This window comes from Hevea brasiliensis, chromosome 11 (assembly GCF_030052815.1).
Source record: "Hevea brasiliensis isolate MT/VB/25A 57/8 chromosome 11, ASM3005281v1, whole genome shotgun sequence".
NCBI lineage: Eukaryota > Viridiplantae > Streptophyta > Magnoliopsida > Malpighiales > Euphorbiaceae > Hevea > Hevea brasiliensis.
The window spans coordinates 8673772-8817950 of NC_079503.1; the positions used below are offsets into that span (position 1 = coordinate 8673772).

The 144179-nt window shown below is 33.5% G+C and overlaps 6 protein-coding genes and 2 non-coding genes across 12 annotated transcripts; 5 read left to right on the forward strand and 3 right to left on the reverse strand.

Moving 5' to 3' along the window:
* The first annotated feature begins 8950 nt into the window (after positions 1–8950).
* On the forward strand, positions 8951–9057 carry LOC131170828 (small nucleolar RNA R71). Its single transcript, XR_009141595.1, has one exon. It is a non-coding gene; the product is annotated as a small nucleolar RNA R71 (small nucleolar RNA).
* A 12409-nt stretch (positions 9058–21466) lies between these two features.
* On the reverse strand, positions 21467–29892 carry LOC110662242 (LRR receptor-like serine/threonine-protein kinase ERECTA). Its single transcript, XM_021821160.2, has 27 exons — positions 29242–29892; positions 28745–28889; positions 28552–28623; positions 28146–28217; positions 27969–28040; positions 27795–27866; positions 27632–27703; positions 27454–27525; positions 27273–27344; positions 27111–27179; positions 26960–27031; positions 26708–26779; positions 26421–26492; positions 25748–25819; positions 25605–25676; positions 25447–25518; positions 25213–25284; positions 25060–25131; positions 24914–24985; positions 24758–24829; positions 24447–24515; positions 24268–24339; positions 24071–24144; positions 23586–23714; positions 22924–23271; positions 22288–22658; positions 21467–22088 (listed from the first exon to the last, which is right to left on the reverse strand). The coding sequence occupies exons 1-27, from the start codon at positions 29315–29317 to the stop codon at positions 21696–21698; spliced, it is 2970 nt and encodes a 989-aa protein (XP_021676852.2). The 5' UTR covers positions 29318–29892; the 3' UTR covers positions 21467–21695.
* An 18398-nt stretch (positions 29893–48290) lies between these two features.
* LOC110662240 (uncharacterized) lies at positions 48291–49653 on the forward strand. Its single transcript, XM_058129269.1, has 3 exons — positions 48291–48685; positions 48985–49066; positions 49229–49653. The coding sequence occupies exons 1-3, from the start codon at positions 48334–48336 to the stop codon at positions 49416–49418; spliced, it is 624 nt and encodes a 207-aa protein (XP_057985252.1). The 5' UTR covers positions 48291–48333; the 3' UTR covers positions 49419–49653.
* On the forward strand, positions 49300–51463 carry LOC110662241 (uncharacterized). Of its 2 annotated transcripts, none has more exons than XM_021821159.2 (3): positions 49300–49442; positions 50697–50915; positions 50989–51463. In XM_021821159.2, the coding sequence occupies exons 2-3, from the start codon at positions 50737–50739 to the stop codon at positions 51314–51316; spliced, it is 507 nt and encodes a 168-aa protein (XP_021676851.2). In that variant the 5' UTR covers positions 49300–49442; positions 50697–50736; the 3' UTR covers positions 51317–51463. The 2 variants fall into 2 exon arrangements, with proteins under 2 accessions (XP_021676851.2, XP_057985801.1); XM_058129818.1 differs by having other exon boundaries at positions 49302–49442; positions 49972–50915.
* Positions 51464–52252: 789 nt separating this feature from the next.
* On the forward strand, positions 52253–55750 carry LOC110662239 (uncharacterized). Its single transcript, XM_021821155.2, has 7 exons — positions 52253–52580; positions 52701–52740; positions 53360–53430; positions 53735–53829; positions 54679–54746; positions 55122–55232; positions 55400–55750. The coding sequence occupies exons 1-7, from the start codon at positions 52376–52378 to the stop codon at positions 55533–55535; spliced, it is 726 nt and encodes a 241-aa protein (XP_021676847.2). The 5' UTR covers positions 52253–52375; the 3' UTR covers positions 55536–55750.
* Positions 55751–65592: 9842 nt separating this feature from the next.
* LOC110662238 (F-box/LRR-repeat protein 15) lies at positions 65593–74397 on the reverse strand. 4 transcript variants are annotated; one of them, XM_021821154.2, is made up of 17 exons: positions 73520–74397; positions 72556–72673; positions 72337–72469; positions 70804–70903; positions 70532–70729; positions 70176–70446; positions 69988–70086; positions 69811–69899; positions 69576–69675; positions 69311–69481; positions 68122–68274; positions 67858–68018; positions 67572–67770; positions 66817–67283; positions 66661–66724; positions 66105–66191; positions 65593–65939 (listed from the first exon to the last, which is right to left on the reverse strand). In XM_021821154.2, the coding sequence occupies exons 1-17, from the start codon at positions 73999–74001 to the stop codon at positions 65844–65846; spliced, it is 2988 nt and encodes a 995-aa protein (XP_021676846.2). In that variant the 5' UTR covers positions 74002–74397; the 3' UTR covers positions 65593–65843. The 4 variants fall into 4 exon arrangements, with proteins under 4 accessions (XP_021676846.2, XP_021676844.2, XP_057985802.1 ...); XM_021821152.2 differs by having other exon boundaries at positions 72556–72808; XM_058129819.1 differs by having other exon boundaries at positions 65593–65924; positions 73520–74396.
* A 17243-nt stretch (positions 74398–91640) lies between these two features.
* LOC110662237 (cytokinin dehydrogenase 7) lies at positions 91641–95492 on the reverse strand. The gene is made up of 4 exons (XM_021821150.2): positions 94664–95492; positions 94228–94503; positions 93190–93452; positions 91641–92154 (listed from the first exon to the last, which is right to left on the reverse strand). Exons 1-4 carry the CDS (start codon positions 95354–95356, stop codon positions 91839–91841), a joined length of 1548 nt encoding a protein of 515 aa, XP_021676842.2. The 5' UTR covers positions 95357–95492; the 3' UTR covers positions 91641–91838.
* Positions 95493–127794: 32302 nt separating this feature from the next.
* On the forward strand, positions 127795–127901 carry LOC131170797 (small nucleolar RNA R71). The gene has a single exon (XR_009141564.1). It is a non-coding gene; the product is annotated as a small nucleolar RNA R71 (small nucleolar RNA).
* The last annotated feature ends 16278 nt before the right edge of the window (positions 127902–144179 follow it).

Consider the following 144179-nt stretch of genomic DNA (forward strand, 5'->3'; position numbering starts at 1 on the left):
ACTTTTGTTCCCATAAGGTTCTTCAAGCTTGCGCCTGGCAGAGACTTACACGGGTCCTTGCAGATTACACGGGTCTACTTACACGACCCGTGTACTTGTGTTTCTCATCGATTCTCTTGGCTTTCTTCTGGCAGGGAATTACACAGGTCTAGTGCTTGGTTTATACGACCTGTGTACTTTGTATCGGCAGCAATTCTTTGTCTTTTTGTCTCTCAAGGCTTTCCTATGCACATCCATCCTTTGGGGCTTCACCAAAACACCTGAAATAATGCAGAAAACATGGAATTAATGGCTTTGGCAATAGAATTTATGAAAACTAATGAAATCAACTATTATACATGAAAATACTTGTCTAAATGCTATGATTTTAGAATACAAATGTGCTTAAAAACATCTGAACAATTCAAGTGTATCAAATACCCCCAAACTCAAACTTTTGCTTGTCCTCAAGCAAAACAAAACTCTAGTTTAAAGTATATTTCAGGGGATACTTAGGAATATAACCATCAATTTGATAAGCATAGAATTGAACTCCTCCAACCTTCATACCAATTTCCCTCTTTCAAGACACAAGGGTTCTAACAGCTGCTTGTTTGGAACTTCACCTTGTTTTATGGTATTTCGACTAATTATTCCTCTATACAAGACCATTAATAAGCCACAAACAACCTGTTTTATTGGGACAAAATTAAGAAACACTAACTCCCCCAATTCTGCCTCTTTCATAAGTAATTAAGATGAAGTGTTTCAATTCTAACTCCATAGGCATATCTCAATTTTCTATCTCTACTAATGTAGAATGCGCTTTTCAAAAGATCAAAAGGTCTTTAAAAGGGTTGTGATGGGGCTAAGGGGGTAATGACTTGGCTGCCAATGAAAGGATTTTAGGGAATGGAAATATGAGGATAGCATGTGTGCATAAAATCTAAGTATACTGAGTTTATTTCTACATATTTTGTGTGGAAAGGAAGGGCTTTTGGCTTTTTATACTGTCAAGCATGCTTTCATGACACTTTTCTTGGGACTTCTTTTCTTTTTTTCCTTTTTGTTTTGTCCTCTCCCCCAAACTCATTGCTTTTACTGGGTTGGAAAGGCAAAAAAATTTTTTTTTTTTTGGCTTCAATTGCACACTCGCATTCTTTCTTGAGTTCCACATCCTTTCTTCATTTTCTTTATGCATTTTGCTTCCTTAAAAGGGTATGGTAGGTGTTTAGGTTAGGGGCTAGGTAAATAATATGGGTAAGCAATAAATTTTAAGGGATAAATATAGGCTTCAAGTTGGCTACAAGGGATATATTTTAATTAGGGGTGGCTAAGGCTTAGTGAGGTTATATCAAAGAATGCCTTAATCATCTCTTCATCAAACGTATGCTAGGATTTTGCCTTGATAGGTCCGAGAGATATGTTCAAGAGTTAGTGAAGCAATTCTTGAGTTTGCTTAGCAATTCTTGAGTTTGCTTGTGTTTCAAAATTTGTTCTCCTAACTTTACAAGTTTAATGTGATAAATTAATAGTTATGAAGATATTTAGCCAGTCTAGTTCCATAAAAGAGATTAGCTTCTTCACAAACAACATGTTAGAATCCCTTTTTGCCTATGTAGATACGTTCATTCCTCTTTCCCGTGGAGTCCAATAATTAGCTTACAAAAATTTTGGTTATAGTGCTAAGTTTCACAATTTACAATCCAAAAATTTTCATGTAGCTGAATTTTATACATAAGAATAATGTAGCTGAATTTAAACAATGCAATGATTTGCATGTAATGATATGCAAGTGCAAATGTATCCCCCCCCAAACTCAAATCAGACATTGTCCTCGATGTCAATATAATGTGCAAGATTGGATGATGCGTACAAAAATTTTAAGGAAGCATAATATTTATTAAACTTGGAAAATTTTTGAAAATAAAGCAAATAAAAGAGACTTATGGTTTTAAGTTAGGACTAGGGCATGTAAGATATTACAATGAAGATCATATCCTATAGTCCTATCTCTAAAAGGCCTCTGATGATGATGATGGTGATCCTTGCTCCTCTTCCTCCTCATCCTCCTCATTTAGTTTGTCCATTAGAATGTCAAGCTTGTTATGTGCTTCCTGGAGGCTGTCCTCGATAGCTCGCATCCTGCCGTATATTGTGTTCTCCATGCGTTGCAGGTATGCAAGAACCGAGTCTGTTGGTGGTGATGTGTATAGAGGCACTCGGACAGGGGACTTTTCGAACATCCGCTCTTGCCTTTCTTCTTGGGGTTGTGAAGTCTCACCAGGTCCCTCCCTTGCCTTGTCTCTTCGAGGAATGGTGTTTCCTTCGGCGTCTACCAAGTAGCATTTGTTGCCCACCTTCTTACATATCCCCATGGATATGCAAATAGTTTAATCAATTCTCGATGTTTCAGTAACAAAGCGCAGTCTATGATGTCCTGGAACAAAACCGAAGTGGACGGCAATGGTGGTGATAAGGCCTCCAAGCATTATTTGCCTAGTAAGCTGATGGCAAAGGCGTCGGAGATGGTTGCACAGGAAAAAGCCAGTGCTGCACTGCTACCCGGTGACCATGCACCATAGGAAAAATAACTCACTAGCGTTGACAACGCCGAGGCTGTCGCCACGGCCCATTATGGTGTGGGCAGCAAACCGATGCATGTATCGCAATGCCAGACTAGTGATGCCCGTTGATTTGGATTTGCTGGAGTTGTAGGGCTCTGTGTTTAGTGCAATGGAATCCCAAAAGTTGATGTTGTTGTACAGCATGTGGTTCCTTGGGATTTCTTGGTGACCGGTACTGTCAAAGCTGAAGATGGCATTGAACTCGTCCATATTCATTACCTGGTCTATACCAAGTAGGCAAAACTCGATTCTGCCCCTGTCTTCCTTGTCGGTGGGCCATAAGTTGGCTTTGAAGCTGCCTAAAAATTCCAGCGTTGTGTCTTTGTAGGCCAGAATTTGGAGTTGGGCAAACCTTGTCCACCCAATGCTGTCAAGTAGCCCATTGATTTCTTCTAGCAACCCAATTTGCTCTAAAAGAGGAAAGTCTATGTATTTGGTGGAGGATATTTTTCATAAATGAAGTCGGGTACACATTGCTTTGTGGGCGTCATCTCAAAATCCCCAAGGAATAGAGATTTCGGGTTATGGAGCAGGTTGTGGCTGTGGTTGTGGTGGGGGTGGGGCTTGTTGAGGTGGTTGTTGAGTGGCTTCCCTCGTTCTTGGGCGTTGGGTTGGAGGATGGGGTAGAGAAGGTGAGGATTCTCCTCTTTGTCATGAAGAAGAGCCGATTCTTCTTGTAAATCTCATTGCAGGAGCCATGGGTGTGTTTTTTGGAAGGAGAAAAGTATGATTTTGGTGAAAAGATATGAGATTGGAGAGGTTTTTATAGGCTAGGAAAGGAGTAGATGAAGGGCTTTGTGTTTATGAAGGGTTTTTAATGCTAGGGGTGTATTTAAAGAGTCGTTAGGACTCTTCGTTTCGCGCATTTCGCACCCCAGGAGTCGCGTCTGCAACGAGATACACTGGGCGTGTATCACTACACAGGTCCCGACATGTAGGGCCGTGTAAATTTCTACCTGGAATTTTTGAAATCTATCATAGTACACGGCCCATGTAAATTAGCTATGGGACCCGTGTAACTTTCTATCTCTCAAATTTCTTTACTGGATATGTTACACGGTCCGTGTAAAATTCAAGGAGCCCCGTGTAACCTCCTGTTTCTCAGTTATTCTGCTAGAGACATTACACGGTCTGTGTAATTTAGTATATGGACCCATGTAATTTTCTGCCTCTCGAAGGGTTGAGATTGCATGGAATTTATAGACTTCCAGAAAGTTACACGGTGTGTGTACTATCAGTACACGACCCGTGTAATTTTCTAGTTTCTCAAATCTTTGGCAAATGAAAAGTTTATAATTCTAACATATGAAATGGATGCAAAGATTAGCAGTAGACTTACTTCCCCGGTTTTTGTTCAATTTTCCCTTTTGTGGTTTTGACTTGGTGATTCCCTTCCTCTTTTGATATCTATTCCCCTTTTCAATAATCCTACAAAATGAAATGCTAATGAGTACGTAACAAAAATTTAATATTGAATAAAAAGAAAATAAGAAAAGTTCATAAAAGTTTTGGGTTGCCTCCCAAAGAGCTCTTGTTTATAGTCTTTAGCTGGACTTTGCTTGTTTATGGTCTGTCAGTAGGAGGACTGAGAGTGTAATTTACTCCCATTTCTATGGATTCTCCCTGAAAGTAAAGCTTCAGCCTCTACCCATTGACCTTGAATGCACCTGAGGTTTCGCTCCATACCTCTACTGCTCCATGCGAGAAGACTTGGGTGACCTTGAAAGGTCCGGACCATCTTGATTTCAGCTTCCCTGGAAAGAGTTTCAATCTAGAGTTGAATAAGAGGACAAGATCTCCTTCTTTTATCTCTTTCCTTACTATGCGTCTGTCATGCCATATTTTGCTTTTATCCTTGAAGATTTTGGCAATTTCGTATGCATCTTGTCAGATTTCTTCCAGCTCATTTAGTTGTAAGAACCTTTTTTCACCAGCAGCCTTGAGGTCAAAGTTTAGTACCTAAATTGCCAAGTAGGCTTTATGCTCAATTTCAACAGGGAGATGGCATGATTTTCCATAAACCAGTCGGAAGGGTGCTGTGCCAATTGGGGTTTTATATACAGTGCATATGCCCATAGTGCATCATCTAGCTTCATGCACAGTCCTTCCTGGATCTGTTTACAGTTTTCTCCAGAATCTGCTTTAGTTCCTTATTTGATATTTCTACTTGACCAATGGTTTGAGGATGATAAGCTGTGGCCACCTTGTGAGTCACTCCATACCTTTTCAGTAGTGTTTCGAATTGTTGGTTGCAAAAGTGGCTTCCTCCATCACTGATTATCGCTCGTGGTGTGCCAAATCTTGTGAAGATGTTCTTCTTAAGGAACTTGGTGACCACTCTTGCATCGTTGGTTGGCGTTGCAATAGCTTCTACCCATTTTGACACATAATCAACTCCAACTAGGATATACTTGTTTCCATGGGAAGAGGGAAATTGTCCCATGAAGTCTATTCCCCATACATCAAACAATTCTATCTCAAGTATACCATGCAATGGCATTTCATTCCTTCTTGAACTGTTACCTGTTCTTTAGCATTGATCACAAGCTAGCACAAAGGATCTTACATCCTTAAATAAATGTGGCCAGTAAAACCCTGCTTGTAAAATCTTGACTGCGGTCTTTGAAGTGCCTAAATGTCCTCCATATAGTGATGAATGGCAGTGATAAATGATACTTTCCATATCTTCCTCTGGTATGCACCGTCTTATCAGTCCATCATTACATCTCTTGTACAGTAGTGGTTCTTCCCATAAGTAATATCTCACATCATGTAGGAATTTTTTTCTTTGCTGATAAGTCATGTTTGGAGGTAGTACCCTGCGTACAAGAAAATTAACAAAGTCAGCGTACCATGGAGCTTTAGAGAATGCAAGTAATTGCTCATCAGGAAATGAATCGTCAATTGGCAAATCTTCGAAATCTTCCATGTACTCCAATTTTAGTCTAGAAAGATGGTCAGCTACTACATTTTCAGATCCCTTTTTGTCCTTTATTTCAAGGTCAAATTCTTGCAGGAGTAGAATCCATCGAATCAGTCTTGGTTTTGCTTCCTTTTTGTTCATAAGGTACCGGATTGCAGCATGATCTGTGAATACAATGACTTTTGACCCGATGAGGTAAGATCTGAATTTATCCATTGCAAATACCACTGCTAAGAATTCCTTTTCTGTGGTAGCATAATCGATTTATGCATCATCGAGTGTCTTGCTAGCATAATAAATAGCATGGAGCTTTTTATCTTTTCTTTGCCCGAGCACTGCTCCAACTGCAAAATCGCTCCCATCGCACATAACCTCGAATGGTAGCTCCCAATTCGGTGGCTGCATTATTGGTGCTGATATCAGGGCCTCTTTGATTCTGTTAAAGGGGACAATGCAATTTTCATCAAAATCAAAGGGAACATCTTATTTTAACAAGTTATTAAGTGGCTTAGCTATTTTGGAAAAGTCTTTGATAAATCTTCTGTAAATTCCTGCATGTCCCAAAAAGCTTCGCACTCCCTTGACTGACGTTGGTGGTGTCATATTTTCAATTATCTCAATTTTCGCCTTATCTACTTTAATTCCTCTTTTTGATATCAAATGTCCTAGAACTATACCTTCCCTTACCATAAAGTGGCATTTTTTCCAATTTAGGACTAGGTTTGATTCTTCACATCTTTGCAATACCTTAGATAAATTAGCTAGGCAATCATCAAAAGTAGTTTCATAGACAAAAAATCATCCATAAAAACTTCCATAATATCTTCAATATAATCAGAAAAGATAGCCATCATGCTTCTTTGAAAGGTAGCAGGAGCATTATAAAGACCAAAAGGCATTCTCCTATATGCAAATATTCTATAGGGACAAGTGAATGTTGTCTTTTCTTGGTCTTTTAGGTGAATAGGAATTTGAAAGAATTCTGAATACCCATCCAAGTAACAGAAATAAGAGTGTTTCGCTAATCTTTCTAGCATTTGGTCAATGAAGGGGAGGAGGAAATGGTTTTTTCTAGTGGCACCATTCAATTTTCTATAATATATGCACATTCGCCAACTAGTGACTACTCTATTAGGGATTAGTTCATTGCTTGCATTACGGATAACAGTTGTCCCACTTTTCTTAGGAACTATTTGTACTAGACTAACCCATTTACTATCAGAAATTAGGTATATCATACCTGCATCTAGAAGTTTTAAAATTTATTTCTTGACTACCTCTTTCATGTTTGGATTAAGTCTTCTTTAGTGTTCGATTATGGGTTTACTGTTTTCTTCCATGGGTATCCTATGCATGAAAATCGAAGGGTTGATTCCCTTCAGGTCTTCTATTTTATACCCTAATGCTTTGCTATGGATCCTAAGTTCTCTTAACAATTTTTCCTCTTATAACTTAGACAGGCTAACATTGATTATAACTGGATATTTAGAATTTGAGTCCAGAAATGCATACCTTAACGAAAACGGGAGAGGTTTAAGCTCTACCTGTTCGGCTTTTTCCTGGAGCTTACCTTCGATTTGTTCCTCCTTCAAATCCTCCATCTCGGAAGCTTTAGCTAAAGGTAAGGGGTGAAGGAGCTGCCAACTGTTGTGCACATGCTGTTATTTCAGTATTTTCATCATCCACTGTGTGGCTGCACACAATACATGCTTCAAGAGGATCTTTAGGATGTGTCTTATGAAATTCATCTTTAACTTGTTCGTCAATTATGTCAACCTTAAAGCATTCATCAGGTTCAAATTTGTGTTTCACTGTGTCGAACAAGTTGAACTCCAATTCTTCTTCTCCTACCTTGAGGGTTAATCGTCCATTTTTTACGTCTATGATGGCTCTGGCGGTTGCCAAGAATGGTCTTCCTAAGATGATGGGAATTTGGACATCTTCTTCCATCTCAAGGACAACAAAGTCCACTGGAATAAATAATTTGCCCACTTTGATAGGGATGTTTTCAATTATCCCTACAGGATATTTAATGGATCGATTAGCCAATTACAATGAGATTGTTGTGAGCTTCAATTCCTCGATTTCTAGGTTTTTGCATATTGATAGAGGCATTAGGCTGACGCTTGCTCCAAGATTGCAGAGGGCCTTTTCTATTTTCTTGTTACCAATGATACAGGGCATGGAGAAGCTTTCTGGATTCTTCAACTTTGGAGGCAGTTTGTTTTGCAGAATGTCACTGCATTCCTCTGTTAGAGCTATTGTTCCATAGTCCTCTAGCTTCCTTTTCTTTGACAGAATTTCCTTAAGAAATTTGGCATAAGATGGCATCTGAGAAAGTGCTTCAGTGAAGGGATGTTAATGTAACGTTTCTGTAAAACTTCCAAAAACTTCCCAAACTACTTGTCTAATTTGGCTTTGTGAAATCTCTGAGGAAAAGGTAGGGGAGGCTGGTATGGTTCTGGTAATTTCTTTGTTTTCCTTGCTTCCTCTTCTTGATCTTTCTTAACTTATTCCTCCTTTTTCTCTGCTTGGTCTTTAGATTTTTTTTATGGTTTCCTCTGTCAATTCTACCTCTAGTTGTACTAGAGTTCTCCCACTCCTCAGTGCAACTACCTTACAATGCTCCCTTGGGTTCATTTCTAGTTGACTGGGAAGTTTGCCAGCAGCCTTACTTGAAGAACTTGCCTGCTGAGCAATTTGATTCTCTAGCATCTTGTTATGGGTAGCAAGTTAGTCCATTCTGGAAGTCAGCTGTTTAATCAATTCAGTTTGTTATTGTTGAGCTGCTAGGAATCCTTCCATCATGATTTCCATGGTCATTTTCGGTTCAGGTTGTTGAGGTTGGAGAGGTAGCGATGGCTGTGCAAGGTTCTGACCTCTGTTCTGAAATCCAGGGGGTGCTGGAGGTTTGTACCCTTATTGCTTGTTTATTGGCTGGTTTTGCTGATTGGACCATGAGAAATTTGGGTGGTTTCTCCATCCAGGGTTATTAATATTTGAATACGGATTGTTTGGCTGTATCTGGTTGAAGTTTCCTCCATTATTCACATAGTTCATCTATTTTGTAGGTTCATTGAAATTGTTGTATTTTGAATTCATGTACCCTCCTTCGTAGCTGCTTTCATGTTGATTATTTGTACCAACTATGTTGGCTTGCATTTTTTTGAGTTTCTTTGTGAGCTGATCAAACTGGTCATTTATTATGCTCAAGGCATCTACTTCTAGGACTCCTGCAGTTCTTCTTGCATTTCCTCTTTTGTTTGACCACTTATAGTTATGGTATGCAACCCTTTCTAGGAGTTCAAGTGCTTGTGGCACTGTTTTCTCCATTAGATCACCCTCTGCAGCTGAATCAACTGTGCTCCTAGTAGAGGGTAATAATCCATTATAGAAATTTTGCACCAATAGCCAATCTTCTATGCCATGGTGTAGACATTCCCTCTGTAAGTCTTTATATCTTTCCCATGCGTCATAGAGTGATTCTCCCTCCTTTTGTCTGAAGGTGTTGAGCTCAAGTCTCAGCTTTACAGTCTTTGCAGGTGAGAAATACCTTACTATAAAAGCTTGAGAGAGGTTTTCCCAGGTAGTGAATGTTCCAGCCGGTTGAGAAAGTAACCACTTCCTTGCCCTGTTTCGAAGGGAGAATGGGAATGCTCTGAGTCTTATTGCTTTATCAGACACTCCATTCATCTTGAATATATCACATAAGGCAAGAAAACACTGGAGGTGGTAGTGTGGGTCCTCTATTGGTGAACCTGCGAACTGGGTTTGTTGAATCATTTGGAGCCATGCTGATTTTAATTCAAAGTTGTTGGCTTTCACTATGGGTCTAGTGACACTGGGCTGAAATGCTTGGATAGATGGAGCTCCATAATATCTTAAGAGTCTTGGTCTATCATCATTATCGGCCATGGTTGGCATTTCGGGATCTTCTTAACCGTGCTCTTGATGTTTCATTTCCTCTCTGATGGCTTTTAAAGTTCTGTCTATTTCTGGATCACAGTCCAAAATTTCTTCTGGCATTGTTCTGGTCATATACCAGATCGGGTACCTGAGAGAAAAGAAAAGAAATACAACTAGTAAAATAAAATTAATAATAAATATAATTGCCTAAATCAGCTAAATCGCCTATCGCTTGATATTACTAAAAATAAAATTCCCCAACAACGGCGCAAAAAACTTGTTTTGCTATTTTACAATTACCGCAAGTGCACGTATCGCTAACAAGTAATAAAGTGATAAGTAGAGTATCATTCCCACGAGAAATTTTGTTTAGCAAGTACCAATCTATACAGAAATCTTGACTGTCTAGGCTATCGAATACTTAGGGAACGAAGTTTGTTAACTTTAAACACTAAAATGGTAAACTTAAAACGAAATGATTTATTTGAAGCAATTCTGAAATTAAGATTTCACACTTGAATCATACTAGGGATGTTATCTCGTTTATTTACTGAATTAAGGATCATTTTTCTTGATGGAAATTAGTCCTAAGCTATCCTAGATCCTCTCTCAAGGCATCTAGGGTGTATTCTAATTAACTCGAACTCTACTTTCGTGGTGATCAAATCAATTAAAATCCTTTAAGACCTTTGACTAATTTTTAGGTTCCACAAAGGTATCAGCCTATGTCTAGGTCAGAATTCCTAGGTTTAAGATCTTGATTTTCTAATATTAATCTTCACCTTTCAGTCCTTCAATTAACATTTATAATCATAACTAAGTGGATACCAACACATAGCATGTATTAAGATCACAAGAAATTAAATCAAGAAACAAATCTCAAATCCAATAAATAAAACTCAGTGTTCATCCATAATAATAATTATAAGAGCTACTCTCCCAAATCCATAACAAGAAAACTACTCACTCATGGTGAGTTCAGCAAATGTCATGATAAAAAGTAAAAACAATAAAAATGGAGAGTTATGCAAAAGAAATAAAGTAATAAAATTCTATCTAAGGAGATGAAATGAAGGAACCAAAGAGAGTTTCAGCTTTGATCTTGTGAAGCTTCAGCTGAAATACTTCTTTTGGTACTGATGTAGAGCACGACAACAGCAACCTTTAGCAGCATTCCCGACGACAGTGGCCGACCGCTTTCCTGGTGTTTTCTTTTCTATTTATATTGGTTGCCCTAGGGTTAGGTCATTTTGAGTCCGAAAGGCTTTAGGAGTGTCGTTCGAACTAGAAAACAGGAGGGGAATTCGAGTCAGAAAACAGGCTGTAGCATAGTACATGGCCCGTGTGTCACTACACGAGTCCCGCAAAATAGGGCCGTGTAACTTGCTGGAGGAGAATCGCGTGGTCTTGTTTTGGCACAGAAAGTTACACGGGTCTGTGCCAACTACACGGGCCTGATTATATGGGTCGTGTACTTTTGTTCCCATACGGTTCTTCAAGCTTGCGCCCGGCAGAGACTTACATGGGTCCCTGCAGATTACACGGGTCTACTTACATGACCCGTGTACTTGTGTTTCTCATTGATTCTCTTGGCTCTCTTCTAGCAGGGTGTAACACCCCTATGTTCGGTAGTGCGTTCTACTGTTCCGGTGACCTGTGTTATCCGGACAGCTAGGATGCCTAGAACTACACTTCGTTATGAGTGAGGAGACATAAAATAATGAAATACAAGAAAATAAAATATAAGAAAAACAAAGGAAAAATAATAGCAAAGAAATGTAACCAAGTTAAGCGAGCCGAGAACCCTAGCGATGGGTGATCATGCAGGAAGTCACGGCGTGGACCGTTGACTAGCCCTGGACTGCGGGGAACCCTGGAAAATATTTTTAGGACTTAAAGAGACATCAATTGAAGTATAAATATCATTAGAAATATCAAAGAAAAATTAAATAATTAGTACAAAGAAAAGTGAGAAATCGAAAAACGAACAAAACCCGGTGTTACCGAAAAATCGGGAATGCAACCTGAACAGGGGCATTATGGTCATTTGACATCCCGAATTGTCTTTTGACCTAAATGTCCATTAAAAATAAATAATATTACACTTAGAAAATAAAATGAAAAATTAATTTGGGGGTACCTAATGTAAATAGCCAAAAGTGGAGTGAAAATTGTGTAAATAACACATTTAACATATAAAATGGTTTAATTGAAGTAAGTGGACCACTATAGAATAAATTAAAAGCTAAATGGGGCAGGTGTAAGTCCATTACACAATCTGCACTTCATCTTCTCCAAATCCTCTCATCCATGCCGAATTGAGAAGATTGGAAAACTCCATTGCCGTTTTGCCTTCAAGCTCCATTAACCTCTTCATTTCACCTCTAAACACTTAGGTTTCTTCATCAAAGTTTACCTCCACATTACAAGGAAGAGTTTGATAGCAAAATCAAGAAGTTTAGTCAAGGTTTAGCAAGTCCCAACTATAGGTAAATTTGTGTTTTTGAATATTTCTTTGATAAAGTTTGTATACATGTTATGGGTGTTTGCTTTGTGAAGGAATTTTTAAGTTTTGAGGAGTTATTGATATACCCAATTTTGGACAGCTATGGAGTTGTATGTTAATGAAATATTCATACATATATTTGATGAGAATTTATGATGAATAGGGTGAATTAATGTCCTAGTAAGTTATTTCCATGTATATGTGAAGATTGTGCATTTGAAATTGAAGTGGAGGAAGTTATGTGAAACTTTGGCAAGGTGGAGCAATTCGGCAGCCTTGGGACTCTTTAATGAGTGTTTGAATTCATGAAGATGTTAGATGAATTGTGATAGTGAGGGTTGATGAACATGTATGTAAATTAGTTGTGTAAAGTGTATGTAAGAATTAGAAATGTTTATGTGTAAATGTGGTTGTATTTAGACTTTATAAATTAGAGTTTCATTTGGTGTGTTGAGGATGTTTGTATTCTGCCCAAAATGACTTTAAGGTAAGGTGGTAAATGGTTTTGGTAATGTACCAAAACAGAATGGGGTTGAGAGGTGAATTTGTAGCAAGGTAAATGTGTAATGAAATGATGTTTAAGCAATGTAATTAAGGGCAGTGTGCATTTTAGCCCATAACTCTAAATGTGTAACTCCAATTGGTATGAGACCAATTGGAGGTGAAACTAGGCACAAAATGTGCCAACTTTCATTGAGAAAGCATACTAAAATTCTGCTTGCAAGGTAGCATGAAAAATGACCAATTCGGATTAAGTGCAAATGAGGCCTGAAAATTTACCAATTGGGCAGTAGTTAGTGTTTAGGCCATAACTCACTCAAAACAGGTCCAATTGACCTGAAATTTTAACCATGAATAGTTAAGACCCATATCTACAAGTCTTATGAAGACACAAAAGTCCAGAAATGACCATAAGCAAGTCAAACAGCTTGCACAAGTTCGGGTCCAAAAACTGGCCGAACCAAAGTTGACCAAATTGACCTAAATTGACCAAATTTGATGTCATTTGACCAGCAATAGTAAAATGACCATAACTTGGTCTACATAACTCGGAATGACCTAAAATTTTGCCCCGCGTTCCATAAGACATAGATCTACAAGTTTGTAGTTTTGACCGAAAACTGAGGGAACTAGGTCTTCCGGCTAGGTCAAACTAGTATCCCGGAATCCAACAATTTGCAATAAAATGCACTAAACAAGGAAATGAGTTTGGTAAAACGTACCAACCCTAAAATACTATCGAAAATGACATATTAATAACGTTAAAACTTAATTTACCTAGAACGCATCGAGGGTCGACATATTAGGTTGACTAAGTAAATATTTGAATTCAATGAATTAATTATCGAACATTATCGTTAGAGACAATTTAATTTAGTACTGAAACACTTCAAATTGTGTTTCTCAGTTACCAAAGACTCAGGAAAAGGGAAGGAAACACTGAGTCCAGACCAAGAGACAGTTATCAAAGGTTTGTGCACAACAACTATTTCTTTTGAATTTTTCAATTGAAATGAATTATGACTATTTGTACATTATTGTTTTAAATTGTGGAAATGTTTTTAAATGGATATTTATTGCTTGAAAAGCATTGTAAACGATTTGAAACTGTGAGAAATTGTTTAAATGATATTGATGGATACTTATTGATTGAAAAGCATTGGAAATGGTTTGAAACCACAGCTATCATGTATATTGATTGTATTCCTCGCTAGCTTGTCTAGTGGGACGAATTGAATTCCCTCTCTGGCTGAAGTGTTGAGGTGTGTGCTTGTTGAGGACGAATTGGATGAGTACTTATATTTTTGCTAGCTAGCTATGTTATTCCTCATTAGTCATTGACTTTTGGGACGAATTGAATACCTCATTAGCCATCGGCTTTTGGGACGAATTGAACTTTGAAACATGATTAAGCTGTGTGTAATTTATTGATATGTATTGTGAGATTGTGAAATGAATTTAAACTCTTATTGACATATACTGTCTTTTGAATTCAACCATGATCTGACTTATTGAAATTTATTGTGATATTGAGAAATGGAGTTTAAATTCTTGTTGACAATTACTGTCTTGAAATTAACTATGGTTTTAAGTATCCATTATTTAAATGATTTATGAATTGTGATTTAAGTTGTATTTGGTTAATGTTGTGCACCACTGAGACATTGTCTCAAATGATAGCTTTATTATTGTCATGCAGATAGGCAGACATGTGATAGCTGACTAGGCTGCTAGTACCTCCAGCGAGAGACTACTGGGTATAATGAGTATACTAACATTTTGCATTTTGTACTGTAATGTATGACCACTGTATGTACATATTATTTTTGGTTTTGAGCAGTTGTAAATTCAAATTGTACCTTGAAGTTGTAAAATAATTATGAGTTATATTCGGCTTGTAAAAATTGTATTATATTTCTTTTATCTCAGTCTTTGAAAAATTACTATGAATTTGAGTTAAGAAACCTGTTGTGTTGAGAAAATGTTGGAGTTGAGATTTGGAAATATATTGAAGTGATTTTTACAGGTTTTCTGAAGAACTGTTTTATCCAAAATACAGATGGCACTTTGCCAAAATTTTTACAGAAATTCCAAATAATTCAAATATGTTAGTTCTATCACTTCAGTTCAAAAATGTTTTTAACACCTGTAAATAGTGCTCACCACTGTAAAAGAAGTAAGAAAAGTTTTAAAATCCCTTGTAGTGTATTTAATGGGTTATCAGTAGACGAAGTTGGTAATTCATTAGGTATACTACGGGATCATGTTATGCCTTACAGAGGGGTAGGGTGTGACACAGGGAATTACACGGGTCTGGTGCTTAGTTTACACGACCCGTGTACTTTGTATCAGCAGCAATTCTTTGTCTTTTTATCTCTCCAGGCTTTCCTATGCACATCCATCCTTTGGGGCTTCACCAAAACACTTGAAATAATGCAGAAAACATAGAATTAAGGGCTTGGCAATAGAATTTATGAAAACTAATGAAATCAACTATTATGCATGAAAATACTTGTCTAAATGCTATGATTTAGAATACAAATGTGCTTAAAAATATCTATACAATTCAAGTGTATCATATTGCGAATATTATTTCCCAAGGAATAAAACCAACAGCTTCTCTACTCTTTGTTACATAGACCATTCGAGCTCTACTATCTCGAAGGCAAATTAAAAGACTACATTTGATTCAAGACTAAAGACAAAACCTAACCTAGGGTGGTTGTATTATGGATTGGGTTCAGGAGTTGGGCCGAGCAAAGGAAATCCAACCCCTTTTATAACTTGCTTACATGATACAATCCTGTCAATATTCGGTGTGCACATAATTTTCTTATATGAGTACATAGGCTTTTAGTACGTAGTTATTTATATCATATATAATTTCGACTTTTATGCATAGTACACTTGTCATTCATTCAAAGACTCATAATATTTTATAGCGTATCACATGTCAATTTGGGACATTAATCAAACGTAAATGTTTAATTAGCAACTATGCAAATTTTAGAATTTAATTGCAAAAATTGGCAAACTTCATGATTTTTCTAATAATTAAACCTGATTTGGGATTTCTGATATGACTTATTCAATGTTGATATGGCAGCTGATGTAAAATTTACATCAAGTATACTAACAATTAATTGATGGTCGGATGAATTTAAAACATCAATTTAGGGTTACTTGCAAAAATTAACAAACTTATGAATTTTTTTAACAGTTAATCCTTTACATTTTTCACTATAATATTTTATGCGTTTCATGCATTTTGTTATTTTTGTGGCTTGAAATTTGAATATGTTTTTCATGGACCCAAATTATGACCCTACCCGAAAGTTTTCACATGCGAGGGCAACGCCCCAACGGTATGGAGCAGTATAAATATTGTAATATTCTACCATTTGCAGTAGAGTTATGAGATATTCAGAAAATACACTGGAGCTAGAGTTTGAGAGTTCTGATTAATTGTATCTTACTCTTTTCATAATAGTGGAACTTTTTTCTCTTGTCTTGCCAGTTGATGTAAACTTTATTGTTGAACCACGTTAAATCCTGTGTTATTCTTCTTTTCTTTTTTTATACTGTGTAATTGTGCGATTTGTGTGTGTGTCTTAGATTTACGTGCTAGTTATAACAAACTGGTATCAGAGCTTTGTGCGCAAAACCTAGGCTTTACAGATGGCATCGTCTTCAACGAAGTATGAGACGGAGAAGTTTGATGGTGGATCGAGTTTCAGTTTGTGGAAGATTAAAATTAAATCTTCCTTGATCCTACAAGGCCTATGAAAGGCAATCGAGGATAATTTTCTAGAAGGTATGAAAGAGGCGGAGAAGGCTAATCTAAAGGAGAGAGCCTTAAGTGCAATTTTCATAAGCGTAACTGATAATGTCCGACGCGAGATTGGTAGCAAAACCTCAGCGTATGCGGCATGGAAGAAATTAGAGGAGTTGTATTCTACCAAATCGCTGACCAATTACCTGTATCTGAAGAAAAGGCTTTACAATCTGAGAATGAGCGAAGGTACGCCTATTAAAGAACATCTGAATGAATTCAATTCAATCATTATGGACCTAAAGAATATTGATATTGAGATTGATAGTGAGGATCAGGCCCTTATTGTGTTATGTTCTTTGCCACCCTCCTATGAAACTTTGTTGATACTCTATTGTATGGGAAAGAAAGTATTTCACTAGACGATGTTAGTAATTCTCTAAAATTGAAGAATTTGAAAAAGAAATTTCTAGATAATAGAGAAAGATTTGAGAGGGAAGGTTTGGTTAGCAGGGAAAGAACACATTCAAGGGAGGGTTTTTCCAGCAAGAAGAAATCTAAAACCAGATCTAAGTCAAGAATGAAAAAGGCCAACTGTTTTGAGTGCGAAGAGCAAGGTCACTATAGGAAAGGCTGTCCCAAGTTTAAAAACAAAAAGGGAAAAATCCAGAAAGTTCTGCGAATGTAGTTGATAGTTTTATTGATTGTGATGGTGATGACAGCGCTGGAGAAATTTTATCCATGAGTTCAGATCATGGACAAAATTCCTGGATTCTTGATACTGGTGCTACTTATAACATTTGTCCATACAGAAACTAGTATATCACTTACAAACAGATGAGTGGCAAGGTATTTCTGGGCAATGATCGTGCATTATTTATTGAAGGAATTGATAACATCAGATTGAGGATGTTTGATGGCGTTGTCAGAACTATAGAGTATTGGCATGTTTCAGGACTAAAGAGGAACCTGATTTCTCTTGGGACACTTGACTCTCATGGATTCAGATACCGTGCAGAGAATGGAGTTCTCAAAGTGTGCAAGGGCTCTATGGTACTCATGAAGAGCAGTTTGGTTTCAGGATTGTATTTTCTTCAGGCCAGTACAGTTTCAGGGGAAGCTGTAGTAGCATCCCGAAGCAATAATCAGAATCAGACTCAATTGTGGCATATGCGTCTTGGTCATATGAGTGAAAGAGGATTATCTGTGTTAAGCAAATAGGATTTGTTGGACAGGTAGAAAATAAAATCTATGAACTTTTGTGAACATTGTGTGTTTGACAAATAGACTAGGGTGAAATTCAATAAAAAGGCAGTGCACAAGACCAGAGAAACAGTGGATTATATCCACTCAGATCTATGGGGTCCTAACAGAATCCCTTCCAAGAGTGGTACCAGGTACTTCATGACTTTGATTAATGATTACTCTCGTATGATGTGGTGTATTTTCTAAAAATAAAAGATGAGGCATTTTCAACCTTTGTAAAGGGGAAGATGATGATTGAGAAGCAGATAGAAAAGAAGGTTAAGAGTCTTAGAACTGATAACGATTTGAAATTTTGCAATCGTGAGTTCTATGCATTCTGCAGCAATGAAGGTATAGTGAGACATCGCACATGTACAAGGACACCACAATAGAATGGTATTGCAGAACGCATGAACAGAATGCTTTGTGACAAAGCACGAAGCATGCTCTCACATTCAGGATTGGGAAAGGATTTCTAGGCTGAAGCAATTAATACAACATGTTTCTTAGTTAATAGATCTCCATCTACAACTATTGAGTGCAAAGCTCCTTTTGAGATCTGGTCCGATTCACCTGCTGATTACTCTCAACTAAGAGTATTTAGTTACCCTGCTTATGCTCGTGTGAGAGATGGTAAGCTTGAGCCGAGGGCAAGAAAATGCATATTTCTAGGGTATGCATATGGAGTGAAAGGCTACAGGTTGTGGTGCAATTATCCAAAGTCTCCAGGATTAATTATCAGCAGGGATGTGACATTTAATGAGTCTGCTTCATTGGATAGTCAGAGGGAGAAGTCAATAGCAGAATCAGATCACAGTGTCAGAGAACAGGTGGAGCTTGATATTGATACTACAACAATTCAGCCTGGTGATTCAGAGGATGACGTGCAAGATCCTGATCAACAAGAGGATGCATCTGAGCAATAGCAACAGGAATCATATAGCATTACAACTGGTAGAGAGAGAAAACATATTAGACCACCGCAGAGATATGCATATGCAGATCTATTTGCATTTGCCTTGTCAGTTGCTGAAATAGTTGATGTGTATGAACCCAGCAATTATAGAGAAGCTATTTCTTGTTCAGATGCAAATCAGTGAGTCGGTGCTATGAGTGAAGAAATTAAATCTCTTCACAAGAATCAGACTTGGGAGCTTGTAACATTGCCTAAGGGACAAAAAGTGGTAGGTTGCAAATGGGTGTTCAAGAAAAAGGAAGGCACTCCAGGGGTTGAAGCACCTCGATAAAAGGCACAGTTGGTAGCAAAAGGCTTTACTCAGAGGGAGGGGATTGACTTTAATCAAGTTTTTTCTCTAGTTGTGAAGCACAACTCTATCAGAGTCTTACTTGCTATGATTGCTCTTCATGATCTAGAGTTTGAGCAACTAGATGTGAAGACAACATTTTTTTATGGTGAGTTGGAGGAGCAAATTTATATGAGTCAGCCTAAGAGATTTGTCTTTCCAGGTATGGAGAATCGTATTTGCTTGCTTAAGAAATCTTTATATAGTCTGAAATAGTCTTCTAGGCAGTGGTACAAAAGATTTGATACAATCATGGTTCGTAATAGCTTTAATCATAGTTCATAAGATAGTTATGTGTATCATAAGAAGCTTTCAGATGATTCCTTTATTTATCTACTATTGCATGTGGATGACATGCTTATTGCTGCTAAAAACATGTCACAAATTAACATTCTGAAAAAGCAGTTAGTGATGAGTTTGAGATGAAGGATTTGGGTGTTGCAAAAAAGATATTGGGAATGGAAATTACTAGGGATAGAAGTGTTGGGAAGCTTTTCTTGTCTCAACAAGCCTATGTTGAGGAAGTGCTTAAGCATTTCAACATGAATAAAGCTAAGCCTATGATTGTTCCGTTTGCTGCCCATTTCAAGTTATCTGCAGACATGTCACCAAAAACAGATGAGGAGATGGAGCACATGTCTAGCGTTCTCTATTTGAGTGCTGTTAGTAGCATCACGTATGCTATGGTATACACCCAACCTGACATTTCACATGCAGTAAGTGTTGAGAGTAGATACATGGCGTGTCCTGGGAAAGAGCATTGGCAGGCAGTGAAATAGATTTTGAGATATTTGAAGAGTACTACAGATGTTAGTATGACATTTGACAGGGCTAAGATGATTGATTTAATTGTTGGCTATGTAGATTTAGATTTTGTAGGAGACTTAGACAAGAGGAGATCTTTGACAGGTTATTTATTTACTCTTTCTGGAAGTGCTATCAGTTGGAAGGCAACATTACAAGCTACAGTTACTTTGTCTACCACAGAGACTGAATATATGACCTTAGCAGAAGCAGTAAACGAAGCTTTATGGTTACAAGATTTGGTGGGTGATCTTGGGCTAATACAAAACAAGGTAACAGTATTTTGTGACAGCCAGAGTGCAATACACCTTATAAAGAATCAGATGTACTATGAGTGAACTAAGCACATTAATATCGGATATCACTTCATTCGAGACATTGTATCTAAGGGGACTGTAGTTATACAGAAAGTCTCTACACATGATAATCCAGCAAATATGATGACCAAGGGAGTCCCAGTCAGCAAGTTTAGGCATTGCCTAGACTTGGTTGGTTTTTGAAGTGCTCAGTAATGCTCTTATGAGGGCATATTGTAAGACAGAGTGTTTGTGGTTATTTTGTTGATGATTAAGGGAATTCAAGCCAAAGGAAGAATTGTTATTTTTGTAGGTTGAAATTTAGATATGTTTTTCATGGATCTGAATTATGATCGGACTGACAGTTTTCGCGCTGCGACTTGATTGGGATTAAAAGTGAGATCTGTGATGGTAGCGGTAGAGTTGTGAGATATTCGGAAAACACACTGAGGTTAGGGTTTGAGAGTTCTGATTAATTGTATCTTGCTCTTTTCATTATAGTGGAACTTTTTTCTCTTGTCTTCTCTGTGGACGTAAACCTTACGGTTGAATCACGTTAAATCTTATGTTATTATCCTTCTCTTTTTTTTTTAAACTATGTGATTGTACGATTTGTGTGTATACCTTAAATTTGCATGCTAGTTATAACACATTTTTTTTCCACTTTTTTTTAAGTGACATAAAAAGGTTCATTAATGGAAAATTAGATCTCAAAGCGGATGCTTATGCTACTTAATGGTTTATACTAAATTATTTATTTTAATTTACAACAAATATATTAAATTTTAAAACAAATTTATAAATAAATGCTTCAATAATAAATTTATGCAAGACAAAATTCTCCAAATAAAAGAAAGGAAGTGATTAAGCTTTATGTTTATCTAATTTAAGTACTTTTTTTCCTTTAAGATACTTTTCCGATTGCATTGCGGATTGATGTTGCCAGGTAAGTCCAATGCCTAACTAGAAAATGACTAGAGTTTGAGGTTTGCATTTTATTAGGGTGAGTAATAAAAAAATAATAATAATAAATAAACCTTCAATTATTTTCATAAAAATAAAATTGAAAAAATCTAACCGATCAAATTACCAATTTATGACTTTTATCAATTTTATGGATTTTTATGTAATATAAAATGCAATATTTGGAATTTATAGTAAGTTTAATAGATTGAACTTGAAATGATCTTGTTCTTGAACCATGCCATATCTGTTTTCAAGCCAGGGTGAAACTAAATGGTTACTGAAGCTTTTTGGTTAAGATAATGACACATCTTTGATTTGTAACCAAACTTGAATTTTGGGCAAAACTTAAAAATCTCAGCTGCTAGAGAATTAAATTAATTCCAGCCAATGTTAGCAATGGACAATTTAATACGGTGTCATTGGTCTGCAATGGCAGTAAACTCTACTCGGTACTGGTCAAAACGTCCGAACTAGACATACCTATACAGCCCAGCAAGTTAAAGGCTCACCAGTGAATTATTGCTGCTCGAGCATATAATGCACTGCTACACCCAACTGGCCTTTTTACTTAACAGAGGCCAGAGCCTGCCTCTGACCCTGTAAAGCCACCAGTGGTCCCTCTGGGACAATGACAAAATTGCAGAAATGATTTCATATGGTACAACCGCAAAAGCATACATACGCGTTCTGGTACTAGCACCTTTCAGATTTTTCAGTAAAGTAAGCCCTTTTCCCTAGCTACAATAATTGATACCAAATCTTTGTACACATTTTCCACACTCATCAGCCTAATACCCCTCACCAAAACGTTTAAAAAAAGGTATCCACTAGCCCAATACTTAATGTTGGGATATCTAATTATCCTATTATGATGATACTTGAATATTCCTTGCACTGGTCTGGGAAATTACCTCTCCAAATTTCAGGAAAAGTTGTGCATCTGAAGTGCTCATGGAGGGGCAATTCACCATGTGTGGAGTCTTGAGATTTGCATACTCATCCATGTAGCAAGAAACTTTGGCAGATGGGACTGCTGCAGGTGGGGCTGGGCTGCATTGCTTTGGTGGAACAGGGGATGGCACAAGGCTCCCAATGACCCGTGTCACTTCGTGCATAGTCGGCCGGTCAGATGGCTGCCTCTTCGTACATAGAAGAGCAAGCTGAAAAACTTTCTTTACAGCTCCTAGATCTGTACAAGTAGCTGTGATCTCAGGATCGACAGTTTCCATAACAGCATTGTTGGCTGTCTTGGATAATATCTGATATAGACAAAAAGAAAGATGGTGGAGAAATCAATAAATCTTTATTTGCAATTCCAAATCCTTGTATTGCCATAAATTACATTTTAAGTTTAACATTTTAAAAGATATTTCCAGTACCAAGAAGAGGAAAACAAAGAAAACAAAGATAACAAGAAAACAAAGATAAAAAGAAAACAAAGATAAAAAGAATACAAACCAGTTGATGAAGATTGCATTCATTGTCAACTGCTTTCTTTCCAGTCAGCAACTCAAGTAGAACAATCCCAAAACTGTACACATCAGACTTTTCTGTAAGTCGGGAGGTGCGGGCATACTCAGGATCTATATAACCAATGGTACCCATTATGTATGTAGAAGTATGGGATTTTGACACACATAAGCTCTTTGCAATGCCAAAATCAGTGAGATGAGCCTCGAAATCCTTGTCCAACAGAATGTTTGATGACTTCACATCCCTGTGAATGATGCGGGGATTACAATCATGGTGTAGATATGCTAGCCCTTGAGCTGCTCCTAGAGCTATCTGAAGACGAGCATCCCAGTCAAGCTTCTTCTTCTTTGTAGGGCCTGAGACAAAAGCTACATGTCATCACAAGAATTTGGCATCCACTAGGTAGTAACTCATTTCCATAGTCCCACAAGCCTACTCACATAAGATTTAACTAGAATTTGACATTTTCAAAAGTTTTCCATGTGGACTCAACCAAATGCCTTGAAGAAAATCAGGGATGGATTAAGAGTACGTAAAAGCAAAATACAGGAACAACACAAAATAAGGATCCAAAATAAAGATACCATGGCATTAGATCTGCCTAGGGAAACTCAAACTCACCATGCAGGAGATCCCAGAGACTGCCATTTTCCATATAATCATAAAAAAGGAGGTTGCCAGAAGGGGACAGGGAATATCCTTGTAGGCTAACCAGATTCCGATGCTTGATGCTTCCAACCGTCTCAAGTTCTGTCTCAAATTCCTTCAAGCACTGAGGATAGTGAGTGTAGAGCCTCTTGATAGCCACTGGCTTGCAATTTTTAAGGACACATTTGTACACAGTGCTGGATGCACCATAACCAATTATATACTTCTCACTCAAATTCTCGGTCATCCTCATGATATCCTCGTACACATGGAGTGCCATATTCATGTGAAGGATCACTAACTTTGGTGTCGAATAAGTAACTGCTTGTTCAACAGGCATAGAATAATCAATATTGGCTATTTGACAGGTGATCAAAATTTGTCTGGTTATAATTTGATTCAGGAAAAAAAGGCAACATAATAAGCATTTCTTATACTCTTTACTTTCTGATGATTACTGCAAAGAGAAAGATCCATAAGATAGTTAAGAACATTTGGTCAGTTTAACAGAGAAATAAATCTCTAATATTGGGAGGTGCAGCACATCTCAATCTAATGACTCAACAAAAACCTCATCCACAGCCCAAAGTTATTCAACTTGATCAGCACAATATCATATAAATTTTTGAAAGTACCTGGTTTGTCAAGTGATCCATCAGGAAAAGGCATTTGATTATGTGGTCGGCATGCTGCTACTAAGATCATTAGAAGAATTACAAGGGCTCCAAGTGCGATGCCAAGGATAGCAGCTTTAGAAATTGTAACTGCATAGACAGTGGCAAGAAAATAATAATAATAATCCTGTTTCTTCAGCATTGCAACTAGAAGGCCTTAATATTTGGAGGGCTGAATTTATTCCCTTCATAATAAAACAATTAGTGCTAGCAGATGCATATTGGTAAGTGCAATTTCCTATGTTGTCAGCATAAAAGATCCTAGCATTTTAATCTCATGCAAAGTATTCTGATGTTGAATGTGCTACTCATGATACGACAAAATAATTTAAGGTTTATAACAGTGTTTTTTTTATTCTCCACAGAAATGAACCAAAAAATATAATCTTAAAAGCAGCGGGCTACTCTCCTAGCATTGATAAAATAAAATTTACGGCCATGAATACCTCGTTCTGTTGGATGAGACTCATTGCAAGGAGAATTGAGCCAATAGCCACAAAGACCAGGATTTCCGAAAAAACTGCACAAAAAGTTCTATCAGTTTAATGGGAGTCTTGAAAGGCTAACTGGGAGAAACATTCAGACAGTTAAATCAAATAACTTTGAGCTGTGCGAATTTAGACAATTTAGCAAACCTTCTAACCTGTTAGGTGGAAACCTTGAGAAGTTATTACTTGTAGGAATTACACCAACTAGGTTGTTGTAGGAAACATTCCTGCATCATGCATTTAGATTAATTTTGTTTGTGTAATCTCAGCCCCTTTAATTAAACATTCATGCGTCAGTCAGAAAAAAAGGATATATTCCAGTATGTACACTTACAAGACAGTGAGACTGAGGCAGTTGATCAGAGACGTAACATCTCCTGAAAGATTATTATTTTCAAGTCTCCTGCAATATTTTGCATTAAAAATTTAAACCATAATTGAAACTATGAGCAAAATAATGACAAATAACACATCAACAGAGGCAGTCAAAATCCTAATTAATTGCAGTTAAGGGATCTGTTCCAATAGCTCTAAAACTTGTTAATAAAATAATTATGATAACAAGGCTATTAAACAAAAACAAAAGCCAAATGTTCAGAATTAGCATGAGGTTACAGTTTATGTAGGCCAGAAATTCCAGCTTACAATGAGAATATGTTTTGAAGTTGACTAAGTTCGTCAGGAATCACTCCCAAAAGATGATTATTTGAAAGATCTCTACAAGGCCACATGGAACACAAAATTAGAAAGGGCCAAAGTAAGCTCCATATGTATCATTCAAAACATTAAATGATTTCTCACATCTCCATAACACTTCTCAGGTTACCAAACTCTGCTGGAATAACTCCTGATAGTTGGTTTCTACTTAAATTCCTATCACAAAAAAAATGGGCATCAGCAAAGAGAAACTTTTTAAGATGCTGGAATTACTTGGCATATGAACTCACAACTTTAGGAGATGTTCCAAGTCACCAAGTGAAGAAGGAATGGACCCACCAATTTTGTTATTAGAAATATCCCTGAGCAAGTGGGCAAGGTAAGGAAGGAGCAATCAATACTAAAATGACAAATAGTAGAAAACTTGAGCAGTCAATACTTACAAAGTATCCAAATTACCAATCCTAGATAGCTCAATAGGAACAATACCCCTAATGTTATTGGAGGAGAGATTCCTGAGAGGTCAAAACAAAGAATCAATGTGAAATTGTGTGAACTTAGAGTTACATTTACATAATTAAAAACATTGCTGAGCAACTCATATGCAAGGATACAAACTGAAAATTTAAAATTTCATAATAATGCAAAAGTTTTGGCGGACCATGGACCAGACTTACAAATATGTCATACTCTCTAGCCTTTGAAAAGCACGCGGGATACTTCCATTCAACTTGTTACCATGCACATTGCTAAAATCAAATGGAATTTTTAACAGCCATCTAAAAGTGGTTAAAGACTTCAACAGAAAGTCACAGGAAAAAGGTTAAATCCTTACAGGCTGTTGAGATTTGTGCACGAGCTGAGATTATCAGGTATAGGCCCTTCAAGGTGGTTGTTGGCAACATTTCTGTAAGAATATTGCATTAGTAACTCGTACAGGAAGCACTAAAATCAAACCTTCAGAATAACACAACATACAGATCAAACAAGTCAGTGAGTTTTCCAAGCTCTGCTGGGATGCGCCCCGTGAGTTGATTATCATTTAATTCCCTGAAAGGGCAGAGCACCACTTCAAATAGTGATATCCATCAAATACTGATATACTTTCCACATATCCATCATGAAGAAAACATGGCATTCTCAAAAACACACATCACAGCCAATATTTTATAAGCCATAATGATGCAGATCCCCAAGTTCTCAAATCAAATGTAATTAAACTAAACCAAAAACCAAATATGCTCATAAACACTGCATACAAATAAAAAGAACAAAAAACTATGTATGGAGTCGCCCATTATGAGAATGCCTAAAAGAAAAAATTTTGTTTAACAGCTACTTCTCCATTACAACCTTGGTTCACAATTAGGACTATAGAGGAATACATATGCATATATTGCATCATGTAATCCAACCATCACACGATGGTAAATAAACAGAAAAGGGCAGAGAATCATTTAGTGAAATATCTGGGACTGTTATGATATTCTTAAAAAATGATGTCAAAATGGCTACAGAAGTAATTATAAAGAAAGCCAAGAAGTTCTCAGAATGCATTTGACCATGCAAATGACTACTGCACTTCTTAGACATGCAATTCAAAAAGAAAATCAATTAAGCTCCAAAAAAAGTGTAGGAAAAATGCTCATACAAGTAGTGTAGCCGTGTCATATTCCCAAGCTCAGGGGGAATCGATCCAGTCAGCTTATTTCCATGCAAATACCTACAAAATATGATCATTCCAATCAACAATAGATTTAGCATGTAAAGAACATCAATAATCAATTAGAATACAAGACTAAAATAATTAAAAAAAAAATGATAATAGTTCTTTGGCATGCAGCAATTCTAAGCTGACATCAAGACAGATTTGTTTGTGATGTTTGACAACTTACAGCCAAGAATCATAATGCGCAAAACTAGCAACCACGTACTTACAGTTTCTCTGTGTAAGTCAAATTTCCCAAAATAGGAGGGATAGGCCCAGTCAACATGTTGCAGCTTAGATCTCTGCTTTAGACACAAGGAAAAGCATTGGCATAAGAGGCACAAACTCTTCAAAAATAAAGGAGCAAATGTAAAGAACGAATAAATAATAATGTTCAAATAAATCCACAAAGCTTGTCTTTTGATAATGTCATACTCAGAAAACTTCTAAAGTTAAGATAAAAAGTTATTAACAGCACTTACAATACAGCAAGTGCCTGCATTAGCCCAATCACTGATGGGATCTTCCCCCCAAGCTGATTACCTTGCAACGATCTAACCAGTAAAATGAGGTGTAAGAACCCTTCGTAAATAATTAGCATTCACAAAAGCAAAGAGAATTTAAGGAACATACAATGTGGCCACTTGTAAGAACCCAATGTTGAATGGAATCTCTCCTGTTAGCTGGTTGTAAGATAAGTCCCTACCAATGGAAAGTAAATAATAAATAAACTTTCAATTAACTACATAAGGCATTCTAAGTATTAAAGTCCCTTGAGTTGGATGAAGTACATACAAGACCTGGAAGGAAGTACAGTTGCCTATAAGTTCAGGAATACTCCCAGTTAAACTGTTGTTTCTTACATCACTACAATGATTAGCAGAAACTACGTTATTTAGGCAGAGCACATGATAAACCACGAAGCAATAACAGTCTTGAGTTCCTAGAGCAAAAGCATTTGGTAATGAAAACTTACAAATACCATAGCCCAGTCAGTTGGCACATATCTGGAGAAAGTGTACCCACCAAATTGTTTCCCCGTAAACCACTAGGGAGTTTAGGGAAGGAAAAAGATGCTCGGATCAAATTCAAGAGAGAATAGGATACCATGCAATAGAAAATGTGCGAATTAAATTAAAATGGACATTTCTTACAGATACTGCAATACTTCATTCCAGTATATTAATCTAGGTATCTCACCACTGAGTTTATTCTGTGCCAGATCTCTGCAATAGTGATCAGAAAATATGAATTCCGGATGTAGTAAATTTGATTAGAAATAAAGAAAAAATTGAGGAAGTTAACTTAGAATCTTACAAAACTTTCAAGTTTGGAACCTGAGACAGAGTGGATGGAATTGGCCCAACCAATTGATTATTCTTCAAAATCCTGAGAATCATGCAGTGGCAAATGAAGTTCACAATAGCGATGGAGAGAAGCAATGATCCACAGTTCTCAAACACAGAGAAAAATATTTGCAAAGTTACTTACAGAAATTCTAGTTCCTTCAACTTTGAAATTGAAAACGGTATGTCTCCATATATCTCATTAAAAGACAGGTCCCTAACAATACCCAAAATCAATTAACTGAACTAACAAAGACCAGAACAATTGTCACACATCGGAGTAACTATATGGTTTTTAGTCTGTTTCAAATGCAGAACTTACAGGCTTTTCAAAGATGAGCAGTCACCAATCTCATCAGGGATCTGCCCAGAGAGACGATTTCCCCTGAGATCGCTGGTGGAAGAATATAGAATGACAATTAATTTTGACTTTAACCCAAGTAAACTTCATGCCCATAAGCAAAAAAAATTGCCTAGACTCAAAAGTCTTTGAAAGCAAATTATGAAGAATATCTGAAAGAGAGTTCTAACACTACGTGTTCAACAAGTTGCTCTCTTGGGGAAGAAATTTCCAACAAAAACTAACGATTGTGCTAAATTAAAACAAAAAAGAGTTAAAAAGGAAACACAGAACTTCCTGCTTCCCACAACCCCCCCCCCCAAACAAAAAAAAAAAAAACCCAAACACCTACGTTGCAAAATGAAGGTATAGAAGTAGGAATCTTTACATAGAAAGCAGGTCTTTGAGATTTCCAATTGCAGGCGAAATCTCCCCGTCAAGATTCAAACCTGACAGATTACTAGAACACCACAAAAACAACCAATGAGGAAGAGAAATAAAAGATCAACTTTTGACAGCCAAAAACAAATGTTTATGGTAACATTCAGAGCCAAAATATGAAAAATAAAAAATAGACTCACAGAGCAATGACATTGAAGGTGGCATTATCACAAGTGACTCCTCTCCAAACACAGTAGTCTGAAGATGAAGATGGGGAGTCTGTCCAGTCATATAGAACATTGTCTACATCTCTAAATGACTTCTTTATCTCCAATAGCGTTGCTCCTTCAAAACATAACACCACCAGTGTCAGTATCAATACAAGCAACACACAGAAAAAGATACATTATAGATTGCACAACCAATAATGAAGCTCTAAAAATACCAAAAGCCTGGTGTCTACTCACCATAAAAAATTCAAAGCATAAGGCTTATTTAAAATCCATGAAACCTTTAAAGAAAAGAAAGTGTCATACGCTTGGACCTTTGTCAACCTTACCCACGTTGACAACAACTTGAGGTTTAAAAAATAGCTCATGTACAGTTGCTGATATCAAGACGGAACAAAATAAAAATGGCAACCAACTTCTACTTTCCTGCACCCGTTTCGCTATAGCCAACAAGAAAAAGAACTCACCGTCGTCGGAATCCACAGCACCAAAACCCAAGCCAAGGAGAAGAGCCAGGAGGACAAATTTCACCCAAAATGCCATAATTACCCTCCTAAAAAGACCCTATTTTCAAACCACACTACACATCCCTTCCAACTCTTGCACAACAACGTCTAAGCACCACTGACCCAAAAGCTTAGCCTTTTCCCTTCAGTTAGAACTCGAAATAAGAAAAAAAGGAAGGAGAAGAAATAGTTAAAGTTCTCGTTGAAGTCGCCGGCATTGAATGTAGCTACTGCAGTGAAGTTATGAAGGGAGAGAAGGGGTTCTATTTTTTCTTTTGTTTTTTGTTTCTTTTTTAAATTTTGGGTATCTATAATAGAGAAGAAGAAGAGAGCAGTGGCTTATAGTTTTGCTTGTTCAATCACATCGGTCTGGCAAGATAGGCCTGTAAGATACAGTGCTCTCATTGAGTTGTTCAGTACCAAAGCTACAACTGCGAGAGAAAGAAACAGAGAAAGAGAGAGAGAGGAAATAGCAACAGCTAGAAAGAGAGAGAATTATTTCACAGATAAAGTTAAAATAGTCACTCTGCAAGAGCTCTGCAATAAAACCTGCAACTTTCTCTCTCCCTCTTCTCTCTCTTCTTGATAACTTTCTCTCTCTACATTTTTATTGGGTTGGTTTTTTTTCTCTCTCTTGGCAGCAATAACAGGATAGGCAATGCCAATGCAAATCATAGGTCACTTTCTCTTTTGGTTTTTTGCAGCTAGCTTTGCTCAAACGGGTAAGGTAATGTAATTCTACTGTTTTCTGACAAATGTGGGTGGAAGTAGAAAGATAAATGCTTGGCAGGGACTATTATGTAATTATAAAATGTTGTTTGACTGAGTTTTTCTTTTCTGTTTTTTCCATTGTAGACTCTAATGGTTTTCCGATTTACAAATTTGACTCCCTCACAGTCCCAGTCAGGTGGTTATACAAGCCCTTCAAGTCCTTTGATGTGAAAAAGAAAACCGTAACTGAAGGATGAAGGTAGACAAGAGACCCACAGGGTCTCCAAGGACCCCAAACCCAACATGGTATGTTTCAACTTTCCTGAGATCATTCGTTATCATCTCACAGGAAAAGGCCCAACAAACACAAGGAAAGCAAGAAAGAAGAGACGCACTGTTCCCTTTTTTAATTTTCAAAAGTAGTTAATAACCCCTATCATTAGCGTTGATGTTAATGGTTTAATATGTAAAACATATACCGTTAGAAAATTTTTGTCTAAATTAAATATATTATAATTTAAAATATAAATATATAAAATTTATATATTTAATAAATAAATTTTATTATATATTCTACCGCCTATGACCTTTAAATTTGCATATATATAAAGAGAATGTAAAGCTCTCACGATCATGACACATGTCCAAATCACAATTTTAGATATGACTCACAAACGTGATATGAACACGATATAAAAATATAGAGTTTAGGTTAGATTTATTAGTGTTCGTATTGACTTATTTATAATATGGGTATAATCATGTCGTGTTACGGATTAATTTATTAACTCGAATTGATACGTTTATAACACGATTTAATATATGTGTCACGTGTTGACTCGTGACTCACTAATCTATTTGATCCATCATAACTCATGAATCCACTTATATAACATGTTAAATAGATTAAATCGTGTCAAATTATGCTAAATGAATCATTTTGTGTTAAATAAATCGTGTCGTATTGAATATATCTAATATAATTTAATATTAATTATGTCATATAATGTAACCCATATAATAAAAGTTTTGTGTTTAAATTTTTAATACAATTTATTAATCATGTCATATTTATATCAATATTAATTATATTCGTATTGCATATTAACATAAAATGAACACGATTCATTGACTCGAATCGTCACCTTTATCACTAAGTTAAAACTAATTGATTTATTACTTTCATCTATAATTATAAGATTATAAGAATTTAAAATCCTCTAAATTATTAATCAATAGCATTAATTATAAGATTTTTATCACAGAACATTTATTAAAAGAATTGTGACTAAACGTGATAAAGTGTTGGGTGTGTAGATTCGAAATAATTAAGACTTTACCAAGGTAAAACGTAACTAGAAAAAGAAAAATTATGAATACATTTGACGTCATTATTACACCCACATTTGATTTGCTCATCCTTACCCAAACGTCATCCGTTCATCATTATCACAGTTAACAACACTCAATTGCCCTCTCATGATTGAGATAGCCTCGAGTAGAAGAAGGTTATAAAGTTTACTTTTTTGAAAAATAATAATTCATTTGAGTAATTTGCAAATAAAATATTAAGTTTTTGACAAATTACAATTTATTTTTTTAGGATTACACTTTTTTTTTAAATTTTAACTCTGTAATTTTTTCCATGACAATAAAAACTACATGCTTCACATCATTTGCAAAGATATATTTTTTTAGGTGATATATTTATTATTGATTTGATATATAAGTTTTTAATATTTTTCTTTTAATTTTTGTTTATTTTTTTTATTCAATTAAATATAAATTAAAAGAAAAATAAGATTAATTTTTTCACAAATTTCATTCACGTCTTATTTTCTTTCTACCCAAACATAACATAAATAATCAAAATTTTTAGGATCAAAAAATCGACTCCTCTTTCTCTTTGGTATTAATTTATAAGTTGAGAACCGTAAGTGTAACATTGGACTCAGAGTTTTACAATTCATTATCTGACTTTTATGATTTTCAAGTTATTGTGAGGGTCTAAAGAGTGATTAGTCTGATCGGCTAATAACTGAGATATATCTTGATAAAAAAAAAAAAGAAAAAAAGCACTAATCGAACTTGAGAAAAAACTCATATGTTACTATCTGACTCCCTTAATTTTTAGATTATTACGGAGCTCAGGAAATAATTAATTTGATTAGTTAATAACGGAGATATATCTCTTGATGAAAAAAAAAAAAAAAAAAACACCAATTGGACTCAGAAAAAACTCCAATATTAGCTTAAACGAATTATAGTTTTTCATAATAAAATTCGACATAATTAAATTTTCAATATATTTAAATTTTGATCAATTATCATTATAAATTTAAATAAGAAATTTATTAATTTTAAAAATGTATTTAATACGGATGAATGTGAGACTTAACGTTGTAAGAACAATGGTTAATGACATAATAATTACAGATGCAATAATTAATACTAATTATTGATAAAATGTATTGATAAAAATATTTTTTGTAATAATAATTATTTATAATAATATTAAAAATTTTAATATTAATAAAAATATTTTTTATTATGTTTCATTTTGAAAAATTATTTTTTTATTATAATAATATATTTATTAAAATAATAATATTTATTTATAATATTCGCAATATTCGCACTCGCTGTGATACCAAGCTCTTGTGAATTATATATTTAAGTTATATATATTTAAGTTAAATTTAATATTTTAATTATATATATTTAAGTTAAATTTTATTCTTTGATTATAATATATACTACAAAATATATTTAAAGTTGTATAAATATTAAATCAAATTTGTGAATTATTTAAATAAAGTATTATAATATTTAAACCCTAATTAATTTATTATTTGAATTATTAAAACATAGGTTGCGAAACACACATCCCTTTCCCCTCTCTCTGCAAGCTCCACCTTCCTTATTTTCAAGGGCTGTTGTCGGTCTAACGACAGTGGCCATTTGTTCCCTTTTTTTTTTTAATTATTTTATTTTTTTAATTATTTTCTTAATTAATAAGAGTAGTTACTTGAGATACATGATTTTTTCACGAATTTGTTAATTTCTTTCTCCTTTTGATGGAGATTATAGCCTTATAGGGCTATTATTTTTAATTTATTGATGGAATTTCATAATTTAGAAGAAAAGTTTTCTTCACAATTTCTTAAAAAACTCTTCCTCGGTTTACTTGATAGATAATATAATTTTCAAGAACGGTTCTTGAAGATATTTGCCTATAGACAAGTTAATTTTTAAGTAATCATAAATATTAGATGAGTTTATAGGATGCCATTAAATTACAAATAATAGAGAATCTTTAATCTAATTTATCGAACATCAATGCAATTTTTATCCATTCATAACATTTATATATGCAAAGATAAATAAAAAAAAGAAAATTACAAAAAAATACCTATAGTTTCATCAATTTTTTATTTTAGCATTTGTAAATCACCTTTATGATAAAATAGTTCATAAAGTTTCGCACCATTAACAAAAAACAACTTTTAGTATAATGCCTTTAAAAATTTTAAAATTTATTTATTATTAAAAATTTAATATTTTGATTTTTATTTATTTCAAACATATTTTATAAAAATATTTTAAAGTTTAATACTATTTCAATATTACTATTTCAACTATTAAAGTATTTTTTTTTTTGTATTTTTATTTATAAAAATAGATTTAAACTAATTAAAGTACTATTGAACCCTATTGAAAAGAATTTTGGACCTATTTGAATATGCTTAAAAAGTTCAAGGATTGAAAAGGTAATTAAAAGTTAAAAAAAAACTATAAAAAAAAATCGAAACAGACCTAGCTTCCCCCCCTTCTTCTCTCTCCCCTTGTCCCTCACTTAGCCACTCTCCCCTTCCCAGCTTCTCTTATTTTCTGGTGGACAAGCAGCGCTGGCGAGGCCCCCAAGCAACCTTAGCATGATTGGCCATCCTCCAGCAGCCATGGACGCCGGCAAGAACTCCCACAACCACTACAATGAAGAGACAGAGAGGGGGATGCATGTGTTGAGGCAGCAACTTTCAAGCCTCATTTTGACGTCATCTGGCATTTGTTTATGGCAAGGTAGAGCTCGTTCAATTCATGGCACAGCAAGCTTCAAAACCCGACCAGCCTCACCTCTTGTGGTGGTTAGAGAGAGAAGATCCAACGAGAGAAATATGAGAGAAAATGGGCATGGCAGCGTCTTCTCGACAATTTTTCTGGCGATTTGATGCCACCGTTGAACTCAATGTGATGAAACCTTCGGAATGGGACCAATCTCGCTCCGATTGGACATTGTTCGAAAAAGGCGATCACTAGATAGTCCAAATCACTTAGTGATATTTTTGAGCCTTTTTTATTCTCATAAATTAAAAATAATTATATGGTAATTATTAATAATTTATGAGTTTCGTTTAGGCGCGATCAGATCAGCAGTCGCATACCGATGCTCAGAATTAAGTTTTCAACCTAGTCTAGACACTCGACAGGCCGTCCCAAAAGATGGTCATATTTATAATCCCTTTTAGCATTTTTAGACATTTCAAATGCGTCCCAGATAGCAGAATTTGCAAATGTAGTCTTTAACTCAAGTTGTGTAATTTGTGCCTTGATTAAGCTAGCTGGTTAAATTTGTAAAATATTATTGGCTTAGTAAAATTAAGTAAAATAAATTTAATTAATACAATGATAATGTAAATGACCTCCAGAAATATTTTTATAATTTTTAAAGTGCTAAAAATAATTATTTTGGATGATAAAATAGTTAGAGACTTGAGCTAGAGTTTTGATGATTAAGCTTAGATTATGTTTCTTGTAAGTCCTGGATGGGCATTATAATTATTGTTACAGGCCTATGACCCTATGTGTTGTTGTTGTTGGATTTTCTTACAGGGGAGTTAGGCTCAGTTATAGGATAGACTCTGTCAAAATTTCAGTAAGATCTTAGCAATTATTTTTACTTATTTAATTAAATTAATTAGTTAATTTTGTCAGTAAATTGATAGAGGTCAGTGTGTCTATACAGGTGATCAATGTCAGCTAGCTTCTCTTCTCTCCAGCTGGACCAGCTGCAATCGGATCGACCAGTCTGTGAGTTGGATATTAATTATTTTTGTAATCTCAATATCATTTATAGTTTTGGTATGCTCATGCATTTTATAAATATAATTACATACCTAGTTGAATAAACTATGAGCATTTTTATTATTGCATATTTATTTATTGATAATTATTTATAATTGCCGGCCTAAGGATAATTTGAAACTCTGTATGTGTTATATATGGTATATGATAAATATGGATTGGACGAGTGGTTACGACTTCAGCTAGTCTCGCTAGAACCCGGTCCTTACGAATATGGAAAGTTAGGGTAAGGCACGGCTTTGAGTTGATTTCACTTGCCTCCGCATGTAGATTTAAGTGAAAGTCCGACTTGAGTTAAGCTCGCTGGTGGGATTTATATTGAGAGAGATGTATAAGAGATTAGCTCCCATAATTATACATTAATGTAATACACTAGGTATATGAGTAGCTCCAAATTATCTTCTTGTGCAAATATTGAGTGAATTGTTTGTTACATGTGTTAGATATGTACTTCATAGTAAAATTGCATTAGTTTTATGTAGTTGTAAAAATTATATCTATCATCAATATCTAAACTCTCTGAGTCGAATGCTCATTCCTGTTCAAATTTTTTTTTTTTCAGGTTGCAGGAGAAGCAAATTTATTTTTGGGTTTAACTTTCATTTTTTTCCGTAAGTTGTGGTGCTTATTAGTTATTAGTTTTTATTGTGATTATCTATTTATTCATTTATTTATTTATCTATTTGTTTAATTATTAAAACTCCATTGTGACACTAGTGTATAAATATATTATATTAATCAATGGTATTAAATGATTTATGCATACTGGTTATTAGGGTTAAGCTTGTGGATTTTTAATAGTTGTTAGGTTGAGTTAGCCCAAATTAATTTATAATACTTTATCTCATTTTGTTTTGTATGTTGGGCTTTGAAATTGAATATGTTCAGGGGCACGAAAGTAGTAAGGTTTACTACGAGCTTTAGAGGTTTTATACAAGCTCAAGTCCTAGTAGCGGTCCGGCTCATATAGTTAGGTTGTGACATTCTCTTGTCTTTGTCAAATGCTGCTGACGTGGATAAAAAGGGGATAATGTGGATTAAGAATACATTGACCTAAAACACCGTACACCACAAACTAAGGCAGCAAATCCAACAACTTAATGGTGATAGTAGGCAATGAATCAAGTTAAATAGTTTGTAAATCACTTTATACTTGATTGAATAATCAATGCCATGCATGATTTCGGCTTTGGTTATCTACTTTATAATTGTCAGTCTCGTGTTTGTTTTAAATTATAACTTATTTGTGTAATTATGAAGTGGTTGTTATGCGTTTGTTTTGAATCTATTCACATCTTATTTTTACTACTTTTGTTTTGCTTCTGCAATGACGATGTTATTTAAAGGATTAAAAAAGGATGTAGATGATATTAGGAATTTATAACTTACTCATGGGAGGTGCGATTGTGTGGGTATTTTCATTCCACTCATGGGAGAAGTTTCCAATGATGAAATAATTTAATGGCATTTCAACTTATCAGTTTAATCTATTGTCTTAGGTTTACTTTTTGGACAATCTTTCTAGTATTTATGGTTTTTCTCAATGATGATTTTTTTCCCTCATGTAGAACACAAACTATATAAAGCATCTATTTATCTAAGCTATGCATAACAGTTCACTACTGAAGCCAATACAAGTAAAGAATCTATGAATCTGGCCATTTTTTTGTACTCTATTCTACCTTATATTTCTCTTAAAAAAAAAAAAATTAAAGGAGTTACTTAGACACATAGATATAAGGAAGAAGAAAAGAGGGCAATTGCATTGGCTAATGGATACTGGACTATATGATATTAACATGGAATTACTTTTGCCTTATGGTTCCCATTTATGATTTTTTGACTTTATTTTTTTCTTTGATAAGTTATGCACAATTATAGTTTTGCTATTGAGAAAATTATTGCTTTGGGAAAAGTTGAAATGTGGTTGACGAAATGTAGATATATTCATTCTACAGGCCTTCCTTTTCTTTTTCTATGCAGTTGGAAAACACATTGATGCTTTTTTTGGTTTCATGTTTTGTTTATTTTTCAAGGTATTTGCAAAGCTAAGGATTCAAGTTACTATGAAATTCATAGCGTTCCTCAAAATGCTAGCAAAGTTAAGATTAAGAAGACTTTTAGTTCAATAAATTCATTTGGACATCATTTATTTTAATATAATATCATATTATTTTATAAAAAAATATTTATTCCACATCGATATATTTTTATTTCACAACAATAATTTTTTATAAAGAAGGAAGAAAAAATATCTTTTATTAATGGTGTAAATTTTCATAATACTATTTTATTATAAAGTGAATTACAAATGCTAAAATAAAATTAATAAAGCCACAAGATACTTTTTTTCATAATTTTCACAATGACAAATATGTTTACATGCCTCAAATATTTGTAAAGGGTTTCTCTAGAGTTATAGCTCCATATATATTTCCTCCTTCAAGCTTTATCTCAATTCTTTCTCTCATTATATTAATGAAAATTTTTCTCTTTTAAAAAAAATATTTAAACTTAAATTTTATGGAGTCGTAAATTTTATATTAAAAAAAATATTCACGGAGGTGGAAAAAACAGGAAGGAGGAAAGGGTCCCACAAGGCAGAGCCGATTTGTAGCGTAGTCTGAAGTCAGTATCCATGAAAGGGAAAAAGGGAAGTTAAAACTCCGTCGGCCTTTTTTTTCACCTCGGGAAGGTCATTTGTCTCGTCCCTTCACTCGCAATCAGATATCGCATTCCCACCCTCATTATTCACGCGGGTCCCATGTCCTTTTCTCCTCCACCGCATCTTCTGTTCACGCCGTTAACTTCTCCGTCAAAACAATAATAATAACAATATTATTTCAATTTGATTTTTTTTTATTACTATATAATAAAAAAAAGGGGGTAATGTTTGTTTCCTAGATGAGAGGATGCTCCTTTTTAAGAAACAATATCTCTATGGCCCACTTTTATTTTAATTTATTTTTATTTTAATCATTATTCACTGTCACTGAAACCAAGACGATTGCCAATCTTCTTTTTCTTTATAACTTTCTCCTCTTAAACTTCAATCATGTCCGTGTAAATAAATTAATGGATCGAAAATTTTGCCAAAGGTTGCCTTTGCCAATTGCCAACAACAGCTTCTATTTGCTAAATTATAGCCAAGTAGCAGCACCCAAGTCCTCTTTTAGGTATAAGAATATTTGCCACTCAGGGTAATCTGCCAGAAAAAATCATGTGCTGCAACCCCACCATCTTGCATTTTCACTGCTAAGTGCTTGCCAAAATTTTGATTAACCTATAATATTACTAGCATAAAAATCTCTGTATTTTGTTTGGATTCCTTTTAGAGCCCAGGAGTTCATAAGCTGAGACTTGTGAGTGAGGTAAGGTACACCATGTGTAATCAGCTGGAGCATTGCAGTGCCACGGTGGAGGCGAGAGAGAGAGAGAGAGAGAGAGAGAGAGAGAGGAGTAAATATGAAAGGGGTCAGCGCGGTCCGGTATTCACATGTTAAGCGTTTTTGCCTAGAGGCCAGAGTTAACTCAGCAACAATTGTTCCCGATCACGTGCCCATTTAATGTGTGTATTTAAGGTTCTGTGGGCCTATTGATGACCCAATTTAATCCTAGAATTTGAGGATCCAACCCTTCTTGAAAGGAGAACATTGGATTTAATATATTATTAAATAAGTAGTATTAAGAAGAAAGTGAATTTTCCCATGGAAAGTGGGTATCCAATCCCCCATTACCCAATCTCATCCATAACCTGTTTGTGAATTTGCTAGAATTAAAACTGAATGTTAAAGCAGGAAGGGAAACTAGCTGAAATGGACTCGTCCAGTTGCCCTGTGTGTGTCTTAAAAAAAATCTGGTTGCCAAAATCAGTATTATTTATATTTATTTGTGCCGGGGAGGAGCCCTGACCTCTGGCGTGTAATCGGATTAGATCCTTCTTAACTATTGAATAATGCAATGGACAAACAACCTCCTTGGAGCGTGAGCCGTTTCATAGACATGTCTCCTATTGATTTCAATGGTTTGTTGGGAAGGATGCCCTTAACATACAATTTTGTTACTTCCACTCTCTGTATGCAGGAAGACTGCAACTCATGTGCTGCTTTCTCAAGCGGGAAAACTCAGTAACACACTAGGTTACGTTTTTTTTTTTTTTTTTTTTTTCTTTCTAATATGCATGCACTGGAATTTTAAGTGTCTAACTTGTAGAGGCTTCTGCAGAGTAATTATGTAAAGTGGTAATTTGCCTGATTGAATCTTATGTGTTGAAAGAAACCATGGAAGCAACGCATGTTACAGAGTCATACTTGCAATTTGTCACCCTCTTAATTTTTGTTTATTTCTTGGTTGTTCAAATAACCCCTCCATTTCAGAAGCAAACTCCAGAATTTTCAACTTGACTTGACAGATATATCATACGGTACATGAAAATTGTAGCTCTATCTGCTGGTCCTCTCAGGTTCATGGAAAGCAATGAGTTGATGACAAAAAAGTATTAAGCTCAAAGCCATCAGCCCACCTGTCAAAACCAAATACCAGTAGTGAGAGAGACCTCCTCCTCCAAAACCAAGGAAAGTATATCTTGTAGGTGTAGGTCCCATAGCTGTATTCAACTATGCAATGAATGATAAATTTACTCACCTGAAAGTGACGGAGTCATGGCAAAATCATATTGGGGAAGTAGTACTCCAGCGGCTATGGGGATAGCAACAACAATAGCCCATGATAAATTTTGGTACACTTTGGCCGTTGTTGCCCGTGCAAGATCCCAGGCATCTACAGCCTGCCACGAAAAAATCTCAGAATTTAGTTTTATTAATCAATCATGATTGAACAATGCTAACATCAAATGGTGATTATTCAATCTCTACAATGAGTTCATATTCTGTTACTTTACAAAAATGATTTTATCATAAGGTTTAGATTAATGTTTTCAAAATATATTCCCTTTGCTACAAAAATATGAAGTGAGAATCAAACAAGTAATTGAATCACCAAGAATTATAGACCATCTTGCATGGACATTCATAATTTAGGTGATTTCATGTTAATATTTGACATGGAATGATAAACGGAAGAACAATTAAATATAAAAAAATAGTTATCATTTAAAAAAAAATTAATAAATATATAAAATTTAATTTTATGATACTCATTATAACTTAATTGTTACTTTATTATTAGTTTGGCATACCATGTATGATTGCTTGCATAAAATAATCATTCATTGTATAATTTCTCATTATGCAAAATCGATTTTAGTTTTCAATTAAGAAAAGAGAGGATCATGTGGCATTGAGCCAATAGAATTTTATCAGTTCTTTCCTTTTGCTCCTAGGGAGCCTTGGTTTCCTTGCATTTACCAAAGGCGTGGCCACCTTTGCTCTCCCTCCTACCATTAGGTGGATGTAAATAATTTTCTGGGTTGTTTGATTTGTGCAGATTTAAGGTTTAAAAAAGAGGGTTTGTTTGCTTGATATGCTTGTGTTACTATGTTCCCCTTGTGTAAATGAGTTTGGCTTTTGGGTTTTGTTCTCCAGCCGCTTGTTTGTGGATTGTGATTACACCTTCCGGGTACATGAAAGTGAGAGGTCACAGGACTCTTTCTCTTCCTCTAGTTTCTTTCTCTGTGTTCTGATTACCTTCATTAGATTTCTATTAAGCTTGTGGTTTAAACCATTAAATATTTAGGAATGACGAAGGGATAGCTCCCCGTTCTCACCCTATAAAAGTTTGAGGCGAAGCGGGAACTCCCATGAAAAAGAAATGAGAGTTTTAAACATAATTTTAATAATATATTTATATTTTTTACTAAAATTATAATATTTAAATATATATAAATAAATCATTTTTTATAAAAATAATAATATATTATTGTGCAGAAGAACTATAAGAATTCGAAGTAGGGAGAATGTTTCCTTGTCCCCATTTCACACAATAATGAGATTAGAAAAAATTAATAGAGTTCAGAGTGGGTAAAATTGAATTGAATTCGAAAATAATTGCCATCTCTATAGGTGTTGTTGTGTTAATGTCTCCTTCTTTAAATGCTTTCACAATGTGTGTCTCTAATAAGCTTTAGTTTGCAGTATCTTCCACCCGATGATGGCCTCCAACAAAAATGAGTCTCCTTCTGCGGCAATGTTTTCGTTGAAGATGTGGGTTGCGGTTCGGGTAGCAGCGCCCATTCGTACTTCGTAGTTAGGGTTCCTACTGGATCGGTTCTTTGAGTTAGGGCAGGTTATGGATTCTAGGTTTGTATTAAACTTGGGCTTCATGCCTTTTATTTTATGATTATGTGAATTGGGCCTTGGACCTTTTCATAAATTGGGCTTCAAGCCCCATTCTTGAAATCAACAATCCTATCTTTCTATTGAAAAAAAAAATTTAATTGTTTATTTCTACAGAGTTTCACTATCTTTATTGCATTCAGGAAATCTTTATATTTCTCAACCTTTCCAATATCAATTTTCAGGTAAATCCATTCAGCTTCTTCCAGCAAACAAATTCTATATATGGCAATACCTTGACAAACCTATGCATCAATAGAAGCACCACAGAAATATAAAACGAGGCAAGTTCCATCCTTTCTGCATCTTTATTTATTTATTTTTTTATTATCACTCATAATGCTGAATATACAAGTCAACTGGACAATTTTGATAAAATATGATCACAATATTTTGCTTAAGTGATTGCTTCTTATCATTATGGGGTGCAAGATTAGGCAGAAAAGGTTCAATCCTACCTTGTGGTCGAGGGGGAAAATTTTGGACTTTAAGCTCATTTCTAGCTTTAGAATGGCTGGGTTCAGAAAAATAAACACAAAATTTCATTGACATCACATTCACATTGCACTCTTCATTGCTACAATTTATACCCAGACACCAAGTTGCATCGAGCATGTATATAAAGCTTTAAGATTTTTCCTACAAAAAGAAGGAAAGGGGTGAGAGAGTACGAGAGAAACAAATCATACTTGTGAAAGTCTGTTGCCAAGAAGTATAATTGATTCTACGTCAGTTGCAGCATTTTCTTGAGTCCATTCTGCAGGGCAATCCCAACAATGGCAAGAGCCAACGAAGGTACATCATTTATCCCATCACCTACCTTCAAAAAATTAGCATGTCAGATGAAACTCATTCTCACCTAAGACAGCAGATGGACATGTTCGCCCTGATTACCATGTAGAGACCAAACAATTTGAACTCCCATAATATTTGATAAAAAGAAGATATGATTTTCTAACTGGTTGAGATTGATGTGATCATGCAATTTCGTAAGTAAAATATAAAATTTAGGAGGAATATATTAAAATGAAGTTTTCAAATTAATTTTCAACTATTACGAGTTCAATGGATAAAATTGAGTCAATTAAAAAAGGAAAAAAGAAATTACTACTACTTTCAAGTAAGTTTAAAAAAAAAAGCAATTTATTTTAATATTTCCTCAAAAAATAAAGGGTTCAATAATTAAATTTTTAAGGAGCCAATATATATATGTGTAAAACATTTTTGTTAGAAGAAATAATACAAGTAATGAAGGAAATGATTGTGTATTTTGTCTGTGTATTATTTACAGAAATATTACATCTATTTATACATGAGAATATGAGCTAATTTAGACAAGAATAATAATTGCTATAATTATGCTATAAATCTCATATAATCATGCTAATTGCTGTAATTATGCTACACAAATCTCCTATAATCATGCTAATTACTGTAATTATGCTAACACCCCCCCCCCCCCTCAAACTCAAGGTGGTAGCACATGTGCCAACTTGAGTTTGCTTAAGAGATTCTGAAAGCGAGCGGGAGGATGCGTTTTGGTGAATATATCAGCGGTTTGGCTGACAGAGGAGACATGAATCAAACATATGGTGCCATGAGCAACATGATGACGTACAAAATGACAATCAATTTCGATGTTTTTGATACGCTCATGAAATACATCATTATGAGAAATCTGTATGGCACTTCTATTATCGCAATGAAGCATTGTGGCAGAAGAATGAGTGGCAGAAGAATGAGTGACACCCAAATCAGTTAAAAACCACCGTAACCAAAGTAATTCAGATGTAGCATCAGTAAGAGTACGATATTCAAATTTTGTGCTAGAACGTGCAACAACAATTTGCTTTTTGCTACGCAAAGAGATAAGAGAATTACCCAAGAAGAAACAATAACCAGTTGTAGAGCGACGATCTGTTAGATCACCAGCCCAATCAGCATTAGAGTAGCCAGATAATACTAGGGAGGAGGTAGCGGAAAAGGGCAAACCATGAAAAAGAGTGTCTTTGATATAACGAAGGATTCGAAGTACTGCAGAGAAATGAGTTAAGCGAGGAGCAGACATAAACTGGCTGACCAGATGAACAACATATGAAATATCAGGTCGAGTAACTGTGAGATAAACAAGACTCCCAATAAGCTGTCGATATAAAGTAGGATCATCAAGAGGAGTGCCATCAAGAGGTGTAAGTTTGCAATTGAGCTCCAATGGAGTTGATACTGTTTTGCTATCAGTGATGCCTGCTCGAGAAAGTAAGTCGGATGCATACTTGGCTTGAGATAGATAATAGCCATCAGAATTTTGAGAAACTTTAAGATCCAAAAAATAGCTGAGAGAACCCAGGTCTTTCATTTCAAAATGCTGATTGAGATAATGTTGTAACTCTGAAATACTAGATGAATCATCTCCTGTTATTATCATATCATCAACATAAAGCAACAGAATAACAATACCACTGTCAGTTCGGCGAGTGAATAATGCAGAATCATGTGAACTAGAGAGAAAACCAAGTTGAGCAAGAGTGGAACTACATTTGGCAAACCAGGCCCTGGGAGCTTGTTTTAATCCATATAAGGCTCGCCGAAGTTTGTAAACCTTATAAGGAGAATGATAACCAGGAGGAGGATGCATATAAACCTCTTCTGTTAAATCACTATGAAGAAAAACATTTTTGACATCCATCTGAAAAAGTTTCCATTTATGAACTGCAGCAATAGCTAAGAGACTGCGAATAGATGTTAATCGGGCCACTGGAGGAAAAGTCTCTTCATAGTTGATACCATACTCTTGAATGTACCCTTTAGCTACTAACCGAGCTTTGTAGCATTCAATAGTTTCATCAGAACGAGTCTTGATTTTTTAAATCCATTTGCAAGCAATAGGGGTCTTGTTTGGTGGAAGATCAACTAAATCCCAAGTATGAGTTTTCTCTAAAGCCTGAAGTTCGTCAGTCATAGCTTGCTGCTAAAGAGGATCAGTACTTGCCTCACGATAAGAACGAGGCTCATGAAGGGTTGCAATAGTAGAGTAACAGTGAAAATCAGAAAGATAATGAGGAGTTTCTCTTACACGGGTAGAAAGACAAAGAGTAGTGCTATGAGGAGATGCAGGTGCAGGTACTGGATCAACAACTAGTGCAGATTCAACAGGGGCAGGTGTAGTTGGGCTAATATTGAGCACATCACAATCACCTGGATCAGGACTTGGAAATAGCTCTTTGGAGGAGTCAGTCAAAAATAGAGAGTCAGTATTGACAGAGTGATGAAATTTGAAAAGAGAAGAGAACATAGTATTATCCCAAAAGGTAACATGACTAGAGATGCGTAACTTATTAGAAACAGGATCCCAACAACGATACCCTTTGTGTTTAATGCCATAACCAAGAAAATAACATAGACGAGCACGAGGTTCTAATTTGGTGTGTTCATGAGGTTGTAAAAAAACAAAAGAAACACATCCAAAAGGTTTAAGTATGGAATAGTCAGGAGGTTGTCCAAATAACTTTTCAAAATGAGATAAATTATGAAGAACCAAGGTAGGAAGACGGTTAATAATATAAACAGCATGAAGAGCTGCTTCTCCCCAAAATTTTTCTGGATATGAGGCAGAAAGAAGAAGAGTACATACAGAATCAAGAATATGGCAATGCTTGCGTTCGGCTCGCCCATTCTGTTGAGAGGTGTGAGGACAAGAATGTTGAACAACGGTGCCTTGTTGACTAAGAAACTGAAGTAAAGAAGAATCCCGATATTCCATGGCATTATCTGTTCGGAGAATTTTAATGTCACAAGAGAACTAAGTTTTAATCATTTTTGCAAATGTGATGTAAATTTGTGATAACTCAGATCGATGTTTCAAAAAATATATCTAAGTAAATCGAGAATAATCATCAATAAATATCACAAAATAACGAAAACTATTCATTGAATAAATAGGACAAGGACCCCAAATGTCGGAATGAATTAAACCAAAAGGAGTGTCTGAAGTAGTATTATTATGAGAAAAAGATAATGCAGGTTGTTTTGCAAGTTGACAATTTAAATAATTAAATGACTCAAATTTAGTAGATCCTAATAATCCACGAGAAATTAAAGATTAAATTTTACTGGCAGAAGCATGACCAAGACGAAGATGCCATTGGTGAATGGAGGAATTAGGGATTGTAACTGCAGACTCAAATCTCTGAGGAAGATGTAAAGATGCAAGCTCAAATAATCAACCCACTCTACGACCCTCCCCAAGAATCTGTCCCGTTTGTGGATCCTGTACCTGGACACCATGGGGAGAAAAAATAACATTTAGTCATTTTTCACACAACTGACCAACAGAAATAAGATTGAGTGCCAAATTAGGGATATAATAGGTGTCAGGGAGATGAAGATTTGAGGTAGACACATGACCAGTATGTGTGATATTCATTTTAGTACCATTTGCAGTATGGATTGGTGGTAAGGAAGATACAGGTTTTGCAGAAGACAAGAATGTAAGATAAGTGATCATATGATTACAACATGCAGAGTCAAAAAGCCAATAAGAATTACCTAGAGTGGCAGACATGACAGCAGGAGAATTAGAAGAGATAACCTGTTTGAATAGTGCCTCAAGATCACTCATGGTGATGGCAGTAAAACCCTCAGTAGCAGCAACAGCAGTGACAGAGGAAGATCTAGGCTTTGAGACATTCTTGAATTTAGAATGCCTTCCTTTTGGTCTTGAAGGGTGTGTGGGACAATGTGCAAGAATATGACTGTAACCATGATAATATATGCATTCTATAGTAGGACAATATGCAAAAGTATGACCAATTTAATTACAATTCTTACAGAGTTGATTGCTAGATTTCTGATGTGAGGATCGAGTAGTTACAAGAGCAGTTGCAATAGGTTTTGAAATATCAGATTTCTCCATTGACAATAAGATGAGGAGAAAAAAAAATGGTATAATAACAGGAATAAAAGAATGAACCAGAACAGGTTGTAGAGAGAGAAGAGAGACTCTGGAAACTAGAAATAAAAGCTTTACAGCTCTGATACCATGTTATAAGAAATAATACAAGTAATGAAGGAAATTATTGTGTATTTTGTCTGTGTATTATTTACATAGATATTACATCTATTTATACATGAGAATATGAACTAATTTAGACAAGAATAATAATTGCGATAATTATGCTATAAATCTCTTATAATCATGCTAATTGCTGTAATTATGCTACACAAATCTCCTATAACCATGCTAATTGTGGTAATTATGTTAACAATTTTAATGAAAAGAAAGATCAATTGATCCTCATTTTTCAATGTAAATTGCCGCAACCTCCATTGCAACGGTGTCGGTCAACATATTGACCACGACAGAGTCAACTCAATCATCCGTTAAGAACAAGGACTTGACACGAAACACATATTCATAGCACATCCAAAGACGTCAAGGAGAATCGGCAAGTCTTTGTGTCGTTCAGGGGCTTACAGTGGCGAGTCTTTCAATTGAAGTTTGATGTCGAGGGAATCGGATGGAATGAGACAAGGAATGGTGCGCGGCTGGAGGATGAAACGACGACGTCTCTAAAGATGAGCAGCATTACAATTCAAATCCATTAAAAATGTACTACAGACAAAAGGTTTATGCTAGCTTTTTAGTAACTATCAACTATTTTACTAGCTAATAATTAGATATTGATCTTATATTTATACTAACTTTCTAAGTAGTTATAAGCTGTTTTACTAACTAATAGCTAAATATTGACCTATTCGATAGAAACTTTTAAAGTAATGTTCAAATATTATATTTCTTATTTATATTATTTGGCGGTATAATATTCATACTTATATTTAGAGGTTGAGGGAGTAGTTTAAGTTATCTTTTAATTTTAGAAGTTAAAAAAGCGTTTTAACTAAACTCAATAAGTTGGTACTATTATTTTTATATTTAAAAATTAATTCAAGAATTATTTTTATAAAATATTTCTATTTTAAATCATTATATGAATAGTTAAATACTAAAAGCTGATATCTAACAACTAATAAAATAATTGATAATTATTAAAATAACTAATAATTATTAAAATAACTAATAATATTACATAATAAAACCATTAATTATTAATGGTTAACTACTTATACAAAGGTCTAAAGTATAAATATTTTATAAAAATAATTATTTAATTATTTATTAAATATAAAACAATATTTTCATCTTCTTTTAATTTAATCAAATTATTAAATACTAATTTAAAAATTAAGAGTAGTTTTGCGTTTTTAATATTTAAATATTAATATAAATATTTATATTATTAAATAATATAAATAATAAAAATATTATTTTAATTATAATTAAGACATTAATACTTAAAAAATTACTGTCTGGAACCGAAGTTAAATTTCCGTCGAGGCAACACAGAGAGCCTTAGTAATCAGTCGTCATTTTTGGAGAGAGAGAGAGAGAGAGAGAGAGAGAGACGTGGGCGGGAAGAGATGAGCGGTGGAAGAAGCTGAGTTGTTTGTTGAATATGAATAAATCGCGGAACTACAACGTGACACGTCAGATTACAATATCGTTTTTTTTTTTGCCCTTTTGGCGACTGCCTGCAGCAGACAGCCACTTGCGCTTTGTTTTGTGGTGTAAATAGCTGGCCCAGTGCCTGCAAAGGCTAATGGGTCTTCTCAGCCCGATCCATAAAATATCCGGGCCTCAGTAGAACCTGGGTTTTTTCGCAGCCCATAATTAGTAATATTATACCAGAGGGCTAATACTAAACGGTGCGTATAGTTCTGGATGCAGAGGGGGCAAATGAGAGCCTACCACGTGGAAGTACATTATAAAATGGGATTCGTTTTCTTTATCTTCTTTTCTTTAGGAAAGTGCACTGTGATTTTCCAACTCTCTTTGCTTCGCTCGGCAGGAATGGCATCGAGAGAGAATTCGACGGCCACGGTTCCGAGTTTTGTACCTAGCTGTGTCTTGGTCTCGTCGTGGATTACTCAAAATCCGTTTGTCAGACCTTTAAAGCCGAATCTTTTATTTCAAAATAGTGTGATACGTGAGCTCCGCTGCTCATTCACTTCGACTGCTGAAAAATGCTTGAGGTTCCTTCATTTGTTTGCCTCTGAAAATCCTGTTCTCAAGAGAATAATCTCTTTCTCTTGCGATTTTAGTCGCCATCTCACCCAGGCAAATCTCTGTCTCCCTGTATTTATCTATATACCTAATTTACTTGTCCGAGCATATTTGTATGCGTGTGTGGATTTGAAGGGGAAATTGACCCTATAAGGTAATTTAAAAAATAATATACTGAAGTGGGTTAGAAAGTTAAATATTTATCGGGATGCGGTGAAAAAACACACAAAAAAATATCGATAAAAATAACGTCCCAACAGAAAAATGCTATTTTAAATAGCTTCCCAAATAACATCCTGATACCATATTCAAAATAGCGGTGACGCTAATAAAAACAGCGTACTGCTTTATTGGAGATTTCGCTGTAGATTGGACTTACACAGAAATAAAGTGCTAATTATATTAGCATTCGTAGCTACAAGATGTTAATATAATTAGCATCCGGAGTACATGACGCTAATAAAACTAGCGTCCCACGGTTGCGTGCAATGCGTGCAGCTTTTCTTGCAGGTGGTTGCAGGTGTGCAATGGGACGCTATTCAAAATAGCGTCCCAACTTCGGATGCTAATATGAATAGTCTGGAGTTCGGGCGCTATTTTGAATAGCGTCTCAGGCGCTTACTGATACCCACCCTTCTTTGTAATTTTTTTTATTTGTTAGCACATTTCAGTATTTTTTCAGTATTTCTTTAGAACCAAAAAATGCCTTTTCCAGTACTGCTGCCGCACTTCCTGCTGAACTTCCGAAAACAGAAGCTTCTCAAGGAAGTTGTACTCCGAATACAAGATTCACTAATTTCACTACATCACAGAAGAAATGGATGAGAAGGCTCTATGGGAACAAGCCACAGAGCACCACTGGTTCCAATTAGGCTATTATCATGATAGTCTTCTAGGTATACCCTTCGTGTATTTTTTTTCTTTTTTTCAGCATCTGAATACTGGATAGTCTCCTTCCGGCTAATAATTGACTTAAGCTTGCTGAATTATAGAAATTCTTTTTGCTATTATTAATATTAGTTATATATTCTTTTCGTGGATAAGGCATGTTGATAACATTCATGTAAATGAGCAGTGAGCTATTGTATTGATACATAAATTATTGTAGCTTAAGGCCGTCCTGTAAAATTATTCCCTGTTACAGAAACATAAGCCACCCACCGCCTTCTCTCCTCTGCCAGAGAAAGCAGGAAATATTTTTTCAAAAATCCATTTTTTGCTCTTTGTGGAAAGTGAGAACTCTTGACACTTGATGGCTATGCAGGACTCGTAAAGAATAACTGTTCACCAGCTGATCCTCTGATCTACACTACAGTGTAGTTCTTCCATTTTTCTGTCATTTTGAATAGCTGATAGGTCTCTTGCAGTAATTAATCAGAATTTTCTGGACGTGAGTACATGATATGAAACATATTGCACTTGCAGGCTTTGAGGAGTGTTGATACTTGATATCAGCAGTCTTACCATTGCTTTGCAAATAGGCTGTTTCCGTACATGGTACATGATGATAAGGTTAAATCAGAAAGCATCTGATTCTGACCAATTATGTGGATAGCATCTAGTTTCAATTTTGTTAATAGGGAATAATCTATCCATTTTAATATCTTCTTCACGTCCATCCAATCTAACTTCATGGACAAGCTGCTGCCCAAATATTTTCTACAGAATAATTTCACAGCTTCCGGAAGGATTCCCTTAGAATTTAGAAAGGATAGGTTTCAAGAGAGTGAATCTTTAGAAGAACTCTTTATCCTTTTGTGATGCTCCTTCAGATGTTCATCGAAATCCGATATTTATTAACAATTTTAAAGAATATTCCATTTCAATGATGAAGATGAAAAGTTCTAATACTTAGCACAAGTACCCTCCACACTTTAGCTTCTTTTTTTATTCTTGTAGCATCCCTTTCTACAAGATTATGATCAAGATAATATCAACCATCCGATATGGTTTGATACACCGGCTTTTCTGCTGTTGGATATGTTTGAAAATCTCTGTTTGGACCAATCTATTACTCTAGATAAAGAAAATAGTAAAGAGTTCTACTAGAAAGGAACAATCAAGGGGAGTGCAAGGTACTAGAGATAACAAGAACGAAGTTCCTGAGTTGAGTGAGTCGTCTTCTGAATGGAGCCAATAGCTATATGCAGGACTAGCAGGTCTTCCAGGTCTTCCTTGGGTGAGAGGGTTATGTTTATAGGCTTGGGCGTTCTTGCCGTGATTTCACCTCTATATATTAACCGGAGACCAGTTATTGAATCGGAGGATGATGAACAATCCATCAATCTGTCTTCTTGGTTGCCTTTGCTGCTCTTGCTGCTGATCTTGGCTATTGCTTTATCGATGTATGCAGACAAGCGCTTTACAAGGTATGATAACCCTGTTTTTCTTGCAGGGTCTAGTGGAGTCATCTTAAGATACATAACCCTGTTTTTCTTGCAGGACTAGCAAGTTTTCCTCATATGAGAGGCTTGTGGGAATTGGCATGGGCCTTATAGCAGTGATTTCACCTTTGTATATCAACCGGAGACCAGATATTGATCCAGAGCTTGAAGAACAATCCATCAACCTGGCTTCTTGGTTGCCTCTGCTGCTTTTGGTTCTGATCTTGGCCATTGCTTTGTCACTGTATTTAGACCAGAGCCTTACCAGGTTTGATCCTTATTGGATTCATAGAATTGGTGGCTCTTCTGGTGGAATCATTATAATCCTTGTGATTCTCGCATTGGTTTTGAAATGCAAGGCTTCTTATGGGGGAAAGGCCGAATGAAACAAGGAGAACAAGCAGCTTCCAGTAAAAAACCTTTCACTATTCTTGTTTTCAGGAAAGAATTTCCTTTGATAAATAAAACATCTTTTATTTGCTTCCCTTGTAGGGAAATTTCCTTTTAAATGTTAAAAAGCTTGCTTTTCTTCCTCTCTGTGCACCTCCCTGCTAATTAGTTTTTAGTTCTTCTATATTCGTAAACCAGTAAAGTGCCAAAAGGATATCTTTCCCCCGACTAAAACAAGAAACAAGACTTTTAGTAAGATAATTATTAAATAATTTATAATTTATATATAATAAGAGAATGTCACGTGTCAAACTTTCTTACGTATCAATTACATAACAATACTATGAAAGAGAAAATCACGTATTAAACTTTCGCACATATTACTCATATCCTTCTTGCTATTATATATATATAAAACTTTTTTTTTAAAATGCATTTAGCCTTAGCACCAACAAACTTATTGATAAAGTATGAGTAAATTTTAATTCATTGGAAGTATATTATAAATTTCCTAACTATAGTGATATCCCCACACAAGCTTTGTATTTTTCAATTTTTTTTCTTTTCTTTTTCGTTAAGATAAATAGATAATCTCAAAAATGACAAAAACAACTTTTCCTTTTGATAGTTTTGATTTAAAAAATTTAGCTAAAACTAATTAAATTTTAAAATTGAGCATTTTTTGGGAAAATCTTAAATTATGAAATATATAAATTAGATTAAATTATTTTATTTTTAAAAATTCAACAAAAATTAAGATATATGATTTTTGAAAGTTGAACTAAGCCAAATTTGTTAAAAGAATAAATTGATTAAACCTAATTTGTTGGTATAATCAATAATTAAATTTTAATTATACAAGAGCTTAATATTTTTATTAGAAAATGAAAAATAGCAGTAAATCTGAGGGCAAATCCGTCATTGGGAGAGGAACCGGTGATCAGATAGAGGCCAGAGAAGAAAGGATAGGCGTTCCTTCCTTTTCTCTGTTCCATTTTCTCCTTCCGGAGACGACTCCTCTGTTGGAACATATGCTCTAGCGACTAGCGGCAGCCATGGCAATAACCTACTCCACTGCGCGCGTTAGCTCTAGTCCTTTAAATTATTCAGCTTTCCCTTGTCTTAATCGTCCTCTCTTCGCAAAACCAAGGAAGAAGTTAGTTGGATTGAAGTGCGCATTGTCCACCCCAAAATGGAAGAGCAGCAGGCGATTGGTCTCCATATCTCTCCTCTTCTCGCGTCTCTTCCTCGTCCCTAACCGTACGAGTGATTCCGTTCCAGCCATTGATTTGTTTACCATTTAATTTAGAAAGCAAAACATATGAAATTGGAAGTTTCCATGTCTGTTCTTGTTTAAGCAAAGTGTATCTTGTTTTGCAGATGCAACTGCAGGTAGCTTTTTGGATAAGTATGTGAAAAAGTAAGGATTATGAATGTTTCGAATTGTAAGTTAGTTCTTCAGTCTCAGATATAGAATTCCCTCATTTTGAAAAGTTCCTATTTCAGGATTCTAATTGCAATTTCATTTTTTTGGTATGAACAAATGGAGAAAATGGACAATAATTTAATTCCCAGAATAAACTGTTGGGGCAGAAGCATTCCCCATTAAGTTAATCTTTTTATTGGAGTTGCAATATTTTCTAAAACCATTGATTATCCTCCAATGGCATGAAGCTCCAAAATTCAGGCACTTCAAAGTGCCTTGAGCACTGTGGACATTCAACTTATTTGGTTGGCTCTAGCTGATATAAGTTTGATATTATATAAAACAAATACAAACAGTTATTAAATTAAATATCTATATTAAAATTTATGCAAAGTCAATTAAATTATATATATATATATAGTTGAAATAATGAATGCAAGAATTTGATGCAAATATTTAACCTAAAACTGTTTTGTTTGTTCTTATATAAGGACCTTCTTATAGAACATTGAATTTATAGTAGTTTCATCATATTCGGTTTATGCTTCAGTTCTCTATTTATTATGTAGAATAACTATCTAATCCTTTTGAATATATATTTATTATTTAACAGGAAAAAGCTTGATCCACTTGAGGCTTATGTTCCTGCTGTCATATTGACCCAGTTTCAGATTAAGGACTTGGGTGATTCCCTCTTTTGGCTAAAATATTTTCCTTATAAGTCATGCAAGTAGGATTTAATAGTAAATTTTGCAAGTTCTGTATTACATGGCAAGATGTTGCACAAAATATTTTACCTTAATGCAGTCAGGATGTATTCCTCTATATTCCAGTTCTTAAACTTCATTGTTTTCATACATGCTTGAAGGTAGTTTTTTTTTTTTTTTTCAAAATCCTTAAAATTTGCAAGAAATGTAGCTCGATTAGGCCTTTTCTAAGATGTTGAAAGTCTGGCATGATGTTTTTATTTGTGCTTTTACTGGTACAGAGAAAACTTTGGAGGTTGATCAACCCCAGTTTGCTAACTGTCGATATCTGTTACGCTCTGGTCCTGCAGCGTCTCTTCGTATAAATATTCGTGCAGTAAGTTGAATTTTCTTGAATTCTGGAATGTTGTTCTCTGTGGTTTTCTATCCTAGCATTTGATCTGCTTCTGATTGCTAGTCATAATATTTTGTATCTTGGTAAATTCCAAAGTGTATTAATAAATATATGAAAATCTTGTCTATCTGGATTGCAGACACAAGATGTGGCTGTAGAGAAGAATAATGTTAACATGTTCTCTTAGCTAGTAGAAAGGCTTCTACAACAATTCTAGGAAAGAGGATCTGGAATGTATTAATTTCACCTATTCATTCGCCATGCTATTTAGTTTTAGCCTGATAGCTAAATTTCCATAAGTTGCTGAAAAATAACTGAAGTTCAATTTTTGTTTCAATAAAGTTACTGGTGTCATATTCTGTTTAAATTATCCTTCATTACACAAATCTGATCATTAAAAGTACAATGTGCAGCTTCTAATTTGCCAAGGCGTTGTTTGTTATATGTTTATTTATACTTTGATTGTCAGCATGATCTCAAATGTATCTTTTGGCATCTTATTTATTCCTGATTAGGAAACATAAAGCAGTCCTTCTAGTCAAGGGACTTTAATGGAAGTTTTAAATTTATCACTAAAAGGAAATCTGATGTCTGGTTTAGCAAAACTGGCCTTGGCATTGTGTTTATAAACCAAGAAACTGCAGATGCCTTTTTTACTACTTGTCAAATGCTTTGTTCTGCATCGTTGCTGTTATGATCAGTCTGATCTGTGAGCCTATGTTTAATAGAAGATGCCCAAAGCATCATTTCATGTTCTCATTTGGATTTGCTTATTGGCAGTCTTTGTGTGCATGAGTTCCTGAGCTTTGGAAATTTTCTTCGGAACTTCAGGTAGCGCAATATGCCTCAGATGCTGGAAGTGGCAACACTGCTTTCAATGATGTTGATCAATGTCTCAGGTATGTGCCATAATCTCTCAACCACTTGTAAAAACCAAAAAGAATTATAGGTGTGTCATTTTGTTACAGAGGTGGCTTTCTAATTTAATGTACCTCGCAATCTGGTCTTCCTATTACCAGACCAAGTATACTCTCTGCCTAGGATAAGTGCCGCTAGGATTTGCACCCATAATCATGTTTGGAGAAACCCTGTCCAGGCACAAGAAGTTTGAAAACTGTTGCTTATTTTCATTAAAAAAAAGGTGCATTTGGAAAAAGTTATTGAAATGGCATGTATGGCGAACGTGTGGCAAGCTTGTATAAATAATTCAAGTATACAATTGCAAGCAAAGATCAATTCACTTATGACAGTGATAGCATTTTTCATTTTTATAGAGCCTTGGAAGAACTGGATTCCTTGCTTCTCCTTGCATCAAGAAATGATCCAGCAGCTTCAGTCAAATCAATGAAGGCAAAAATAGGCGTTGCCCTTGATGCCCTAGACAGGTAATGCCCTTTTTTTTTTTTTCCCCTTAAGATTATCCAATCAACACAGTAACGTTAATTCTTGTATTCAGGATGTGTTGAGAACTTCTTTTCCATCACCTTTAACAAATCTGTAACAAGTCGGTATCTATAGCATTAAGTATTTATGAGAAGCTTTTATTTTACAGCCTCCTCCATACTGTCCCTCCTGATGTCTTTGATAAAGGGAAGGCTATTGCAGATGCCTACAGAAGCTCAGAAGAACCAGAACCAGAACCCGAAAGCTTAGAACCAGAACTGAAAAAGCTGGAATCACTGTTATGATATTGTCTATTATACTATATGATCGTAGCCAGAAACTATGGCTGTATCTTCTTGTCTGGTTCATTTTCTTTAGCAGGAAAATGATGTACGTGAGAGTTTACACCAAAGCTTGAAGGCATTTATATGATCTGTTCTGAATAATAGGATCACTGGTTAAGCATGCTAAAAAACATTGCAATACAGAGCAGAAATCAAATTAGAGAGGTTGGGCGCCATCGATGCTTTTCATCACAAATGTAAACCGAGTCCATCAACTACAGCCATTCAATTAAGCACGTATCAATTAAGATTTCTTGTGTTTCAAGAAAAAAGAAGGGAAAAGAAATTGCTCAAGTCACTCAATGAATTGGTTAACATTGGTCCATGATTGAATTCTTGTAACTCACAGCATGACAGAAAAAAGGGGAAAAAAATAGATCACGTCTTCAAGGAGCAAGAAGAATAATGTCACAGCAGAAAGAAGAAGAAGAAGAAAGCATACCAGATCAGGACTTCAAGGAGTAGAGGCGCAAGAACTGAGGAAGTTAAAAAAAAAAAACAAGGGACAGATCACACGTTTTCAAGCAGCAGAAAGGAAGCCTTTTTCCAAAAGGTGGCAAATTAGAAAAAAAATTACCAAAAGGGAGAATTTGACAATCTTGTAGAGAGAGAGATGATTGCTAGTCATACTAACGTACAGAAAATAAAAAATAAATAAAAAAAAAAACTTTGAAGTGGAAGGAAAAGTAGTTGAACAGTACCGTGAAAAAGTAGTTGAGCACTATCCTAAAAAGCATTACACTGCTGGACGCTTTCCTAAGTACTGTCTAGCTTTTTTTTACCCTCTTATCTATACTCACATTTGCACAAGTATTGACTAAATAATTATTAGATATTAAAAAAAATAAATTATAGAATATAAAAAATTTAAAATAAATATTATTTATATGAAAAAAGCTGATTAATATTTATTGGAGTAAATTAATAAAATTAATATAGTGAATGAATTATATTAAATATTTTATAAATATTTAAAAATTGATATTATTTAGTATTTATTAATTTAATAAAATATTAAATTATGATAAATATTAGTAATATAAATGAATAAAAAAGATATGAATAAAAAATTATTAAAATAAATTATTTAAAAATAATGAAATGATTTATCCATATTAAATTAATATTTGTGAAATATAAAATTAAATATTAAAATAAATAAAATAGTAAAATTAATATATAAATATTTTAAATATAGTTTTAATATTCAATAATGCTAATTTTTTTTTAACATGCTTTGCATGTCATTATACTCATTATAAAATTCATGATTTAATTTTTTATATATTATATAATATTATCATGATAATATAAATACTATATTCAATTATTTAAATTAAAGTATTAATTTTAATATCATCTTAATTAATTATATAAATAAACATATTTATCCATTTAAAATTTATTTTTTTATTCGATTATATTTTTATGAAAGTTATATTATTAACATATAATATTAACTTAAGTATAAACTTAAATGTAATATAATAAAAAAATAATAATAAATTTTAAAAATATAAATAGGTAGAAATATTTAAAAATTAAAATTAATTAATAATAAAAACAAATTAACTCATTGAATTTAATTCATATAAATTCTATTGTTTATTTTTTTTTAAGTTTGATTTGCATATCTTATTTTAATTTTTTATAATTTAAAATAATTTTAACTTGTATAATGAATTACATATCTAATATGTGAAAGAAAATTATTTATAAAATTAGAAAATAGAATAATTTTTGAAATTAATTTTTGTTAGTTTAATGTATTATTATTATAAAAAATTTTCATTTTTATTATATTGATATCTTAAAATTTTATATTGTTAAACCTATTTAATATATTAATTATGTCACGACCCAACCTATGGATGGACCAAGACTAGACACAGGCCACCCTAAAGCCCCGAGGCCCGTAGCGCTAGCCTTAACTGTTCATTTACTCCACTCGAGGCCCATTGGGCCCAAATTAAACACAATAAATACTCATGGGGGCTCGGCTCACCCTCCACATACTCATCAACATAAATATAAATGGGGCTCGGCTCCTCATCCAATCCATCAAACATACATAAATATATTTAAGTTTACAGTCCAACATGATAAAAGTATTACGCATCAAATTCAAATTCAAATACCTAACACATGCGGAAATTCTAGGAGTAATTAAAATTACACAAACATGGATAAACAACTGCGAAAAGAAAGCGAGTTAAAACGAAAAAAATCTCCTCGTGGTGTAAAATTTTTTTTTGAAGTGAGGAGCGTCTCTCGAAGGAGTAAAATGTAAACAAAATATCCTCCCCGCTGTAAAAATTTTTTTTTGAGAGAGAGCTCTCATTGTGAGAGTAAAATATCAATCTTAACTATAATCTCTATAACTATCTCAAACTAATGCAACTGTAGAGTGAAATGCAACATTAACATCATATTCACATCATTGCATCAAAAAGGTAATTTGGAGCACTCACACACCCTGTAACATCATTCATAGTATATGGGAGCTGATCCCTATCTGACTCTCTTAAATCCAATCGGTGCGTGAAGAACTCATTTCGGACTTCCACTTAAATACCAAATCGGGGTCCCGAAGAACTCAAGCCGTGTCTACCCGAAGGACCGGGTCCGAAGAACTCAAGCCGCGTCTACCCGTCCTATCCATAGTCCACACCACATCACACGCGCCAACGCACGGCTCCAAATTATCACAACAACACTCATGGCACATTAATTATCAATGCAACATAATTCGTGCCTAGAGTTTAACTACATAAATATATGCATATAAGTGATGCATGGGCATCTTGAACATATAATAATATCGAAATTACGATTAAAATTAATATTTTACTCACAAACTTGACGACAAATTCATTGTGGTGGCGGAGGAAGAAGGTTCAGCTCACCTGACAATTATATTACAATTATTTAATACAGTCTGACTCAATACAAACAAAGAAAAAGATCAAGTACGTCCTAAGTCGTGCCGAAAATCCGGCAGAGTCTCCCCTATACCTAGGACCTACCCAACCTGAAAAAGGGCTAAAAACGCACTTCTATATTCACAATCCATATATCAACAGTTCAATCATATCACACAGCCCCTCCTGGGCCCATCAAATCAATCATCCATCACAATACGAAAAATTTCAATTTAGTCCTTATTATTGATCATTTTTGCAAAAACTGCCCAAACAAGCTCTAAAAATTATAAAACTTTGCCCCACGGTCCTTAGCAATATTACTAAGCTATTGCAAAAAGAATCGTAATTTTCTAAGCTACCACGAATATTTTATGGATTTTTAATCCTATTTAAGCACTAGAAAATTACGAAAAAGCAAGGTTCGGGTTTACCTTTGCCGATTCCGACTTCGGGAACGCGCTCGGGACGTCTGACAATGGGGGGCTAGCCAAAACCTCGGTCCAATTCGGAGACTTTTCCGGTAACGGGTCTGTCTGGCCCGAAATTTGCAGACCCGGTCAACTGTCGAATTTCCGCGAATCGAGGATACCTACACGAAGCCCATAACACGGGGGTTAGTACATAAATTTTTCAGAATTTTCTAAGCTCATTTAATGCTCGAAATTACACTGCGAAGTTCCGTGGGACCCACCGAAAAACGTTGTCGGAAAATTTTGAAATTAATATCCCGAAGCTCGCCGAGTGGAGCGTGCTGGTAGCCTCGGTTTTCGTGGGATTCACGGTTTTGAGAAATCTAGCCCAAAAGTCGAAATGGCGAAAATCTTCCGAGCAAAAATCGGACAATCCGCTCGATGGATTTGGCGTTCTTGGTGTCTATGGAAAGCTCAGTAGATGATTTTAGACACAAGACCGGTCCAATCGGTGGCCGGATCGGCCGGTTGGCCGGAGCGGAGCGGCAGAGAGAGAAAAGAAAGAGGAAAGAGAGAGACGCGCGCGGGAGAAGAAAAAGGAAAGGGAGCCGGTTCGATTCGGTCGGTTCGATTCGAAATACAAAATTTTGAATTTTTACTCTGCCTCGGGACCGAAAACGAGGTCCAAAAATTCCGAAAAAATTCCAGAAAATTCAGAAAAATACGTAGACTCCAAATATATTTTTAGTTTTGCCACGTGGTCTTTAAATTAATTTTTAAAAATTATCAAAGTTTATATTTTCGGAAAATCGAACCCGATTTTTAAAATCCGAAAAATCTCAAAAAAATTCCTAAAATTTAAATAAAATTTAAATATCAAAAATACTCATAATTAATAAAATTTTGGGGTGTTACAAATTATATAACATATTTAATAAATATTTTTATTTTATAAATTATAGATTATATTATATATGTTATAAATATATTATTCATTAAAATATAAATATAAATATAAATTTAATTGTCACGACCCAACCTATGGGCCGGATCGGCACTAGGACATGAGCCGGCATAAAGCCCCCGAGGCCCATAGTAAGCCTTACTGTTCTCAAACCCATGACTAGGCCCACAATTTAGGCCCAATATGCATATAAAATAATTTAAATTAAACTGTTATAATTTTATTTCGGGCCAACTTTAGCTCAGCAATTATCCGAAACTAAAATTAGGGAAGTCCAGCTCAACCTTGTTACATCATTTATAAACTATTCAAGACTCATAAAAATTTTCATTTGTTAATACAAAAACTTAAATTCATTCAATCTCTGACAGGCTTAATGCTACTACTAGTACATGCGGGGTTCTAAATTACAAGTTTAGATAATAATAATATAGTTAAGTAATTTTTTATTTTCATAACCTGCGAGGAAAGGAACAGGTTATTCTGAAAAAGGTCTTCTCCTGTAGCCTAGAAAAATATGGTGAACAGTAGTGAGCGTTCGACTCAGAGAGTAAAATACAAATTTTAACCGTAATCTCTATAGCTATTTAAAGCTAATGCACCCTGTGGAGTGAAATGCAACATCGTCAATATTTTCACATCATAACAGCAAAAAAATAATTTGGAGCACTCACACACCCGATAAGATCAAACAATACATATATGGGAGCTGATCCCCTATATAGCCATCTTAATCCAACCTGTGCCAGCGAAGAACTCAAGCCGGACTTTCGCTTAATAAACCAAATCGGGGTCCCAACGAAGAACTCAAGCAGTGTCTACCCCGAAGGACTAGGTCCTAGCGAAGATCTCAAGCCGTGTCTACCTGTCATGTCCATAGCCAACACCATACCACACGCACGCCAACTCACGCACACTGCTCTAAATTACCACAAACAACATCCATGGCACTTCAACATTTATAAATGCAATATAAAACGTGCCTAGTGTTTAACTACATAGATACATACATATAAGTGATGCATGGGCATACTGGAACATATAATAATATCGAAATTACAATTAAAGTTAATATTTTACTCACAGTACACCTAGGACTATTGTGGGTGCTGGATGGAGGAAAATAGCTAATATCGACCACCTAATAATTAAATTATAAATTTATTAGTACTAAGTCAAAATAAAACTCTAAAGAGGCAACAGACAGTCTAATTTATGCCGGAAATTCGACAGAATTTCCCCTATACCTGGGACCTATCCAACTTGCAAAAAGGCTCAAATAACACTTCTAAATTCAACTCATATCTCATCATCATTATATGGCCCCTCCTGGGCCCTCCAAATTAAGCAATACTCAAAACCTTAAAAATTACGTTTTAGTCCCTATAATTGACATTTTGTAAAAATCCACCCAAACAAGCTCTAAAAATTCTAAAATTTTGCCCCGCGGTCCTTAATAATATTATAAGGCTATTGTAAAATGAATTGTAATTTTCTAATCACCCATGAATATTTTATTCAAGAATATTACTCAATTTCATAAGTTTCCAACAGCTAACATATTCTTAATTCGACCCAATTCAAAAATATAAAATTTAAAATGTCTTAATTTCAAATAATCTTATATGTCCATATGCTAAAAATCTAACTAAAATCCATCTATATTTTTCAAAAATATTCTACAATTACTAAAAAATTCAACAAATACCATAGAATATCTCCAAATAATTTTACTTTCATCATATATTTTTCTTAGAATTTTTCTCAAATCTTTCCTGTTTAAGGTTTAAGGAACACTGCATTTATGCTCGACAGACAGGGAAATAATGAAAATAATCTTGTCTGAAGCTTATCTGTGTCTTAAAAATTTCAAAAATTTATGAGAAAGCATCTGGAAGTTGAATCATCCCCAAAGCTCACCGGAGCCACCGCTGGACCACCGCGCATGGTGGTCGGTGCCGGTCGCCAGATACATTTGCCGGATCTGATTATACCATCATGTTCCTCTCCTCTCCCTCAGTCCATAGGTGGTCTCGGATCGTCAATCCAACAGTCGATCGTCCTAGATCTGACCCAAAAACTTGAAAAATCCGAAACTTCTCTCCTCCGTATCTTACTCATCCGACCTCCATTTGCTGCAAAATTGGTATCAAAAGAAAGCTCTCGGAATACGCTTTTCAACGCCACCTGAATCGCCTCGAACGGAAGTCGGATGAAGCCGAAATCGCGACGAGAAGGCACTGCCCACTGTGCGCATTTCTCTCTCTTCTCCCTCTCTTACCGCCACGTCTGGCGGTGCTATTTGCCGACTGGTGGCTCGCCGGCGTCGCCTGAAGCCGCTTGGTCGCCGGTCAGTGATGGTTGACCCCTCACCGATTGGAAAGTGTAGAGAAAAGGGAAAGAAGAGATGAGAGAAAGAGAGATGCATGAGGGAGAGACGGGGGGGGGGGGGGGGGGCGGGGGTTTTTTTTTTGGGTTTGTTTTTATTTATTTATTTTGGGAATAAACCTAGACAGATACGTTATCTAGATTCATTTCTGAAAAAATTTTAAAATTTTAAATGTTTAATTTAATTTTTAATTAATTAATTAATTAATTTATTATTATTATTATTTTTAAAGTTTTGGGTTGTTACATTAATCATGCATGTTTTAATTAAAATTGAATAAATATATATAAAATAATAATTTAGATTATTAGTATTTTTAAGAATATTTTTATTAGTTTGAAAAGTAATAATACTTATATAGGACTATAAGTATAAAATTACTATATTAAAAATTATAATATATTTTTAGTGTCAGTAGAATTATTATTACAATAACATTAAAATTTTAATTTATATTAATTATTGTAATTTTAAAAAATAAATTATTAAGTATTTAGTGATAAATATTTCGTCGTTAGATATTATTAGTGACAATATAGTATATTGTAGAACTAGCATCATAAAGGATTTAGCGACAAATTTTTTATTGCTAAAAAATTAGTAATGATAATGTTTGGAATGTATTAATTACTAACATTATTAGCGACCTATCTTTTTGTCACCAAATAATATTAGCGATGAATTTACATGATTAGCAACATATTATCTTTAATATACATTATTGGCAGTAAATTAATTATTTATCGCCATAAATACATTTTTTTTATATTTCTATAAATAATAGATAGATTAATAATATGTTTTCTTTTTTATTTATTAATTTTTTATTTTAATTAATTATTTCTTATAAAATTTTATATTTAATTGAAGTTAAGAATAAGTAAAATCAATAATTTTAAATTTATATGAATTCTAAAATTAAAAATTTTAAATTTATACAAATTTTAAAATTAATTTAAATAATAAAGATATAATTATTTTTTATAAAATTTTATATTTAATAAAAATTAAGTATAAGTAGGATTAACAATTTTAAATTTATATAAAGTCTAAATTAGGATTTTTAAATTTATATAAATTTTAAAATTAATTTAAATAATAAAAATATAATTATAATTAATTTTAAGAATAAAGGATAATTTAGGCAAAACAAATATTCCCATTCATATATTTATATATAATGTAGATAAAATTTTCATCATTAGTTTATAATAAATAGCCTTTAATAATTATTATTCAATGAATTAGACGAAGGAAAAAAAGTTGATAATTAGATAATAAATATAAATAAAATAAACAAATATATGCATTAATTATCTTCATATATATTTTAAGACACAATTATTCTTTTTTGAACAAATAGACAAAAGTGAAATAATTAGTGTAAAAAATCAGTTATCGACGAATTTAAATAAAAATATAAAAATTTAGACAAATAATTTCAACATATTTGCAACATCATTGACATAGCAAGCGGGATAGTGCTTTGCATCTTGTAGCATAAAGAAAACAACAGAATTGTGGCACTTGATTTTTTTTTTTTTCACTTTATTTTGTTTATTTTCTCCTTTGTATTCTCACCAAGTAAATGTATTTTTACTAAAATATTTATACATTACTTATATTATTTTTTAATTTTTTTAATTTTTTTAATTTTATATTTGAGAAATATTATGTATAAATTATTTCATTTATTTTAATTAATTTATTTCAAAAATTAATTATTCATATATATATATATATATATGTTTTATCCATTTATATTAATAACAATTATTATAATTTAATATTTTATTAATTTAATAGATACCAAATACTAATAATTTTCAAATATTTATAAAATATTTAATATAATTCATGCACCATACTAATTTTATTAATTTGCTAAATAAATATTAATATTCTTTTACATATAAATAATATTTATATTTTTAAATTTTTTATAGTATGTAGTTATTAATTTTATGTATAATTTTCAAAATTTTTATATATAATAAATATTAAAATTTTAATTTTATAAATTAATCCTTGTGTTTATTAATTAAAAAAATATAAAGATTTATTTCTAAATAGTTATAATATTTAAGATTATTTTATAAAATATATGGATAATTAATAATAAAATTTTTTTTTTAAAGACTTCAAAATAATTAATTCATATTTTTAAAGAAAAAAAAAAGTAATTTGACGTTGCTTTAGTAGCCTCCAACTACCCCTTTTTTTTTTTTGTTTATTTTAACGATTACTCTACATCATCTAAATTCACTTCCCTTTTAGTAAATATATCTCAAGTCACCCTTTTTTGTAATTTTTTATTTATTTATCACCTTTTTGGAGAAAAGCCCAGAGAAAGGCGCAAGAAGAACAAAGTTACAGCGGGAAAGAAAAAAAAAAAAAAAAGCCTTAAAAGAGCGAAAGAGCAAGAACTAAAAGAAGAAAAATAAATTATAGTCCTCGATCTGGAGTGGACGTCGGATTCAAGGTAGGTTTCCCTCCTCGTGGAGTTGCTGTCTGCGTCTCCGTGACATGGGTGTGACTCAAAAGAAAACCTCAAAACTTAGTCCACAACAAATCAAGCGTTTATTTTTATTTAATTAAAGAAAGCCTGAAATATCATCACGAAAATCATGAGTCGTAATGATATTCCATGAAAAAATGTCCATCTGTATTCGAAGCTCTTGACGCGTCGAATACGCTGATAACCTCAAATTTCATATTAAAACGACGACGGGCAAAATTGATATGACTTGAAACCCGTAACAAGAGGAACCTGCGGAGCCCAAGAGCTCCCTCCAGTTGAAGTAGCCGGAGGGAGATCCAACCTAAAAATCGAAATCGAGACTATGCATTTCTTGGCGTCAAGGAGCGTTTTTCCTAACGTGGAAGGCCACCAATGGCGCTGGTTGAGCTCACCTGCAATGGCAAAGACTAAGGAGGTATAATCGAAGGTTAGTGGCCACAGAAGAAAGAGAAATGAAAGGGGTATAGGGGTACTACGCAGCTCGTAGGGAGGTAGGAGAGGAAAAGAAAGGTAAGGTATTGGCTCACAATTTTTGGTTCAATTTAAACAACTTCCCCCCAACCCCAAAATAAATATCAAAAAAAATCTCAATAAGTCTAAAATAATATTTAAAACATGAAAAATCTATTTAAAAAAAAAAAACTCCATGACAAAATTCAGAAAAAACTCTAAATAAAGTCTTTAAATTTTTACGCAGAACATAAAAATTCGGATGTTACAGAAGCACAGAAGTTAAACCAACGAAACAAGCTATGCAATTTACACTTAACTATATTTACCAAAATATATGGGAAATGCCGGTAAAAAGTCTCACCCTCAAAATCTTAATAATATATTATAAACAAACAAAAATAATGATTAATATAGAAAATATAGACCGTTTATTGTATTGTTACATCAAGACAGCTACCACATCAAGTGCCTATATACCAAAACAGACATCAACAAGACAGCAGGACATTTACAATAGATAAACAGATGATAGCACACCAAATAAAAGTCGCCGCTTCACCTCAAAGTGAATCACCATTGGAAAAATCAGACAAAATTCTTTATTCACATCATGGAGGTGAGAAGCTGCTAAAGACACGCTTCAAACTCGGGCATGCTGAGCGCAATCTCCCCATGCTTATTGAGCATATCTGACAGTTGACATGCTAAAATCAATTAATTTCAATTACACATTGTGTGATCAATACAACTAGTACAAAATATGGCAAGTAAAAACAAAGCAAAGAGATAAGATCTACACTCTGCATTTAACACAAAAGTATAGTGATTTTCAACAAGGTGGGAGCTATTGAGACCAAAAAGATGTTCACCTTAGGACAAAAACGCACATCCAGAGTCTCCAGCATGCTACATCGAGATATGGCAGCTTCTACGTCTTCCTCATCAATGTTACAAGACTGCAAGCCCATTAAAACAAATATTCATAAAACACTATTTCATAAAGCAGTCTACCTTCACCCAGACCCAAAGGATAAAACAATAGTTAATCCAAAAAGAATGCACACTTTTGGAGAAGGGTAAGAAAAGGAGATAAATCCAAGAAGAGAAATAAATGCAAAACCACAGTCAAACAATGCCCGCCTTTCCTGGGCATGCCTCAGAAAAAATAAGCTCTTGCGCCTTCCTAAGTAGTCCTGGATATACTTCTAAAGAACTAGCAACAGCTGCCAGCAGAATTAATACTAGCAAATCTGATTTACTAGCATATTAGACGTGGCAGTTATCAAAATCCAAAAATAGAACTTCCTTCCTGCATTATACAACCCAAAGATGGATATCCCACTATTCTTTCCTTTGCCCCATCCAGCTGAGCTGTACCAAGACGGTGATTGGGTATTCAATCAGGGATAGAAATCAAGCACATACCTGGAGAAAGAGACTTGTCAGTCTTGGGCACTCAAGCTTCAACACCTCCAAAGCGCAACAATTACTGAAAAGTATACAAAGAAAAAGACATTAGAATAGAAAAGAAAAATAAATAAATAAAATATAAAATATGTCAAGAAAAAAATTAAAGCATACCTCAAATTAAGAAAACACAAATTAAAACAAGCAACATCAACTTCCTTCAAATTGGCAGATAAAGACAGGTTTAGTGACAACAAATGGAAACATCGTGCCATTGGTGGAATGAGAACTTTCCTAATATTTGGACAACCCACACAATTGAGGTTCTGTAGCAAACGGTTTGCCTGCTCAATTGGCTCATGGATATTCTCGTCGGAAAGCAGAGCAGATGAATTATATACACTTGGCAACTCAGAAAGCTGACCTCCACTATATCCCCAATTCAGGTCATGCATATTCACACAGCCATTCAAGCTCAAATGAGTCAGATGAGTACAGCAAGCAAGAAGCTCCTCTATTGCAGACTGACAGAGGGTCCCATAAGACAAGTCCAACTCCTGAAGCACTGGCAGAGCACCTTCAATGTAAAGAGGCTCCAATGACGTGTCATTAAGATACTTGCAAGCTTGCAATTTTAATACCTTCAAGGTCGAGATAAATGAGTATCAACATTAAAGGCTTCCAATTTCACAAATTTCACTCTGAACCAAGGAATTAGGAAATAAACAGAAGCATGAAAAATGAAGGAAACATAGTCACTGAATTAGACATAAAATCAATTATTTGATAAAAAAATGAAATCTCCCACTTCACAGACAAAACCTTCATAGATTTTCCCCTCTATTCATATCCACGTCCACAAATCCTTATCCAACTTTGGTACTTCAGATAGAGTGAAGAGTCAAAAGTAACCACAATAATTTACTTACCTTCAGTTGTAAACAAGACTCAAAAACTGGCTGCAGATTTATCAAGAAAGTATACGACAAATCTAGCAGAGTCAGATGTTTAAGCCAGCGCAAAGAGTAAAGTCCATCAGAACCAACAGATGGGCAAGACATCAATATTAATGACTCAATCAATGGGCAGGACGCAGTTGTTGCTGACAAGCAGTCATCCTTAAGTTGGCTGCACATATACATCAGGAAAATATCAACTATAAGACCCAAGAAGGGCTAACCAAAATACTAATGAAGGCAACAAAGGATACATTACCTACAGAAGGAAGCATCCAGAGATGTTAGAAGAGGACAGTTGATCGTTGCTTCAGACAACACACCACATCCTTTCAACTCAAGTGACACCATATATGGTGCTTCAATATTAAGTATATTTAATTTGGGACAAATTCCCAAATTCAGTGACTGAAGAGCAACCTAAAAGGGGGAGATCAAAATCCTGTTTATAATTGATGTTTACAACACATATTGAGAATATCACACAGATAAAGTAGAATAGGCAGCAATGACAGTCACTCACAAGGGAAAATGATGCTCTCTCAAGGTGATCAGAACCATCCAGACAAAGTTTCTCAAGACGAGGGCATGTCAGTTCAAGAGAAGTAATAGCACGGCAACCAACTAGGGAAAGACTCACTAAAGAGGTACTGCAGAATTGCACGGCCGTCAAGTTCTGAAAAGGTTTAAATTGTTATATTAGTTAAATGGGAAAATCAATTTCAACCACCATAAATCACCATGAATCATTAAAGAGAATTGAGACGTTAACATCAGAAAGCAATAAACCAGAATGCTTAAAGTACCAATGGCTCAAAACTGTGGCATTTAGAAGTGAATATCATTAGGGAATTTAAACATTTCATAAAGTTACCAACAGCAAATACAATTTATTTGCAAGTATTACTGACCCCATACTCAGTGAAGTTCCTGCCAGAACCTTCCATCCTCGTCTTCCCTCACCTAATCTTCAAATATCTTCAAATTAATTCTTTCCTGAATTCTGAAAACCTAAAATTTGCAGTGATCAAGTTGAATACACTCTTTCTCCATATGATAAAGTCTAATCCCTAATTCTATAGACTGGATTGTTGGTATCAGGGTAAGTCGGCTGCAATTACATGTCTAACTCTAAAGCCCCAATTGAGCTCCATCTATAGCATTGGTGATTGAGAAACCAACATGTATAAGAATCCCACACAAGGGGATTGGCTACTAATTCTTTTTAATAAAAGAAAGAAAATATAGAAAGTGGAAAAAATTTGACATCCAACAAAATTACAACACCATTAGCAAAGTCTAATCCCTAATTCTATAGACTGGATTGTTGGTATTGGCAGTGAGTCAGCAGCAATTACATGTTTAAAGCCCAGTTGAGCTCCATTGATAGCATTGGTGATTGAGAAAACAACAAGGATAAGAATCTCACACAAGGGGATTCGCTACTAATTCTTTTTAATAAAAGAAAGAAAATATCAAAAGTGGAAAAAATTTGAAGTCCAACAAAATAACAACACCATTAGCAAGCATCCACTTTGCGTGGAAACCATACTCAACAACAAAACATGCTTGAGATAATAGTAAAAGCAATACTGTGTCAAGGAAAAAAAAATCATTGCCCATTTACTGTTCACCAAGCACAAGCACGTTTCATGAAATCAGAAATACAAAAAACTGAACAGGAATGATTTCAGCAAAGGACATTTACCAACCTCACAATTATCAAGAACCAATGTTTTTAGCATAGGGCACCCCCCGCCATCACTAAAAACTTCGCAAACAGAATTTGTTAGAGATTCACAATCTGTGAGGTCTACTTCTTGCAAACATTGGCATTGTAATGCCAAAGTTGTGAGGTTTTCTTGTTTCTGCAATGCTAATTTCTGCAAGTCATAATACAACTCTTTGAGAATTAAAGCTTCAACAAATGATCAGGAAGAGACAAGAAAGATAGAGCTGTGTAATTGTAAGGCATACTTGAAGCGAGTTTGACGTGATATTAATACAATGGAGTGCTGGACAATTAGACACCATTATAGATGATAGCATGATACTTCGTAAGTTCAGATCAGCAAACCTGGCAGGGAAGTTGAAATGATTAAAAGTAATGGTAAACAAAGATGGAAAAGCAAAACTCCCTTACTCCTCAAAAAGAAAGAATACTTTATGAGATTTGGAAGGCCTGGGAAAATGAGAAGATCAACAAACTTACTTGCGACAATGTACTAGTCGTATGTTCTGCAGGCGAGGAAGATCCAAGGACACTGAAGTCAGTAGGTTGCAATTGTCAAGCTCCAAAACCTGCAATAAATTTACATTACCATCCACCGCCTGTTATTTAGAGAGGATGAAAAGCAAAAAAAAATATGCAGAACAAGAGAATTTGAACCTCCAACATATAACTATGAGATATTGCAGCCATAGAGGCTGATGTGATTCCTTCACAGCTATGAAGCTTCAGAACTGTCAACATCGGCAGTCTTACAGACTTCAAAACAGACACAACGAAGAATGTCAAACAAAGGATAGATCCACATATAGCCAAATTAAGACGATTACAGCCAAAAAAAAACTGACCTCAAGTGATATGTTTGGACAATATGATGCATTAAGAATATGGAGATTAGCACATGTGAGAGCTATTTCACGTAAAGTTTCATCACTAACACATGAACAATTTGACATATCTAAAGACTCCAACTGAGGACATGAAGTTGCTGCTGAACGGATTGCTGCATCTGAAAGCTTGTGGCAAGAACCTATATCAAGCAGATGCAAAAGAGGACAACTGAGTACTGCCTGTGCCATGTTGCTGCGCTTCAAAGACAAAGTTTCAAGCTGTGGACACCTGCAAAACATATATTTTAGCACAACATAGAAAATGAGCAAAAATACAGGAGATGAGAGTTTGCCTTGGTACTTGAAAGTTTCACCTGACCGATATCCTAACCACACGGCATTTTGTAAGTTGAAGATGACGCAATCTATCATGGTTTATTGGGATCTCCTGAACACCATTACCCAGAGTAGCATCATTGACATTCAAACTCTTCAACATGTTACACTCTGCTAAGGCATGGAAAAAAGGATCCCCTAGTTGTCCTCTTCCCAAAGTTAAAACCTCAAGATTTCTGAGAACAATTCAGAGATTAACACCTTAAAATTACTTGATTAGAACAACAAAGCACCAAGGTAGCATAAGTACCTTAACGAAGAGACTGCTTTCATAACAAGTAAGTGGATGTTGGGAGCACCATGAATATTCACTTCAGTAGCATTTGGGTATCTCCGACACATGTCTTCAACTGAAAATGCAAATTGCAAGAGACCAATTCAATTTCCAAATTATTGTTCAAAAACAAAGGGATAATTAATGTCTTAAAGCATGATATATTCACATAATTACATATATAATCATCATAATGAAAGTGCATGCCTCATATTAATACAACCGAACTCAACTCAACTAAGCCTTTATCCCAAAAATTTATTGAGGTCGACTATATGAATTCTCTTTCTTCACTCTAAACGGATTTAGGTTAAATCCTCGGAAATGTGTAATGCTTCTAGTTCATGTTGTACCACTCTCCTCCAAGTCAATTTAGGTCCACCCGTTCTTTTCTTTCTAACCTCTAACCCAATGTGCTCTACTTGTCTAATTGGAGCCTTCGTATGTCTAAAACTATTAAAAAAAAAAAAACTGTGCTTGAGTATGCAAACAAATCCTGGTCAATGAGAATGCACTTGTGAGCTCCAACGCTCTGCAGAACAGAGTTGTATAGATATGTATCTTCAACTAGATTACAAGAATGTAATTTTTCAAAGAAATTATGCTTCTTCAGATAAAAATATTCCTGGCATGCATGTGAAGGCCCACTGAATTTTAACCTATGTAGCACAATTAATGCTACTAAGTCTCGTATTCGTATGGGATTACACCTACACTCCTCAGTTCCTACCATATTTCCTCAGAAGGCAATTACAAAATGCATACCCTAATATACATAGTCAAATTAGCTGAGACTTAATTTCATGTTGAGGCTGACTATACATCTTGAAACTGGAACTTGATAACATGTTGAACTTCCTATATCGAGATATTTGACTTTTACAACTTAAACTTAGGTATACACAATGGTTAGGGTACATTATCTCTTAAACATTGAGTCATAAGCAAGAGTATCTACAGGCTTTCTATAGTGTATTCCAGTTCAGAATTATGAATGCTCACGCAACTTACATGCACCTATATGATACCTGACATGCAATATGTATCCATTGTTATTTATTTACTAATCAAGTAATCAACACATAATCCTTGTCTCATATCCTAAATTTTCAAAATTATTATTTTCTCATGCTTTATCCTAGTATAGCATGTCCTTCACCAAATCCATGCTTATTTAGTGTTTACCGTCCAATGTTGACTAAAACTTCCTTCAATATTTTGCAAATTTATCTTCTAAACAGTCTTCCTGATTTCACTGATATTTTCAAATCAGGCAATCAGTAATGAAATAAAAACCATATCATGCATAAGCTTGGTAACATCAAAAAATGATATGAAAATCAATGATTCAAATCAAGGCTCAGCTAAGTTTTTGAAACAGAATCTCTTTTCTTAGGCAGACAAACTAAATCTTCTTTATGGTTTTACAATCTCTTTACTCCAATTGGGTGGATAAAATGAAACAATACAAAGGCAACAATCCACCAGTAGGCAATGATCAACACTCACATTGATCAACAGAAATGTTTCGGCTCTCAAAATTCAGACACCTCCAGAAATCTTCATGTGCACTGGCTGCTCGCCACTGCCTACAGACCATTGCAGCTCGACAGAGATTAATGTGGTCCAAGAAAGAAAAAACCTGGGGAAGAAAATGACAATATGATTAGATAGACTGAAGCTTGCGACCATACATATATGCCAGAAAAAGATATCTAAGCGTTTTACCATATGCAATAAATCATCTGTAAGGTCCATCCGAACTTCTACATCTTCTGACTTAGAAGTGCCACCCTCATCTCCATCATCTCTCCCACCACTAGAGTCACAGGGATTCTCGTTGCTGCTGTTATTCCACATGAAATTATGATAAAAAATCTCATTCCTTGACAGAACAGAAGAGCTCTCACTTAAACTAAAATCTCTGTCAGCTGAACTAGAATCAACATCTGAAGACATAGCAGCTACATAATGACAATCACTGGAGGAAGAAAGGAAGTTCCAATCATAAAAGAATATCGACCATCAAAACGATGAAGCACATACTATCAAAGAATCCACTCAGCATATGCATCAGCATCACATAATCCTAATTACACATCGCATAAAGATGATAAAGGCTATTTATAAAAATAACGAGGTTATAATTTGAAATTTAAAGCTTATAATATCAAGAAGAAGCTACTCTAGAGCAGAATTTTTTGTGAAGGTCAAAAGATCCAGGCATTGTGAAGAGCGAAAAAAGAGAGGCATTTATAACCAGAAATTGCACCCTATAAGCGCTGGAGGGATAGGGAAAACACAGATGATGAAGATTTTACAATTTTTGCAACTAACCACTATCTACAGTATTACAATTTTTAATACAATATAATTTTGTTAAATGTGTCACAAGAAAATAGTTGAAATTGTTTACCAAAGTGACAACTTACCTCTTCCCCCATAATTTTACAAATAAGAATCCCACTCTCAAGAAAAAAAAAAATAGTGTCAGGCAAGCATGCATTTCGCAATCAGCAGAGAAGTATGACACTAGTAATTACGCACCAAAACTGTCATTTTAATTGCAATCTCGCAAAATGCCAAAAACCCTCCAAGAAAACCAACCATAAACCACAATGCACTACTTTCCTAAACAAAACGAGAAATTTGAAATCGAAGCACGTCAAAACCAGAAGGGTAAGAGACTTACTGAGAACCAGAGTAAACTTTGGCTCGCTTATTATGCGTATCCCGATCACAATCCTCGTTACCACTCGCTGTCGCAGCCGCCGCCGCTCCTGCCGTGGAACTACTACCCTCTCCCTGGACTCTCCGTGCAAAACGAATTAGAGTCTTCCTCAATGGAAGCGGATCAAACACATGCACCGCCTCGTCTAAAGCAGGTGCCACCTCGTCCCAATAGGCACCGCCACCACCCATCGCTCTATTCATATCCTCGAACAATCTCAAGGGTTCCTGATCATCACGCTCCCCCCTACTGTCAGTCAATGCAAGCGCTAATCTCGTCGCTGCAGCTTCCTCAGCGTCCTCAGCGTTATTCCCAATGTTGCTCTCAGGGTCTTTGTCATTCTCAAAAATGCCCTCCCTCATGGCTTTATCCTGAACGTTATTACCCTTCAATGGTGCTTCTTCGTCTTCGAAAGTGAAGCATAGGCAGCACCAAATCTTCATGCAATTGAAGGTAAAGGCAGCACCTTTACGAACCCTAGGTCACGATCTGAAGCATTTCCACCCCCGAATTAGAACAAAAGCCGTAATTTTGAGTGAAATTGGAGAGCTGCTCTAGAGAACTTTGCCGCCAAACAACGGAATCGAGCTTGAATTCTGCGCAATTAGAGCTGGAGGACGATTCGGGTCGATATAGGCATGCATAAACGCAGCCAGAGCAGAGAGAGCCAGAGAGAGAGGGAAAGCAGAGAAGCAGCTCAACGAGAGAGAAGGGAAGGAGGAAGGGAAAGGGGATTTGAACGGATCTGATCGGATCTTGCGAGCTGCTTGCTGAGGATGTTTTTATTTTGTTAAAGCTTGAAAAAGAGATCGGCGCTAATGGTGAATGTAATCTCAGAATTCGTACTTATATTGGAATATGGAAAACTTTTGTTGTTTTCACCATTTTCAATTTTCAGTTATTAATACGACGCCGTTTCTACCTTTTTTTTTTTCTTTACTATATTTCTTCTTTCCTCATTATTATTATTATTATTATTATTATTATTATTATTATTATTATTATTATTATTCACTCTTTATATTAGCCTATAAAAAGGATTTTTTAAGTTAAAAATTATAAATTTGTATTTTTTTAAAATAACATTTTAAAAAATTATATTTTGTAATTCATTAAATTAATGAGTTAAATAATATTTAAGTTTTGAAAACTTTAAATACTTAAAAAAATTTTACCTTTTCTTAAAATACTACTAACATTTTTTTACGTAAATTATATATTGTTTATATTCATTATATATATATATATTTAATTTTTTTATAAGGAATAAATGAATAAATTATCATGTTAATTAATAAATAAATTTTCAAATTAATATAAATTTTTTATAGGTATCATAATAAAAAAAAACTTCAGTATAATAATATAATAAAATTAAAAAAAAATAAATAGGGTCTAGATTAAAAATATAAAAATACTTAAAAATATTTTTATTATATTTTAATTGTATGTATGTAAATAAATAGTTATTAAAAAAGACTTTTTTTTTAAGGAATCTTATCCCAATAAAAAGATGGTAAATAATGTTATTTGTGCACGATATACATACTCGTCACTTAATATATATATATATATATATATATATATATATATATATATATTAATTTTGTGTGTATCATATAATTATCACTTGATTAACAAACACAGAGTCCATTAAATATGGACATTTTTAAAATTATAATATTTTAAAATATTAAATTTAATAAAATTTTAAAATTAAAAATTTAAAAATTATTTTAGTTGAAAAAAATTCTAAATTAATCTCATAACAATAACTAAAACAATTATTACCTTTGCATCATTTAAAAAAAATATATAGTGAATAATCACAAGTTTTTATATACAACGGAGATATCTTTAATTAGTTAATATTTTAAATAATAATTTATAATTATTACAGTACACAACGGATAAGTCTCTTATAAATTATAATAAAATTCTAACAATTTTTCTATTAAAAAAAATACTAACATAATTTTTCAAATGATAAATTTATATTATTTTTCCCATTCATAATGGTAATTTGGTATTATAATAATAAATAATTAAATTTAATTGATTATTAAAAATTAATATATTTTAAATAAAATATAACATATTTTAAATTAAAAATAATAATAAATTCTAATGTAAAACCTTAAGCTTCAATAGGATAATGGTTTAATATTGGCTTAAGAAAGCAATACAAAATATTCACATTGGCTTTTTTGTTTAATGGGTAAACGAAATTTAATCAATTAAATTTAATTAAAAGAAAATTAAAATTTTAGTGAATTAATTGTAATAAATTGATTTTTTATTATAATATATAATTCAATTATTAATTTAGTGATCATTTAAGAAATTTATCTAAAAAAACAAAAGAAAAATATATGAATCAAGGACAAGTATAGAATATTTGGGCTAAAAAAAATAGAAAATAGCAAATATATTTTTACAAATGAATTGGAATCTGAGAATTATTATAGTGTTGGATTGCTTAATGGTGAAACATATGCATAGGAAAGTTAAAAAGCAATCTAAAGAATATTCTTTTTAAATTTTATTTTTGCAATAAATTTTTATCAATTAAATTTAATAATTTGTTATTATAATAAAATATAATTTAAATTTATATAAGAAATTAATATAACCAATCAGATTAAAATTTTGTTAGCCAATAATAAAATTTTATATTATTTTTTAATCGCAATTTGTTATAAAAATCAACTTATAAACAGTTAATTTGAGTTTATAAATATTTAAAATTTTAAATAATTATGTATTTAATTTAAATATTTATAAGTTACTAATAAATAGTTGTTGTATTTAGTAAAAAATAACTTATAAATATATTTATTATTAAAATAATTAAAAAAATATATTAAATAAAATTTTTGATAAAATTTTTAAAATTAAATAAATATAATATAATGAAATATTTAATAAAACTATCTTATAAGAACTTATAAGTGTACAAATGAAAAGTTAATATCCTTCAACTTATTTTTTTCTAATTATAAGCCTAATTTATAAACTAAAAAAATAATATAAATAAATAAATAAAATATTTTTAGAGCTTATAAATTAATTTAACCAACTTTTCAGTAATACAAACACTTTCTAAATTTAAACATATATCTTTTTGCCTATTTTATTATTTTCCTTTATATATATATATACTATAAAAAAATATAAATATTTAAAATTATAAAAAAAAACCTTAATTTAAAAAAATTATAAATACTTATATTTTGAGGGTTATTTTGGTAATTTGGATTTTTTTTTAATAAATATCATATCAATTTCAGTTTTCAAGTGCTTTCTACTCTCCTAACAATTTCAAATACTCTCTACCTTCCAAACAATTTCTAATATTATCCCCTTTATATTTTCTCAACCCTCAAATACTTTTGATTATATATTTTCTCATCTCTCAATTTTTTTTTAATTTCTATATCTCAATTATTTTTACTTGTCCCAAAGCACTTTTATACCTCATTTAATTTATTTTACCATTAAAAAAAAAATCTAATGAAGGTTCCTTAATGGTTTCATCAATTTGTCTCTTCACAACTGCCATAAACATTCAAGTATTTCGAATTTATAAATTAATTTCTATGTAAAATTTACTTGCCATTAGATAAATATGATTTTGTAGATTAATAAAAATATTTTAAATGAATTTTTTTTTTATCTCATTAAAATTTTTATTAATTTTAATAACATAATTACTTATATTAATGACCTAAAACATGTTTGAATGTTTTATGACGAAAATGACATTCATCATAAAAAAAGTACTTTTAAAATATCTCATACGGTGAAATTCCACTCATAAATTGTCTTAATTTTGCTTGTGAACCCAATAAATGGGAATATATATATATATATATATATATCAATTTATTAAAGTATATGGACCCACATCACACATGCTTGTGATTGAAGCTTTAAATGTTGTCTTGATATTAAGAGATAATAAAAGAGATAATGATTTGAAGGAATTAGTTAAAGCCATTAAATAAAAATAGCTCAATTATTTAAAAAAAAATTATTTCAATATTTTGTGTTCCATTTTAAATTAGATGGGTTATAAGATATATTGTTGAAATATAATATATGTATAGATAGAAGTAGAGGTAGATGTTAAAATTTTTTACAAAGGCCATTATTTTGTAAAGAATACACTACACTTAACAAATTATTCGAATTGGCTGGTTTTGGGTCCGATTCAATAGGAGATAACTCTAAATTAGTCCCTAACCAAAGTTTAACGTCTAGAATCATCGACTCCTGCTAATTTTGAATTTGATTCGAGTTGATTTCAATTCGATTTGTAGACTAAATCAATTATTGGTCGGATCTCGAATACACATATTTTATTATTAATAATAATAAGTGATGGATTTATAAAGGGGCAATTTTTACAACAACAAATGATTGTTGTTTGTTTTCTTGAATTGGATTTATATTTATCATTTTTTGAATTTGACAGCTTTTGTTATGTTTTTCTCATCATTTAATGGTGAAAAATTGGAAAAAAAATTATAAATACTTTTATATCAAAGGTGAAACATGCTTATAGTGTGAGGAAAAAAAATAGATGAGCGTTGCTCTAAAATAATCCCAAATTATTAAGAATTTGTATAAATGGTGTCATTCTTTTTTCGGTAAATCTTTTGTTATCATAATATTTTTTATCAACTAAAGTATCTGATAGTTGTAAAGTCAATTCATACGGGTGTGTTGTTATTGTATTGTAGACCCATAAACAGCATCAAACCCAAAAGCAAATTGAAGCTAAAATCGCCTTAACTCAAAATGGTTTATAGACTAAACCAATGGTTGAACCTAAAATTGAATCAATTAAACAATAATCACAAATCAACCTGATTTGATCTCCATTTTCCTTTATCTCAAACTAAAATTGTCGTTTTTGACTCATACCGGCATGCCGTTGACATCTACTTTACTATTATTATTTTTATAGAAAAAATTAAAGGAAAAAAATCAATAGAGGGTTTGTTTTTATTTTTTATTTTTTTTTCTTTTTTTATTAATATTGAAAGTGTATATTGGTGAGATTCAATACAAGAAGAGTTCAAAGTCCTGTTTGGCATTGAGTTTTAGAATTTGAAACTGTTTTTCTAAATAAAAGTATCATTTTTGATATCGTTAAAAAAGCCATTTTAGTATTTTTATGATTAAACTGATTAAATTTAATTTTTAATTATTTTTTAACTCTTTAATTAATATATTTAAAAAAATAATTTCCTCAATAGCAATTTTAACAGTAATGCTAAACAGGCCTAAATATTTAAAATTTTTCATGTTTATCAATAAATTTTAATTGAATAGTAGTAAATTATTTTTAAATAATAATAATAATAATGAATCTTTAAGTGGACTGTGGAGGATTGATTTTTTTTTTTTTAAATTATAGTTGGTAATTGGACATAAATAAACAAAAACTTTCCAGGGAAAATTCCAAATGGCAAAGTTAGGAGATAATTGTAATGGCATATAATAATTTATGTCAATAAATAGAGAAACAGCAATGAAAAGAAAGAAGATTTAAAGGGACCCTTCAATGCTTACACTTCCCTAATTGTACGTTAGTGGAAGCCTGCAATGAATATTCTTCAATGCGTAGTAATAGCATCTGTACTGCCTCGCGAATCACAATAATTTTGTTGGCCTTGCCTCTACATTTCCCACTTCTGACCAACATAATAATAATAATAAATAAATAAAATTATTTAATTTTTTGCCCCCTAAATATTAATTGAATCCAAAAATTGAGTCCGACCCAATTCTTAATTTGATTAGACGAGGCCCACGGGCTACCTTCATTGTTCAACACATAAGTTTTTATAACCAATGGCGATAGGACACGTGTTCCATTAAGTCTCATTGTTTTGCCTTAAGCATGGCTTAAGAGGGATCTTTAACAGTGTTATTGTATGGTAATTGTGGTGGTGAGGAGATAATTAAGAATGATTAGGCAATAATCAAGTTAAAGAAACAGAGTGATAATAAGCAACCCAATATGGTAGCAAGGTGGGTCCCAAGGTTCCCGATGAACGGTGATGAAAAGATGTAGGAAAGATCGGGTGGTCTATGAAAGGATTGACAATGTTGCAGCTCAGTCAGCGAAAATGGCCGACCATTGACTAATTATCTTCACACTTCACAGGCTATTTCAAGAAATTGGCAGAGCATAAGTGTGCCAGCAAACAGAGCAGGCTTCCTTATATCATGATTTTGTGGACTAGTGGGGAAAGAGTGGACACCATGACCCATGTTTCTTCGAATCACAATCTTTATTTTAATTAAAAAAAAAAAAAAGAAATTCTTTGAGCTTCTGGGTTCTGGCCTTTTTGAAAAAATTGCGAGCCCACCTTGAGTACCTCTATACGAAGATCAGCCCAGCCCACTTTACTCAACACTCTCTACAAAGAGAGCTGCTTTCGGGAAATTAGTGAGGCACATGGGCCGTCACTGGCCTGGTTTCATTCTCTATTTATGTTCCATCTCACAGTCCACCACGTCTCAGGCTCACAAAGCAGATGCTTATCCATTGTCCATCAGATGAAATTAATTTCAGATAGCTCAAGGGTTCTGAAAACGATTCTAATATCACTGAATTGAAGTTATCGGTAACTTTTATTTCTCTTTTTCTTTAACATATATTGATTAGTTGTAGTTGTAGGTGGACAAAGAAGTAAAGTAAAATAAAAGTGACATATTAATGTATCAAGTTGACTAGTTGAGCTGATCAAGATCTTGAAACTTTAAGCACAAATCCAGGCCATCATGTTTCGCGGCCTGTAGCTCGTTTAAGGTCTCAAGATGACATTGCAAAGGTACTTGCTAAGGAGCGAGGAATATTAATCTATTTACATAATTGATTATAATCCTCAATCGAGTATATAATTTATTAAAAGTTCTATTCATATACGGAAAGTTCTTGCATCGGAACTCTAAATACATTTCCAACTTCATTTATGCATATAATATACACTATTAAATTTAAAAGGAATCAATTTAATTAGAATTATTGAAAATATAATCTATAAATTTTAATTTAATAATATTGAAGTCCTTAAAAATATAAACATACTTACATTTAAGAGTATCTTTGATTAACTTTCACATATTAAAATCAAGTCTCATTCTCAAACGATTTTAAGAGTATATTCTCTTACATTAGTTTAGCGATATAAACACATTTGATTTTATTGGATAGGTATTCAAATGAAATTGGATGTTGCTTGTGAAATGAAAGATTTGGGTTGGCCCCATAAATTACATACAGTTGTAAAGAGAAGAATGGAGGAGGGTGTGGACAAGCTTGGAAAACTTTTGCAATGTGAAAGTATACAAGATCTTGAAGATGAGAAATCATGGATACAACTGTAAAGGTTACAAAGAGAAGACAAACCTTTTGTAATTACGTTCAAATTATATATGCTTGGCTTGGATTTTTCAACACTCGAAGATCCTATTGTCTTTTGTCTTTTGGTTCAACATGCAAGAATTAATGGAATTAAATTCGGTTATTATTGACTGCTTCAGGAAAATGCCAAAATTGAATATGCTTCTAAGTATATGAGCCAGTTTCGTTTCCTGTAAACTAAATCTAATTAATTTGTATGATTCTCGCAAAGCAAATAATTCACATGGGAAAAGTATTGTATGCATGTGTGAAAGACGCAGGTCTCTCCCTTTTGTGTTCCCTTTAAGAAGAAAATAAGGAAAAAGAAGGGGCTGCCCTCTTATCCTAGTTTTGATCTTCATCTATTCATTGACTAAGTTCTAATGCAATGAAACCCTTGGGCATGAAAATGATTAAAAAAAAAAAAAATTAAATAAGCCTATATTTTAGTCGAATGCTAAATAAACTTAAAATTAAATTTTCGACCAAACAATAACTATACTTTTTAAGTTGAATGGACACTTTTTTTGGCAAAAAATTAAAATATTATTTTCTTATTTTTAATAATAAAATATTAAAAATAATAATTTTGATATTCAATTATTTTTGTTTACTATTTTTCAATTTCTTTTTTAATTTTAAAAATAATAAATAATATTTAATATTTAAATAAAAGATAATATATGTATACCGAGTGTATCTAATAATTTATCTCAACAAAAACTTAATTCATACTTGCATGTTCATATCACTAATGCATAGTAAACTACTTGCAACTTACTGTAGGTTCATCTCAAACGGTGGAAACCATGATATTGAACCGTACCCTTGGTCTTCCCTTCCCTTTTGGAAAAATATTTAAATTGATTTTATATTAATCAATGTTTAATTAAATAGTATGTGTTTAATATTATTTTAATAAAATTAATTAGTGAAAATTTTTCACAATGGTAAAGTTGTGTGTGCCAGTTGAAAATTGTAAATTAATCTTGAAGATGGTAAAATGTTAAAGAAAAGAAAAAAAAGTAAGAAATTATTTTAAAGAGTTTTTTTTTATGTAGAAAAGACAGATAACGGTTCAATGATAAAAATAGACTACACTTTAAAATTATGACAATTTTAAGGAGATCCTTATTTTCATATAAGTCATGTACATATTCAATCAACAACCGATGTAAGATCCTGAAGGACCAACTCATTGTGTACGTCCACTAACTGGGTGGACCTCAACCCATAGCTACATTGGTTGCAAAATCAGTTTCCTATGCCTGCTTAAGATCTGCAATCTATTTCTTTAACTCATCATTTTGAGTAAGTAAATGACTTAATTTGTAATCAACAATATCCACAAATTTTCTCAAAAGTTCAATAGACTGATTTGATGTACTAAATTTCTTATTAATAAATGTTCTTAGCCCTTGAAGCTCACTCATAATCTCACTTTGGGAATCTGAATCAACTTTAGCTTTAGAAGATCCATATTTTTCAAAACGTTTCTTTCTTCCATCAGTATTAGAATGAATTTCTCTAATCACAATTAAATCTGCCCTAGAACTCTCCTTAGAGACATTTATCTCCAATTCTCTAAACAAGGCAGTTAAAAGGTGTGCATGGGGTAATTTACCAATCCCATAAGCTTTACACATATTCTTGAAAATCAGATATGCCAAATTTATTCTTACTCTGTTAACAATATGCAACATGATGTACATATCCAAGTAACTCAAATATCCATAGCTGCCAAATTTAGGACAAAATATATAATTCACCATGCTGTAAATAATCTTAATGCACTGAAAGGCTTTAGTGCTAGTTGATTTTTCACTAGTGGCAGTGTTGGCAGGAAAAACTTTACTTTCAAATTCAGTCAAATTAAAACCTGGAACTCTAGTAACATCTCTATGAGCAGAGATTCTATTTCCATCATTCGGCAATTTTAAGGCTTTAGCAATCAATTCAACAGAAATGTCATATGCTCTGTCATTCAAAGAAACCTCAAATCTTTCTTCTTCATCAACTACTTTTAAAGTTCTATAGAATTCTTGGACTAGTCTAGGGTATTAAACATCAGTGCATTCACAAAAATTCATCCATTCTTGAAATTCAAAGAGTTTCTTAAATTGAAAATTAACTTGATCAAAATTGTCCCATTTAATGAACTTACAATTTAGAAGCGCTTTGTTAACAACAGAGCCCGATGATTTTGAAGCACCCTTTTTGCGTTGAATGTCAATCCCACGCACTTTCCTTCCTTTTTTCTTTTCTGATGCTGTCACCGCAGGTTCAACTTCCTTAGATGGGTCAGAGGATACTGTTGGACTCAGTTATTGGTGGTTTCCTATTTTCTTTCAGTTTCTTCTTTAATGCGGCAACAGGGAGTTCTTCAGATGAAGAAGAGGACGGTGAGGCTGCAGCAGCAGAGGTTTTTTGTTTGGTGCGAGCCATAGATGGTGAACTAGAGGCGATGAAGAATTGGGAATTTAAAATGGATTCTGGCGCAGTGAGGAATGAATGAGAGATTAGAGTTTTAAGTGATGATTAGAGAGTGAGATAGGCCCTTTGATGAAAATGTGTCAGTATTAATGACAAAAAAATTGGTACGAGTAGTACCATGAATCAATGCAGAGGAGAGAGAGAGTCGGGTATGGCGAGAGAGAGAGAAAAAAAAATGTTGATAGGTAAAGGTTTCGTGTAGCAGTGGGTAAGATTGATTTTTCTTGAGTCTCGCGCTTTCCCTCTTCTAATTTGTTTTATTTGAATTTTTTTTTTATTTTAAATGTATATATATATATATACATTTAAAATAAAAATAGCGAAGAAAATATGAATGGGTAAGTGCATTGATTGGCGCTCAGAAAGTTCAAAGCACAATCACTTTTTGGCTTAAAATTTGAACAGTACACAATACAGCAAACTAATTTTTGGTACGCAACAGTAGCATACAACTTAGTAAACTAATTTCACGAGTACAAAAATAAGTTAGCTACTGTTATTTAGAGTTTTTTTAGCAAATTTATATCACAACAAATTACTCACACATTAGATAATATGCAGATATATTAAATCTATATGAATTGAATTTCAAGCAAGTGATTCACTCATGCCAATTTCCCTTCTAATTTTGCAAAAAGTTTCCTCATTGAGTGGTTTTGTAAAAATATCTATAAGTTGATTTTCAGAAGTAACAAATTCAATTTTGATATCTCCATTTTGAATATGATCTCTAATAAAATGATGTCTGATCTCAATGTGTTTTGTTCTTGAATGTTGGGCTAGATTTTTAATCAAGTTTATGGCACTTGTGTTGTCACACCTAATTGGAACAAGATTATATTTTAAACCAAAATCTTCCAATTATTGTTTCATCCATAAAATTTGAGCAACACAACTATCAGCAGCTATATATTCAGTCTCAATTGTAGACAGAGCTACTGAAGTTTATTTCTTACTATGCTAAGAAACTAGTGCAAAACTAAGAAATTGACAGGTACCTGAAGTACTTTTTCTATCCAATCTACTTCCTGCAAAATCTGAATCACTGTAACCTACAAGATTGAATGATTTACATTTTGGATACCATAAACTAATTGAGTGTGTGCCAATGAGCTATTTGAAGATTCTTTTAACTGCACTTAGATGGGATTCTCTTGGACAAGATTGAAATCTTGCACACAAGCAAACACTAAAATGTATGTCTGGTCTAGAAACAGTAAGATATAAAAGAGAGCCAATCATACCTCTATAAAGCTTTGTATCTACTTCTTTACCTTTTTTCATCACTGTCCATTTTAATTGTTGAATTCATAGGAGTGCCCATGCTCTTCATATCTTCCATTTTAAATTTCTTGAACATATCCTTGATGTACTTTGATTGATTTATGAAGATGTCATCTTTCATTTGCTTAATTTGAAGTCCAAGGAAGAATGTGAGCTCCCCCATCATGCTCATCTCAAATTCATTCTGCATAATCTTAGAAAATTTCTTACAATAAGATTCTTTAGTAGCCCCAAAAATTATATCATCAACATATTGCACAATGAGCATATCATTATGATGCTTCTTAACAAAAAGTGTTGTGTCCACTTTGCATCTTTGGAAATCATTTTGTAAAAGGAATTTACTAAGCCTTTCATACCATACTCTAGGAGCTTGTTTTAAACCATATAGTGCTTTAGTAAGTTTATAAACATGATTTGGATGCTTATGATTTTCAAAGCCCGGAGGTTGTACAACATACACTTCCTCATCAATATAACCATTTAAAAATGCACTCTTGACATCCATTTGATAAAGCATAAAATCCTTATAGCATGCAAAGGCACACAATATTCTAATAGCATCAATTCTAGCAACTGGAGCAAAAGTTTCATCAAAATCAATACCTTCCTCTTGGTTGTAATCTTGAGCCACTAGTCTAGCTTTGTTTCTAACAACATTGCCTTTTTCATCCATTTTGTTTATGAAAACTCATTTAGTACCAATAATTGAATGATTTTTGGGTTTAGGCACCAAATTTCAAACTTTATTTCTCTCAAATTGATTGAGTTCTTCTTGCATGGTAAGAATCCAACTTTCATCATTTTGAGCTTCTTCAAAACATTTAGGTTCAATTTGTGAAACAAAGGCAACATTATCAAAATATTTTCTCAATTGTGCTCTAGTCATCATCCTTTGAGATGGATCATCAATGATGTCTTCTTGGGGATGATTTCTATGGAATCTCCATTCTTTAGGTAAATCATCATGTTGGGGTTCATTTACTTGTAATTCTTCCAAATTTAGCATTTCTTCATTGATTTGATCATTATTGGCATTATGGACATCTATTGTGGTATCTCCTTAAGTTTCTTCATCTTTGTCATCAATTTGTTCCATTTCTTGACTTGATTTTACATTTTCTTTTCCAAACACCTGCTCATTATCTTCATCAAAAACATCTTTCCTTCTAATAGAAGGGTTAGCCTCATCAAACAAACATGAATAGTTTCCTCAATAACTAACGTTCTTTTGTGAACTTTCTACTTTCTCTTCAAATGCCATCATACAAAGGTAAGCAGTCTCCTTGTCACTTGATTCATCATTTGAAGATTATTCACTGTTACTCCATACTACTTTCATAGCTTTCTTGCTCTTGTCTTCTTTTTCTTTCTTCTTTTTGAGCAATGGACATTTGGGCTTGGTATGTCCTGATTTGTGACACTCATAACATACAATTTCTTCTTTTGAATCCTTGAAATGTTTATCTTTAGGAGTATACTTTTTCAAGAATTTCTTGTATTTACTTCCTCCCTTCTTGAAAGCTCTTTTGAATTTCCTTGCAAGCATAACCATTTCATTATCATCATCACTTAAAGCACTTGAGTTGTCACTTGAGTCAAATTTAAGTGCAACTCTTTTATTCTTATCTTCATCCTTATTTGACTTGAGAGCAATGCTTTTCTTCTTCTTTTGCTCATTTTCAACTTCATCTTTCTTATATACCATCTTGTGAACAATGAGAGATTCAATGAATTTATCATAGGTAAATGTTTTAAAATCCTTGGTATCTTGGATAATTATAGTCTTTGCTTCCCAAGATTTTGGAAGTGATCTAAGAATTTTCTTCACAAGTTTGCTTCCTCAAATCTTTTACCAAGTGCTTTGAGAAGATTAATAAGATCGGTAAACCTTGTACTCATATCCGCAATTGATTCTCCTGGCTTCATTTCGAATAGCTCATAATCTCGGATAAGGAGGTTTGCTTTGGACTCCTTGACGACATCCATTCCTTCATAAGTGACCTCAAGCTTATCCCAAATTTCCTTAGTAGATTGACATCCTGAAACACGATTGTATTCATTAAGATCAAGTAAGCAATGCAAAATATTAATAACTTTAGCATTTATAGAAATTTTCTTCCAATCATTGTCATCATATTCATCTTCATTTTTAGGAACTTTAGTATTTCCTTTACGATTCTTTTGAGGAACACATGGACCATTTTTAATAATTCTCCATGCATCAATATCTACAGATTGTATGAAATTTCTCATTCTCACTTTCCAAAATGAGTAATTAGTGCCATTGAAGAGTGGTGGTCTAGTAATTGAATAGCATTCAGCTAGTGGTGCGGGTATACCGGTAGTGTTGCTAGATGAACCAGCCATTGGGGATCACTCCAAAGTTGTGACACCTTAAGCAAGAGAGACAAGCTCTGATACCAATTTGTTGTCCCAAAATAGTCCAAGAGGGGGGGGTGAATTGGACTTAAATAATTTTTCGGTCTTTGCTTGTAGCCTAATGAAAAATTGTGGCTTTATTCAACTAGGTGCTCCTATATATATAGTGAAAGTGATATGTGTTTCAAGAATATGTCCCTAAATTCTAATTCAAGTCTCAATCAATATTTATAGCAATTTTTGACACAACATGCATAGAATTTAAATTACACAAAAGTAAAGAGATTAAGGCTAGAGAAATCAAACACAATGATTTTTATAGTGGTTCGGCTTAACCAGCCTACATCCACTCTCTCAAAGAACCCTCTTTGAGTTTTCTCTCCACTATTTGCTCTTTTAAAAGCAAGAGACCAAAAGCCCTTTGCAACTTTTTCAACACCAAGCTTTTACCAAGGTAGCTTGAACTCTTGACAAGTGCTATTTCAAGCACTCACACTCTCAGGCTTCAATAGGTGCTTGTACAACGTCTCTTGAATGCAATTTAATGTTTTAACACTCACTCTCACTCAATACAAATCAAACTATAAAGAAGAGATGAGTTGATTTGTCAATGGTACCTCAAACACTTTAAAGCTCTTGAATGAAAGTAATAAATGAAAAATCAAGATTGGAGTGCAATTGTAAGCTTTCATCAAGTGTAAAATGAAGTAAAGGAGCAGGTGTATTTATAGTCTCAAATCATTTTAAACTGTTTAAAACCTTTTTGGAATGTTATACACTCTTTTCTAGGCAAAATAGCCGTTATTTTGTATTTTTATATGAAGTTGAGCAACTCTGATCATTTAGCAAACTAATAAAATTTTTGGCGACAGTAGTAAACTAGTTAGCAAACTAATATTTTAGCAAACACATTAGCAAACTAATATTTTAGCAAATAAGTTAGAAAACTAATTTACCGGATACCTGTTTCAAATTGTAATCTTTAAAAAATCTAATTTAGACCTTAAAAAAATATATTCCAATAGCAATATCCAAAGTCATGATGAGAGAAAATTTTATAAAGTAATTGAAAGAAAATTTAATTTTGAGCTCCATTTGATTAAAACTTTCATCTATTCTTTTTACACAAGTCCTAAAACTCAATTTCTAACTCTATGACTTTCATACATTTACTTTGAGTTTTAGCTTTCATAATCTTATTTTTTCTCAACTTTGATTCATCTTGAGATGCCTTTTAGTGCTCTTCCTCCTTTGATGCAACCTCAAAGATTCTTCATGAATAAGAGAAAGAATCTACACATCACTTAAAATTGAGTTAGATAGATTCTATTTGAATTTTGTTATCATCAAAATCAATGCTCATTTTGAGCTACACGAGGTCAACATTTATCCCAACAAAAATTTAATTTGTACTTGCATATTCATGTCGCTAATGCATAATAAACTACTTGCAACTTACTATAGGTTCATCTCAAACGGGTGGAAACCATGATATTGAACCGTACCCTTGGTCTTCCCTTCCCTTTTGGAAGAATATTTAAATTGATTTTATATTAATCAATGTTTAATTAAATAGTATGTGTTTAATATTATTTTAATAAAATTAAATAGTGAAAATTTTTCACAATGGTAAAGTTGTGTGAACAGTTGTAAATTGTAAATTAGTCTTGAAGATGGTAAAATGTTAAAGAAAAGAAAAAAAAAAGTAAGAAATTATTTTAAAGAGTTTTTTTTTTTTTTTTTATGTAGAAAAGACAGATAACGGTTCAGTGACAGAAATAGACTACACTTCAAAATTATGACAATTTTAAGGGGATCCTTATTTTCATATAAGTCATGCATATATCCAATTAACAACCGATTTAGGATCCTAAGGACTAGCTTATTGGGTACTCCACTAACTGGGTTACCTCAACCCACAACTACATTGAGAATAAGACTCCTCACTTATTTTCACTCGCAATGCTCCCCCATTTTTTTTTACATAAAAAAGATAAACAAGAATTCAATAACGAAAATAGATTACACTTTAAAATTATGATAATTTAAAAAAAAATTTATTCTCATATAAATCACATACATATTTAATTTATGGCCGATTGAGATCCCCAAAGACAAGCCAAGCCTCTAGCTAGCCCAAGTTGCCTCTATACAGCGTTAAAAAGGAGAAAAATCCTAGCTTTATTAGTCTCCAGAGAGAGAGACGTTCGTTCGTGAGACACTAACCAAAGAACGTATAATTAATTAACTTTGCATGATGTTGCAGCTTACGAGAAATCATGTTCTTATAATTGCCTTCCAAAGCTCACTGTTGGGACCCAGTTGATTTTGGCTTTTCACTTCTTTTTATAGGAGATGGAAATGGGAGAAAGTTATTATCATCTTCCTAGATTTTGATGTTGCTTTGCGATTGAGCTGCTTAATGGAAGAAAACGTATCGTTTTGATACAAGAGACAAACCCAAAAAGAAAAAAGAAAAAAAAAAAAAAAAGAAAAACTAGAAAGGAAAGCCTTTTCTATTTCATCTTTTGCAAGAAAAAAGCAGAATCTCATACCTAATTTCCGACCCTATAATTGGGCTCCTCAATAAACGTCTCATTTTGATGGAAAAGTGATTTGACCCATTGTAATTGCGACTTGGAAGTTTCAGTTTTTTATTTTTTATTTTTCAAAGAAAGAAGAAGCAAAATCCTACTGGAATTGAAACATCAAAGCCAAAATAGATTCTATCACATGAATTAAAGGAGTGGTCTAAACTCTAAAGTTTAAAGTGATTGAATTATACTACAAGAAATAGATGAAATACATAGCAATGAAAATTAAAAATAGATTGTATTCATTTAAATTTATATCTAAATTATAACAGAATAAAAACTAAATTTATATATTAAATTTAATAATCGATTAAAAATAGAATAAAAATAAAATATAAAAATGGATATTCTTTGTTAATTTTAGTGTCAATTTTAATTTGAACAATTATATCCATTTTCGTGAATATAAAAATTAATATAAAGATTTTTTTTGTACCAATTTTACATGATGTCTCAATTTTACCTTTATGCTTCTTATTGTCTTATGAAACAATGGCACAATATAAAAAAAAAAATAAAGGTTGAATATACATATCATGGCATCAGTAATAATATTATTGACTATAACTAAACAAAATCTAACAATATGCAAGAGTAGGATTCATTTCATTGGTTAGACTTTGTTTGATTGAATTTTATAGTAAAATTTATTTTATTTATAAATAAATTTTATGATATAATTCATTTACAAATAATTTTTTTTGATAAATTTTATATTTAATATGAAATTTATTTCAAATGAAATGAATTATATATTTAAAATAAATAAATAAAATAAAATGATATATAATAAGAGAAGAATTTTGTCACTTAATATTTACTTAATGTATTTTATTACAATATTTAGTGTCTTAGTTACAAAAATCATATTCGATTCTAAATTACAAAAATCATATTGAATCCTAAACACCAACCTCATTATAAAAGAGTGCACACATGTTGATACAACAATCGGTATATATCTTTATTAAATTTGAAGAGAATGTTAGTCAAATTATAATTTAATTCAGGCTTATATAAGTGATTATATTGCTTTATATATCAAAATGATTAATTAAATTAATATTGCAATCTGACTACTTATATTCACTCTTTAATTTTTATTTATTCCCAATGTGGGACTTAGATTTCTAACAATCTTAATTCAATACATTAAAAAAGAGTCATTAATTAATTTCCAAATCACATTCCAAGTTAACAAATTCGCCCCTAAACATATTCTTCCTCTCACTTACCCATCAAGCTAGCCTTTCAATTACTCATTTTCTTGTCTCAAATTTTCATATTCGTCTTTGACACTATACATATAATTTTGCATCGGTTAAATTTCATTTTTTTGGCTCATTGATCACAACTTTTATCCATCTAGTGAAATCTGAGCATATTGAAACTTTATTCTATTAATTAAATTGTTATTTTTATGTGGCATGAATTCTATATATATTTTTATGAATCCAAATTGTGATCAAATTCGAAAGTTTTACATTGCGATTTGATTGGAATACAAAGTGAGGTCTCAATATAAATATTATATTTTCTACCATTTGTGATAGATTTGTGATATATTCAAAAAATACATTAAGATTAAAATTTAAGAGTTTTGAATAATTGTATTTTTTTTTTCTATCATAGTGAAATTTTTTCTATTATTTTACTCATAAATGTGTACTTTTATATGGTTAAACCACATATATTTTGTGTTATTTTTTTTTATATTGTATAATTATGCGATTGTGTTTATACTTCAAATTTAGGTCCTCCTATAACATAAATCGAACATAATTAAGAAGTACAGAGGCATATTAGAACATATTGCATTAGTTAAATCAAATAAAATTTACAAAGCGAAGCATGACATTTTTTTTCCAACTCTCAATAGTTGGCTTCATATATATATATATATATAATGTAACAGAAAAGATCAATTTCTTCGCTCTATTATTCTTTTCAAAATATTCCTTTACATTGCATCAATATGTTGTTTGTCATCTAATTGCAAAGGTGTGTGCACGCCCCACCAATTGTAACTAGCATCATTTCAAAATAGATTTCAAGACAGTAAAAAAAAAAGAAAAAGAAAATTACAATTTCATTCATCGATTAAGTACTAGGAGTGGGAGATGATTCTCTTAAAAATTTTTTGCCCAGGTGCAAGGATGGCCATGGGATCAAAACTGGCCTTCCTGTCCACAAATCTTGACCATTGATTTCCAAAGTGCCGTTTCCAGTCATCTTGGGAGTGGTAGTGAGGGAGATACAATTTGAAATCAAAACCCTTGTTAAAGCATAGTTGGACAATCTCTTGGTTTTGAGATACCAATTTTTCAACACAAGGGCCCTTTGAGTGAGTGAATCTGAGCAATGCCACTATGTAGAAGATTTCCCCTTCGGCTGGTATCATCACAGACGTACGATTATCCCACCTGATTCACAACAAGTGTAAGAACACCATCTATTGCACCAAAGATTTCAGCTTTATGAAATTTGGGGGCAAATGCAATATGCATTAAAAGTTTTTACATGTTTTTAAATCCAATAAACTTATGGGAAGGATGGGTTATTGCTATAATCTGACTGAGCCATTGAACTGAAGCTCGTGGTGGGCTTTGGACTCGGACGATTATGGCCTCCTAGCATTCTAGGCTGTGCCCATTGCAGGGGTAATTTCGACAAGAAAAAATCCCTCCGACAAATTATGCTGTCATTATAAGCTGGCCTGGCCAATAAATCTCCTTGTCGTTTTCCCAAATGGCATGAGCGACCATGACAGAAATACCCTACCGTTTTGCACTTCGGATCCATAATCATTTTACCCTTCTCATATTTACGGTAATACCCCTAGGTTGTTGCGTCTGGAAAGTTTAAAAAAAAATATTCCATAGGGCCTAATACCTAATGCCTTGCCAACTAAATTGAACCAATAGGTGTCATGAGATTATTGTAATTAGCCAGTGTGGGCTCCACCGTATCTTTGTCCCACAAACTGAATCTTTCATTCTACGTTTTTCTTATACGCTAAACTGATGAAAATAGGTGAACTGAATCTATACCTATACGTACATAAAATTTATGGCTTTGATCGCCTGCTGCTGAGTACATATAAGAGGGCAATGGTCCAGGTTCAGCAAATGAGATTGTGAAAGGGCTTAGGTGGCAAACGTGACACATCTACACATTCTAGGTGACAAGTGGTTGTGCGTCCTACGTGGCTTGTTTTGTTTACACGTGTTTAAATGAGAGGCTGTTAGTGCAAACCGCTCATTCTCAGAGAAATCTGGGAGCCTATTCATCTTACACGCGGATGACATGCGCGGAACAATAATAACGACCTCAATGAAAAGGAAAATTCTTATCGGTGTACAAAAAAATTTGTTCACCCAATCAATTAAAATTTTAAAAATAAAATTTACGACGCTGTCCAATGAAAGGGAAAACTGCAAGCCGGGGGCGTTACTTACTTGCTTCGCAGCAGTGGGTACATCAGCATGGGCCCACCCACGCCTTCCTTCAATAGCCTCTTGAACACCATACGATCGAAATCGGCAATATCCCTCTTTGATATAAACATGTTGAGCCAAGGGTGAGGAGAGTCCCATGTCCCATTGGCTCTGGCGTGTTCCTCCACTTGCTTCACACGCGATAAAAATTCCACGTAGGTGACGTCCATTTGGAACTTCAAATCGTTGATAAATCCCAGCCGTCCAAGCAAGCTCTTCACAACCTGCACCAATAGAAACCTAGTTAATCGTGGGCATTTACGTCATTTGGAAATCCACTTATTCCAGAAGACAATGGCTTTATGACCATTTGTGGAATTGTGGGGTCCAAAATGTCAGCAAAACCCCCATGATCAGAGCCATAACATCTCTCTCCCTGCAACATTACCATTTTACCACTCGTCACAAGTCCAGATTACGCAAATGGCCAGGTTAGAAATTACACTCGTAACATAATCCAAGCACAGTGTCAATCTGGTAATTACGCTACTGATTGCACGGCCATTTCTACGCTCTCCTTGCCAGAAAATCCAATGACAGATACATAATACCGTATAGTCAGTTTCAAATGGAAACATATTTTTTTTTATTTTGCTATATTGTTTAGTCCAGTAGAATCGAAGGTGTCATCATGAGGACGAAAATAAGCGTCCACCATCTCTCAGCGTCGTACACGTGTGACTGAAATTGGGGTCTTTTGACTTTTTACAGTGACCGTCGTCCGGCGGGACAGTTTTTTTGATGTGGTGCTGGAGACTGAACTCATTTATGGTTCTGAGTGGGCCTACTTAGCAATTACTAGGTCAAAACTCAGCCATCACTGGACACCGCGTGGCCCCATAGTTTCTACTTTTCTATGTTCTAGTAAAATTCTTTTTAGTATAGGGTTTAATCCAACGAAGTCGACATTGGGTTGCAATTGAGCTTACTGCGAGACTAAATGCAGCAGATCTTAAAATAAATATACAAGAAGTGAAATGGGATTGGTGAATTAGTTACCGTATCAACAGCTGATGGGTGGTCACTGTTTTGGTAGTGTAAAGCAACTTCAAGGCAGTAAAGAACAGAGCCAGCGGTTGGAGGGATGGCCGTCTGGTCAAACCCCTGGTCCGGGTCCAACGGCACTGATGGCCACCCATTTACGGGGTCATCACTGTTCACGAACACGAACCCTTCAACGTAATCAAACGACTTGCCCTCTGGAAGAGTCACCAGCCACTCTGCGTCCCGGGTGAACTCTTCGAACTCGGAATACACTACCCTTATCCATCTCACCTAATCACAATAATAATAATAAAAACGTAGCGTTAGCGTGTCGTTCATGCACTAAAAACTCACCAAAGTATCTGGTAAAGCCAAAAAAGAAATAGAGTGACCAGATTTTGCAAAATCATTTAAGAATTGAAAGAAAATTTATAAATAAAGAAATACCCACCATGTCTGGTGCTGGCTGCAACTTCACCCTAGCCCTGGTTATGATACCGAACTGACCAATACCACCCAAGGCTCCGAAGAAGAGTTCAGAATTTTCTCTCTCGGAGCAAGTCAATATGTCGCCTTTTCCAGTTACCACATCTAACTCACTCACGTTTGACGATTGCGGTCCATAACGGAAGGCTTGCCCACTAACGCCGGCGTTAGATAACGTCCCCCCTACGGTTAGACCCAGATAGTCAGTCCACGACCTGGGAGCAAGATTGAACCCGGAAACGCACCGTATTAGCACGTCTTCCCATAATGCCCCTCCGGACACATCAACGAACATTTCCCCATTCATTCTCACAATCTTGAATTGGTTTTCTGCGGTGGACCGCATGTCTATCACCACTCCACCATCGGCCATGGCTTGACCGTTGATGGAGTGGCCGTTACCCCTCGCTGCCACCGTCATACTAGGTGACCTGTACGCTGCTTTCACCACCCTGGCTACGTCATCGGCTCCGGCTGGCCTGATTATAGCCAAGGGCTTAAAAGAATACGTGCCGCCGAAATCTTTACCGGCTAAGCCGGTAGCCACGCAGTCGATGCTGCCTTGGAGGTCTAGAGACTGGCATATGTTGGGCAAGTCATCATCTTGTCTAGATTCGGTGTCGTTCTCGTGGATGAATCGCTCCAGGCATGCTATCATCGTCGACGCCGAAGTGAGGTTCTTGTTTCTTGCAAGTCAATTTATCCGGTAGCCCGTCTCTCTCTCTCTCCCTCTAGCTCTTTTCCTGCACAAAGTCTTTTTCTTTGTTTGTAATGTACAGCTTTTTGATTCACTTGTGAGCTCATGGGGCTTTAAATAGCGGCTGATTTAGATTATTTAACGAAATAAACACTTATTTTTGTTAAACTAAGCATTATTAAATATTTGACGTCAGCCTAAACTTCAATATCCTGTTGACATTGTGATCCTATCGGCACCCTTTGTCTGCCACTTTATTTATTTATTTATTTTTATTAATTTTTAAACAAATTCACTATTGAAATCTTCATTTTCTTATTATCATACTTACTAGAACAAAGAATTGTTAGCAACTTTTTATTTATTTATTTATTTTTTCCAAAGTGAAATCTTTCTTTGCATGGTTGGTGCATGAATCTTGTTAATATTTTGTAATGTTAACAGAATATGGTGAAGGGTCAATTTTTCATCTTCATCCCTTCCCTTCTTCTTTCTAATGATAGAAAATCAGTATTCCTTATTGTCAAAAATTTTCTTTCTTTTTTGGAAATCTCTATCCTACGAGAATCCTCATTTCCTTCTATGGATTTTATTTTTTAAAAAAAATTTTCAATTTTAATTATTGTAATTTAAAAGTATCAACAAACATATATGTATATCAAGTATATATATATATATATATTCTCCATGGTTTATCCTCTTGGGATGGACCATTACGGAGAATTTTGGGATAGGATAAAATTACCCATGCTTGGTAAAGACAATAAGGAGACTATCAACACTCTTATTGTAAATAAATATTTTATATAATGTATGAATGGATTTGTAAAAAGTTATTTTTAAGAATTCTAATTTAAAATAAAATGCGTTATATTATATTTTTAATTAATAAATGAAAATAATTTTAATTATTTAATTTTATATATTCATAAATAAGATTTGAGTAAAAAAAAATTTAAAAAGTGTTACATGAATTTAAAAACTTAAAAAAAAAATACAAATCAAATTATTAAACCGAATCTAGTCAAAATATAACCCGTTTTATTATGAAACTAAAGATATTGATTTTGTAATTTGTTTTGCTAATTTTGGTTCTTACACTTTTCAAACCGACTTGATCAGTTTGATTTGGATAAACACGTTGAATCCGATTAAATCGACCGTTGTACACTCTTTATATATAGAATTTAGATCCCTAATCCAACTATCATCTCTAATTTTTTTTTTATGTATTAATTATTTAACAAGTTCTTTTAATTAGCTTTAAATTTAATTATTTTTATGTTTTTTATTTAATTTCAATATTTTATAATTAACTAAAGGAAGAATATCCAAAGTAAATTTAATTGATATTGTTTTCTTTTATCATATGTAACTATTATCAATTTTGTCTCTCATAGAATAATATATGCATGTGCTTTCTTTTCATAATAAAATTTATGGAGTCCAGCAAATAATAATATAATATAATATAAATGATTCAATGTTTGCCATATGGTGAATTTTGGTGTATCTTTCTAGTTAATGCCACCCATGAACCAGAGGAAACAAAAAATTATAGATATATAATAAACGAAAACAGCCATGCCAAGGACGCGTCCAGTTGATTCCTCCCCTGAAGCTGAACCATTAAAACAAATCAGCGACAACTTCTATTCAACGTACATACTATTGGCTTTAGTTTTTAATTTTAATTGATCTTCATTTTTAAGTCAAAATATATAATTAATACAAAGTTTAATATTTGAAGGTCAAGGTAATTATTAAGTCTTCCTAATTGATATATATATATATATATATAAAATAAAAACATTGACTATGTCACTGAAATTTGATGCTATGATATGGTGGTCACTTAATGTATAATTAATATAAATAACATAAAAAGTATTGCCGACACTTAATTAAATATACAGTTTTTGTTTTCTTTGGTTTGGAGAAGCAGTGAGATGGCGTATATATAAATGAATTTTGGGCAACTTCTTTTTTCTAATTAACTATATATTATCACTTGGAAATTAATCAAAGTCCACTAATTAACCCCTAATTGTTAATAAAAATGATAAAACTGCTTTTCAGTGAGCCTCTGAATGACCTCCACTTGATTTAGATCACTAAAAATGTTGGGATGACCACTAACTGTCTATTTGACATTGATGTTAGAGGTCAAAACTTTTTTTCAACAAAAAAAAATTATTATTTTAAATATTATTAAAAAAATAATTTAAAAAATTATTTTAATATTTTTAACATTAAAATTTATTAAATTTAATTTTAAATTATTTAATTAATATATTTAGAAAAATATTTTTCTCAATAGTAACTCCAATAGCAATACTAAATAAGCATCTAAGTAGTTGGAAAGATCACTAAATGAAAGGTAACAATCACTTTGGTAGATTAAAATATTCGGTTGGAGGAGCTGGATGAAATTTGCAAAACAATAAGAGATCAAACGTCAAAGTGGGGTCTTAACCTAACATTCCAATGCCTAAGTTAGTGAACAAATTATGAAGTGTATTAAATGCAAAAGAATATAAGTAAGCTGAAAATATGAGATTGGTTCATACTTAATCCCTCAAGGAGTTACATAGCTTTGTTGACTAAATGAAGAGTTACCAACTGGCTTATTAATGCAATTGGACATGGCGGATGTATTTGTGGATTGATGCATATATTGAGAGCAAGAATCTTGTCTCCTATTATACCTATTTTGCAGTTAGGGAGTCGTTGTTATTCCGTTGAAGAGTTAACGGCGCCGATTACTTATTATTTTGGAATCAGTGTCTTGCTAAGGACACAGTGCCATGTTAGGGTTTACTAGAGCAGGAGCTCCTCAAACCCTCCTTATTTGACTTGTCTATACGATTTAATTAAGGTGGCTTGATGTGCATGTCACAAACATACATATCATTTTTCTGGGTCAAAATTCAAGCCGTCCTGATATAGGCTGAACTAATTAATCCTCACATAAAATGTGTGATTAATTAAGATATTTAATTTTACTCAAATTCTAAACATTAATGTAATTGACTTTTGTTAGCATTTATTTCTTCAATTGTTTATAAAGGCATTGCGACTTTGAAATAAAGAATATAGGACACTAAGCAAGAAGAAGAAGAAGAATGGAAGTTTAAGATAGTTGCTAAATATTCTTCCCCACTTATTAAATATTATTTTGTTGCAGTCTTGATATGTTTATGCTTAAATAATTGATGTATAGTTTATGCTGAAACTACACAATAAGTCAAAAGCAAAGTGAAAGTCAACCAATTTTATATTACCATAACACTTGAACTAACATGAGAAAACTGAATTTAGTCAATTAACACACAGCAAGATTCATGAAACTGATCCAAAATTTGGCCTAATGGTCCATTAATTCTCATATTTAATTAAGGAGGTCCAAAGCTTACCTCTATAATGTTCTCAATGCCTTATATATATATTTCTCAAGGATTGGCCGGCTGCAAGCCACTCTTCAAGATTTCAACTATAGTTTATAATCTTTTAAGTGAAGCATCACAGTAGATGCACGTTTATAGCTAAGAGATGATAGTAACTCTTCACCACACGCATATATAGCAATTAAATAATTTATAGCTTGAAATTAATAATAATAATAAAATAATCTGAGTCTTTAATCAGAACTCGATGTATACAAATGGCAAATCCATTTGACCAAGGCATCGTTTCTTGTTATATGAAAGAAACCTCACATCTATATTAAACTTAAACTTCCATGGAAGATGTAGATAATGCTTCAATTATTAAGTTTTAGAAATACTTATGATTTTCTTTTTGCCATTGAGGCCAACTGCTTATTAGATATTTTATTACTAAATTTTCCAAATTTTCCTTACATCATAATAACAGCATTAAATTGTGTGTTCTTTGCATAAAAAAAAAAAAAATTTGCGCTTGTGTATGATGTGGTTCTATTCTATCTTTTGAGCGTCAAGAAGTGTAAAAGTAGCTAGTCTTTAGAAATTCCACATTACTTGTTAAGAGTATGTGCATAAAATATATATTTTAGCATGTTTTGATAAAATTATTATAATTTTATTAAGTGATGTGTGTTATCTTTGTCTTGTGTGTGTTTTCAGCTAATTTTTACCATCTCTCAATTTTGTAGTTTGTTATATTTTCGTTTGCATACCATAAAATCCTTCAGCTTAAAAAATATTACATAAAAGTCCTTCATGCTAGAATTTCAACATATATCCGACCAATGTGGTATGTGATAGTTTCATGTTGTAAAATAAAAAAAAAAAGTACCACATATGAAATTCATATTACTCTCTCTCTCTCTTTATCTCTCTAAAATCCTCCATATCTCATTTGCTAATATTTATCGGTGCTAAAGAGGATCCTCTATTTTCTTTTATTCTACTCTCTTGTTGAAGCTCAATCGATAATGTCGCAATACAATGAAGCAATTTTTCGTCCAACTCGTGTAGTTGTAACCTCAAAATAGTTTGCGAACATAGTAGAGAGGAGAAAATTCAGGAAGACTTTTTTTTTTGGTATAAAAAATATAAGATGAGTATGTTAGATAAGTTTTCTAATTTTCTGTTTATAAAATAGTGTCATATGTGGCATTTTAGTTTTTTTTTTTAATTTCTTTTTATTTTACTGTGCGGCACTGTCTTGTATCAGATTAATTGAAGTTAAGTTAAGATTTTGACATAAGAAATTTTTATATAATATTTTTTAAATTGAGAGATTTTACGGTGACAAAATAAAGATAAGACGAAAGTGTAACAAACTCTAAAAAATTAACCATGTATTTTCTATTAAAAAAACAATAATATTAGATGTATTTTGGGGTACATTCCTTTTTAATTAATGAAAAAAAATATAATTTATATCTCTATACGAATAAATATGTCTATAATTTATAATCTTGAAAAAAATATAAGGATGTATTTAATTTTATATTGGTAATTTTTTTTAACACAATTAATTTTCATTAGAACTTAAATTCAAAACATTACGATTATAGAAACTACACCAATACCATTAAACAAAATAGATTGATTTGAGAAAACTATTCCAATGGGCTATAAATCGAGGAAGTTAGGGTGTGGACTGGAGCATCGTTCTTTGATTATTTCTAAATATATGGGTGAAAAGACAAGCAAATCTCCGAATCCAAACTGCCATAGACACAGCATTTAATTCTCTCCACACGTAATATATGATATAAACAGACAAACTTTGTATTTATGGCTACAACAAGATAGATAAAGTCACAGGATATGAGAATCCGAGGCACATTTCACACCTTAAAAGCACCAAAATACTATCCATATCTGGATAACTTTCCATACTCTACGTTCTCACCCTAAATACAATACATTTCCCTGTCCCTTCTAAGCAAAAAAAAAAAATTATTACAAGCTAATGTAAAAAGAATTTTATAAATAATATTTGTAAATACTTCCAGGGCTGCAAATTGGAGCATAGTTTGCAGCAGCAGGTGCAAGATTGCAGCAGTCCAGGGCAGCAAATTGGAGCATAGTTGGCAGCAGCAATTGCAGCAGCAGGTGCAAGATTGCAACAACCGGCTGCTTTTATGAAATGACAACCTTCCTTTTCCTTGAAATAATAATAAAAAAGAAAAAAAAAAGTTGGAAAAGACAAGCAAGGGATTGCATTGTCATTTTTGCAATTGATGATTGGAGGATTGGATTTATTGGAGTTGGGTGGTGGTGGGACCATTGAACCAATGGGAACGTTTCTTCTGCACCAAAATCATTAGTTACTTTTTGGGTAAAATGTAAATTTATACTTTTAATTAAATTATTTGGATTATTTATTATATCTTTAAGCTTTTATATTTTATAATAATTAAATATAATTTCACTTTATTAGCTATGCTTTCACATACATGTGTGATTTGAGCTAGTGAAAACGACTAAACATGATAAATTTTTTTAAAAGAAAAGGGAAATTGAGATGAAAAACTTCTAGATCTCTACCATTTTCTAATTAAATTTCTCTCCATTAAAATCTCAAATAATTTAGGAATATAAATATATGTTTTTCTGTAAATGGACATTTTTATCCCATCTCATTCTTTTCTCAACTCAAAATGATGCAAGATATAATCGTAATTTTCAAAGCTTTCTTCAACTTTTTACTTTCTCAATTTTCTCTTGCTTCCAAACAAGATAAAGAGATTAAAATTCAGGTAAATTACCATCAAGGTTCTATATAATATCAAAATTAATTAGTTAGTTTTTATTTTTTATAGTTTAATTAAAATGTCCCTCTATTTTATAAAATTAGATTATTCTGTTAGACTTTGTTGATAGATCTTGTTACTTAGATAAGAAATAATCAAAATATCGTTGTTAACAATATAAAAATAAGATGATAAAATTAAAGATAAATTATTATTAGATCCTTGTATAATGTCAAAATTAACTAGTTGATCCCTCATTTTTATAAAATGTTTTTGTTTAATTATTGTTTAGTATTATTGTCAGAATTGTTATTTAAAAAAAATACTTTTTTAAATATTAAAAAATAATTTAAAATAAAGTTTGAGAAGTTGAAATCATAAGAATATTAAAATGACGAAACAATTTTTTCTAAACTATTTTTTTAACAACATCTTGAATGATTTTTTTTTTCTTAAAAGCAGTTTTAACCCTCCATCTTCAATGCCAAATAAACACTTTGTTATTATCTTACGATAATAGTTTTAAAAAATAAAAATACTCTCTTTCTTCTGATCGATGATATATACCATTAAGTTAACTAATGAAATTTATTAAAAATGTTAGACAAAAGACTGAATAGTTTAATTTTAAAAAATAAAGAGATATTTTAATTGAATTAAAAAAAATAAAGACTAAATAATTAATTTTGCATTACATAGAATCCTATAATAATTTACTCTAAAATTTATCTTCTCTCCATGTTTTCGCCTCTATTTTCTTTTGCCTCATTTCTTTCTTTCCCCAACTCTTTTTTTTTTTTTTTTTTAATAATAAGAAAACATGGCATAAAACCTTTTAGCACTTTTCATGTGATGAACCGTCTGAAACAGGCGAAGGTCATAATCTGTAGTCTTTTCTTTAGTCTCATTATGATTAATATATTTTCTTTAAGAAAAAGGAAGCTAGCTAATGCAATCTCAAGAGTCGATTTTCTTTGATTGTTTCCTAGATACCAAACTTGTCTGCTTCTATGGCTGATCCGTTTAGGTTAAATCTTTTCCAAGATTTTCCTTTGGATTTTGGCGTCTGAGGTTAAAACTGTCACTCTAATTCCAACATTATGTTTTACTATGCTTTTTCCAATACAACTTTTTATTAATCTTTGATTGAGACTTGCTCAAAGGCCGCACCTTTTTTTTAATGGCTCATTGGGTGTTATCTAAAGCCACAGTTTCTTTCTTTCTTTCTCTAGGTTTTCCCTTCTTTCTTTTTTCTTTTTTTTTCTTTTTTTTTTTTTTTAAGGCTTGTGAGCTTTTTTTTTTAAATTATTTAAATTTGATTTATTATAAATTTAATATATAAATATTTTATTTATCATATATTTTGTATCTTTAATACATAATAAACTGATTATAAATAAGAAAAATTTATTAATTCTTATATGTTACACCTTTTTAAACATTACAAGTCATTAAATGAAGTACGATTAAAATCAACAATTTGATTAGCGTGGATGTAATATTATTAACTAGCATAATGCTCATGAATAATTTATAATTTTTATTTTTTAATTTAATTTTTAATTATATTTTAAAAAAGATAAATTATTATTATTAAATTAATTTTAAATTAAAATTTATTTTTTATTTAATTTAATTTTAATAAAATTTTACCTATAATAATAATAATAAAATTTTAATTAATTTATGATAAAATTAATTAAAATACATATTTAATATCCTTTATACATATATTAATAGAAGTTTTCATGATTATTTCATTTAAAATGTAATAAAAATACTTTAGTCAAAAAATAATTTAAATTTAATGAAATTTTTATATTTTATCTCGTAATTTATGTAAATCTATATTTATTTTTTTTAAATTATAGGAAATACATTAATTTTAATGAGAAAATAATATTATTTTAAAAATATATAAATATAATATTTTTTTTGTTATTAATATAATAAAAAAATTAAATTACTAATAATAAATTGAATTATTTAATTTTAATAATAATGAAAATATATAATATTATTATTAATTAAAAATAACATTCTATTGTATTATTTTTTAAAAATACTATATCTAAGTATAATTTTTTTTTATTAATTTGATATATTTTTTTATAAAATAATTATTTGACAAAAATATTATCATTTTACATAAATTTATAATATAAAAGAAATATATTTCATAAAAATTAAAATTTTAAAATATCTTCATTTTCTATTTATATAATAAATATTAAAAATACATATAGATTCTATAATTTTAACACTATAACTTTAATTATTTTTAATCTTCTTTATTTGTAGTTAAATTTTCGATGCAATCATATTTGTAATTTATTTTTAAAATTCTACTTTTATATAAAAATATAGTTGAGAAATAATTTATATATAAAAATATAGATATTTAATTAAAATTTAAAAATAATTCGGTTGAAAATTAATGATAATAAACATTAATAATCAAAATATTAGTTATTATTGCATTCGATATATAATTATAATGAAATAAAATATTTAAAATTTTAAGAAATATTAAAAAAGAAATTTATAAAAAATTAAAACTTAAATAAATATTAATTAAATATATTTAAATAAATAAAATTTGAAAATGATAACTAATAACTCTTGACAGTAACAATAAAAAAATTGTGTAAATAAAAAAAAAGATTTGAGAACATTTAGGTAAAATGAAAATACTTAGTGAGAAAAGAATACTTGATGTATACCAAATGTCTCATATGACATACTATATATAAATAAATAAATGAAAATTATTTAAATAAAATATTAATTTATAATTAAATATTATTTAATTAAAAAATGATAACAAAAGCATTTAAATTCAATTTTTATAACAGTAAAATATTTCTTATTTATTTATTTCAATTAAATCGTCATAAGTTGACCATAATGATAATTATAGTAAGTATTAATTAATTTTAGGAAAATAAAATAAAATAAAATAAAATTATCAATATAAAAAATAATACATGCTAATTATAAAAAAGTTAAATATTTATATTTTATTTTTATAATTTTTTATATAGACTACACTTTTTATCTCTCAAATTTTTTAACAAATATTTTATAATAAAAATAATAAAAAATATACAATGTAGTAAAAACATTTATTAAAAATATAAAATAATTTAAGGTTGATTAAATTATATGATAGTTGATTATGAGATCATAAATTAATGGTCAATTTTCTTTAAGCTAATGGCCATCAATGACATTTTATTTTTATTAATATTAATATTAATATTATTAATATTATTATTATCTTTTAATTTTTTTTTTATTTTAAACTATTATTATTATTATTTTTATTATGGAGAGTAACATATGGCAAATTTTTTTTTTTACATAAATGAATTTACAAAAAAAATAATGTAAATAAATTTAAATATTGTATTTACTCATAAAAGGTCTTAATTTTTAAAAATTAATTTTTTAAAAAAATAATATTTAAATAATAAATGTTAAGGTAGTATTATAAATAATAATAATAATAATAATTAAAAGAGAAATAAAAAAATTAAATAATAATGACTCTTTATAAAATAATATAAATAATTTTTAAATATTACATTTAATTATAAAAATATTTTAATTTTTAAAAATTAAATTAAAAAAAATAATTTAAATCATAAATATTAAGAAAATATTATAAATAACAATGATAATTAAAAGAGAAATAAAAAAATTAAATAATAATTAGAATAAAAAAGAATATTTATGATTAATTATAAGATCATAAATTAATTGTTAATTTTCTTTAAATTAATGGTAACTAATGACCTTTTATTATTACTATTATGGAGGGTAACATGTAGCAAATAATATTTTTATATAAATAAATTTATAAAAAATATAATATAAAAATTTTTTAAATATTAGATTTAATTATAAAATATCTTAATTTTTAAAAATTAAATTTAAAGAAAATAATAATTTAAATTATAAATATTAAAGTATATTATAAATAATAATGATAATTAAAATATAAATAAAAAAATAAATAATATTAATATTTATAAAATAATATAAATAATTTTTAAATATTACATTTAATTATAAAATATTTTAATTTTTAAAAATTAAATTTAAAAAAATAATAATAATTTAAATCATAAATGTTAAGATAGTATTCATGTAAATAATAATAATAATAATAATTAAAAAAAAATAAAAAATTAAATAATCATTAATATAAATGATAATATTTATTAAAGGTGACACGTGACACTTTCCTTCAAAATACCTCTTTATTTTAAATATATACATAAAATTTTCTTGTGGGTGAATTTTAAATTTAAATTTGTTCATTATTTATTTTGAGTTATTAGAATTATAATTTTTTTTTTTACCTAAGTTTAGTTACCATGAATTCAATATATAAATTTGTGAGATTTATGTATTTAACAAGTAGATTTCATAACGGACTAAATAAAAATTTTTCATAAAGTTTATTATATTTATAATAAGAATTATTGAAAAGAGGTAACCATAAATGCGCTCTATCCAAATCTTAATCCTTCTAGATAGATATACCACTTGAAGCAGGCCTATAGTTGATAAACAAAACAAAAATATTAGTTACTAGTTACTGTTGGAAATCTGATTTGGTGATGTAAAGATTGTGAATGATGCAATAAAGATCAATTGATAGCGAGAGATTGAGGCCTTAAGTACTTGTTTGTCTTTGCTTAACAATTCATGGTGGAGAGAGAATGGAAATGAAATAAGGGCATGCGCATGGACTTTTAAATGGGTTGGATTTCGACGATAGATTTTGTTGGATTTTGTTCTCGTAGGGGTCGTATGATACGCATCCATTTTTGGTGTTTTTCAAGTTAGGTATCACAGTTTTTAGGTTGAAAAGCCGCACCGAATCTTCAAAGTTGAATATATATATATATATTTATCGATGCTAAGCTAATCTTAAAACCTTTTCTTGGCTTTTCTTGGGGAGAACAACTACAAAATTAAAAGTCATGAAGCAAAAACATGTTTTGCTTTCATCACCGAAACGATTTGATATTTTTATTTTCTTGTGTATGGCTGATGATGTTTCCAATTTTTTTTTTATTTTTTTATTTTTTATTTATTAATCTTGGACTGAAGCATTGATTCTTGTATACCTTATAAGCATTGAGGCAAGACTTTGCCTTACACCCTCCTTCAGGTCTAGGCATATTAACTTGCCTCCTTTACTATAATTATATATCTAACAAAATATTTTATTCGAGTTACACTACGAGCTTTTCGGATTAAATTAAAAAATTTATTCAAAATTCAAGTCACTTCATAAGAAAGATAAAGATATATACGATTTTCATTTGACTTTAATTGATTAGCACAATTGCCATCTTCCAATTATTTCATTTTGTTTGATTGAATTGCAATGGAGTGTCAAATTTTAGCATCGTGGATGAGTCATCCGTATCTAAGAGGCGTGAAAGAAACATTAAATCAAACAGATAGAAGAACCCATTAATTGGCAAAAAAATATGGACTTTTTTTTTTTTCTCTGAGAATCCATTACTGTTTTTGATACGCCATCATGGTTGTTGATCATAGAATTGACTTACCTGCAGCCCTTAGAAGAGATGGATTGAGAGATTTCTTCCTCATTAAAAAATTTCTGTCAATTTTCTTCTTGAATTATTCTAAGGAAATTTGCGTTTGAAAATTGACAATCTGTATTTTGTGACAAATACTCAATTATATAATTATTAATTTGCGTTATTTCTTTCTTTCTACGTGTGTATTCATAGATTCTGAAAGATTTGGCAACTCACTTGTACAATTACAATTGCAATTTAGCTTTATCAATATTGTGGTTGCTTGGTTATATTTTTGCCCTCACTATGATCTGGTTCTTCAATTAATTATGTAATTAATTTGGCTAATTAAAGTTGAAAGACCAATGGATGCTATTCCTAGCTAATGGCCATGCACAGATGCACTCTCAAATGGTTTAATTGCTGTTTCGTAGAGATTCGAGCTTCTTTTTTTCAATATTTAATACGTACAGAACAGATTCCAACTTTTAACTATTTACTATTTGATCTCAGTATGCACTTAACCACGAGCTTTCACTGAGAATCAATGAAAATGAACCATGAAAAATAAAAGATCTGCCATAAGCAACTGGTATATATGTCTAGCTGAAATTTTCTTGGCTACCATCTGCGGTATATATAGATATTCCTCTCTGGTTTTTGATGCTTGAGATTGTCCTCTCGGATAATGGAACTTCCCTGCTAGATATAATATAACTTTACTTATTAAAAATAAATTATAAGTCAGAAATAAACATAATCTTGAAAATGTGTTTTTTTTAATTATAATATATAAATATATAAAAAATAATAAGAATCATTAAAAAATAACGATTACTCTTTGGATTAAAGCTCAATTTCACTCGGTGCTTGTTGAGGAAGTTTAATTTAGCTTATTTTTAGTTTTTTGTCCAATTTAATTTAAAAATTTTAATTTAAGCTCAATTTAACTAAAAAATCAAGAAAATAAAAAAATTGAGCTTCTTGATTTTTAGGCTTAAATTAAAAAATTCAATCTCAAAATTAAAAAACTAAACTTCTTAATTTTTTATTTTAATAAAAAAATACTAAAAAATTTTAAATTTTAGACTAAATTAATTTTAAATTAAAAATTTTAAATTAAATTAAATAAAAAATTAAAAATAATTAAATTAAATTACTTCAATAAATACAAGAACTAAATTGAACTTTTGCCGTTACCTTTCACTCCACAAGTCATTCATATCCATATCAAAGCATATCCATTCACAAGATTGGTGTCGTCCTTTTAGTCCTAATCCTAATCCTAATCCTAATCCAACTTGAGGCCGAACATTCCTTCATATGTTCTCATCAGAATCCCAACACATGAACTGAAAAAGTTGCAGCTCCTTTTTCTATAATAATAATTTTATAAAATATGCTTTGATATTATTCCAAATTTTAGATAACCCTTCTGGAGGTTATTCCAAATTTTAGATAGCCCTTCTGGAGGCTCCTTATGCCAAACATACCAAAACTAGAATAACAAATCTAACAATATTTCAAATCATAATTTTTCGTGCATATTCACCCAGTCAAGGCCGGTCTGTTGAACGGTGCCAAACTCAATCTTGTTATTTTCATTCATTTGGTTATGCTTAGTTTTCTAGGATGTTTCAGGAGAATTGATGATACTGTTTTTGAGCAATTATATCCTTCAAATTTTTATCAATTGGTACAAAGATTATTCATGCTCTTATCCCCAGCACAAGCACTATACTGGAATTTTTTTTTTTTAATTTTTAGGGTCATGTGATGTTTGCACAAAATCTTGAAAGCTAAGATCAAATCAATAGAATTTACAGATAAAATCAAAGGGCGACGATAATATGCCTTAAAGATTGTTACATGAAATTCGTAGGGGGGAGCTAAGAACCGCACTCCAACTATTTAAGGAAAAGGATGAGATCAAAACTCTCTCCTTAGTCTTTAATGGATAACAATTGGGTGAATATACATCTACTTTTAATCTCTAGTGATGGGATGGAGATTGAAAGATATATAAATCAAGAGAAAGAGAATAACCCAGGACAACGTCATCTAATTCATTAATATAAACCCTATAAACCATTTTAGAATGATGCTTTGGAGGAGCCATGGAAGAGATCTCATAATTAAGAAAATAGAATTTGAAAAGAGAAAATTGATGAAATGGGTTACCTGATGTTGCCCAACCGCAAGTGCATAAGTCGTACAAGTAATATAGAAAAGATATCGTTCCCACGAGGAGTTGTGTTAATGATCAAATTTTTGATATAAAAATTGACTAATTTGAACTATTTTTGAAATTAAAGCAATAAATTGATAGATATTGAAGTGTGAAATCTATTTATGCAAAATTAATAATCTATTCAACAATGTAATGATTCAACTAAATTTGTGTCAAATTAAAATAAGCAAATTGAAATATAGCAAGATTTAAAATGGCAAGCAATTAAATTTGATTAGAAATTAACAATGATAAAATGGGCGATTCCGGAGTTTGGGAGTTCATATTCAAGCTATTTTGGGATTTTTAAATTGGTTATCCAATCTTATGGAATTTACGGGTTTTAAAGAGATTAATCCTTAAATCTTTTGAATACTCTCTCGAGTGAGACAAAGAGTGCCTTAATCAATCTAATCCTACTTTCGTGGAATTAAAATTAATCAAAACCCATTAAGTTCCTTAATTAATTTATAAATCCTCTTAATCCTTAGTCTATTTCTAGATCTAAGTTAATTAAGTCTAATTTCTTGATTATTTATCACAAGATTTTCTCATTTCGGTGCTTCAACCATGGATTAAGAACAATACTTAATGGGATCCTACACTAAGCATGTCATTGAGCACACAAGAAATGAATAAAACTTCATTAAAACCACAAAATATGGATTACTTAATCAAAATCCACCAAATATCTCAAATATTACATCCTAACTCCAGAATCTAATGAAAACTACCCACTATCCATAATATTTATAAGAAATTCTGAGTTAATATGGAAATAAAACTTGAGTTTATGTTAAGAACTAAGAAACCCAATACAAGAAAGGTAGGAAATAGGGAAGAAAAGAAGAGGAAGCCAAATCTGATCCAGAAAAGGGAAGTGGCACCCCCTTGCTCTATTTTCTGACGTTTTCTCTGCCTCTCTCCACTTTCTTCTTCTTTCCTCTCTTTTCTGAAATGGGATAAGGACCTATTTATGTCTTTTTTTTTTTGACAAGTAGCCCTAAAATGGTGTGTTTGAGGTAAAGTTCATGTGAGGGAATCTTCTGCCAGCTTATTATGAAGAGTTGCATAGGTTATGCAAGTTTCTTATGCAGATTCCGTGCAAAATTGGTGGTTCCAGGTGTTTCCCATGATGTTGCATAAGCTATGCAGGTTGGTTGTGCAGTTTCTTCAAGCTCTGAAGACTCTATGAAACTGCATAAGTGGATTGCATAAATTATGCAGGCCCTTATGCAGTTTTCGACAGGTTTTGGGCTCTCTGTGTAAAGCTGCATAAGCAAGGAGTAAGTCTGCATAAGTCATGTAGTGACTTATGCAGGTTTCGGCAGGCTTGGAAAATTGCTTCTTCTCCCTGTGCAGAACTGCACAACTTATGCAGCAAGTTACGCGCATTTCGGCCACTTTGTATTCTTCAGCTTTGAAGCTTTGTTTTTGACATCTTTGGCTATAGGAATCACTCCTCATTGGCATAATTTCTTTTTAGTCCCTTAAAAATACTATTTTACCTACAAAACAAAGCAAAAATTACAATTTAATCCAAGAATTGATAATCATGAAAAACTATCTAAATAACTAATAAAATTAGCTAAAAGTGACTAAAAATAAATAAAATGACCATGAAATTAAACTTAAATGACTATGTAAAATGCATATATTAAATACCCCTAAACTCAAATCTTTGCTTGTCCTCAAGCAAACTTTAAAATATAATGTAATTTTTTAGGGGTGCCTTGTCCAAAGAGCTATGAAAATCACCTATTAAAGTAACTTAACATACCTTTAGCCATACCAATAATCCATATACCAATCCTTTAAGATGCAAAGAATCTAATGCTTATCCAAGCTTTGATCACTTAGCCATCAAGTCAATTATCATCCAAAATTCCCAAACCAACCAATCAAAAGAGAAAGTCATGCTTAAAAGGAATTCTAGAACAATCAATAGCCAAAGTGTCTTTATAATGGAATTTAATGAGTGAATGAATAAATTTCCAATCCAATAGGCAAACTCCCTACTCCTATCTCCACTAATGTAGCAAGTACTATCAAGAAATCAAAGGTCTTTTTAGGAATGTAATGGGGCTATAGGGTTCAAAATGAGGTTAAGAAGGAAAAGGGTAAAAGGGATTTAAAGCGTGAGAATATTTTCAATATTGAAAACATAAGGTACACTTATATATATATATATATATATATATATAAAGAGGAGAGAGATACACAATGAGAAGTTTTTCAAGTGCTAGCATATTTTACAAAATACATAAAATGGAGGGACACTTTAATACTTTAAACTTGTATCTTATATTTTCTCTTGATGATTGTCCCTAAAAATGCCACCTTTAAACTAATTTTCTTTAATTATTTTGGGTAGATTTCTTTCAATTTGAATGACAATAGTGAAAAGCACATATACTAGCACTTTTACAAGATGACAAACATTTCTTCTCCCTTTCATTATTATATATTTTTCTCTCTTTTTTTTTTGAATATAAAGTGTACCTAATATTATAAATAATTATTCTCATAAAAAGGGTTAGAGTGTTTGGTTCATTGACTGGGTAGCAATAAGGGTTTCAAGAAAAATTTGGAATACAAAGGCTCAAAGGGGTTTACAAGAGTTAGTTGTAATAAAGGAAAGGTTAAAAGTTTAAAATAAGAGGTTTGCAATTAAAGAATGCATAATCATCTCCCTTTTCAAGAACAAACTAGTATTTCACCTTGAAAGGTTTAGAAAATTTGTTCTAGGATTGGTGAGACATCACTTGACTACCTTTTATCCAATAACGCCCTCTAAACACTCCAATCTCTAAAGGACTAGTTGGGTGGCTTTTTGGCTAAGAAGATACAGGCAAGGGATAAAAACTTCAAAACTTTGCACCTCTTAGGAAACTTTCAATCCACAAACCCAACTTAAGGTAAGTCAAATCACTCTCATAGGCAACTTCTCATTACTCAAGGGATTTGACAAAAGATTTTATTTCATGATGCATGATTCCTAAAAATGAGCAATGCATTAACTAAATGGAAGAAATCTATTTGTATGCAATGTGTACAATTTCTAAGTGATGTGTAATGTGTATGTGAATGTGTTATGTATATGTATGTATGGATGTGTATGTAAAATATTTACAATATATATATAAATGTAATGGGATGAGATGTTCCTATACTCAAAATGTGAAAAATGTAGCAAAACTCAAAATGCACACACCCCCAAACTCAAAATTGGATATTGTCTTCAATATCTAAGGCAGTGCAGTACGAAAACTCAAAACAAAGAGGAATAGTTAAATTTAAAAGCAAAAAGAAAGAGTTACCTGGTATAGAGCAGTGTTTTAGCATATAAAATGTGAATTTAAAAGATGATGGTGATGGATAAGGAAGCTACACAGGTTATGCAGAATAAATACTTTGCAGAACAGGTGCATAAGGAGAGTGCATAAGCTGTGCAGTATAGCATGAGTTGCATAAGGGACTGCACAGGCTATGCAGAACATTTGCATAAGGAGTTTCACAGCTTGTGTAGTATATTGAAAAGCTTCAGCATAATGATATATCAAGAAAAAACTTGAAAACACTAGCAGAGGTATGTAAATATATACAATGTATTGACAAGTATGCATAAAGGGGCAGCAAAGGTAATGAGAAGCAATGAAAAGCTAATGGAATAGCCATCCAATTGTATTTCAAGAAAATAGAATTCAAGACAGAGTAAAATTGTTCCAGCACATCTAAAAAGAAAAGCTCCTAGAAGTTGAACAAGAGCAAGATAAAAACTAATCTATTTCTATGGTCTTACCCTTGTCCAAAGGTGCTGCTAGAGGACTGAATGGAGCTAGCTGCTGCTGAAGGGGTGGTTCTGGAGGAGGTGATGGAGGTGGAGGTGGCATACCCAGAAAAGCCATGAGCTGCTTCATCATCTCTTTCAACTCTTTCTGCTTGTCTCTGGTCTCCATAACAAGATCAAAGAGTTGATCATGACCATCCTTAAGGGTATTAAGACCAGATTCAATCTTCCTATCCACAAAATATACATCATCACTAAGGCTCTCAAGATAAGTGAATAAGGCTTTAGTGTTGAAGGGGGGAGGTGCTGTGGAGGAAAACGGTCTAGCTGCAGATGGTGTTGGCTGTGCAGATTCTGTTAGGGTATCCTGTGTAGATTGAGTAGGTGGTGCAGGTTTAGCAGAAGGCTGTTGGATTGCTGATGCAGATTATACCTCTGGTTGTATAGATGGTCCTGTATCTGCTATTGGTTGTGCAGTGTCAGATGGTGGCAAACGGAATCCAGTTTTGTATAAGTGAGAAGCATCAAAATATAGAGTGTCCGAAAGTATTGGTAGAGGATGCTCTTCCGGATCAAAACCAAAATATTTAGCTATAACCGTTATGAGCCCACCCATGACTATATCACCTACAGATTTGGTAGCAATGTGCAACACATGTTCACAGAAGAAGTAACCAGGAGATACTTTGACTTTGTGAAAAGCACACCATAGCATGAACAAGTCAGATTTTCCAACAACACCAGAACTAGTTCCCCGGCCTAAGATAGTGCTAGTAATAAGCCTATGGATAAATCTAAGTGCTGAGCCTATTATTTGGGAGGTCTTGGATCTGCCAGCATAAAAACCCTGAGATTGGTTTGTAATATTTCTCCAGAACTGAACAGCATTCCAAACACCTTTATTTGCTACCTCTATGCCTGTATATGGGATCCTAAACAATCCATCAATAGTAAACCCAAAGATACTATGAAATTGGTCTAATGATAGCTCTCTATTTTGACCCAAGCACCTAAATTTCATAGTTGGCTTGTAATCCATCTCATGCAGTTTTAAAGTAGCAGAAAATCAGGAAATAAATTCCAAAACTAGGGTTGGGTAAACTAATTCTTATTTATGCACAAATTCCATCCAACCTAGACCATCAAGGTAGGCAACAACATTATCAAATAAACCAACAGATTGGAGGGCATCTGCAAAAATGTACCTAGTGGGTTGCACTTTTTTGTCCTTTAGCCTCTTAAAAGTTACCTTATAGGTTGGATCAAGAAGAGGCCAAGGTAATTTGGATACCTGTGTTGCCACTGTTGAAGGTTGCTTCTTGCTAGAGGAGGGAGATTTGGTTTGTGGGGTAGAGGTAGAAGCACCGACCCCTTGTCGTGTGGAAACCGAAGTTCTGGGGGTTTTGGGTGTAGGCTCAGAAAGTGCAGTAGCAGGTGGGTCCTTGCACTTTGCGGGAGGTGGTGCAGATGCCATTGGTCGGGTTGATTTAAACAGGATTCTCCTTTTATAGGTGGATGTAGGAGGAGGTGGAGGGGTTTGTTGTGGAGGAGAATTGGGATTAGGGGCTTGCATAGCGAGGGGTGTGACTTGGAGAGGAGAGCCTTGAGGGGAAGGGGGAGGCGTTTCCATGGTAGTGGTGGTCGATGATGGTAGGAATGGAGGAGGGAAGAGGAAAATCAAAGAGATAGAAGAGAAGTTAGGGTATCGATCGGCGAAAAGGTAGGGGGGTGAGGGATTGATGCCGAGAAAAATGAGAAGGAGGGTGATTGTGAACAGTAATGACGGGAAGTGGGAGGTGGGAAAGTAGGTTGTGCGAAAATTTTGATTTGCACAAGATGTGTGAATTTCTGCATAAGGGGAAAATGGGTGTGCATAACTTATGCAGGTGCTTATGCAAGTTTCGGCAAGAATAGGGATTCTGAAAAGTTAGTTGTGCAAAAGTGCATAACTTATGCACACACTTATGCAAGTTTCCGCAAGAAAGGGGATTCTGAAAAGTTAGTTGTGCAAAAGTGCATAACTTATGCACACACTTATGCAAGTTTCGGCAGACAAGAAATCCCAGTAAATTGGGTTATGCAATAGTGCATAAGCTATGCACTTGGTTATGCAGAATTCGGCAGAAATGAAAATTTTAGGATTTAAAGTTATGCAAAAGTGCATAAGTTATGCATACACTTATACAAGTTTCGGCAGAAAAGAAATGGCAATAATTATGGCGGTGCAGAATTGCATAAGTTATGCATGCCCTTATGCAGTTTTCAGCAAGAAATGAAATGGCAAAAATTTAGTTATGCAGGATTGCATAAGTTATGTAAGAGCTTATGCAGGTTTCGGTAGGAATGAAAATTAAGGCAAAGTGAGACTCGAAAGCTGCATAAGTTATGCAGTTACTTATGCACATTTCAACAAAATTCAGATTACAATAAAAAAATGCTTTGCAAGTTTGAAAAATACATAAGAATAAAGAAATGTAACCCTGTGAAGCATAAATCATGAGAAATTATCATAAAAAACACATCAATATATGCAGAATTCATCACAATTGCACCATATAAGCTTGTAGAAGTAAGTTATGCATAAGAGACATTTGTGAATTATGCCATTTCAACTCAAACCCTGCAAATTAACATTCTAGCACATTAAAGCTCAATAAAAATTTGCACAAAGTTGCACTTATCCACAAAAGAAAATAGGCTCTCTAAGTTATGATAATAAAATGCAGCATGTGCACATTGAATCACACAACCCAATTAAGTTCAAAACCACTAAAAATGACCCCACTTACCATCATATCAACATGATAGGCACAAATATATAAAAGATACACGCCCAACCTCAACAAAGAAGCAAATAGCATATGCTGCAGACCCTTTTTGCTGAAAATTTTTTTCTGCAAAAGCCAAGAAGGGGTCCTGTACAGGAAGCAATGAAAATAAACCACTATTGGGAGAGTTAATGGATAAAATATCAGATTAAGAGTAACTCCCCAGCAGTGCAACAACCTTCATCCATTGAAATACATCTATAAAAGATAAAATTCAATAATGTCAAAAATTGAATTTGGGAAGATTTAAGACAAAAACGAAACTAATGCAAATAAAAGTAAATCAACAAAAGCAAAATAAAGAACTTGGGGTGCCTCCCAAGAGCGCTAATTTATAGTCCTTAGCTGGACTCTTCATACATTTCACTAAAAAGAAGGTGAGGGATCAGAGAACTTGTAACAGCTTGCTTCCTTTATTGGTCTTCAGTTATGTAATGCTTCAATCTATGCCCATTGACCTTAAAATTCCTAGATTTTTCACTCCAAATTTCAATTGCTCCATAAGGGAAAACTTTAGAAGCTCTATATGGACCAGTCCACCTTGATTTAAATTTTCCTGGGAACAATTTCAATCTTGAGTTGAACAACAAAACTGAATCACCTTCTTTAAATTCCTTTTTCCTGAGATGCTTATCATGCCAAACTTTAGTTCTTTCTTTATAAATACGGGCTTTTTCATAGGCATCCATCCTCAATTCTTCAAGCTTATTAAGTTGCAATAGCCTCTTCTCACCAGCTCGCTTGAGATGAAAATTCAACGTCTGAATGGCCCAATATGCTCTATGCTCTAGCTTCACAGGTAAATGACAAAACTTACTATACACCAACCTAAAGGGAGTAGTTCCTATAGGGGTTTTGTAAGCAGTACTATATGCCCATAAAGCATCATTTAGTTTGACAGACCAATCTTTTCGAGAATTGCTCACTATTTTCTCCAAGATATATTTGAGTTCCCTGTTAGAAATTTCAACTTGTCCTGAAGTTTGAGGATGGTATGGGGTAGCTATCTTGTGCACTACACCATACTTCCTCATTAAGCTCTCAAATTGCTTATTACAAATATGTGAACCCCCATCACTAATTACAACCCTTGGAGCTCCAAATCTACTCAAGACAAATTTCTTCAAAAATTTCACTACCATCTTAGCATGATTAGTTGGAGTTGCAATAGCTTCTACCCACTTTGACACATAATCGACTCCAACTAGAATGTATTTATTACCATATGAAGGAGGAAATTGGCCCATAAAATCTATTCCCCATACATCGAATAATTCCACCTCAAGAATATCATTTAGGAGCTAGAATGTATTTATTACCATATGAAGGAGGAAATGAGCCCATAAAATTTATTCCCCATACATCGAATAATTCCACCTCAAGAATATCATTTAGGGGCATTTCATCTCTTTTCGACATATTTTCACTCCTTTGACATTTATCACATTCTAACACAAATTTCCTCACATCCTTGAAAAGGTTTGGCCAAAAGAAACCAGCCTAAAGAATTTTACTAGCTGCTTTAGAGATTCCAAAGTGTCTTCCATAATCAGAAGCATGGCAATGATGCATAACACTCTCTATCTCCTCATTAGGAATACATCTTCTTATTAAACCATCACAACATCTCCTAAAGAGTAAAGGATCATCCTATCTATAAAATTTTGCCTCATGCAAAAACTTTTTCTTTTGTTGCTATGTCATTCCTAGAGGTAAAACTCCATAAGATAGATAATTCACCAGATCTGCATACCAAGGTAGTTTAGCAACAAGAGAGAAAGTTGCTCATCCAAGAAAAATTCATCAATAGGGACTGCATCCATTTCTTCATCATCTAATTTCAACCTACTAAGATTATCCGCAACTACATTTTCAGCTCCCTTCTTATCTCTAATTTCCAAATCAAACTCTTATAGCATCAGAATCCACCTAATGAGCTTAGGTTTAGCCTCATTTTTATGGAGCAAATACCTAATAGCAGTATGATTTGAAAATACAACCACCTTTGAGTCAATAATGTAAGGTCTGAACTTTTCCAATGCAAAGACAATTGCTAAGAATTCCTTTTCAGTTGTTGCACAATTTTTTTGAGTCTCATCCAGTGTTCTACTAGCATAATAAATAGCATAAGCCCTTTTGTCTTTCTTTTGACCAAGAACAGCTCTAATTGCATAATTGCTAGCATCACACATAATTTCAAAGGTTAGATACCAATCTGGTGGTTGCATGATTGGTGCGATAATAAGAGCTTGCTTAAACCTACAAAAGGCATCCAAACACTCTTGGTCAAATACAAATGGTGTGTCATGACTTAACAAATTAGACAAAGGTTTAGCTATTTTAGAAAAATCCTTGATAAAGCGTCTGTAGAACCTGGGATGCCCTAAAAAACTTTGAATTCCTTTAACATTGGTAGGAGGAGCCATATTCTCTATCACTTCAACCTTGGCTTTATCAACCTCTATTCCTCTGTTAGACACCAAATGTCCAAGCACTATCCCTTCCTAAACCATGAAATGACACTTTTCCCAGTTTAACACAAGGTCAGTATCTGCACATCGCTGCAAAACTTTAGAAAAGTTAGCCAAGCATATGTCAAATGAAGATCCATAAACAGAAAAGTCATCCATAAAAACCTCCATTATATCTTCAATGAAATCTGAGAAGATTGCCATCATGCACCTTTGAAAAGTGGCTGGTGCATTACACAACCCAAATGACATCCTTCTATAGGCAAAGGTTCTATATGAACAAGTAAAAGTGGTTTTCTCTTGATCATTTGGATGGATAGGGATTTGGAAAAATCCTGAATACCCATCTAAATAGCAAAAATAAGAATGTCGAGCCAGTCTTTTTAATATTTGATCAATGAAGGGAAGTGGAAAATGATCTTTTCTAGTGGCAATATTTAATTTTCTGTGATCTATGCACATTCGCCAACGCCAACTAATCACTGTTCTGGTGGGAATTAATTCGTTATTTTCATTTTTGACCACTGTCATTCCACCTTTTTTAGGGATAACATATACTGGACTCACCCAAGTACTGTCTGAGATAGGATATATGATCCTGCATCAAGCAACTTCAAAATTTCCTTTTTAATAACTTCTTTCATATTTGGGTTCAACCTCCTCTGATGTTCAATAGATGGCTTACAATTTTCTTCCAAAATATAACTCTATGCATGCAAAAGTGTGGGCTTATTCCCTTAATGTCATCTATGGTGTATCCTAAAACCTTCCTAAATTGCCTCAACACTCTTAACAACTTATCAACCTCTAAAGTGCTCAAGTTTGCATTTACAATTACTGGATAAGTGTCATTGGAGCCAAGAAATTCATACCTGAGCTGAGAAGGAAGTTGCTTAAGTTCTACCTTAGGTGCATCTTCTTCCTTGAATGATGGTTGCTTAAACTCAACTTTTTCCTTCTGTGTGAGTTGAAAAACTGGGGCAAAAATGAATGGTGGACTATCCTCTAAATGTTGAGCATATGCAGCCACATGAGGGTTGTCATTGTCTATGCTTCCTCCATGAACCAAGCAATTTTCAATTGGATCTGTCGCAAGGGTTTTGCGATAGCCAGACGAATTCTCACCAAAGTGGGAAAAGTGAGGAGCCACTACTTTAATTTTGAGAAAAATTAAAGAAAACCATATTTAAAGATTAAAAAAAAAACCCACTTTAAAAACAGAGATTCTAGGTTTGGGGTTCGTATACGGGTGGGGAAGGTGTTAGGCACCCCACCTTGTACCTCAGCGAGGGTAAGCAGATTTAATGTTGTGCTCTTTATAAATTAAAATTAATAATTAGGGGGTTGGAATGATGATGTTGATCCTTTGGACGGATAAAAGGAATATTTGATATTTCACTATTTTGGGTTGCCCAAGAACTTGAGTATATGAGACGACCCTTAGTGAGTAGGTGTTATGTAATGGATTTTTGTTGGGGGTTAATTCGAATATTGAAGTTGTGATATTTTAGTTTGGATTTAAGCAAAGAGAATTCGGGTAAGAACTCTCTCTCAATCTCTTAATGTATTATGTTTAAACTTTAAGCGGAGGATTTCGGGTAAGAACTCTTCTCCGATCTCCACATATTTTATTAAGATTTTGGCTGAGATTTCAGATAAGAACTGTCCCTCGATCTCTTAGTGTATTAGGAATTTAAGTTGAGAACTTGGGTAAGAACTCTCTCTCGATCTCTTAGTGATAAAAATTTAAGTTGAGAACTCGGGTAAGAACTGATGGGTGTCAAATCTATCAGAAATTAAATTAACTGAAATAACTAAGTATGAAATATTTTCTGCAGTAAGTGGTGAATCCAGGTCGAACCCTAGAAACTGAATTATTAAATTTCGTGCGCTTGTGTAATGGAAAAAAGAAACAAAGGTTTTTTTTTTGGGGGGGGGGGGGGTTAATTCACAATCCAAAGAAGAAATCAAAAATCCAAAATTAAGATTAAAAAAAAAAAAGAAACTCTCCAATTAAACAAACTTCAGTCCAAGGTAATTCGCATTCCAATGCATTGATTTGATCATAGACAAAAGAAATACAATTATATCTTATTGAATACTTAACGTAGATTTACCAAACAATGAGGTAAACCCCTGAATTCCTTATACTCATCAATTCGAGCCCAGCACTCTTATTGACTCTAATTATTAATTGAGTTGGTATTAAGCAATCCTAATCAAATTAATAACTGCTTTAAGAAAAGGAAGTAGTTAAGCTGAACAACAATTTATGAAGCATAAATCATTTAATCCACCCTATTGTTTTCTTAGGTTATTATTGAAAACTTGGATCATAATCAATAAAACCTAGTTTCTATTCATGTTCAATCTTACACAACAATTGCAGATTATGAAGATGAACTAGCAATTGATCAAATCAAATAATTAACTAATAGGCCTTTTTAGCAAATCATTCAATAGATAAAAAATAATTAAATAAGAAAATAATAGATATTCAAAAAGACATAAATTAAATTAAGAACCTGGTCTCACAAATCATACATAAGAACTTGAATCCCTTGAACTGAATTAAAAACTTAGCCACTCATGTTCATGGCTTACAGAAAAAATAAAGAAAGATAAAGAAGAAATCTAAAAAGAAAGAATAGAGAACGAAGGTGTTCTATGGAGAACGAAGGTTTGAATTGGGATGCTCTTAGCTACTGTCTAAAGACGTATTTATAGTAAAAAACCTAACCCCAAAGATAGGAACCAAACTAGGAAGGGTTTTGAAATTCAAAAGACAGATTTTCATCCTGCATTCATGTATCTGAAATCAAGGCTAATTTTCAATGACTTTCTTTCCGAATCTACCTCTACCCTCTTCAGGAAAGTTGTAGCCCTATTTCTTAGCTTTCTAACGGGTACTCATTTGCCCAAATCAGAGGTCTACAGCCCAAGTTATGGCCCAAAAACTGGGACTGGTTCAGACAGATGGTCTAGCCCATAGTGACGATTTTATTACCGTTTTTGACAATTAAAATGGCCTTATCTCACATCCAACCCTTCATAGAAGTTATAGAGGTGGCTATTGAGGTTCAATTGGGCTAGGGCTTGCTTCATTTGGACATCTGAAACTCCAGATACAAAAAAAAAGAAACTGGTCGTGACACATCAAGTCTGGGCTTTTGCAATAGATCCATAGCTCATTTTGTCAACCTTGGAGATTGATTTGGGCTTTGGTCCCTCTTTGTCATTTGAAGTGCTCTATCTTAGCATTTCAATGGATTAAACATCACTCAATTTGGAGATCCACAACTTAAGAAACACCTAAAAAATACAGCAAAGGTCAAATGCTGAAAATTTCTCCATTTAACACAATTATTCCACAACTATCTAAAAATATGCTTAAATGATAAATATATTTTAACCAACTGAATTAAACATAAAAACACACTAAAAATACTAAATGTGATGAGAGTAAAATTAATAAATTATGCACTTATCGAATTCCCCCACACTTATTCTATGCTTGTCCTCAAGCATGACTTAAACTCTTAATCAACTCCACTTAGAGGTTCCTTAACTTCACCCTATCACAACATTCTCTAACAAAAGATTAAAAATTTGAAAGAAGAGGTAAGTAAGGTAATAACCATCATAACAAATTCCATCAACATCATACCAATATATCAAAAATTTTTCAACACAAAACAAAAGACTTGAAATCAATTAAGCTTACACAATTAAAGTTTCATAAAATTTTAAGTCAATATACACCAAAATATAAGGCTAATTTATCAAGACACAATAATTATAGCTCTTTGCAAATCTTAAGGAAGATAGAAATGCCCTTTTTTTTTTTCTATTTTATTTGAAATTGGTACTTCTCTCTTGTCACAGTTATCAATTTTTTTTTTTTATTTCAACCGTCACCTTCAGAAAAGTACCTTGCTTATATCCTAGCTAGCTTTTGGCCTGAGAATCGATATGGGGTTCATGAAGACCCCTGGTTAGTTTGCTTAACTAAAATAGCAGAGCAATTTTCAAGCTCAACCTTTTATTTCTCCCAATTTATGCATCTACATATTATAAAGTGCCCTGATAGATTAAACAAAGTTCTGAAATATGCATAACACTAGTTTAAAGCACACATAACTAATCATTTCAACATTAAATCAAGCCTAAATGATTTATGCAGGAAAAAAATTGCTCTATGGTATGGAGAAGAGGGAAAATCCATCATTAAAGTTACTATTACCTTGCCTAAAATCTCAAAAATTCAATCTAAAATAGAAAAGTCATTTCAAGGACAAAGCACTTCTCTCCAAGAGTTAATAAAAAATCATGAATCAAGCTTATGAGAACAAATTTTATTTTTATTTTTTTATTTTTATTTTTTATTACTTTTTTAATAATTAAAAAGAAATTGCAGCAACAAATTTCTCCTCCCCCACACTTAAAACTTACATTGTCCCCAATGTAAAGCCCAAATGCAAAAAGAAAAGAAAAAAAAAATACTAAAAAATAAAATAAAATAAGAGAAAGAAAATAAATCTGATTGTGGCTAATAAGCCAGCCATGGGTTGCCTCCCAAGAAGCGCTTTTATTTAGCGTCGTTAGCTCGACATGGCAAAGCTCCTTAATTCACATAAATTGGGTTACTCAATTTGAGCTCCTCCACTGTATGCTTCTGAAACCCTTCATAAAATATCTTTAGTCTATGACCGTTGACCTTGAACACCTTATTAGTTCCTAATATTTGAATTTCAACTACACCATAAGGAAACACATTAGTAATAACAAAGAGTCCAATCCAATGAGAACGCAAGTTACCAGGCATCAGCTTCAATATGGAATTATACAATAAAACTTTTTGCCCAATCACAAACTGCTTCCTTAGAACTAGTTTGTCATGGAATGCCTTGGTCTTTTCTTTATAGATCTTAGAGTTCTCATAAGCCTCAAGTCGAATTTCCTCTAATTCCTGCAATTGTAATTTTCTTTCCACACCAGCAGTATCCAAATCTGAATTATAATATCTAACAGCCCAATAAGCCTTATGTTCTAACTCAATAGGAAGGTGACACAACTTACCAAATACCAATCTGTAGGGGGACATACCTATGGGTGTCTTATAAGCAGTCCTGTAAGCCTACAAAGCATCATCAAGTCTAAGGCTCCAATCTTTTCTATTTGACTTCACTGTTTTTTCCAAAATAGACTTGATCTCTCTGTTAGACACCTCTGCTTGTCCACTTGTTTAAGGGTGATAAGCTGTAGATATTCTATGGAAAACACCATATCTCCTTAATAATGCCTCAACAGTTCTATTACAAAAATGTGTGCCCTAGTCACTGATTAAAGCTCTAGGAACTCCAAACATGCTAAAAATGTTTAACTTGATAAAACTTACAACAGCTTTAGAATCGTTAGTCCTGGTGGCTTTGGCTTCCACCCATTTCGAAACAAAATCAACAGCAAGTAATATATAAACAAAGCCAAAAGAAGAAGGAAATAGACCCACAAAATCAATACCCCACACATCAAAAATCTCATAAACAAGTATTGGATTCTGAATCATCTCATTCCTACGGGTTAAACTTCCTATTCTTTGACATTGTTCACAATTTTTGCAAATCAAATATGAATCACGAAATATAGTGGGCCAATAAAAATCACAATCTAATAGTTTTCTACCTGTTCTCTTGGGTCCAAAATGTCCTCCACATGCATAGGCATGACAAAAAGCAAAAATAGATTGAATCTCATTATCAGGAACACATCTCCTAATAATTTGATATGAACAAAATTTCCATAAATATGGGTCATCCCACACATAATACTTAGCCTCACTTTGCAATTTCTCTTTCTTAGCTCTACTCAAATCAAAAGGCACAACCTTAGTAACCAAATAATTCACCAAATCAGCATACCAAGGGATCATACCTTGCAATTTAAATAACTGCTCATTATGAAAAAGTTCCTGCAAAGAAAGTGGATCTTCTTGTGTCACTAACCTACTTAAATGATCTGCTACCAGGTTCTCAGCTCCTTTCTTATCCTTGATTTGAAGATCAAATTCTTGCAGTAGAAGGATCCATCTAATCAACCTTGGTTTTGCTTCCTTCTTTGCCAAGAGATACTTTAACGCTGCATGATCAGAGAAGATAATTATTTTAGAACCAAGCAAATATGACTGAAATTTATCTAAAGCAAAAACTATAGCAAAAAACTCTTTTTTGGTCGTAGAATAATTGTGCTGAGCTGAATTGAGTGTTCTAGATGCATATTAAATCACATGAAAGAGCTTCCCAACATGCTGCCCTAAAACTACTCCCACTGCATAATTTCTTGCGTCATATATAATTTCAAACAGTATTGTCCAATCAGGAGCCTAGATAATAGGGGATAATGTCAATGCAGATTTTAATTATCAAAAGCCTCTTTGCACTCTTCACTGAACTCAAAAGAAACATCTTTTTGCAAGAGTCTAAACAAAGACAATGCTATCTTAGAGAAATCCTTAATGAACTTGCGATAGAAACCTGCATGACCAAGAAAAGAGCATACTTCCCTCACAGTTGTGGGGTAGGGTAAGTTCAAAATTAAATCAATTTTAGACATATCCACCTCAATACCCCTATTAGAGACAACATGACCCAAAACAATCCCCTGTTCCACCATAAAATGACACTTCTTATAATTCAAAACAAGATTTTTCTCAATGCATCTCTCAAGAACAGAAGTTAAATGATGTAAACATGCATCAAATGAATCACTATACACAGTAAAATCATCCATGAACAACTCAATGCAAGTATCAATGTAATCTGAAAATATGCTCATCATGCATCTCTGAAATGTGGCAGGTGCATTACAAAGCCCGAAGGGCATCCTTTTAAAAGCAAAAGTCCCGAAAGGGCAAGTGAAGGTAGTCTTCTCTTGATCCTTCGGTGCAATCACAATTTGATTATATCCAGAAAAGCTATTAAGAAAGCAGAAATAAGACTTACCTGTTAACCACTCAAGCATCTGATCAATGAATGGCAGTAGGAAGTGGTCCTTCCTTGTTGTTAAATTCAGCTTGTGGTAGTCTATGCACATTCGCCATCCACTCTGAATCCTTGTTGGAACAAGTTCATTATCTTGATTTGCTACCACAGTGACTCCTGATTTTTTTGGCACTACTTGGATTGGACTTACCCATTTGCTGTCTGAAATTGGATAAATAACTCCTGCATCCAGTAGCTTTAAAATCTCCTTCTTCACAACCTCCATCATCAGTGGGTTCAATCTCCTTTGAGCTTCTCTACTTAGTTTAGCCTCATCCTCCAGTAGAACCCTGTGCATGCACACTGATGGACTTATACCTTTGATGTCAGCTATTGTCCATCCAATTGCTTCCTTGTGTAGTCTCAGAACCCTAGTCAATTTGTCTTCTTCAATCTTTGTTAAATTACTTGAGATGATAAATGGAAGTATCTCATTGTCTCCCAAGTAAACATACTTCAAATGCTCAGGTAAAGGCTTGAGTTCAAGGACTGGTGCCTGCACAACAGAAGGTAACAATTTTGTGTGAGATACAGGTAAGTCGATCTTTGGTACTCCATACCTTTTTTGAACAGGAGGTAATGACTGCAATGCCATTACTGCCTCTTGAACCTCTACACTTAATGATTGATTGGTACTAATTTCTTGAATTCCTTGACTAATCACCACTTCTAACTCATCCTCCATGCTTAACTTAAAGACATCCTACACAATTGTATCAACAACATCAATAGAAAAAACAAAATGATCATCAGTAGCATACTTCATGGCATCAAAGATATTAAATTTGATAGTCTCTCCATTAAACTCCATAGTTAAGGTACCATTATCCACATCAATTTTTGTCTTGGCGGTTTTTAGGAAAAGTCTTCCAAACAAAATCAAAGCTGACTTTGATGTGGGAACACTATCCTCCATATCCAAAATGTAAAAGTCTGTAGAAAGAAATCAATTCTCCAACCTGCACTAACACATCCTCAACTACTCCCAATGGGTAAGCATTAGAACGATCAGCTAACTGAATAATGACACTGATTTCTTTCAAAGGACCCAAATTTAAAGTTTGAAAAATTGAATTCGACATAACATTAATAGATGCTCCTAAATCTGCCATTGCACGTTCAAATTTAGAATCACCTATTCTGCAGGGAATAGAAAACGAACCTGGATCCTTTCACTTAGGGGGTAATTTTTGCTGAATTAATGTCGACACATTTTCCCGCACACTGATCTTCTCATTATTCCTCAACTTGCGCTTTGTAGTGCATAGTTCCTTAAGGAATTTAGCATACTTGAGAACTTATTAGATCGCATCAAGTAAGGATATATTTACCTTCTCCTTTCTGAAAGTCTCCAAAATTTCTTTCTCTTGTTCTTCTTTCTTATTTTTAGCCAACCTACATGGGAATGGAGGAAGAAAATAATTATTAACCTTATTCAAGTTAGGTTCAGTATTTACCTCAACTTCAGGAACTTCAGACTCTTTTGCTCCTTGCTTCTTCTTTTTTATTGGCTCATGTGGAGTCTGATTATCAACTTCTTTCCCACTCCGCAGCAGTATCGCACTTGCATTTTCTCTAGGATTCATGACTGTTTCTGATGGGAGCTTTCTAGAACCTTGAGCTTTCAGCTTACTCATAGATGAGGCTAACTGACCAATCTGCCTCTCTATATTTTGAATGCTATTTCTAGTCTCCTGTTGAAACTGTTGTATATTGTTAGCCAATGCCTTAACAATTTCATCAAGTGACATACCTTGATTTGGGGGAGACGGAGGTAGTTGATTCACTTATGGTCTTTGCTGCTAGTATCGATTTTGCACTGGTTAATTCCCATAAATCAGATTAGGATGATCTCGCTATCCTAGATTATAAGTATTCGAATAGGGATCATACTTGCGTTGTGGCTATCCATAATGTCCTACTGCATTAGCATGTTGCATTGATTCATCCTCTTGCAACGCAGGAAACATATCGATAGCATGACCCGAACCCAAACAAATTCGACATACCTTAACAGTTTGCATGTTCCCTACGGCCAACTGCCTCACCAAAAAAGTTAAATCAGAAATTTGTTTCTCAAGGTTAGATATACTTACCTCATTAACCTTCATAGGTGTGTGATCCATTCTCATTCCAAACTGCTGAGAATTTGCTGCCATGTTAGCAATCAGCCTCCTTGCCTCTTCTGGTGTCTTGTCAACCAAAGCTCCTCCACTAGCAGCATCTATCATACTACGATCCATTGGTAGAAGTTCCTCATAGAAATACTGAATCAACAGCTGCTCACTTATTTGATGATGGGGACAGTTTGCACATAGTTTTTTAAATCTCTCCCAATACTCATACAAACTCTCTCCATTGTACTGCCGGATGCCACAAATTTCTTTTCTTATGTTGGCAGCATGGGAAGTAGGAAAATACTTCTCCAAAAATATCTGATTCATTCCATTTCATGAGTTGACCGATCCAGAAGGAAGGTAATACAACCAATCCTTAGCTGTGCCTTCCAGTGAGAAGGGAAAATCTCGAAGCTTGATTTGATCCTCTGAAACTCCTTGAAGTTTCATGCTGGAACACACAGCATGAAATCCCTTTAGATGCTTATGTGGATCCTCACCTGCAAGACCATGAAATTTAGGCAACAAATGGATTAGTCCAGATTTTAACTCAAAAGCAACATTTAAAGCAGGGTATTTAATACACAAAGGCTATTGGTTTAGATCAGGAGTAGCCAACTCTTTCAAGGTTCTAGCAGCCAAGGTTTCATTTTTAAAATTTGACTCTGACTCCGAATCCGAATCCGAACTTAGCTCCTTTGGAGATTGGACTCCTTCAGAGGTACTCGGAATCTGCCTAGCTTGCTTAGCCAATTTTCTCAAACTTTTAGCTGTTTTTTCTACTTCTGGATCAAAGATCAACTCACCAGATTGAGAAATTCTTGTCATAAATAAAAAGAAATCCAAGTAAAAATAGAAAAATGCTTCAAAATCCTAGAAAACAATCAAATTTGGCCTCAAGAATTTGGACTTATTCCCTTAATGTCATCTATGGTGCATCCTAAACCTTCCTAAATTTCCTCAACACTCTTAAAAACTTATCAACCTCTAAAGTGCTCAAGTTTGCATTTACAATTGCTGGATAAGTGTCATTGGGGCCAAAAAAATTCATACCTGAGCTGAGAAGGAAGTTTCTTAAGTTCTACCTTAAGTGCATTTTCTTCCTTGAATGATGGTTGCTTATACTCAACTTTTTCCTTCTATGTGAGTTGAAAAACTGGAGCAGAAATGAATGGTGGACTACCCTCTAAATATTGAGCAAATGCAGCCACATGAGGGTTGTCATTGTCTGCGCTTCCTCCATGAACCAAGCAATTTTCAAGTGGATCTGTCACAAGGGTTTTGCAGTCGCCGGACGAATTCTCACTGAAGTAGAAAAAGTGAGGAGTCGCCACTTTAATTTTGAGGGAAATTAAAAAAAAACCATTTTTAACGATTAAAAAAAAAATCACTTTGAAAACAGAGATTCTAGGTTCGGGGTCCGTATACGGGTGGGGAAGGTGTTAGGCACCCCACCTCGTACCTCAGTGAGGGTAAGCAGATTTAATGTTGTGCTCTTTATAAATTAAAATTGATAATTAGGGGGTTGGAATGATGATGTTGATCCTTTGGACGGATAAAAGGAATATTTGATATTTCACTATTTTGAGTTGCCCAAGAACATGAGTACATGAGACGACGTTTAGTGAGTAGGTATTGTGTAATGGATTTTTGTTGGGGGTTAATTCGAATATAGAAGTTGTGATATTTTAGTTTGGATTTAAGCAAAGAGAATTCGGGTAAGAACTCTCTCCCGATCTCTTAATGTATTCTGTTTAAACTTTAAGCGGAGGATTTCGAGTAAGAACTCTTCCCCGATCTCCACATATTTTATTAAGATTTGGGCCGAGAATTCGAATAAGAACTCTCCCCCTATCTCTTAGTGTATTAGGAATTTAAGTTGAGAACTCGGGTAAGAACTCTCCCCCGATCTCTTAGTGTTAAGAATTTAAGTTGAGAACTCAAGTAAGAACTGATGGATGTCGAATCCACCAGAAATTAAATTAACTGAAATCACCAAGTGTGAAATATTTTCTGCAGTAAGTGGTGAATCCAGGTTGAACTCTAGAAACTGAATTATTAAATTTCGTGTACTTGTGTAATGGAAAAAAGAAACAAAGGTTGGGGAGGGGGGGGGGGAGGGGTTAATTCACAATCCAAAGAAGAAATAAAAAATCTAAAATTAAGATTAAAAAAAAAAAGAAACTCTCCAATTAAACAAACTTCAGTCCAAGGTAATTCGCATTCCAATGCTTTGATTTGATCATAGACAAAAGAAATACAATTATATCTTATTGAATACTTAACGTAGATTACCAAACAGCGAGGTAAACCCTTGACTTCCCTATAGTCATCAATTCGAGCCTAGCACTCTTATTGACTCTAATTATTAACTGAGTTGGTATTAAGCAATCCTCATTAAATTAATAACTGCTTTAAGAAAAGAAAGTAGTTAAGCTAAACAACAATTTATGAAGCATAAATCATTTAATCCACCCTATTTTTTCCTTAGGTTACTATCGAAAACTTGGATCATAATCAATAAAACCTAATTGCTACTCATGTTCAATCTTACACAACAATTACGGATTATGAAGATGAACTAGCAATTGATCAAATCAAACAATTAACTAATAAGCCTTTTTAGCAAATCATTCAACAGATAAAAAATAATTAAATCAGAAAACAATAGATATTCAAAAAGACATAAATTAAATTAAGAACCTGATCTCACAAATCATACATAAGAACTTGAATCCCTTGAACTGAATTAAAAACTTAGCCACTCATGTTCATGGCTTACAGAAAAAATAAAGAAAGATAAAGAAGAAATCTAAAAAGAAAGAATAGAGAATGAAGGTCTAAATTGGGATGCTCTTAGCTGCTGCTCAAAGACGTATTTATAGTAAAAAACCTAAACCCAAAGATAGGAACCAAACTAGGAAGGGTTTTGAAATTCAAAAGACAGATTTTCAGCCTGCATTCACTTCTCTAGAATCAAGGCCGATTTTCAGTGACTTTCTTTCCAAATCTGCCTCTGCCCTCTTCAGGAAAGTTATAGCCCTATTTCTTAGCTTTCCAACGGGTACTCATTTACCCAAATCCGAGGTCTACAGTCCATGTTATGGCCCAAAAACTGGGACTGGTTCAGATAGATAGTCTAGCCCATAGTGATGACTTCATTGCTGTTTTTGACAATTAAAATGGCCTCATCTCGCATCAAGCCCTCATAGAAGTTGTAGAGGTGGCTCTTGAGGTTCAATTGGTCTAGGGCTTGCTTCATTTGGTCTTCTAAAACTCTAGATACACAATAAATATCAAAACTGGTCGTGACACATCAAGTCTTGGCTTTTGCAATAGATCCATTGCTCATTTTGTCAATCTTGGTGACTGATTTGGGCTTTGGTCCCTCTTTGTCATTTGAAGTGCTCTATCTTAGCTTTTCAATGGATTAAACAGCACTCAATTTGGAGACCCACAACTTTAGAAACAACTGAAAAATGCAGCAAATGTCAAATGTTGAAAATTTCTCTATTTAACACAATTATTTCACAACTATCTAAAAATATGCCTAAATAATAAATATATTTTAACTAACTGAATTAAACATAAAAACACACTAAAAACACTTAATGTGATGGGAGTAAAATTAATAAATTATGCACTTATCAAGAACTCTCCCCCGATCTCTTAGTGTTAAGAATTTAAGTTGAGAACTCGGGTAAGAACTCTCCCTCGATCTCTTAGTTATTGAGAATTTAAGTTGAGAATTCGAGTGAGAACTCTCCCCCGATCTCTAAGTTGTTGAGAATTTAAGTTGAGAACTCGGGCAAGAAGAACACTCCCCCGATCTCTTTGTGTATTAAGAATTTAAGTTCAGAGCTCGGGTAAGAACTCTTCCCCGATCTCTTAGTGTTAAGAATTTAAGTTGAGAACTCGGGTAAGAACTCTCCCCTGATCTCTTAGTGATAAGAATTTAAGTTGAGAACTCGGGTAAGAACTCTCTCCTGATCTCTTAGTGTGTTGCGTTAAAAATTAGACTGAGTTTGGGTAAGAACTCTCCCCTGATCTCTTGATGTGTTGCGTTAAGAATTAGACTGAGTTCGGATAAAAACTCTTCCCTAATCTCTTAATATATTGCGTTAAAAATAAGACTGAGTTCAATTAAGACTCTCCCTCAATCTCTTAATGTGTTGCATTAAAAATTAGACTGAGTTCGGGTAAGAACTCTCCCCCGATCTCTTAATGTGTTATTAGAATGGCATTTTATAAGAACTTTGAACTAAGGACTCTAGTAAAGAGTCCTTCTTGACCCCTTTTAACATGGGAATGAAGTACCGAAGGCGCAAGAAACCCGTGTAAAGCTTTTCCTAGCCTACGGGACCTTATAACTAGATGACAAAAGATTGAACTCCTTGCCGATCTTTCGCATGATCGTTTTATCAGAACTCTTTGATTGACAACATCTGATCTCTTTTTAGTCGCTCGCTCAGGATCTGAACTTATCTTGATTCCCGATCTATTGTTTTATCACCTGGGTTCGTTCTAAGGCCCGATCTCATTACTTATTTATTTTACCTATTCTTGTTTCCAACCTATTCGGCCTTTCCTATGCCTATCTTCCTTTATCATTTTTCATTTATTAAGTAAAGAGTGTTTCTGCCTATATTCTTTCGAGTATTTACGAGTTGCCGATGACTCAAACATCTACTCTCGAAAGGAAAGAAAACTGGGTGACGATAAATGGAGTGTACGAATAAAAGAAAAGAAAAGACACAAGAAATAACTACTGGCCAAGATAACCTATTCTGAGATTTAATGTGACTGGATATAAAAGAAACTTTAAAAGAAAACTGGGGAAAACAAACCAAAGATATTCAACAAAATGATAGTTTAAATGCTTACCTATGGAAAGTTGAGGAGATAGGTAAGCTGACTCCGGTATCCATAACTCTTGGAGTGGTGAAAGCTGACAGCCAAAGGTCTTGAGCTTATCCGAGGTGATGGGAATGGATCGGACCGAAGTTGAACTAGGGGGGGGGGGGGGTGGTAATGCACAGATACTTGAGTGGTGGAAGTGAGGTGGATTGAAGATGGCTTCGCAGGGTAATGCACAGGCACTGAAAATGAAAAATCTCCAGGATTTAGAGCCCCTTGTGATGAAACACTTTAGAAAACTAGTTTTTAAAGTTTCCCAACACTATGAAAACTTCATGATTTAGAGCTCCTTGTGATGAAACACTTCAGAAAACTGGTTTCCAAAGTTTCCCAACACTTTTAAAGCTCTGAATGACAAGTAGGAAGACTGAATCAAAGTCCGGAGTCTTTCCACAATAATACCACCCTTTTTTTTTCTCTACAGTGTTGCATATAGGTGTTTATAGGGAACGAGTTCCTAAAATGAAGGGTCAGGATTTTATTAGGGGAGGCGGAAGGCTCAGATTCAAAAAGACATAATCTGATGTCTGAGAATTAAAGAGAATCAAAATGGAGGGTCGGGATTCCATTCAGAATATCTATCCTTTCTCCTCTTAATCTAACAGTCAAGGGTTTCGCCTTACGAAATGCATCCAAGGGCTGGGAATAAAAGGCACCGAATCTGTCATTTGTATCCAAGGGCTCCAGATCCATCCTTACAATTGTAATCAACGGTGTAGATCAGGATGTACAGGGTTGCTTTAACTGCTTTGGCGTCTGGCGGCTAGAAAGGTGTCCTTGCCAATGAGATGTGTGGTGAGGATCTGATCATGCCTGCAATGCTTTAACTAACTTGGATCTAACGGTGGGAGAAGCTAATTGAAGGCAATGATCAGTAGTTATTTAACCCCTCTGCGCTCTCCGATCTCTATAGGTCGTCTTCTGTTTCTTCCGATCTTCCTATTATGACCATCCCCTTTCAGGGTTATTATTCTGATCTCTATCTCTTGCATTGGGTCCCCTCCTATTTCCCGATCTCTCTCACTCTTGATCTTTCCCCTCTATCTAACTTAAATTGGCCAAAGCAATAAAGTCTTCAGTTACTGATGCATCTACTTCGGGTTCTGTATGCAATAAATGTGGGGGCTTTATATATATGCAGCAATAGGAAATCACCTTTGCACTTCACTTTTCCTCTTTCAGTTTATTTTCAATGCACCACTTCCGCAATTCTAGCTTTTTCGGTGATAATCCTAATTATGACGACCATTTTGATTATTTTCTGACTGTTTCCTTCGCCCCTTGCCTGAAAATCTATGACCCCGGTGATCGGAGAGCTATGAGAACATCATCTAATGAGAGTGATGGAACCAGACTAATTTACTAATCAAGATCGAAAGTGACGGCCATGCCGATCTCGAATTGGTCTATCGGTAAAATCGGTAGACCGATCTCAGACAAGATAAGTGCTAATTTCAATCTTAATATCGGTGACTGCCTCTTAAAGTTCATTTGGCTTCCAACCATATCGGGCGTCTCGACTGCAGCTCAATTCTGGTTAATGACATCGGCGATGACTCCGCTCAATATCATGAGAGTCATAGTCACCCTATTTGAGCTACACATCTATCCGATATTTGTGGCTGGCTTTTTGATCAAACACGTCTTTTGATTCAGCCACAAGACTAGGCTTTGACATAAGCCAGCATTCTGGGCTTCGGAGTAGTCTTAAGCTATGTAGAACGTAGTGCTGATTTTGAGAGATTGCCCAAATAATGTAATCAAATCTTTTGAGATCGCCTAAATGATGTAATCTGATCTTTTGAAAATGAAATGAAATTTTTATTCGAATGTTTTTGTTTTATTATTGCACTGGTTATTTTTTCGATCTCTGATAAGTGTACCCGATCTGATCCCTAGACGAATCACCATTCATCGATTTGTTCAATCTGATGACCTTAGTTAATTGATCTCATTTATCTGATTTTTTATTATGTTTCTGGAACTTTCTTGCGACGTGTCAAGGTGGCGGCCCGGTTTCGCTAACCGATGTGTCGCTTGGGACTTCGTGAGCATTTAATGCTTAGACGGGTATAAATAGTGGAAAGGTGAGTCATTTGTTTCCTTATGTTATTTTCAGACCTTCCCCTAGTGATTTCAGCACTTCCTCTCACTTTCTAAAGTTTTCAGGCACCGATTTACACTCCGATAAGGGTTTTGATCTTTTTCTGATAGGTTTCACTTTTGTTTTCTGAAAATGAGCGACACTGACGGTCAGAGAGCTACTCCGTTCATATCTCATGGACATCGGATGAAGATGAGGTGGTCAGGCCAAGTGAGTGACCCGAACCTTTTACAACCTCTGTCTCAGCCCACGGTCGGGCGGCCCAATCAAAACAAGCATCTTCTTCAGGGAAAGAAAACTTACCCGTGGATGAGTGATACACTTGAATTGTATAGATGTTTTTAAGCACATTTGTATTCTAGTTCTTAGCATTTATGCAAATATTTTCATGCATAGTGGTTGATTTCATTAGTTTTTGTAAATTCTGTTGCCAAGCCCTTAATTCCATGTTTTATGTATTATTTCAGGTGTTTGGGTGAAGCCCCAAAGAATAGGAGTGTAAAGGAAAGCTTAGAGAGGTAAAAAGACAAAGAATTGCTACAGATACAAAGTACACGGGTCGTGTAAACCAAGCCCCAGACCCATGTAACTCTCTGCCAGAAGAAAGCCAAGAGAATCGATGAGAAACACAAGTACAAGGGTCATGTAAGTAGACCCGTGTAATCTGCAGGGACTCGTGTAAGTCTCTACAGGGCGCAAGCTTGAAGAACCTTATGGAAACAATTGTACACAGTCTGTGTAACCAGGCCCGTGTAGTTGGCACAGACCCATGTAACTTTATGTGTCAAAATAAGATTTCGCAATTGTCCTCCAGCAAGTTACACAGCCTACATTACGGGACCTGTGTAGTGACACACGGGCCATGTACTATGCTGTAGCCAGTTTTGTAACTCGAATTCCTCTCCTTTTTTCTGATTCAAACGAGACTCCTAAATCCTTTTGGACTCAAAATGACCTAACCCTAGAGCAACCAATATAAATAGAAAAGAAAACATCAGGAAGAGAGGTTGGTCACTGTCATCGGGATTGCTGCTGAAGGTTCCTGTTGTCGGGCTCTACATCAGTACCAAAAGAAGTTTTCCAGCTGAAGCTCCACAAGATCAAAGCTGCAAACTCTCTTTGGTTCCCTCATTTCATCTCCTTAGACAGATTTTTATTATTTTATTTCTTCTGCATAACTCTCTTTTTATTGTTTTTTACTTTTTGTCATGACATTTACTGAATTCACCATGAGTGAGTAGTTTTCTTATTCTGGATTTGGGAGAGTAGCTCTTGTAATTATTATTATGGATGAACACTAAGTTTTATTTATTGGATTTGAGATTCGTTTCTTGATTTAATTTCTTGCGATCTTAATGCATGCTATATGTTGGTACCCACTTAGTTATGATTGTAGACGTTAATTGAAGGACTAAAAGGTGAAGATTAACATTAGAAAATCAAGATCTTGAACCTAAGAATTCTGACCTAGATATAGGCTGATACCTTTGTGAAACCTAAAAATTGGTCAAAGGTCTTAAAGGATTTTAATTGATTTGATCACCACGAAAGTAGGGTTTAAGTTAATTATAATACACCCTATATGCCTTGAGAGAGGATTTAGGATAACTTAGGACTGATTTCCATCAAGGAAAACTGTGACACCCCTTACCCGTGTACAGTATACCCGAGTAAGTAATGCCACACGGTGTACCGGCACACTCTAATATACCTTAATTAATTTATATCATGTTTTTGAATATAATTTGTGAAAGATAACTAATTTAAGTCATTTATTGAAATCATAATTTATTTGAGGTTCCGAAAATTTTAAAGAAAATCCTGATCAGGCTAAAAATGGAGAAAACAGTTCTTCGGAACCTGTTAAAAACACTTCCAAATAATTTCCAAACAATCCCAACTTCAATTCATCAACAAAATCTCAATATCAAGATCTCAACAACATTTCAATTTTAGTTCTCAATCATCCATCACATGTGATGATCACATATAAATCACAAATAAACATTTACTTTTCCATTTACAAACACCGTTTTCATCATTTACATGAACATCTAAATACATTACATAATCCAAATACATATGAGAAAATAAAATTTAATTACAAATCACCAAAATGACACCTAGTGTCCTACCAATGCACTGCAGAAGTTGAGGTGACACGGACATTGTGCAGAACTGCAGGATGGACTCACCCAGTCTGCGGTCTACTGGGCTCACGATCTGTATCTCCAGAACCTACGCGTGGCAAAAGCAACGCGCTAAGCAATAATGCTTAGTGGTGCAATAATATAATAAAAGAAAATAGCAGAAAATAAATATGTATAGAATGTGTATGATTTCTTTGTTTGGTATTGGTATATCCATTATTTCATTATCTTTGTCCACTTTTATTCATTTGGTTGCCCAAGTAACCTACACTAGATGACTGGACTGGATAACGGGTAAACTGGCACTGGGTATCAAGTACCTCGGGCCGTCACACCATCGGTCACATATGCATCTCCCGGTGTGCAACAGGACTAACAAGTCGTTTGTGATAACATCGAGCACAAGGCCAAAGCCCAATACAAAGTCGAATGGCTAAAAGCCATAAAATCCAGAATGGCATATTGCCATGTGCGATCGCTAATCGAACCCAATTGGCATGCCAAACTATCCAAACCAATCTTGTTAGGTATACTAGGGCATTTGAAACTTTTAAATTCTTCAATTTGTGAATTTGAAGTTTTGGTGTTACTATTCACCTCATTGGTCAACAAAAATGTTGACTTTTGGATAGAAAATATGTACATTGACTTTGGCACTCCCAACATACCACATTTGGCATTTAAAACTTGTTGGAATTGGTCACCATTACCATTTCTCAACTTAAATCTAAGAGGGCAGAAATTTCAGTTTTTGAAGCCTAAGTTTACTGTTCCATTAAACACTGTTACAGTGGGAATTTGAAGAAATGGCAAACATGAAAGTTGTTCCTTATTTTGTCTAGTTGAATTTCCTTTTTTGAATCACTCCATTTGGAGTTTTGTAGCTCCAAATATGGTCCAAAAACCACAGATAGCCGGATTTGCAAAACTGCAGAATTACCAAATCTACAGTAACATGAATAGTGACTGTGATTGCATTTTTGAATTGGTTCTGGTCATAATTTGGGGTAGGTTCCTTCATGAAAGTTGTTTTTCTATGTCTTAACTTGTTGCTGTAAAATTTCAGGTCAATTGACCAAATATACAGTGAATTATGGCCAAATGAACAGTTACTATTCATTTGGTCATTTCTGCAGGTGCTGTTGTAGGGTGTCCGGATTGGGGCCAACTTTTGGTCCTCTTGCTTTGGTCTTTTGGGCATGGTTTCTTCAGCAAAAATGTGCCATTATATACCTAGTTTCATGTCCAATTGGCCAAACACCAATTGGACCTACACAGCCAAAGTTATGGCTGTGTAAGTGGGCTAGAATCTTAGCCACCATGCTGCTGTCTTTAGGCAGCCTACCATTCCACTTTGCCATGCCATTTTTCAGTCCAATTTATGGTCAACATACCTCAAATGGTCACTAATTGACCATTAAAATGTTCTTTAACCATTTCATAAACCAAGTCAAATTTTCATTCCTAAACCCTAGCTAAATTTCAAAGTTTTCACAATTTCCCTAATTAACTCTTTCATTCTCTATATATATATGTATACACTTTAAACCTAAGCTCTAGTTCACTCTAAGTCCATCAAACACTCCATTTCTATTCCTTCAATAGGGCTGCCGAAATGCATGGCATACATACACATAATTTTTTTCATTTTAGTTACAATTCCTTACCTATTTTAAGTCCCTTAGCATAGAAATAAAGAGTTTTAGGTGTGTATATGCACTAACCTTTAAGTGGCACTTCTTGGACTTGTATTTTCCTTAGAATTTCTCCTCTTTGTGGCTGCCTAGAGCTTCCTTAGGATGTGTAGATTAATTTTAGTGAAGGTGACTTAGGATTTTATGGTTGGATGTTGGGAGATTTCAAGCTCAATTTGAGCAACAATGGAGGGGGGAAGAATGGGCAAGGGTTTCGGCTGGTTTGGGGAAAGAGGTGGCTGCTGGTTTTTTTTTTTTTATTTCTTGGTCTAAATTATCTCTTTTATTAGTTAGTCAAATGGTTGCTTAATTGTGATTGGTTATAGTTTTCTTAATGACATCACCATGATGTCATAAATAAGCCTTTTCCTCATTTTCTTTTCTTTTCTTTTCTTCACTACTCATTTTAAATTTAATTTCTAGTAATGTTTATTCATATTTTATGTCATATTAATTATTTACTCAACTGGACAAGTCAGTCAAAAATCACCTCTGAAGGCGAAATGACCAAAATGCCCTCCGTTTGGCTTAACGGGTCAAAATTGTCTGTACCGATTGAAAAATTTTTCTAAGTACTTTCTTGGCATTCTAATGCCATGGGAACCTCAATAACCCTTCTCTGGAGTCCCAAAAATTATTTTATGAATTTTTCCCCGGGTCTAGGGCTCCTCGTTGCGAGAACCGCAACTTCCCTCTGGTTACCCATCGCTTGGGCACCGGCTCGTTTAACTTGGTTGTATTTTATTTCTAAAATTTTTCCTAAATTTTTCTTATTAATATTTGAGTTAATTATGGTTCCTAACTTTAGTTTAAATATTTTTCCGGACGTTCTAGCTGTCCGGACCGACACCGGTCACCGGAACAGTAGAATGTACGGAGTTGATACAGGGAGGGTGTTACAACTCTTCCCCTCTAATTTAAATTTTGTCCTCGAAATTTACCTGATGCAAACAGTTGAGGGTACTGTTGCCTCATCGTCTCTTCACTTTCCCAAGTTGCCTCTTCGGTGTTGTGGTGCCTCCAAAGCACTTTCACCAGTGGAATCCGCTTATTTCTCAACTCTTTTACTTCCCGAGCCAGGATTCGTAGATGTTCTTCTTCATAAGTCAAATCCGGTTGTGTTTCAATTTCTTCTCTGGAAATGACATGTGCAGGATCTGAGCGGTATCTTCTTAGCATAGACACGTGGAGCACATTGTGGATCTTGTCCAGCTCTGGTGGTAAAGCTAGCCTATAGGCCACTGGACCCACACGTTCAATGACTTCATATGGGCCAATGAACCTAGGGCTCAACTTACCTTTCCTTCCAAACCTTAATACCTTTTTCCACGGTGACACCTTGAGGAACACTTTGTCGCCAACGGTGTATTCTATTTCTTTTCTCTTCAAGTCGGCATAGGATTTCTGTCTATCTGAGGCAACCTTCTGATTGGCTTTGATTAGTTTCACTTTCTCCTCAGTCTGTTTCACCAGGTCTGGCGCTACCAGTTTGTCTTCACCCAATTCAGTCCAGCACACTGGAGTTCTACATTTTCTCCCATACAGTGCTTCATATGGGGCCATTTGAATGCTAGCTTGGTAGCTATTGTTGTATGCAAATTCTGCCAGTGGGAGGTATCTATCCTAATTTCCCTCAAACTCAATGACACAATTCCTCAGCATATCCTCCAGGACCTGACATATATTTCATGTTATTGTTATCATTTTAATTCAATATTTATATCAATTCCATTGGTTTCAATTGTTTACCTGGATTACTCTTTCGGATTGCCCATCCGTCTGAGGATGGAATGCTGTGCTGAAGTGGAGTTGTGTACCCAAGGACTCATGTAACTTCTTCCAGAATCTCGATGTAAACCATGGGTCTCGATCAGATATGATGGAAAGTGGAATTCCATGCAGTCTAACTATCTCACTGATATACAATTCTGCTAGCTTCTCCAGTGAGTAGTCAGTCCTAATCGGCGAGAAAGTGTCTTGACCGTCAATCATCACTATCACCCATGCTGCATCATGTTTCTTTCGGGTGAGAGGTAGACCACTTACAAAATCCATGGTGACCCGATCCCATTTCCATTCAGGTATGCGTATAGGCTGTAGCAATCCTGATGGAACTTGATGTTCTGCCTTGACTTGCTGACATGTCAAGCATTTAGTCACATAGTCAGCTATGTCTTTCTTCATACCAGGCCACCAATACTGAAGCTTCAGATCATGATACATCTTTGTACTTCTTGGGTGCATAGCATATACACTGGTGTGTGCCTCTTTTAGAATACTTGTAACACCCTCCCGGTAACTACTCCGTACATTCTACTGTTCCGGTGACCGATGTCGGTCCTGACAACTAGAACATCCGGAAAAATATTTAAATCATAGTGAGGGACCATAATTAACTCAAATATTAATAAGAAAAATTTAGTAAAAATTTTAGAAATAAAATACAACCGAGTTAAGCAGTAGGTGCCCAAGCGATGGGTAACCAGAGGGAAGTTGCGGTTCTCGCAACGAGGAGCTCTAGACCCGGGGGAAAAATTATAAAATAATTTTTGGGACTCCAGAGAAGGGTTATTGAGGTTCCCATGGCATTAGAATGCCAAGAAAATACCTAGAAAAATTTTTCAATCGGTACAGACAATTTTGACCCGTTAAGCCAAACGGAGGGCATTTTGGTCATTTCGCCTTCAGAGGTGATTTTTGGCCGACTTGTCCAGTTGAGTAAATAATTAATATGACATAAAATATGAATAAACATTACTAGAAATTAAATTGAAAATGAGTAGTGAAGAAAATAAAATGAGGAAAAGGCTTATTTATGACATCATGGTGATGTCATTAAGAAAATTATAACCAATCACAATTAAGTAACCATTTGACTAACTAATAAAAGAGATAATTGAGACCATGAAATAAAGAAAAAAACCAGCAGCCATCTCTTTTCCATTCCAGCCGAAACCCTTGCCCATAGCCAACCTCCATTAACACACAATCAAAGCTTAATTTCCTCCTTCATTTCACCCTAAAACCCTAGAGACCTTTCACTAAAATTTATCCTTGCACCTTGCAAAACCTTTTGGCAGCCAAGAAAAAGAAAGAAAGTGAAGTTTGGGGCTTGGAAAAATCTGCCACTTAAAGGTTAGTGCATATACACACCTAAAGCTCTTTATTTCTATGCTAAGGGACTTAAAATAAGTAAGAAATTGTAACTAAAATGAAAAAAAATTATGTGTATGTATGCCATGCATTTCGGCAGCCCTATTGAAGGAATAGAAATGGAGTGTTTGATGGACTTAGAGTGAACTAGAGCTTAGGTTTAAAGTGTATACACATATATGTAGAGAATGAAAGAGTTAATGAGGGAAATTGTGAAAACTTTGAAAATTTGGCTAGGGTTTAGAAAATTGGACTTGGCATTGGAATTGATTAATGAACATTCTACTGGTCAATTAGTGACCATTTAAGGCAAGTTAATCATAATTTGAAGTGAGTTAATGCATGCCAAAGTGAGTGTGTAGGCTGCCTAAGGGCAATGAGGTGATGAAATTTCAGTCCACTTGGACTGCCATATCTTTGGCTGTGTTGGTCCAATTGGTGTTTGGCCAATTGGACATGAAACTAGGCTTACAATGGCACATTGTTGCTGAAGAAACCATGCCCAAAAGACCAAAGCAAGAGGACCAAAATTTGGCCCCAATCCGGATCCCCGCGACACTGCGAGAAATGACCAAATGAGCGATGAATCGTTCATTTGGCCATAACTCACTGTAGATTTGGTCAATTGACCTGAAATGTTTACAGCAACAAGTTAAGACAAAGAAAAACAACTTTCATGAAGAAACCTACCGCAAATTATGGCCAGAACCTATTCAAATATGCAGTCACGATCCTTTGTTATGTATTCTTGTAGATATGGTAATTTCTGCAGAATGGAAATCCGGCTAGCTGTGATTTTTGGACCATATCTGGAGCTACAAAACTCCAAATGGAGTGATTCAAAAAAAGAAATTCAACTAGACAAAATAAGGAACAACTTTTATGTTTACCAATTCCTCAAATTTCCACTGTAACAGTTCCTAATGGAACAGTAATGTTATGGTACAAAATCTGAAAAATCTGCTCCTTTGGTTTAATGCTTAGAAATGGTATTAACGCTTAATGCCAACAAGTTTTAAATACAAAATGTGGTATGTTGGGAGTGCCAAAGTCAATGTACATATTTTCTATCCAAAAGTCAACATTTTTGTTGACCAATGAGGTGAATAGTAACACCAAAACTTGAAATTCACAAATTGAAGAATTTAAAAGTTTCAAATGCCCTAGTATACCTAACAAGATTGGTTTGGATAGTTTGGCATGCCAATAGGGTTCGATTAGCGATCGCACATGGCAATATGCCATTCAGTGATTTTATGGCTTTTAGCCATTCGACCTTGCATTGAGACTTGGCCTTATGCACGATATTATTCTGACTTATTAGGTACATTACTGCACACCGGAGATGCATATGTGACCGATGGTGTGACGGCGAGATACTCGATACCCAGTGCGGTTACCCGTTTATCCATCCGATGCGTCTAGTGTAGGTTAGTTGGGCAACCAAATAAATAAAAGTGGGCAAAGTTAATGAAATAATAGATATACCAATACCAAATAAAGAAATCATACACATTCTATACATACTTACTTTCTGCTATTTTCTTTTATTATATTATTGCACCACTAAGCATTATTGCTTAGCGCGTTGCTTTTGCCACGCGTAGGTACTGGAGATACAGATCGTGAGCCCAGTAGACCACAGACTGGGTGAGTCCATCCTACAGTTCTGTACAGTGTCCGTGTCACCTCAACTTCTGAAGTGCATTGGTAGGACACTAGGTGTCATTTTGATATTTTGTAGCTAATTTTGATTTTCTCATATGTAATTAAACTTGTATAATGTATATTGATGTTCATGTAAATTATGAAAATTGTATTTGTGAATGGAAAAGAGAATGTTTATTTGTGATTTATACTTAATTATGACATGTGATGGATGATTGAGAACTGAAATTGGAAATTGTTGAGATTTTGATATTGGAGATTTTGAATGATGGAATAAGAATATTGGAAGTGTTTTTAACAGGTTCCGAAGAACTATTTTCTCCATTTTTAGCCGGTACTTCGCCGGATTTTCTTTAAAATTTTCGGAACCTCAAATAAATAATACTTTTGATATATGGCTAAAATAAATTATATTTCATAAATTATATTCACAAGCATGATATAAATTAATTAAGGTATATTAGAATGTGCCGGTACACCGTGTGGCATTACTTACTTGGGTATACTGTACACGGGTAAGGGGTGTCACAATACTGGCCTTCAATTCCCCATCATCTGGTACACACAGTCTTCCTTTGTAATACAGACACCCATCTGCCTTCGCCTCATAGTCAGTTGCTTTTCCTTCTGGGATTTTGCTCATAATAGCCATTAACTTTTCATCTGCCTTTTGCCCATCTAAAATGTCTTTATGTGAGTTTGGCCTCACTTGCAACTCAGCCAAAATAGCTCCATCTCGAATCAAAGTTAGACGGGCATTCAATGATCTCAAAGCTGTGATGGACTTTCTGCTCAAAGCATCAGCAACTACATTTGCCTTCCCAAGATGGTAGTCAATTACACAATCATAGTCTTTTAGGAACTCAATCCA

Excerpts from the sequence above, each read along its gene's own strand:
- LOC110662240 (XM_058129269.1), top strand. The coding sequence starts at position 48,334 with ATGGCATCGAGAGAGAATTCGACGGCCACGGTTCCGAGTTTTGTACCT. Across the intron at positions 48,686-48,984 it reads GTGTGTGGATTTGAAGGGGA|CATCCGGAGTACATGACGCT; the intron begins AATTGACCCTAT and ends TAATATAATTAG. Across the intron at positions 49,067-49,228 it reads TTTCTTGCAGGTGGTTGCAG|TATTTCTTTAGAACCAAAAA; the intron begins GTGTGCAATGGG and ends GTATTTTTTCAG.
- LOC110662242 (XM_021821160.2), bottom strand. The coding sequence starts at position 29,317 with ATGGCATTTTGGGTGAAATTTGTCCTCCTGGCTCTTCTCCTTGGCTTG. Across the intron at positions 25,132-25,212 it reads ATTGGTAATTTGGATACTTT|GGATATTTCTAATAACAAAA; the intron begins GTAAGTATTGAC and ends CCACTTGCTCAG. Across the intron at positions 24,340-24,446 it reads TGCCTCAGTCTCACTGTCTT|GAATGTTTCCTACAACAACC; the intron begins GTAAGTGTACAT and ends TGCATGATGCAG.
- LOC110662241 (XM_058129818.1), top strand. The coding sequence starts at position 50,674 with ATGGAGCCAATAGCTATATGCAGGACTAGCAGGTCTTCCAGGTCTTCC. Across the intron at positions 50,916-50,988 it reads GCAGACAAGCGCTTTACAAG|GACTAGCAAGTTTTCCTCAT; the intron begins GTATGATAACCC and ends TTTTTCTTGCAG.
- LOC110662239 (XM_021821155.2), top strand. The coding sequence starts at position 52,376 with ATGGCAATAACCTACTCCACTGCGCGCGTTAGCTCTAGTCCTTTAAAT. Across the intron at positions 53,431-53,734 it reads GTTTCAGATTAAGGACTTGG|AGAAAACTTTGGAGGTTGAT; the intron begins GTGATTCCCTCT and ends TTACTGGTACAG. Across the intron at positions 54,747-55,121 it reads GATGTTGATCAATGTCTCAG|AGCCTTGGAAGAACTGGATT; the intron begins GTATGTGCCATA and ends TCATTTTTATAG.
- LOC110662238 (XM_021821152.2), bottom strand. The coding sequence starts at position 74,001 with ATGAAGATTTGGTGCTGCCTATGCTTCACTTTCGAAGACGAAGAAGCA. Across the intron at positions 72,470-72,555 it reads CAGATGATTTATTGCATATG|GTTTTTTCTTTCTTGGACCA; the intron begins GTAAAACGCTTA and ends TTTCTTCCCCAG. Across the intron at positions 67,284-67,571 it reads AGTCTTGTTTACAACTGAAG|GTATTAAAATTGCAAGCTTG; the intron begins GTAAGTAAATTA and ends TCGACCTTGAAG.
- LOC110662237 (XM_021821150.2), bottom strand. The coding sequence starts at position 95,356 with ATGATAGCATGCCTGGAGCGATTCATCCACGAGAACGACACCGAATCT. Across the intron at positions 93,453-94,227 it reads ACCCATCAGCTGTTGATACG|GTTGTGAAGAGCTTGCTTGG; the intron begins GTAACTAATTCA and ends CTATTGGTGCAG. Across the intron at positions 92,155-93,189 it reads TACCCACTGCTGCGAAGCAA|GTGGGATAATCGTACGTCTG; the intron begins GTAAGTAACGCC and ends GTTGTGAATCAG.